General features: G+C 36.6%; 8 protein-coding genes across 16 annotated transcripts; 4 read left to right on the forward strand and 4 right to left on the reverse strand.

Annotated features, from left to right (window-relative positions):
- The first annotated feature begins 7053 nt into the window (after positions 1-7053).
- On the forward strand, positions 7054-59717 carry LOC129248063 (ubiquitin-conjugating enzyme E2Q-like protein 1). Of its 3 annotated transcripts, XR_008582593.1 has the most exons (6): positions 7054-7536; positions 50211-50748; positions 50845-50986; positions 52962-53311; positions 56061-56196; positions 58625-59717. XR_008582593.1 is itself a non-coding variant. In XM_054887488.1 (5 exons), exons 2-5 carry the CDS (start codon positions 50513-50515, stop codon positions 56143-56145), a joined length of 813 nt encoding a protein of 270 aa, XP_054743463.1. In that variant the 5' UTR covers positions 7054-7536; positions 50211-50512; the 3' UTR covers positions 56146-57815. The 3 variants fall into 3 exon arrangements, 2 of the variants coding, with proteins under 2 accessions (XP_054743463.1, XP_054743464.1); XM_054887488.1 differs by lacking the exon at positions 58625-59717 and having other exon boundaries at positions 56061-57815; XM_054887489.1 differs by lacking the exons at positions 7054-7536; positions 58625-59717 and adding an exon at positions 34114-34366 and having other exon boundaries at positions 56061-57815.
- A 343-nt stretch (positions 59718-60060) lies between these two features.
- On the forward strand, positions 60061-70970 carry LOC129248065 (serine-rich adhesin for platelets). 5 transcript variants are annotated; one of them, XM_054887495.1, is made up of 5 exons: positions 60061-60140; positions 67897-68406; positions 68471-68830; positions 68884-69090; positions 69152-70970. In XM_054887495.1, exons 2-5 carry the CDS (start codon positions 67973-67975, stop codon positions 69891-69893), a joined length of 1743 nt encoding a protein of 580 aa, XP_054743470.1. In that variant the 5' UTR covers positions 60061-60140; positions 67897-67972; the 3' UTR covers positions 69894-70970. The 5 variants fall into 5 exon arrangements, with proteins under 5 accessions (XP_054743470.1, XP_054743468.1, XP_054743469.1 ...); XM_054887493.1 differs by lacking the exon at positions 60061-60140 and adding an exon at positions 60416-60712; XM_054887494.1 differs by lacking the exon at positions 60061-60140 and adding an exon at positions 62168-62311.
- A 53-nt stretch (positions 70971-71023) lies between these two features.
- On the reverse strand, positions 71024-82907 carry LOC129248064 (uncharacterized). 2 transcript variants are annotated; one of them, XM_054887490.1, is made up of 5 exons: positions 82363-82907; positions 82208-82273; positions 81793-82144; positions 80062-81583; positions 71024-73145 (listed from the first exon to the last, which is right to left on the reverse strand). In XM_054887490.1, exons 4-5 carry the CDS (start codon positions 81554-81556, stop codon positions 71938-71940), a joined length of 2703 nt encoding a protein of 900 aa, XP_054743465.1. In that variant the 5' UTR covers positions 81557-81583; positions 81793-82144; positions 82208-82273; positions 82363-82907; the 3' UTR covers positions 71024-71937. The 2 variants fall into 2 exon arrangements, with proteins under 2 accessions (XP_054743465.1, XP_054743466.1); XM_054887491.1 differs by having other exon boundaries at positions 81793-82273.
- Positions 82908-84715: 1808 nt separating this feature from the next.
- On the forward strand, positions 84716-87716 carry LOC129247672 (kinesin-like protein Klp68D). 2 transcript variants are annotated; one of them, XM_054886905.1, is made up of 2 exons: positions 84716-84788; positions 84961-87716. In XM_054886905.1, exon 2 carries the CDS (start codon positions 85019-85021, stop codon positions 87329-87331), a length of 2313 nt encoding a protein of 770 aa, XP_054742880.1. In that variant the 5' UTR covers positions 84716-84788; positions 84961-85018; the 3' UTR covers positions 87332-87716. The 2 variants fall into 2 exon arrangements, with proteins under 2 accessions (XP_054742880.1, XP_054742881.1); XM_054886906.1 differs by having other exon boundaries at positions 84772-84830.
- LOC129247673 (trafficking protein particle complex subunit 4) lies at positions 87698-88542 on the reverse strand. The gene is made up of 2 exons (XM_054886907.1): positions 88300-88542; positions 87698-88235 (listed from the first exon to the last, which is right to left on the reverse strand). The coding sequence occupies exons 1-2, from the start codon at positions 88472-88474 to the stop codon at positions 87751-87753; spliced, it is 660 nt and encodes a 219-aa protein (XP_054742882.1). The 5' UTR covers positions 88475-88542; the 3' UTR covers positions 87698-87750.
- A 2006-nt stretch (positions 88543-90548) lies between these two features.
- Positions 90549-91814, reverse strand: LOC129249056 (probable cGMP 3',5'-cyclic phosphodiesterase subunit delta). The gene has a single exon (XM_054888680.1). It carries the CDS (start codon positions 91683-91685, stop codon positions 91224-91226), a length of 462 nt encoding a protein of 153 aa, XP_054744655.1. The 5' UTR covers positions 91686-91814; the 3' UTR covers positions 90549-91223.
- A 2488-nt stretch (positions 91815-94302) lies between these two features.
- LOC129248667 (TATA-box-binding protein) lies at positions 94303-96011 on the forward strand. Its single transcript, XM_054888298.1, has 4 exons — positions 94303-94790; positions 94848-94987; positions 95047-95290; positions 95373-96011. Exons 1-4 carry the CDS (start codon positions 94470-94472, stop codon positions 95649-95651), a joined length of 984 nt encoding a protein of 327 aa, XP_054744273.1. The 5' UTR covers positions 94303-94469; the 3' UTR covers positions 95652-96011.
- Positions 96012-97744: 1733 nt separating this feature from the next.
- Positions 97745-98704, reverse strand: LOC129247469 (eukaryotic translation initiation factor 3 subunit K). The gene is made up of 3 exons (XM_054886601.1): positions 98542-98704; positions 98017-98456; positions 97745-97955 (listed from the first exon to the last, which is right to left on the reverse strand). The coding sequence occupies exons 1-3, from the start codon at positions 98610-98612 to the stop codon at positions 97801-97803; spliced, it is 666 nt and encodes a 221-aa protein (XP_054742576.1). The 5' UTR covers positions 98613-98704; the 3' UTR covers positions 97745-97800.
- Between the last annotated feature and the right edge of the window lie 30501 nt (positions 98705-129205).

The following is a 129205-nucleotide window of genomic DNA, read 5'->3' on the forward strand; positions in this document are numbered from 1 at the left end:
TTTTTTTTCTTCACTCATCTTATAGTAAATCATTTCAAGAATGTTGTGTCAAAATTTTAAGTGGATCGGAGCAGAACTCTCAAAGTTATAGCCTTTGTAGGCACTCTACCTCGAATGCGGAGCATCGATAATTTCTCAGAGTCATTTTTTCAAACGCGTTTTTCCCGAAACGACTTCTTAAAAGTCGGTGCCAATCACAACTCCGAAACTATTCAACCGATTCTTTTCAAATTTGGCACACGTTTTCTAAATCAAAAATACCTCCCCCCTACACTGTTTTTTTTTTATTTTTTGCTTTTTAAGGTTGTTTTTCACTCACAAATATGGCGAAATTTTTCGCCAAAAATGCTCGTTTTACGTTTTTTTGTCACCAAAACTACAAAAATGAAAAAAAAAAATTTTATTAATGTAGGGGGGAGCATTACGTCATACTTTAACTGAAAAATTCGACTTTTTTAGTTTCAGATGATTCTACGACGAATGCCGATTGGCACCGCAGAGCACCTCTCGAAAAACATATCTCCAAAAAAACTCTGTCATGGGCTTATTTGTCAATATTTTATTATTAATTTTTTTTTAAAAACTTATTGAAGAGATGTACAATAACATGTAACTGATTTTATTAAAGTATCTTTAGCCATATTTCTGTAAAAAATTCACAAAAAAAGTGTTTTTTTTTTAGCGCTAAACCCTACCTCCCCCTTAAGTTTTAATTGCATATTTGAACAGATGAAGCAGGAATTTTCGTAGCATTATGCAACTTTGGGTTTAATATTGCATTTGTACTTCTTCCGTAACTCGTAAACTTGAGATTCCTTTTTATGAATAGTGATTTGAACGTCCAAGTCGTTCATTGATTGAGAGAAATATTACTGTGAAAAATTTGTGTAGAAAAAGCACTTAAACTATGCATTTAATTAAATCTTTAACCACCATTTATATAAAAATATATAACATCAAGTCTCAATAATACAAATCGAAGAAGGTAGATGTGTGTAGATTACAACGCTCTGAACTAGCGCGAATTGTTAAATAGTATGTAAAAGTTAGCAAGTTAGCTAAGCAATGGTTTCCATTGTCCCGAACTTGATTCAAAGAATGTGAAGCGCCACGCGTATGTGCAATTTGTATGTAGAAAAATTTTCATGCAAGATAATTACTTAGAACTTTATAAAGGTAGTATATTGGCACCTGGAAGTATGTGGAGATAAATAAATATGATACTTAAGTTTAGAAGCGCGAAACTGTTTTCTCATAGTCTGAAATTAAAAATCATCATATAATCAACTAAGTGATTGACTTTTAAACACGAAATTTTTGAGATTTTATAGAATATCATTAACAAGATATTAAGGTAGTGATTTTTCATAACAGAATTGGTTCAAGTTGAAGAAGTTGCTGATAATTTCACTTTATGTTAAATTTTGTAGACTGCGCTAAACCATATAAATTCATACTTATTAAAAATTTGGAAACAAGAATGTTTAAAATAAATTAGGTATCCTGCAATGTTAGCACATACACGAACGTACATACATATATACTATTAAAAAATGCGCATGTAGGCGTAAAGCAATACATAAATATTTGTATATGTATTAGAAAACCGAGTATCTAATTATAACAGTTTAAAGCAATACACAGTTATTAGTTTGGGATTGTACATATAAACTCCTTTTTGAATAGTATATAACATACATACATACAAATATATACTTGAATGGTAGCAACAACAGTTATGTAACTTATGATACGTAGCAGAATAGTGGTATTGATTATTGTGATTATCCATATACTTCATAAGAAAATCTTACATGTGTACAAACACACCTATCGTGCATATGTTTACTATCTCGGTATTTATTGACTACTATCGTTGTGTGTACATACATATGCATATGTTTACATACATACATATATAGTACATATGTGAAGACGAGTGCATGCACTTATAATCAGAGTGCATAGCCCAACTACTTTGTATACCTAGCTTACAACTCTTAATACTGTAGGACCATACAAATGTTGATCATAGTTCTTTTTCAAACTCTCTATAATATACAAGGGTACCAAAAAATATCAGTAGCCCTTAAAAAATTCATTGGGAAACAAAAAAAAAATTAAATAAATAATTATGAGAAATAATCTGCATTACTTCTATTTAAAAAAATAGTACGGTAAGTATTGACGATGATGATGTTGACAAACGGGGCACTAGTCAGGGCTAGTTTACTCGGGCGGCAGCCCTTGGTCGGGAAAAACCCGAGTCATTCCGGTAACGTAGAACCGGCTGCCATGGGAATGAAGTATTGGTGATATTAGTTTACGATTTCGATCTGTAGAAGGGCCTTGACAAAGCTTTTAGTCGAGTTGATAGCAGAATTGTGACAACGACAACCAGTTAATATGGATTCTCTAGAAATGATAAGTTTTTCCCGTTGGAAATTCAAGGAACACATTGAATTATAGCGAAAGCTTATGGCCATACAGTATATAAATGTGAATTTTCACATACATACATACATATGTAGAGTTTATGATGTAAAGAATCGCTTTGCCGAACTTGTCAAAATGGCATTTGGTCGTTGTTGCTGAGTCCCGCTTATTTAATTTATTTTAAGTTATTTGTTGCTGAGTCCCGCTTATTTTAATTACGCAGTTTTAAGTTATTCGTCTTTCGTTATTGTAAATTTGCTGTATCTTGTTTCCCCAGTTTATGTATAACCACCGTTTTGTAAACCGGGATGCGTTTCTCCACTTTTGTGGCTGCTTGTATTAATGTACGGTAAATGCAATTGGTGAAACCCTTCACCTAAAATTATACATACATACATACATATGTATGTGTGTATATAAACAGGACGAGAACATATCGCACTTGTTACGTTAAAGCGTAACAACTCAAAAAGAAAAGGAAAAGAGTAACCACTCAAAAATTTGTTATTTTAGCGCAACTACTAAACAAATAAGAATGAAACAACCGTTATATTGTTTTTAATGATATTTTCGTGCAATTACATATTTTTTCCCTTGTAATACCTATATTATTAATATTTACGGAAACAGTTTTTCGTCTCTACTGAAAATGTTCAGATTTTGAGTTGTTACGCTTTAACGTAACAAGTGCGATATGATATTTAAGCAGTCGCCACTCAGTCAGGAAAGTGGAAGAACGCATCGCGGTGAGTATTCATCAAATATTTATACTTCACTATGGGCCACAAGACCAAAAAATTTGGCCAAAAGTCATTGAAAGATTTTTCAAAATGCAATATAGTATCATAATATAGATAAGTGAAAGTAGTTATTTTGTAAATGTTATAAGTTTTAATGAAATATTTAAGCTTGTAATATAAGTTAATATAAGTGTAAGGCTTAAATGATCACCATATAGCTATTGTTCTAAACTGTCACTGTTTTACTGAAATGTAGTATTTGTCATTAATTATATTGCATTTTCTCATTAGTTGCAATCATGTAGTATGTGAAAATAGTCAATAGCTGAAAAAATAAATCTGATGTTAGAAATATTGAGAATAATTGTGAAAAATTTTGTTTTTTTTACTACTTGTTAATACGCCGATTGAGCCTTGCGCAAAACTCCAGAAGCTATAAACAATTTCTTTACATTAACGTCTTCAGTAGTTCATATGTAACAAGCTAAAGGTGCGGTTTGCTGCGGTTTTTCATTTTCTTTTAAAAAAAATGAAGTTTACTGATCTATGCGCGAGTTGACTGTATATCAATCATTTGCCAATAGGGTGTAAAAAGTTAACCAAGTATTAAGAGTCACACAATTTTAACTTATTAAGGGCCGGTATCGTTTTATTTAGGTATGGAAATAGAGAGGGATGCATCTACTGGCACAATATCAATTCATCAAGAGCATTATGTGAATCAACTTCTTAAAACATGGGGAATGGACTCATGCAAGTCGGCAACTACACCTTGGGTTGATGGCACGGTACTCAAGAAGTGTGAGAAGCAGTGTAAAGATATTGACGCGATGCGATACCAAAGTTTAATCGGAGGGTTGATGTACCTGGCGGTAATATCTAGGCCAGATATCGCCCATGTTGTATCTAAATTATCACAATTTAATAATCACCCACATGAAGAACATTTTAAAGCTGCCAAGCACGTGTTACGATATTTGAAGCAGAGTTCAGCAGCGAAAATAACTTATTCATCTACTGGCGAAAATTTGGTGTGCTACACAGATTCCGACTGGGCTGGTGACGTATCTGATCGCAAATCATACAGCGGTTACGTAGTATTCATGTCTGATGGTCTGGTTTCTTGGGAAGCAAAAAAGCAGTCTATCGTTGCCCTCAGTACAATGGATGCAGAATATATATGTAGCTCTATGTCAAGGCGCAAAAGATGTTGTTTTTCTTCGAGCGTTGTTGCGTGAAATGGGGTATGACGGATACGTAAATGAACCTACGAACATGCATTGCGATAATCAAAGTGCACAATTTTTGCTGAAGAACCCAATGGTGCACAAGCGCAGTAAACACATAGATTTAAGATTTCATTACGTCCGTGAGTTGTTTGAAAAGGGCGAAATCGAGGTACATTTTGTAAATTCTGATGCAAATGCAGCAGATATAATGACTAAATTTTTAAAGAAATTGAAACATAAAAATGGATGTAAATTGCTAAAACTTACAATGTAATTAAAATGTACTCAAAAGTAGCAATATTATTATTACAGTTTTGTCGTAATGAAAATATTAAAATACGGAAAAAATCTTATATTTAGACGACATAGAATTATCCGAGGAAGAAGACTCACAATCTGATGTAAATGACGATATTTGGCCTCGTAGAGCAAGCAATTAGTATTTACCTATTTTTAAAAAAATTTATAAAAAAAATAAAAACCAATAAAATAATATTTAAAAACTTAAAAAAAATTTATATTAAAACAACAAAAAATAAAAAAAAAAACAGAAGGAGTCTGAAGTCGCACTGTAACCTCCTCGTGGTAGATTCCGGAAACTACAACTTATTATGTAGGCTAACTGCAGGCGTGTCTCTTTATCTGACATATTGGATCCACCATTTTCAATTGTTTAAATCTAATTGCAGATTTGTCAACAGCGATACAAAAAAGCCCGAGTAACAAGTTTCAAATTAATCAGATAAAATTTAAAAAAAAAGGTCCGCATAAGGGATTCGACATTTTTAATTTCTAAAATCTGGCAGCAGATTCGTAATCAGCGCCCCCAAAAACCCCTAAATACTAAGTTTGGTAAAAAATAATTAATTTTAAAAAATTTATGTCCGCCATATTGGATCCGCCATTTTTAATTGTTGAAATCTGACTTCATATTCGTAATCAGAGACCATCAAAACCCCTAAATACCAAATTTTGTGAAAAAAATCCAATTTTTTAAATTTGTGTCCGCCATATTGGATCCGCCATTTTGAATTGTTGAAATCTGACTTCATATTCGTAATCAGAGACCATCAAAACCCCTAAATACCAAATTTGGTGAAAAAAATCCAATTTTTTAAATTTCATGTCCGCCATATTGGATCCGCCATTTTGAATTGTTGAAATCTGACTCCATATTCGTAATCAGAGACCATCAAAACACCTAAATACCAAATTTGGTGAAAAAAATCCAATTTTTTAAATTTCATGTCCGCCATATTGGATCCGCCATTTTGAATTGTTGAAATCTGACTTCATATTCGTAATCAGAGACCCCAAAACCTGTACATAGCGGTATTAAAAGTTATAAATTGTTGGTGTTTTGGAAATTATGAATTTTGGCCACTTATAAGGGTCTCCTGGCCCATAGTGTACTTGTAATATTTTTTGTTCTTGCTAATTTTAAATTTAGAAATAAACGCAAGCAAGCAAAGTTAAAAGGATTAGATCTTGTTAAATTCACGCTACTGGATCGGCAACAGTCGTTTTGTAAAACCGCTCATTAGGCTGAGATGGAGAGTATATATGGTGCTATGAAAATTTTAAAAACCAAACAAAAGATTTAAAATAAAAATGCTTCATTCGCTGCTTAATGGGTTATTTATACACAGTTAGAATTTTCAAAATATCGATTTAAAAAATTTTTTTTTTTTCGTAATGTACATATGTACATACATTTAAAAACACACACAGAAAATTTTCGAAGTTACATGCAAATTTGAAAAGGCGTTTCAGAGTGCTTGAAAGTAAAAGGCCGGAGCGGCAGCGCGTTTTTCTCAAAATGGTATTTTCAAAGTCGGTGACCAACATTACTTGAAAACTGCTAAACCGATTAGTCTCAGATTTTAACATGAGCTTCTTAAATATGTTTTTTAGTTATTAATCGAAGATTATTCCACCGAAAATATTTTTTTTTATAAATAATTAAGGCCGTAATTTTGATCAAAAATAATTTTTTTTTTTGAGAAACCGTCATTTTGTCATTATTTTGCTTATTCCTTCGATTAATTACTAAAGGGTTTTTCAATAAGAGGTGTTATTTTGATATTCAAAGAAAAATGCTTGTCCAGATCAATACCATCCAATTCCGGCCATAAAAAATCGTTAATCATCTCTCGATAGCGCAATCCAATTCAAAATAACACCTGTTATTGGAAAACCCTTTAGATTTATGGTAAAATATGTCAAGCTTTTCATTGGAAACGTCAGATGGCGCCTGACAACATAAGTGGCCAAGGTCAGAAATATAAATAGCAGCCCTCGTATTTAACGCGTTTTATATGTGTACATAATATAATATATCATAAAAACTGTACCTGCTATGAGATACAAAATAAGTGGTTTTTTCTGTAAATTTAATTCTTATGTATGGAAAAATTTACAAAATCAATTTTGTTCGAAAATCGCTAACTTTTATTTCGCTTCTTTTTTCATGTCATGTAACACGTTTTCAGTTTCTTTTCCCATAATCTGGTCACGCTGGATACCAACATACATCAGAGAACGTAATACATTGGCACAGAGTGCTTTGTAGGTCTCACAATACAAAAATTCGTTCGGTTTATTTTCCTCTGGTCGCCCTGCTTCGACTTCGTGTTTTCATGCTCGTTCTTCTCCACCATCTCCACCATCAACAACGCTCATTTTGGCTCATTTCTTGCAGTTTTCCCATTTTCGCAACATAAGTTAACGGAATTTCACGGCAAGTGGATGTGTGGTGCGGCGAATGGCACAGTGGGCCCATGAAGATAATAAAAAAAATACGCTGAATATAAAATTGCTAAAATAAAGCCGAAAGTGGGAGTTAATGGGCGTAAAATAATTCTGTGGAACGTGAAAATAATTCAAGTTTACATAAGTGGAAAGAAATAAAGTGCTGTTAAAATCGTATTGTTTTTATCAATGAAGATTCAGCCTCTTAGGCCGCTGCAAGCATTGATTTTGCCAAACTCTTACAATTAGGGTGGGTGCTAAGGAAAGTGTGGCCGAGCAGACAAGCATCCTTAGAAAAATAGAAAAAGGGTGTAACAAACGCACAAAAGTGTTGAGAAAAGTGATATTTTCTTAATCAGCAGTTTAAACCTTAAATGAAGGTGAGTTAACATTGCATTGTTAGCGCCAAACGCGTGAAAAGTTGGTGCATTCGCTGAAACGATGCATATGTATGGATGTGTGTATGTATACATCACTAAAGGCATCCTGCAATAAGGATCACCATTCATATTTGTGGTGTGTACCCACTCACACATACATATATTTTGTATGTATGTGTGTAAGGATGTGCCGCGTGCTAGTGAAATGAAACAGAATATGTGCATATGTATGCATGGAATTGCGTTCATTATTTATTAATTTTTTTGAAATGAGTAAACAATAGCCCCCAGACCATTAAAGGCCCAAATGAAGTGTTTAATGCTGACAGTAAACCGATTACGTTTTTGATATTCATGCATTCACACACATATTTACACATGTGTTCAAATATGTATGTGTGCGTATCATGTCACCGATCAAAGAGGAGGATTACATGTGTGTTGTGTGTCTACATTCAATTAAAGAATTTGAAAAAATGCTGACTAAATAAGTTACTGAAATTCTAGTAACTAAATTTTCCGCCTTCAAACACAGAAGGACGCAGACAAAACCTTCCAACGCCTAGTACCTCGTCCTAAAAATCATTTTCGATGGCAATATAAAATATTGAAATATGCACACAATATAAACACACATATACATCCATACACAATCGTTGACGGAAAAACTTACACCACGCTGTGGCTGCAGCTCGGCTCCTATTAGTTTTCAAAGAGGAGCGTTAGCTGAAGTGTATGCGCTGTATTTGAAGACGAATTTTTCTTTTACTACCAAATAATAAATAATAAACCTACTTAAAATCAAATGTGGAATCTCTAAAGATTATCTTTTAATAAAAATACAAATTTTGAATAAATTAGTGAATACTGAATTCATTTAACCCTCCGTTGGACACCTTGTTTTTTAATTTTCAGGAGGTTATATCCATAATTCGATAGGAAATTAAATTTAGGAAGTCTCCTGGAAGCTCAAGTCGTTAGCTATAATAAAAATATGTTAAATGCACGTCCAAAAACGAAAAAGTCTGGCTAGAAAAATCTAGATAAATATATATACATATGTATGTATTTACATACCATTATACATATGTATTATTTACTGTATGTGTGAGTTAAAATTTGTCAATTCGGGGAACTCAATTAGGCATGAGGCTATTATACCATTTGTCTGGCAGTCGAGTCAATTGCCTGTTTGTGTATAGAAAGAGCCACATGTGCGGCACATCTTACGGGAAAAGCCAAAAGTCGGCCGTACGGCAAGCGCGACATTGCAACAATGCAGGCCACCAACACAAATGAAAAATCTGATGTCAATACACAGCTGATTTGTTTGCAGGTATACGGCAATATTTTCATTGTGGTATCCCACGACTGACCAGACTGGTATAAAATGTAACGAAATTATCCTGATGAGGCTATAAAAAGCATAAAAGGCGGCGTGCTGTAGAGAAATCTTCGAATCACCTCATGTCGGTAGAAAGAGCAAAAAATTGTGCTATGAAAGCAGTTTATCCTGGGTATCATTTTTCATTATACTTCAGAAAAAACTCGTCTCCACGGCACGTGAGAAACGATATGAGCATAATTTTTCAGTGAGCAGAGCCTATTATACTACGATACAGTTGCACACGGTGTATCGATATCCTGGGGATTGGCAACCCATTTTCCATCAATACCGAGAGGACCGAACTATTACGGGGCATTAGAAACACCCAGTTCTGGGATAGGGTGTTTTCAGGGTCTCAGTTCCACTTGGGATATTGCAGCCGTCCCAATAGGCTAGACAGACTGGGAATTATCTCGGGAATTAGGTGCAACTAATGCGGATTGACAACTAGACTTAATTTTCATAATTTAAGCTGATTAGGGGAATTTCTGATGGCAATATTACCGAAAAATGAGTATAGGCCTCTTATTTTCACCAAGAGTTAGCAAATGCTGAATAGATGAAGCAACTGGTACAAATGAACAAATGTCGGCAACGCGCGTAGAGAGCTGCCTTAAATTGCATGTGTTGGTAAGGCAGTACGGCGTGATGAGCTATAGCCGTTCTTGCTAGCGGCGAATCTTACTCGATACCTTTGTTGTTGCTTTCGCAGGCAAATTTTTCGTCAAGTTAATCGAGCATAGAGATAGCGAGCGGGAAAATGGCGAATAGAAGAGGCCTTATTATAAATGAAAAATAATGAAACTTTTAAAGAGAAGAACAAGAAAGAACACGTTCAGAACAACTCTGTCAAGTTTCGGAAATACAAAAACTTTCCATCGCAATGGAGTCCACTCAAAAAACTTATATTTTCACTAAATTTGTCAGTAGTTTTACGTAAACAGGATCAGCTAGTTTCATCTTTTTTGTTTGCTTTTTCGGCATTTGTTATCTTTTATTTGTATAGTTACAGTTTAACCTTCGCCTGAAAGTATTTTGTAAAAATTCTTACAATCATACCACTGCTTCATAACATTTTCTGCTAGGCAGTCGGTCTCTAAATCAACTCACCTGACTGTTGCCGATTGTGATACCACGGTAGCAGTACTACTCATCATTAAACCATTTTTTTTTTAAGTGCAAACCCATTGATCTGGCTGACACTTACATATGTATATCCTTGAGGTCATCAGTATGATTTAAAAACGATGAGCCTACCTAGTGGCATGCCACGCGGGACAGTAACAGAGAAGATGTCTGACAGGATCTTCTTCCTCCTCACTCTTGCAGCTTCTGCAACAGTCGAAATGCGGTACGTTCAATTTTCGAGCATATCGACCTAGGGGACATTGGCCTGTGATCAAAGCAACTAACATAGAGGTGTTTTTGCTTGACCGATTAAGTAGCGGCTTTGAGCGCCTGGCGTCCCATTTCGGCCAAATTCTTTTTGTAGCATTAGATGTTAGACTATCAGCCCATCTCGTGTTTGCTGAAGTGACAATGCTCCTTGCACCACGCAATTTGTAGATTGAGGGGGTTTACCCACAAACTCCATACCAAGAGGGAGGCGAATACATAGTAATGCCCTCTTTCGCTAATTTGTCTGTCTTACAGCTCCCAGGTATTTCACTAAGCCCTGACACCTTATCAAATTGATGCGGCAATATTCCGCCATCTCCTTAAGATACGCCTGGCATTTGCGAGCAAAGATGAGATTAGTGCCAACCCCACCGAGAGATTTAATCGCCGCTTGGCTATCGACTTTCCTGCTAAGTAGGCAAAAGTGAGTCAACTTCTTTTCGAAGGAAATTCGTGCATTTAAATACCATTTTAATTATAGTTGAGCGGAAATCTCAGTTAAGAATCTATGGCAGTAAAGTTTCTCATTAATTATATAAATATATAAGAAGAGAGAAGATTCCTATTTTTTGTAACTACATAATAAGTAGCTTAGATCCTAAACTTCGATCAGCTCCACTATTTGTTGTTTTTAATGGACGTTATTATACCATTTTGTCAGATACGTTCACTTAAGCGTGAGCACGCTTAATATTTCCAACAATGTCTGTTCTTGTATATGCGAGCTTCTATGAACGCACATATCTGTGCATTCCAAAATTTAACGCATACACACATACATATGTTATCGTATATAAATAGGCTATAATGCATTAACATTCTCTGGTAGAACCACACGCAGCTGGCTAGGCATGTTAGGCTCTTGTATCCGTAAAGCTCACTCATGAAGGGCAGATTTAATTTCTTATCGTATCTATCAACTTTTCCCCCACCCTTGACCGTAGTTCACAATATAACCTCGACAAATTCACCTTGCCATTCGCAAGGTCAGCTAAGTATTGCCCCATAGATTAATTTTCTGTACACGGAATATGTGCAGATGCGTGTGGCAAATACGTATTAGGAAAACATTAAGCAGCATCAGACTTCTTTCCTAGAGCTATAAGAGGGTTTGCCAGTCAAAATTACATATTAGGGCACGTACTTATTTAATTCGCACATATGTATGTATGTATCAATGTAGGTATGTAAACAGCTATGATTATAGTTACATAAATTCATACGTAATTCTATGACAAAATTGAAGGTTTAGTCATTGAACTTGTCTTTGCATTTGAAAAGCTCTTATGAAGGTATATTTCACCATGTATGCACATTAGGGTGGACCAATTGGAACTATTTTTTGCGATATCGTTCATAGCAGATTCGGATTCCACATAAAGTGTGTTTCAACAGGCGCACCTAGATTTGTTTGAAAATAAAACGTTAAAATTTGTATTAAAAATTCGAACAATTAAATGTGAAAAATGGCATTATTCAAATGTCCACCATGAGCACATCTACAGGCTGTCATACAACAATTAAAATTTTCAAGATTTTGCTTACGCATTGTCGCATTGGGTTCAGCAATCTCGACCCGAATGTTATGGCCCCATCCTGTTACAAAATAAATATCGTCTATGTCTATCTCTTTAAGCTCTAACTTTCTTACTTATATGGCCTGACTAAGGATCACAACCCGTTGCTGGATTAAGGCACTGCCACAAGTCTCGCCTTACACCTAGCGATGGTAGGGTTTCTTCGGCTTGGTCCTTCCATGAGAGGCATGGTTTTCCCCTACGTCGTTGCCCTCTAACTTGCCATCTGAACACATTCTTTGCTGAAGCTTCTGCATCCATACGCCTGACTGGGCTCATCCAGTGTAAGCCCTGAATATTAATGCGTTTAATTATGTCGACATCGTTGTAGTGCTCATACACCTCGTGGTTCATTCGGCGGTAGTAGTTAGTGGAGGATGGTTCCGTGTGTAGAAGCCCACGCAGATGGGGAAAGTCCCTGATCGCATTTACTTGGGAGTGGTCATGAGGATTGTTCTGCTTACGGTCCAAGCAGCTCACAACTTTCGGGCTTCGGCCAAGTAGCCTCTGGATAGCTACCAAACAGCTTTTTCATGTCCTTCGAATAAAATATTCGGGCAAAGTATTCCATCAGCCATAAAACCACACCAAACAGTGAAATTATTCGAGGGTTTTCTTCACCCCAGATGCGGCAATTTTGTTTGTTGACAAATCCATCTAATGTGAAATGAGCTTCATCACTAAAGATGATTTTGCGTGAAAGAGCAGCACACCAATTCTGATGTTAATTGAATTTTTTAAGCATGCAAATGCAAATCCTTATCCGCTAAACAGTCAATTCATGACTGCCTAATTGGTGAAAATGTCGAGATATCGATTTGATGGTTGTTCAGCAACACTTTCCGCTACAGCAGCAATATTCTGAACAGAATTCCAGTTTTTGGTCTGCCAGTCTATCTGCCTTTTCCTATCCTCAAAAGAACCAGCTCCTCGAAATTTTTACACCAACCTTTAAATTGTAGACTAATTTGGACGATTATTTCCACCATCGTGTAAGTTTCCGTAGTTAAAATTGTACATCAATGGCGACAAAGTCAAAGATGAAATAAAAAAGTACCGTCTAGGAATGATTGAAAGTCTATTCAGAATTGTAAGAAAAAGTCCCTTAGAGCAAAGCAAAGCCAATTTCGGGTCCTTAAATTTTGAAAGAATTAATTTTTATTTAATAGGAAAATGAGACGTAGAAAAATAGCTCTGTGTTGAAAGTAAAAAAGATTTAAAGCCAAAATAAATATAATTTGCTATCTTGTGCCAACTTGAGTAGGTTTAAAATATAAACTAGAAATACAAGTTTGTGTAAAAAAAACAAATTCGTAATGTTTATGGAATGATGGTTTAAGAGTGATGTCGAAAAAAATGTACCCGTCCTAATGCACATACATGCATGTTCATAAGCGAATAGCCAAGTCCTCTAGGTGTATTGTTTGATGTGATTACTAAATTGCAGGGCTTGTCCTTAACTTGAGTAGTATCCACAAGCAGAAAGGCGCTCCATATCTAAGTAATTTAAGTAGCTGTAACGTAAATACTTTTGAAATAATAACAGAAACTTATTATTCATCGTCAACTTAGAGTATGTAAGGGCATAGTTTAATCCTATAAGTTCTCTACAAATACGAAAGTATGCAAAAATACACGTACATACATATACATATATGTGTGTTGTATCAATAGTGTGCGTTATATAGGCTTTGAGAGGTTTAAGTCAAGAGGTGCGCTTTCAATTGTGGTAAGAGCTTCCTTGTATCATCAAATGAAAGTTTCTCTTGATACATACATACATCCATGTATGCGTGTATGCCGACTCCGATCATACTCCGGACTTTCAACCAGTTGTCATGTTTGCGTATATGCGTACTGACGTTGATAATAGATTTGAATTTTTCACTTGCGAGAATAGTTGTCCAATTAAATCAGTCAACGCTATCTCCGCAAATTCTCATATTGTGTGCATTCCGTTAAATATTAAAATGAGTCTTCATGAAGGCTCGTTCAAATATTCAGTATGTCCATATCTTGCTTCTTAACTCGTTAATGGTATGAAATTAGTTACGAAATATAACAACGAGTCATTATCTGCTCATGATGTAGAAGTGCTGCTATATTACTTCAAAGTTTAAGTAAGCAGTCGCCGTCCTATAATTCTTTATTACATTTGGAAAATCATACGTCGATCTCCACTAGCGAACAACAATTTTTATACCCAATGCCTAGATGTATCAAGGTATTCTAACTTCTCCGACGAATATGTAAAGCATAAAATTTGTTATGCTTATAACTGGTTTTTAAAGAGTGATTTAACAATTTCGCATTTAAATATAATATAATGCAAACGTGAACTTTCTCAACATCTCAATACTCAATGGCTCACTTTATAACAACGTTAAAATTTGATTAAATGCCATAGCAATATTTTAAGAGTGGATCAATAACTATAATGAAAAACAAAGTTGTGAGACGCCACAGCGGATTCGCCTGCCGAATTCTACACGATCATTTCACAGACTCGTCAAATTAGTCGTTGTTCAGATGGCAACGAAGCAAAATGAACAAAGGTTGTGTTGATTTTGACGTGATAACGTCTTATAATTCGATTTAGCCGGCTGCACGCACGAAAAAATGTGTCGTTACCTTGCTCATTAGTGTTACCTTGCTCATTGCCGTTACCTTGAATGAACTGCAAGCGAAAGCGCGGAGCGAACGACAAAGCAAACAAAGCAAACGAACGGCAACGTTCGACATCTTGCTCTCTCCTACTTAAGTGAGCCTATATGTGTATGTATATGCGCATATGTACATATATAAATTCACGTATTTGTATTTGCATATGCCTTCTTATTGATTTTTATTAATTTGATTTACTTGAAGAATTTAAAATAAAACCAAGTTTGTAGCCGGCTGCACGCACCAAAAAATGCGTCGTTATCTTGCTCATGCGTCGTTACCTTGCTTGAACAGCATGTTATGTTATGTAATATGTTATGTTATGTTATGTTATGTTATGCTATGTTATGTTATGCTATGTTATGTTATGTTATGTTATGTTATCTTATGTTATGTTATGTTATGTTAAAGTATATTATGTTATGTTAATGTTAACTCATTCTCTATATCCATACAAAATATCTATCAAAGAAATAAAATTAAAATTTTCTTTTGAAAAATGCAACCATTCAATCAGTATTTTCTTATGACGTTATCACGTTAAACTATCGTCAGTAAACCGACTTTACAGACAACCTCTTTTTTTTCATATATCACTAACACAATCTTATCACCCGCCGAAATATACACGATAATTTCACATGTAGGTATTCATACTCTCGTCCAATCAGGCCTTGTTCAGACGGCAAGTCAATTTCTGTTGATTTTCGTATATTACCAACACAATCTTCCCCAGTTATCTCAGCCCCTCAGCTGATTCTGTCTGTTATTGGCAATGCCTTCTCAATTCTTCTCACCATGGTCATTGCATGGTTATGTTATCGCCATTTTGAATATCGTCAAGTAAGCCAGTGCCAGCGCTCTTGAACAAACAGTGTATTTCTGTCATGAAAAAAGCTTCTCATAAAAAATATCTGGCTTCGAAGTCGGCTTAAGACTGTAGGCTCCTCCATTTGTGGAACAACATCAGAACGCGCGCCACAAATAGAGGGAGGAACTCCGCCAAACACCTAACAGAAATGTACGAACCAATTATTTATTTATTTTTTAATTTCGAGATGTCTAGTTTTTGGCAACCAGCAATTCTCGTACTCTCTTTGAAAAACGACCAGCTAAAGGTGACCATATGGTGCGCTGCTTGCTCAGAATATGTGGTTGGACCATATTTTTTTAGAAACGACAGTAGAAACGGACGAACAAGTTCTTAATACCGAAAGAGGATGATTTGCAGTGGGAGGATATGTGGTTCCAACCAGGCGATGCCACCACCCATGTAACCATGGAAAACTTTTCCAAACCGCACCGGTCAAAAAATTAAAAAAAAATTAAATTTTTTAAGTCAAAATATTGGTACCATATCAGTTGATTCCCAGATCTTAAGTTGCACACCTTAAAGATCAAGAAATTATTTGATTTGAATCGCTGAAATTTTCCCGATTGGAATTCGCAGATGTTTAAAGAAAATCCTAACTTTAATCAAAAAATCATCTTTAGCTATGAAACTCATTCTTGACCTTAATGTCTTTGTCTGAAAGCAACTCGCCCTTGTTTCAAGAGACTCCAGTGCATTCAGAAAATTTACTGAATGGGTGTTCACTTCTTACGTTCAATGGAGTTCGCTATTGTGTAAAGTTAGCGAACTATTTTTGACCAGAATTGGAACGGCTTGTTGTTAGTGATTATGGTTCCAGTAAGATGGTTTCAAATTCCACAAAATTAGTTAAGCAACTGATATATTGAAGGAGAAGTTCGATAATCGTGTCTTCTAGAGATACTCGTATAGTCCAAATGAATGAATACTTAGCCCAACGATTCAACGATGAATAACGTAAGAGAGGCGTATAGAACAATTTGTTCCAAAGAAACAATCGCTGCAAAAGTACTCGCGGTAGTCTTATGAAAGATATGTGATTCCATATTTAAATTTAACATGGCTACTTGACATGGAATAGCTTTCAGCCCGATGTCCTCATGTAAACAGCTGGTAAATAATTGTTGCTACCAAGTAAACAATAATTGTAATGAATTTTCTTTTCTTTCAAGAGCCGCTTCAAAATCTCAGGAAAACCTGGGTGAGCTCAATCACTATTTCTGCAACTCGAAATTCGCATGCATGATTGTTGATGCTTTCCATTTCAATTCAACCGGGCTATTCGGGTCATGTTCTTCGATTTCGATGTAACTCAAATATGTTGCTCTCTGGTCAAAATAATGAGACACGTATTTTTTTGTTTGCCCGAAAAAAATTTTTTTCAAGAGTTATCGACAATTTTGTTTTTCGGCTCAAACTCGATTTTTTTTAATTATATAAGAAAAAATTTTTTTTAAATGCCCATAACTTAGTCAAAAATGAACCGATTTTAATAATTCTGGGTTCAAAATGATCGTCATTACTTACAGGAGCGACTTAATGTAGAAAAAATTGCAAAAAAGTAGTTAAAAATTTTTTATTTAGCAAAAAAGAAAAAAAAATGAAATTTTTTCGAAATTCAATATTTCAAAAAGTGTATTTTTTTTTTTTTATAACTTTTTCTAAATCAAGAAGACACCTCAAACTTCAATTGAGCAGAATTCCCAGTAGCTAAAATGAGTTGCTTTTGAGTAAAAAACCTGTTTCGCACTTTTTGTTTTTTGCAAAATAAAAAATTTTCAAATACTTTTTTGCAACTGTTTCTACATGAAATCGCTCGTGTAAGTAATGACGATCATTTTGAACCCAAAATTATTAAAATCGGTTCATTTTTGACTAAGTTATGGGCAGTTAAAAAAAAATTTTCTTATATAATTAAAAAAAATCGATTTTGAGCCGAAAAACAAAATTGCCGATAACTCTTGAAAAAACAATTTTTCGGGCGAACAAAAAAATACGTGTCTCATTATTTTGACCAGAGAGCAACATATTTGAGTTACATCGAAATCGAAGAACATGTCTCAAATAGCCCTTTTGAATTGACATGGAAAGAATCTATATAAGAAAATTTTTTTTAATTACTCATAACTTAGTCAAAAATAAGCCGATTTGAATGATTCTGGGTTCAAAATAATCGTAATTACTTACACGAGTGACTTCATGTAGAAACAATTGCAAAAAAGAAGTTGAAAATTTTTTATTTTGCAAAAACAAAAAGTGCGAGACAGGGTTTTTACTCAAAAATTGATTAATCAAAAACAACTCATTTTAGCTACTAGGCATTCAGCTCAATTAAAGTTTGAGATGTCCTTTTGATTTGGAAAAAGTTATAAAAAAAAAATAAACTTTTTGAAATATTGAATTTCGAAAAAATTTCATTTTTTTTTTCTTTTTTGCTAAATAAAAAATTTTTAACTACTTTTTTGCAATTTTTTCTACATTAAGTCGCTCCTGTAAGTAATGACGATCATTTTGAACCCAGAATTATTAAAATCGGTTCATTTTTTACTAAGTTATGGGCATTTAAAAAAAATTTTTTCTTATATAATTAATTAAAAAAAATCGAGTTTGAGCCGAAAAACAAAATTGCCGATAACTCTTGAAAAAAATTTTTTTCGGACAAACAAAAAAATACGTGTCTCATTATTTTGACCAGAGAGCAACATATTTGAGTTACATCGAAATCGAAGAACATGACCCGAATAGCCCGGTTGAATTGAAATGGAAAGCATCTGTTTTAATTTTGATTTTTTATAGTGAAATATTTTTAAAAATTAAAATGAGGGTTTTAAACTCAGTGCTGGCAAATATATGTATTGGGTATAAAAGTTTTCCATCGGAATCTAAATCTCTTACTCTTTACCTGTTTCCATTTATACAATATAAAAATAGCTGTAGCTTTACTTAGCCACGCGTGTGTTCCATTTGACGTCACGCTGGCAGAATATTTTCATCCTGATGAACGCGAAAGGAAGCAAGCAAGGAAGGAAGCGTGTGGTTAAATTACTTCTATTTTCTCCTTCAAATGCAGGTGGTTGTACTATTTATTGGGGACGTACATAGCTCAAATATGGCCGGTAACAATTATTATCATGTTTTTTAGACTAGAAATCATAGACAAGGAAGCAACGCAACTCATAGACTAAAGAATGCTAATACTCAGATTTTCTACTAGTTGTACAAACTCGTAAGTAAAATGGTTTTGAGAGTAGGGTGCACATACATATATACTTCGAATTGCTAATTGAGGTATTTAAATGGTGCTAAAATATGTCAATAGATAACTTTTATGTGATTTAGTGTCTGCCATTTGATTCGGACTAATGTCAAAGGCGAAAATGTTTCTATGTGAAATACTGGCAATAGGTTCTGGACTCGACCTCCACTGCGGGCATAAAGCTATCGAAATGTTAAAAAAAAGTGTATTCTAGCTTCGCGACAGAAAATGATACGCCCACAAATCTTCTACCCTTAAAAGATTTTTATGAAAGTCTTCTAGCCTAAACTATTTTTAAGGCGTGAAAATGTACGCTCCTAATATAATAGAAAATGATCAAATTTATGAGATTAGGTAATAGGTAATTAGTTTTTTGTAATTGGCTTTCCCACGACGCAGTCATTTTAACTCGCGCTCTCATTTGTAGTTCGTTCCTCAATTACGAACTGAGATACATAGGTTTGTAATTCGAAAAATTGCGAATCACGGGAAAAATCGCTGTCCCAGCTAATTATCAGAAAAACCAAAAAACAAATCAAACCAAAGAAACGAGGAAGGAAATAAATTCGTAACAAATTACCAAAAAGGAGCAAGTAGCAATTTTTATCATAATGAAAACAAAAACAGAAACAATAAAAAATTATTATAGCAAAGCCATTGAGCCATTTTAATTCGATGGAGGAGGTCATATTGTGTTAGTAGAAGCTCTTGCATCTCTCGAAGTAGGACTTGCAACTTTCACCTTCTTAAAAGGATGAACTTAGTTGTGTTCGATAAAAAAAATTAACCGTCGCTAGCCGTCAATACAAATAAAAAGCGAAAATGAAAATTCTCTCTCAAAGAGAAGAAAAAACAAAAAAGTTAACGAACGGGTTTGTCTACGGGACTGAGTTTGTTTTACAATTCTTTGTGTTATAAAAAAATACTCTAAATTGGAAAACACTAAATTTAAACTTAATAGTTTACCGCATACATCAAATTATCGCTTTGCTTAGCTGCTCAAATCCAATGAATTTTTTCCCCCGTTCCTGATTATTGTTCAGTGGCGTTTTTCTTCGCCAAACAGTACTTACTCCCTACTTCTCACAAACGACTCTTATTGGCTAATAGCAATGCGAATCTATAATGAATGCGCTCTGGCTAATAGGCTACAACAAATCTTAAGGCCTAATTACATCAAAATTTTAACGACTAATTCGTTAAGGCCTAATTATGTAATTATATGTAAATGCATGTTTAATTCCTACCAAGTATCCTTATATATTCACGTTTTTTGGTTGGCTGCGCCCGTATGAAGCTGACAAATGGCAACAATAAGGAGTTAAACGCTTATTTCTGTACGGCTGGGGTCTAACAGCGACTGATAGTAGTCAATATTAAAATATGTCGGAGCTTCTCCTACAATTTCTCCAAAAATACATAGGTCAAATTACCGACTGCAACGAAAAAATTTCATTATAATGTATTCATTATTATAATATTTCATTACAATATATGTATTTTATATTCATATGTACATTGTGTAAAATAAGTACCCGGAATTTATAATTTAAACTCTCCCGGGAATACCTGACACTTCAAATTTGGTTTTTTCATGTTGGTACACATGTCCTTGAATACACAAGCCTTATTAGAACGGGATCTATTACTTAGTGTGTTTTATTCTGCAGTCAAAGTGAGTTGATCTTTTGTTTACTTGGCGAATTTTACTATGGATTTTTGCAAAAAGAGCATCGGAAGGAGGTCTCTGAAGACATGGTTTCCCGAGCTAATACGGACCCTACGTTCATGAAACGCATAATAACTGGTGATGAGACATGGGTCTACGAGTACGATATGCAAACCAGTCAGCAATCGTCTGAATGGCGCTTCGAGAACGAGCCGTATCCAAAAAAACCACGCCAAAGCCGGTCAAAAGTGAAGGTTATGCTCACGGTTTTCTTTGATTACCAAGGCGTGGTGCACTCTGAGTTCCTTCCAGAGGGCCAAACGGTTAATAAGGAATATTATTTATCCGTTTTAAGGCGTTTACGTGAAGCCATTCGCCGTAAACGGCCCGAATTGTGGAAGGACAATTCGTGGATTCTGCACGACGACAACGCGCCATCGCACCGAGCCTTGATTGTACGCGAATACAAGACCAAAAACTTAATAAATACTATCGAACCGCCACCGTATTCGCCAGATCTCGCACCCTGTGACTTTTTTCTCTTCCCAAAACTAAAATTGCCACTTCGGGGAAGGCGTTTTGAGTCGATTGAAGACATTAAAAAAAATTCGCTAAAGGAGCTGAAGGCCATCCCGGCGCCGGCCTACCAGCGGGCCATGGATGACTGGGTTGTTCGTTGGAATATTTGTATCGGCTCAAAAGGAGCCTATTTTGAAGGCGATCCAACAAATAATGTTGAATAATATGAAAAAATGTGTTTTTGTTTTAAATTCCGGGTACTTATTTTACACAATGTATGTATGTACATATATGCATATGTAAGTTCAAAATGTATCTATAATTTTTGAGTTCGATCATTATTACAGGAAGAATCGTGTTGCCGGTCGCCTTGATTTACTTGCTTTACTTTTTTGTTTATGAAAACAAACTTCAAGCCTGTTTATTCAATATTTTGTGCACACATGAATTGCTGCCTAAGTAAAAGCGTCTATCAAATTTCATTTTTTATGGTTGGCTGATTTTTTTCACAATTTTCGTTTATTTAGTTGATGCCACGTTGTTGGAGACTCAAAATGTATGGAGGTAGAATGCGTATATACGTTTGTATGTGTATGTATGTTTTGTTTGGATTTTCAAGTTGACTGAATAGTACTCTAAGCGTGTAACAGGAGCCTTATTTAATGGCATTAGCATGCGCGCATGTAAATAAAGTGGGTTTGTTTAAAATTTACCTTAGCTCCTTTCCGAATGGCTTTAGGCAATGTGTTCCACATTGTGTCAAAAAAGTATCGGAAAGTGATCATTTAAAAAGTAGTTTAAAGGATTGTCAAAATTCAAAATAAAAAGTTAGATGACAGAAAGAAATATTATTTAGGTGTTATGCGTCACTTGAGAAAGCAAAATCCTTGGAAAGATCCAAGTATGTGGAAAAAAATGTATGAGTTTTCACCGCGATAGCACGCCATTCACTTGACCACCATTGGGGACGAGTTTTGAGACAAGAGCATCAAACTACCACCTGAATATTCATTTGAAATATGTGAAAATGGCATTGAAGGTGATATAAAGAAATTAAAATATAGTTGGATCAGTCACAATCTCCGGAAAGGTGTTAGTGCAATCACGCATGCTGAGCTACATTCATTGGAAACCCCAACAGACAAGGGGCAGACTGAGAAACACATGGCGAGGACACGAGGAAGTCCTTCAATGAGCTTAGATCTATAGCGAGAAACCGCACAATCTGGAATAATAATGTGGTTGTTGAAGTTGTAACATTATTTTTTCTTTTGTGAACTAACAATATTTATACATTTATAGTCATAAAAATAATTTCATTGATCAATTTCTGTGCTTATATATTACATTTTTTTATTAAAGTGTACTGTACATCAGGCAGTTTTGCACATACTTATACAATTATTCATATGTATGTGTGTTCCAATTACTACCACACGAGTACTACGTAGTTATTTCAGTGATCAACTGACTACTCCGTAGATTTTTAGATGGTTGTGGCCCGCCATTACTATCATCTTAGCGTATTTTCTATTGACGTCATTTTATGTAGTGCCGTTTCCGGTTTTCGGTGAACATTGCCGTTGCCAGAAATTTATGCTGTGTTGATGGCTTTGGCCTGAAGGATTTCAAATAGACGCACATAAATATGCCTTTCAGTGTATACGTATGTATGCATGTATGTTTATACGAATGCTGCATAGTTTCTAAGTTTTGCAAGGAAGTGTAGGCAAGCAGCTCTATTGAGAAAAGGACTAGTGAAGACTGTTGGACCAAAGTTCTTGTCTCCAAATTCAATAAATTGCCTTTTGCTTTCCCTGCAAGGATATTGTAACAATTGAGTCTGTGTAAATAGGGTCGTAGGGTAGGAAAATTAATTTCAATGGCCCTTCTGCTGTCATCATAAATAGAGAAGAACGGTTCAAGAATTTTCATATATCCTGTACCCCGTTCCCATTAGCTATATTTAGTTGTCGCTACATTTTCCATACCTCATGTATTCTACTGAAGTGAAAGTTTTAGGGATGTTTCTCTGTTAATAAAGCACTTTTAGAAAAATGTGTGTTGTATACATCAAGGCGTTATATGTGTTTTCATCTCATATCAACATGTTATAACATTTTCCATGAGTTTGCCGATAGAAATAGCCATTTTTATTATTATTTATGTTTACTTAACTTATTCGCTTCTGCTTGTGAGTTTGTGCACGACACAAGTGCATGTTCCCGCATAGCAAAATGTGTGCATAAATAAAACAAGGCAATTCAAGGTCAAATAAATTGGCTGTTGACTTACAAGGATAGAAACGAAGGATTCTCGTGGCAGCTTTAGCAGCATCCTTTTTGGCATTTTATACACTTGAGTTTGAGCAAAATATATATAACTGTACGAGGGTTGCCTTTCATATTTTGTGCCCAATAATGGAAACACAGTAAAAAAATAATGGAACTGTTTATCGTTTTTCAAAATATTCTCCTTGGAAGTCAATACACTTCTGCATTCGCTTGAAGCAATTTTCAAAGCGTTTTTGCCACCCGTATATGATTGGGGAATGTTTATGCTGCTGCAACAACACCAACAACTGCTCGCATTATTTTGGTGAAAGATGATTCGTCTTCTTCGGTTGGTTTTCCTTAATCCGAAACCTTCTGGCAAACAAATGGTTGTGTACCACTCAAACTCAGACTGTTTAAAATTTCTCTAGTAGTACAATCGCGCTGCTTTGAAGTGCTTCTTTCGCGAAGAACTTTTAGCAGATTAGGCTCGTCTTCGAACACCCATTTGTGTCCGGCTCTTATGTATAGATGCAAGATTCGTCACGTGTTACGATATCGTAGATGTGATTTAAACCACCGAATTTAAGGGACTAAATTTGTTCACAATTTCTTCAACATTTCCAACGAGAACAAATCTTCTTGACGACAAACATGTTAATGAAATATTGAATGTATGTTGACTCCATTAATGTCCAAGGATGTCTCTAATTTATGATATGTTACAGGGTGAACGATATGAAGTGTACCTATTGCAAACACCATAACTTTTTTGTGTGAAACTAGTTTTTATTGATTTCAAAGACAAAATTGTTCAAAAGTGATTACAATTTTAACATATATTCGCTTTAGCTCGATATGACCACCTTTTGCCTTGACTATAGCCTTCAAACGGTCAAAAAATGAGTTGCATGCTGCATGAATGTGATCTTGAGGTATTTTGGCCCATTCTCGTATAATCGTTTTTTTCAGCGCATACATACTGGCATATTTTTTGTCCTCTCCTTGCTCTCCAAAATGGACCAGATGGAATAGTCCATCGGATTTGCGTCTGGCGAATTCGAAAGCCATTGTGTGGACGAAATGAAGTGTGGAACATGATTTTTTAACCATTCTTGGTTCACATGAGGTTTATGAGACGGTGCCGAGTCCTGTTGGAACGTCCATGGTCTACGACCGAAATGTTTGCGTGTCCACGGCTCTAAAGCAGCTTCTAAAACATTTTCTCGATAATAAGTTGCATTCAATTTGACACCAGGCTCGATAAAAACGATTGGAGAGCGTCCATCAGCGGACACGGCGGCACAACCCATTACTTGCGATGGGAAATTGCTTCGAGTGGCCATACATGGGCTCAAATTCTCGTATGAGCGTTCGGTCAGGTAAACACGATCGTTTTGAGTGTTTATGAACTGCTCAATTGGAAAATTTGTTTCATCAGAAAACACAATGTTAGGAAATTCGCCACGTTCGTGTAAGCGCAACAACTCCTTTGCTCATTCGCACACAACTTTTTTTACTGGGGTGAAAGATCGTGTGCTTTTTGGAACTTGTAATCCTTGACCTTGAGCTCATTTTTTAATATGCGTCGAATGCTGTCTTGCGATATTTTCAGTTCTTTGGCCATTTTTCTTCCATTTCGACGTGGATTTCGTTCAAGTCGAGCTTTCACTTTCCGAACCATTTCTGGCGTTGTTGCGGTTTTTTTTGGTCCACCTTCATAGCGTTTTGCAATGCTACCAGCATCATTGTAACGTTTTATAGTACGATACACAAACAATATCACGAACAATGGCTGGTTGTGATTTTCCAGCCAAATATATCGCAATCACACTATTACGTTTGAATTCCATCACAGAAAAAAAATTCAAATGCTTTTGGTGGCTTATAAACAATATATTGAACTGTCATTAGAACAATTTTGACGTTGATGTCATGAGCTGTTCTACAGATACAAGCAGTGTGAAGTTGGTAACACTTCATATCGTTCACCTTCTACATGAAGATTTTGACGACCAGCATGGATTGTTTCTGGCACAACAACAGTTTTGGACGAAAACACGAAATTCATTCTAGAAGATGAACGGCAGGGTTAAGCATAGTACACTAAATAATTAATGCAATATCCGGATAGTTAAAACACTAAAAAACTGAAGATAAAACCCGCGATAACCGCTTGCGCGATTTTGGCCGAGTTTAACAAAGCGTGCCAGCCATTTCTTTCTCGTGCTAACCGGCGCTAGTTGGACACACCTAGTGGAGCCAAGTCCTTCTCCACCTGATGCCTTCCTCTTTCTCTGCTGATGCTTTCCATTTCAATTCAACCGGGCTATTCGGGTCATGTTCTTCGATTTCGATGTAACTCAAATATGTTGCTCTCTGGTCAAAATAATGAGACACGTATTTTTTTGTTTGCCCGAAAAAAATTTTTTTCAAGAGTTATCGGCAATTTTGTTTTTCGGCTCAAACTCGATTTTTTTTAATTATATAAGAAAAAATTTTTTTTAAATGCCCATAACTTAGTCAAAAATGAACCGATTTTAATAATTCTGGGTTCAAAATGATCGTCATTACTTACAGGAGCGACTTAATGTCGAAAAAATTGCAAAAAAGTAGTTAAAAATTTTTTATTTAGCAAAAAAGAAAAAAATGAAATTTTTTCGAAATTCAATATTTCAAAAAGTGTATTTTTTTTTTTTTATAACTTTTTCCAAATCAAAAGGACATCTCAAACTTTAATTGAGCTGAATGCCTAGTAGCTAAAATGAGTTGTTTTTGATTAATGAATTTTTGAGTAAAAACCCTGTCTCGCACTTTTTGTTTTTGCAAAATAAAAAATTTTCAACTTCTTTTTTGCAATTGTTTCTACATGAAAAAAAAAAATTTTCTTATATAGATTCTTTCCATGTCAATTCAAAAGGGCTATTTGAGACATGTTCTTCGATTTCGATGTAACTCAAATATGTTGCTCTCTGGTCAAAATAATGAGACACGTATTTTTTTGTTCGCCCGAAAAAATTTTTTTTCAAGAGTTATCGGCAATTTTGTTTTTCGGCTCAAAATCGATTTTTTTTTAATTATATAAGAAAATTTTTTTTTAACTGCCCATAACTTAGTCAAAAATGAACCGATTTTAATAATTTTGGGTTCAAAATGATCGTCATTACTTACACGAGCGATTTCATGTAGAAACAGTTGCAAAAAAGTATTTGAAAATTTTTTATTTTGCAAAAAACAAAAAGTGCGAAACAGGTTTTTTACTCAAAAATTCATTACTCAAAAGCAACTCATTTTAGCTACTGGGCATTCTGCTCAATTGAAGTTTGAGGTGTCTTCTTGATTTAGAAAAAGTTATAAAAAAAAAAAAATACACTTTTTGAAATATTGAATTTCGAAAAAATTTCATTTTTTTTTCTTTTTTGCTAAATAAAAAATTTTTAACTACTTTTTTGCAATTTTTTCTACATTAAGTCGCTCCTGTAGGTAATGACGATCATTTTGAACCCAGAATTATTAAAATCGATTCATTTTTGACTAAGTTATGGGCATTTAAAAAAATTTTTTTCTTATATAATTAAAAAAAATCGAGTTTGAGCCGAAAAACAAAATTGCCGATAACTCTTGAAAAAAATTTTTTTCGGGCAAACAAAAAAATACGTGTCTCATTATTTTGACCAGAGAGCAACATATTTGAGTTACATCGAAATCGAAGAACATGACCCGAATAGCCCGGTTGAATTGAAATGGAAAGCATCTGCTACCATCGAATACTTTCAGACCCGGAGTGCAAAATGCCCAACCCTAATCGACTGTGGGTGCTTCATCACCAAAAGTCAAAGTAAGTTGATCAATGAATTTCAATCTCGATAATCCATGCCGAAAATCATAATAAATCATCGCACGGCAATTTTCACGAATTTATTCCATCTTTTGGGTGAGATGAATTCTCCAACTCACTGAAAAAGGAACCAATAAAGCTTGTAAATGAAATCTTTGTATGTAAGTTAATGATAAAAAATTGCAAACTTTTCTATAAAAATATGAAATTACAGCCCATCACACGTAATTTTGCAAAGGCGCAAAATGTAAAGCGAACCCTCGTATGTGCTTAAATGTACATGTGTATGCCTCCTTTGCTTTCGAAATGAATACATATATTAATATGCCATAAATTATATAAACATCATTAGAGACGTGTGTATGTATGTAAAGGCTATATTTTGGAAGTGCACGCTGTCCTAGAATTATGGAAATATATCTCATGATTGTCTAGGCAGCAATAAAAATATAATCTTTTAAGTAGCTGAACGCGTGTGCATGCCGATATCTATATGTCTATTATATATGCAATTAGTCGCACTCAAACCTTTCGTATGACGTATGACGCATGTATGTAGGTATGTACTATATTTATGCAGGCTTTTATGTAGGTCTACTGTGTCCTTATGCGAGCTTAAATATCCTTGGCTCGCACTCAAATTTCGTTTGCTCTAATTTTACAGTTACACATAGCAATATTATGTTCAGCTCATAAATTTATCATACATACATAAATACGACATATGTACGTGGAAACTCGTCTTCTGAGTTATGTATGAAACAAGTTTAGATGCAGTTGTAGACTTCCGAGGTCAAGCCTTGCTTGTGTCACTACATGCGTGCCTCGGCTGCACAGTAGCCTGAATAAGAGTTGGCTGCAACAAGATGAAAATCCGCGTCGTTATTGAGCCTTGGCATAGAAAACGCTGGATCACAATGTGATCGAATTAATTTTGAGTTTTCCAATCGGAAGACTACAAAGTATGCGGCTGCACCGCTTAATGCTAAACAGACAGCAGTTAATACGCTAAACATCCATAAATATTATATTTCAGCATTTCGCTCTCCAGCAAAGTCAATCAGACTCAGACTGTTGGCGAATACTTGAGCGGGATAGCGCTCATACTAGGTTGTTGAATAAGTTTTGTAGTTCGATAAGCGATGGCGTTGCTACTAGCCTAATTTTTTTTTGTTTCGTTGGTTGAAGTCTCATTTTAATCTGTCAATTCATTCTTTGTTTACAAACGATTTAGTATCGACGTGTCACAGTATTTTCTACAATGGAAAAAATCAAGTATCAGCAGTAACTAAATTTTTATTTTTGGAAGGTTCAAAACAATGCACATTCATTAAAGGTGGTGGTACTAGACCAACAACAAATATTTTGTACGTTTGATTATCAAAGAAAAGTATAGGAACAGTAGAAAACAAAGAAATACTGGATTGGAAAATCGTGGAGTGACCGAAAGAGATTTAGTAGAAGCCCTAGGCACCTCATTAGGCACTATAAGCAATATTTTGACTGAATTATTGGGTTTCAAAAAGCTGTGTGCACAATGGGTCCCGCATTCGCTAACAATGTACCAAAAACACATTCACTTTCAAAAACACAGAGACTTTCTCAGCAAAATTAAGAGCCTTTTCGAATGGATAAACTGGATTTAGTACATCGATTCATCACTATGTATGAGACTAGGGTCTATCACCATGATCCTTTAGGATTTATCCAAACAAGAGGCTAACGAGTGATGTGAACCTGGTTCTTCGGCCCCGAAACGAGTTCGTGCCCGTAAATTGGCCAAGAAGGTTTTATTATCAGTTCAAGATATGTACAAGGTGAAGTCAAAAATAAACAAGACTGGCGGCATAAAAATGTTGTTGATAGCATCATCTTTTTAATCTCAAATATTTCCAAAACATCGGTTTATCACATTTTAACTGATAATTTGGGCTTACGAGAGGTCTGTGCACGTTGCATTTCGCACAAGTTAACTGAGGACCAAAAATTGCTCAGAATTCATTGAAGGGGCGATAGAAGACGAGAACTTCTTTTACAACATTGTAACTGGTGATGAAACGTGGTGTTTCCAACATGAACCTGAAACTAAGCATCCAAGTGCCGAATGGTAGGCCCCAGATGAGCCATCTAAAAATTCGCGTTTGGAGAAGTCAAAATTCAAGTGATTTTTTGACTATAAATCGCATTTAAACCATCAATCAAACCTCTCCGTATTCGCCTGATATGGGTCCCTGTGACTTCTACCTATTCCGAAAATTGCATTTGGCACGGAAGGAAAACGTTTTGCATACGTAGAGGCTATCCAAAAGGCTTGTACCGACATCCTGAAGGACATTCCGGTCAATGATCTGAAACACTCTTTCGAAAAGCTTTTGATCGCTCACAACAGTGTATCGAGGCCAAAGGGGACAATTTTGAATAAATAAACTCGAAGTTGCCAGAACAAAACTTCTGTCCTTTCTATTTTAGCTCAGTCTTGTTTATTTTGGATTTCACCTTGTATATGTAAATTATATATGCATGATTCAGAAATTGAACTTTACCTAATTGGCAGCACCGCATACCAACACTCACTGCTGTAGGAAACACCATTGATTGTTCGGACAACAAAGAAAATACATACATACGTATGTATGTATGCATATTTGTATGATGATTTAATTCGGGCGTGTGAAAGACCCACGCTCGTCACTACTGCTGATATTACTGTTATTGTAATTTTGTCACTGCTATCGCCCTCGAAGTTTTATAGCCCATAAAACAGCATCATTTCTTAAGCTAAATACACACCAGGCAACCGTTGCAGCAACACGGCCATGTTGAAGCAACCGTTGCCTCGTGTGTAGCTGTGTTGCCAATTGATTTTCGTGTTGCTGCAACCGTTGCCTAAAATATCAAATAAATTTAATTTTTGGGATAGGTTGCTGCAACCGTTGCTTCGTGTGTATCATTGTTTACTGCTTTTACTCGTTCAGTTCGTTGAAAACAAGGGAAGAAGAAGGTACGTGCGGAGTAAAATAAAAAATAATTTTATTAACGAATATAAAAAATTGAGAGAGCTGTGTGATATAAGTAGTGAAAAATATAAAAATAAAAATTTTAGCAAAAAAATCATACGAACAATTAAAAAATGAATACAATAAAATTGATAAAAATTTCAAGTCCGCAAAAGAGTTTCCTGTTGCAAGATACCGCAAAGTTATTGCCAGTCTAATTTCTGATGATATTGCCTCTCTCATTATGGTATCTTGTTTCGTTATTTATCCTCATGTAATTTTTATAGTCCGCTGGCTCATTTTCCTTCAGTTCTTTCAGCAGCCTCTCGTTCGAAAATTCGATTTTTTTTAAAAGCCAATTTTTGGACCAAATTTTCTTTCTCTTCTTTTGTTGCATCTCTTCTTCCTCATTTTCGTACAAAAGTTCGTCAATTATAATAAGAGAAGTAATTTTACGTATTTCGTCGATCATTTAAAAAATTTAATTTTACGTATCTTCCGCTTCTACCTTTCCTGCACCACAGTTATAGACAATACTGAGATTGAAGCAACGGTCGCAACGGTCGCAACGTGTTTCTTAAACAAAGGCAACACGTTGCTTCAACGGTTGCCTCGTGTATATCTAGCTTTATGATTATGCGCATATGTATATTATGTTTATAGACTTGTGTCTGTAAGTTTTGTTGGCAAAAGTTCAAAGCACTTTACCAGCTGTTCGAGTCTCATCAATGCAGTGATGATGAACAAAGGCGAGCATGTAAAATAAAATTAACGCAAGTCACTCGTTCACGAGTGCCAATATGCATAAATGCATACATACATACATATGTACATAGTTTGTGCACATATATACATACATTGTGTATACAATTATGGGTAAAAGCTTGAACAACAAAGTTTGAACCATTTACGAACCAACTACTCGGACAATTTGTTGCAATTCAAAACCAAAATGCCAGTGCGGCGACGATTCGCTGATTGTTGACAAGCGTTCAGCCGTTGCCTGCGTGCAATATTTTTAATGGGTGTTCTTTTTTAGCGGCATGAGAACCAGCTGAAAATGGCAAACTGTGTTGACATTTCTGTTCAGTCAGATTTGGCAGGTCATCATGAATCTTTTACGCCAGAACAACGTGAATTGTGAAAACTTACTTTGAAAAAAATAAAATAAATCTGTTCGCGCAGTTCATTGAGCGCAGTACTTGAGAAGTTGGTCTTTGTCCTTCGACTACGTGGAAAATTTTACGAAAGGATCTTGGCTTAAAGTACATTCACATATGGCAGATTACCTACAAAATTGACAATCAGCTGCCAAGACAAGTTTGAAAGGTTTTTCTTCTTAGGAATTGGTTTGGTGGAATATTTTATTGTTTTTTGTTTGTTTAATTATTATTGTTATTATCAAATAGCAATAGTTAATGAATTGCTAGTCGATTGTTGCTACATAGTAATAACAATTGGAGGAACCCCTAAACGACGTCTACTGAGATTGCAAAAAATTATGGCAGCAATGCGATATTACATTTTATAATAAGCAATAACAGGCCAAGGCGTCTATTGACACAGGCTTTTTTTCTGTAATATTAGAATTAAGTCTAAAAACCTCTTCTCTTTGCCGGCATCCATTTTATTTAGTTGGAAAAAAGTAGTCAAAAAATGGAATCGAATGGATCGTGTAAGTCATACCCGCGACTAACATACTTATGCCGGATTTCCTATTCAAGAAATAAATGTCATGAAAGTATCTACAAGATTATAATGAAACAAAATTCATTCCAACAATATTTCTGTTTTGTATTATCATTTTAAGTTCTCAAACTCTTAAAAAACACCCGATAAGTATATGATATGCAGGTGTGCAAATACATTATGGCAGATCGGTTAGGTAGGCAAGCATTTTCTTTCACCTACTAAAGTATATAAGGACATATTACATTAATTAGGGATTATCCTTGGAGTGGCAGTAACGCTGACTGTCATCTGTTCCTTAGTGCTGAGTGAGATCTTTTGCCGTCTGTAGTGTGTGAAGGTATGTTGTCTTTAAAGATATTGTATTCTTTATTTCACTTATGACTTTGACTTCGCTACTGTTCGTTTAAGCTTCACTTTTGTCGCGTCTTCCATATGAATTGAAATTCTTTCATGTGCACAATTTAAAATTTCCCAGGCTCAAAGTAATTTGTGATCTGCGTACACTTTTAGGTACAGAATAACCTATGCTTTTATTTTTAGAGTGATTTTTTTCAGAATGTAGCCACCCTAATGCATGGTGTGGGTGCATGAGCATTCGGAGAGCTTATTGATTCCCTTAAATAAGCATTAGTGGTGTGCATTGTTGTTGTTTATTTTCCTTTCGATGGCGCTAACTCGCCTGACGCACACATTTTTTCGTGAATGATTCACTTTTGCTCGTTTTCAGCCACTGAACCTTGCATTTTCCATATACCGGCAAGTACGCATGTGAGTGTACATGCATACATATGTACAAGTATGTAAATTTATTGGCTTTAATATTTTGCCCGCACCTCTAGTCATAAATATTATAAAATTGCGATTTTAAAAGCAGGAAGCGTCTTGTTTCTTGTACAGGATGGGCCATATAGCGTTTGCGTTTTGAACCACCTATTTGTTTGAGAATGGTAACACAAATGACATGTCAAATGTGTTCATAATTTACTTAAAGGTTTGACATTTACGAAATGGGAAGCTATACGCTTGAACAAAATTGGGAAATATTGAAAACCTATTTCCAAAGTGGTGAGTCTTCTTTTTCTTTTCTGATTTTCACATCGGTGGCTACGTCAATAAGCAAAATTGTCGGATTTGGGGCTCAGAAAATCCACACGTTACTGTAGAGAAGCAAATGCATCCACAACGAGTCACTGTTTGGTGCGATTTTTGGTCTGGCGGCATCATCGGGTCATTTTTTTCGAAAATGAGCGAGGAGCCGCGGTTACAGTAAATGGCGAGCGTTACCGTGACATACTCAACGAGTTGTTTCCAAAAATTAAAGAGGATGACATGTACGACATTTGGTTTCAACAGGACGGTGCAACTTGTCACACTGCCAAAGTTATACTCGAACTTTTGGCTACCGTTTTTGAAAACCGAATAATCAGCCGAAATTCCGATATCAATTGGCCGCCTCGGAGCTGTGATTTAAGCCCGTTGGACTATTTTTTGTGGGGAGCCGTTAAGACAAATGCTATGCGAACCATCCAGAGACGATTGCTGCCTTAAAACACGAAATCGAAGTTGCCATATATGACATTGGAGCCCAAACAATCGAAAATGTGCTTAAAAATTGGGTTGATCGAATGGCCTACTGTAAAGCCAGTCGTGGCAGTCATTTGAACAATATTATTTTTCATTCATAAATGACAATGTTTACTCTTCAAAATAAAAAAAAAAGTTTGAAAAAATATTGATTAGTGTTTTTATAGCCGATTCAAAGAGCAAATTTTACGTGGCCCACCCTGTATATCATATTAAAAAATGCATGTCCCAGTCTGAAATACATACATTTGCACTAGAGCGCGTGTTGCGATTTTACGAGAAAGAACTGCGCAATTAACTGTTAATTAAAACAAATACATTGTACAATGTTTAAACATATTTTATGTCATCTTGATTTAATACACATAATAATAATCCGTTGTTTTTCTTAGTAGCTTTATTAATAATTTGCAAGGTTACCTAATTCTTACAACTGAGTTAACAAATATGAGCTTAAAAACTAATAGTGAGAGACTAACTGTAAAATTTTGTTGCTGTTATGTAACATATGGCCTCGGGAGACGGTCCAGCATGCTTGACTGAGCTTTGTGTGTGTTAGTGCAGTCGGGTGTCGTCGTGTCACACATACTTGTTGTCGGCTTTTGAATGATGAAAATCAAAAATTTTAGATATTAGCGTCAATCAGCCGACACGCACACATATAAAGTTCTTGTCAAACAATGCTTGCCCGTCACCAGAGGCCAATAGACATAGATTGATTTAGATAATGACATCAAAGAAAAGGTCAGTTAGTAAGGGAGCAAATGAAGAAACGTGAAGAAGAGATGTGAGAGTATAAGTAGGAGCGGTAAGGAGAGAATGAGTAAGAAAGTGCGTGCTGTTGGTAGTGGGAGCATGGCTATGTGACTGCATAGTTATTAAATATTCGTATTACACGACCTCAAAGTTTAAGCGCCAAATAATTGCAAAAATTCAGACAGAGAGAGTGAAAGGCATCAAAGAAAGGCAATTAAGCTTTAACAGAAAAACCAACAAAAAATGCCGCTGAAGATTTGCAAAACTCGAAAATACTTTCTATAAAAATATAAGGCTCTTCGCACTGATTAAAACGTGTTTGGTGTAGTAACAGTGCATATTTTGCAAAGGTAAAAAAATGTATTTCTAGTAAAACATAAATAAATATGTGAGGAAGTGCCAAACTCGGTCCGGTCCGGACCGGATTTATTATACCCGCGCCTATTTCCGTCAAATTTAATTTAAGCTGGCTGTTTATTTTTGGAATTAAACAAAGTCATAGACAATGAACTTGCAATATCAGAGCGACGGACGGAATTCCAGTCTTAACATATAAAAAGTGGGCATGGTTTTTTCCCGATCTCAATATAATTTATAGGATGTCGGATCTATATAAGTGAGGCAGGGAGCAATGCGTGTACCATGTTTGCACGAGTGGGCGGTGCTCAGTTAATTTTTGTACCAAAACTGAGTAATTTTACAATAGTTCAATTATAACAGAAATATCGAGTTTTTTCTTTTTTGAAAATTAGGTGGACGTGGTGTGGGCCGTTTTCACCCATTTTGAATACCAAACTACGTTGGACAAAGAGAACCTTATATGTGAACCAAATTTCATTGAAATATATTAATTTTTTCACGAGTTACGAGTTGCGAACAGACATGGCTAAATCGACTCCTCTCCTCATTCTGAGTATTTCGGTATATACTTATATAAGTATGTATGTACCTATTTCTATCCCGATTCCTTTATACTATTACATAACATACAACTGTAATGTGAAAGAATTATTATACCGCGGGTATAAAACCAAGAAATGTGGCCACCTTCACTCGGTCTTTTAGGTTTATCGTCCTTAACTCACTCAGTCATCAGTCGTAGTTGGTTTATCAATATAGTCCATAGCAGGAACCTAGACACTCCGGTGGTTCCACGCGCTGGATCATATGTTGCAGAGTCTTGCCTGTATATACCCAAATCCAAAAAGTGACTAAGAATCAGTGAATCGACCAAGATGGAATCGGGAGTCGGAGCAGGGACTTTCTCTACATCAACCAATTTATCTATCTCTTTAAATTGACGAATACTGCTAGTGTTATTCAGGTAAAAGTCTTTGAGATCCTGCAGGCATGCAGAACGCTTAGGGATCGCAGGAGCAAGAGAGATGCCAACATTTTTTACGATAGTCAAGCTGCGATCACGGCTTTGACGATGCCATAGGGCACGTCCAAATTGGTGAACTCCTATAAGGAGGATATCAAATCTCATGGGTGCGCAGGTAACATTTCTCTGATCTGGGTTCCAGGACATAGGAACATAGAGGGAAATGAAATTGCTGATATGCTTGCCACGAAGGGGACTGAATCAGTCTCAGACCTCTTCGGCATGCCCTTGACTGTTGTTAAGGGGAAATTGCACAACCAATGAATCAGATGAATGTAGAACTCACCTTTGGCAATTGCGTTAGCTCCAACTTCAGTTTCAACAAAAATATTGATCATTGACGGCTCCTGCATGGCAATAAGGCAAGGCCATAGAGTGAGTTTTCCTGTATAGAAAAAGGATAGAATGGGATAATAGTACTGTGTATAAATCGGTTATGTGCACCTTAATGTGGGCACAGTCGAACTGTAAGCTGGGAACTTATATCATAGAGTTTGGAAATTCGTGTTTCGCTAGAGTTTATTTAACAGAAATTTCTAGAGCATGGGTTTACTTGGAAAGCTGGTTTGATAGATAGCATCCCTAATACCATTTCTATAAGTCTAAGAACATTTTTTATTATTTTCGGGACTCAATTTTTATGATAAAAAAGTAATAAATGTTGTAAAGAAATGAGCATATAAATTAATTAGAAAAGAAAATGTACAAAAAATATAAAAATTAGAAAAAGTGAAACAGCTTTAATTTTAAATTAGTCAGAATTTTAAACAAAACAAACATACTTGTACATACATTTCATTATATAATAATTAATTTTGAATAGCTTAAGTAAGCTTAGTTCGATTTTAGACAGAAAATCGGTTGAGACTATTGTTCGTAATTGATGTCGCCTCTTAGTGAACGATCAACTTTTTATGTATAAATTTTTATTTTGCAGATATGAATTTTTTAATGCCAATTTTAGGACTGTAGAAGTGGAGTTTTTTAAAAACATGTTCCTATTTTCACAAAAATCAAAATATTTAATATATTGATCGTTCACTAAGAAGATATAACCCTATACTAATGAAATCTTTTCGATTTTTTGATTTCAGTTGACTTGGTGGACTTGAATCGCGTCCACCGCAAGCCTCTTCCAAAAAAAGGGTCATGGAGGAAAATGCCATAACTCCGCCATTTTTAAATATTTTTACACAAACAAAGCCTTTTTTTTCTTTAAACATTGTAATATCCAATAATAAAAACTTTTATACAATAAAATTATTGCTACATATCTTTAAAAAAAAACCCAACTTTCGCTAATTTCACCGGACCACAAGGTATATAACCCCTTAACTAACACTTCCATATGCTAAGTATATTTCGCGCCCAGAGCACTTTATTGTATTTATTTATTTTAGTCGTTAATGCTCTCTCTTGGAGTGAATATTCAAGTACGTTCCTATTCGATTGCACGCAATATGAGTCGCGTGGTCAAGAGAAAGTTGGTCACGAATATTTGAAAATGTGTTAAGCCCTCGCAATCCACTGTTGTGTCGGAAATCGTTACAGTTTCCTTCTTAAATTGCAATTTATTATATGTACATATTTGTGGATTTTGCGCAAAAAATAACTTGCCTGAACAGTTAAACATAAAAAGGCATAAGCATAAACATAAACATGAGACATGCTTTTCTTTCGATGTGATTTGTCTGAGAGACGACGCGGTCTAAAATTTTTTTTTTTTATTTTATTTTTTTATTTTTTGTAGATCTCCATTTATTTCATACAATCTGTCATAACAATAATAAGTACTATTTTTACCTACAATTTAAAGAAGAATAACTTAGAGTAAAAACTCCCAGTGGGATTCGTTACTTAATAATGAACATCATATAACATATGTATGTATAAGTATATTAATATATAAAATTTTATAACTTTTGCATTTACGAATATTACGTTTTAAACCTTTGCATTAAATCGTTAGGCTGACATTTTTTTTAATCTTGAAGAGTAGCTTATCTTGGAAAGATTATTTGCTCGACTGAGAAGCAAGTCGGTTGTTATGTCTCTGGCTGAAGTTGTTTATTTCTTCGAAAGCTGTCGTAACTTTTAGGTCACGGTGCAATATCTCGTTTCGTACAAACCATGGCGCATTTGAACACATGCGGAACACCTTTGACTGAAATCTTTACATAATAATGATTTTGCAACTGAGCCCCATAATTGAACTCCGTACGTCCATATCGGTTTCAGAATAGATTTGTAGATGAGCACCAGTGTAGTCCAACTTTCTTTCGCTTTAGAAATATATGCGATCGCCAAGTAAGACGCCGGTCTAATAGAATACCTAAATATTTTTCATTATCTGTTTGAGGTATTGGAACGCTGTTAAGAGATACGGCAGGACATGAGCCATTTCGAAGTGTGAATGTTATCTGCGCCGATTTGCTTTCATTAGCTTTTATGCGCCATTTTTTCATCCAGTTGCTAACACTGTTAAGGTTTTCTTGTAGGTAATCAGAAGGAATTGAGGGAAGGGTACTTCTGGCCATGTCGACAGTATCATCTGCATACGTGGCTGTATATGTGTTCTTTGATAGTTGATATTTACATTGGATATCGAACCCACTCTTTGCAATTTATTTACTACGAAATTTCTCTCGTCCTTCTAAATGGAAATTTGAAAGCCCTCTTATAATAATTTTAAATAAACCCTTTTTAATTATTTTCGTGCTCCATACTCCCCATTTCGTAAAATTAAGTCGATAGTTTCTTTTATAAGTGAGTGTTATTGTTTTTGGAGCAGCATAAACATTCCCCATACATGTACGGAGAATATTGCTGGATTGACGGTAACGTAGAACCGACTGTAGTGGGAATGGTACAAGGTGGCGCAAAAGTAATCACCCTATCGGAAGATTTATAATACATATTTGCAAAGGGCGTCATACGTCAGTCATATTTGACACTTGGGAACTAGACAGCTACAAAAAACAAACAGACAAGCAATGGAGCGCGTAAAAGTTCATGAAAAACTAAATTGGATGATTAATATTGCACCATTGACGATGACAATTTCCAACCTAGCAAGCAATTTGTTTAGAGTACTATTTTTAGGTGTAAAAAAGAAAATAAATTGAGCTATTTTAAAAACCATCGTTTGTTATCAAGAATGATAGAAACAAACCCTTCAGAGAATGCGTTACGTTACATTAGCTTAGTTGTGCAGTATTGCTAACCCTTTGCTCTTCACTATAAATTGAGTTTTTTTTTATACCCAAAATGCAAAAATTTTAGAGTTTGGTGTTTGTTCATTTTTTTTAATTTAAAGCTACCATAACAGTAAGTTAAAAAAAAAATTGTATAAAAAAAGCCACTCTTGCATTTAAAGTTTATGCTGAGAAGAGAAATCTTGCTATTGGAAATTTGTCGATTCTTATAAAATTTAATGTTTTGAAAATGCAAATTACACTTTTGAGGTTATGCAAGAATATTGAATCTTCTTCTCTCAACTCTACTTAAAATTTAAAACCTGTTTATAAATTCTTAAAGGCCTTTGCATTTGTTGAATACGAATTAAAACCATAGAGGTGTATTCATAGTAAAAATAAACGAAAAAGCAGATAATACGGAAGAAACCAGAACGAATATTATAGAAAACAGTACCTTATCTTGCTGCATAACCTCAAATATAAAACAAGAGTTTTTCAGCCTTTTTTAAAAGAAATTTTCTTAACATAACAAGGATGATTTTTAAAACTACGTTTTTTTAATGCAATCTATTGTACAAGTTAATAATTAAAATATTCATTTTAATAAAGTTCAATACCCCTTGTCGCAATTCAATTGCTGATACTTTTCCGTAGTTAATAATTAATAAATTTATTTTAATAAAGTTCAATACCCCTTGTCGCAATTCAATTGCTGACACATCAATTGCTGACACAGTTCCGCTTGTTTCAAATTTAATTATTTACCTTTCTTACAATATTAACTCAAAGTGCTGACGACCTCAAATAAGATCACGTTGCATTCAACGTGATGATTGCTGTTCGATAGTTAATATAAAGTAGCTAGTAAGAAACAAAATTATTAATAAATCAACAGTCCAACTAAGAAGACATAGTCTTCCGGTAAAAAGATGAAAAGTAATAATTAAGCAAAAGTCCGATTAAGAAGACATACTCTTCCGACAATAATTTATTTAATAATAAACCAATATGTAATAAAAGATATAGAGGACATAGTCTTCTCTTTTTAAACTAAAATAAAAAGTATTTTATTAATTTACATAACCATAACACATTTATTATCAAGTAACGAAAATTGTACTTTGGTCACACTGATCACCAATTGGACAAGGGTGACTTTTACAAAATAAAAAATAAAAGTATTTGATGCTTCTTTTGACTAAATAAGTCTCAGATGCTACCCTGCATCTGCTCATTGTCGCCGGTCAAATTAGAAATACATATGTATCTACATATGAAGATTTAATTTGGCGACGTCGGCGATGGCAGTCTTGTAGCGAAAATGTCGTGAGTCTAAATAATTGTCTTCATAAAAACGTGTGCATTTTAATATTTGGCAGATGCCGCCTGTCGTCTGCATTCGGCAATGTGTTTAAACTATGAATATTTGCTAGAACCGGCTATTGACAAAGCTATTGCCAAATGGATACAGGTAAAGTGCGAAATTCGGTGACATTTTAAAACAGTTGAAAGCAAGACCTGAAGTCTAAATGCGGCCCGATATCGTCTCTAGCCAGCTCAATTCGGTTTAGTGTATTAACTGAATTTCAAAATGCACGCATATTTTAAAATAGTAAAATTTATTGCTCACATATGTAATCGCCCCCACCGTGACGATGCTTTACTTCTTGCATGAAGATTTATATATTTTATTTCCTACGCTTTCATTGTTATTACTCTTAGCATTTTATTGCTTCTACACTTTATTTTCCAGCATTTTTTTTCAAATGGAACTGAATTTCAAGCGCAAATTAACTGCGTCTAATCTTCCTAGCGCCTATTATGGGATAGAACAGCAACGCCACCTCTGTTGCGATAATTAAATCTCGTCGATAGTCACTCACTGCCGCACCTACTCACTGCAATGCACCTGTATTTACATACACATGAACGTGCATAAATGTATGCATGTACAAACGTGCACACATTTTGCAATGTACACATTTGTTGTCCGAGTAATTTATACATATGTATGTACATACATTAGAACTACAAGAATAGCCTAAGTGCCACGCACCCAAAAGTCCACACTGGCATTCACGTTTCCAACGCTAAACTATGTATATATAATATAAGCCCCAGCTTTCGCTTAGCCTCTGAAAATGTAATTTTTTCAGTTTCGATTTTCTGCGTTATGTGAAATTTTCGAAATGGAAACTACGAACAGTGCAAGTGACAGTTAAGATCTGTTCGATGCAGTTACTGCTATAAAAATTTATAAATAAATGTCTAGCAAAGTACGGTGACAGATTTCACAAAGGTTAAATTTGGTTTCTTCATCCAAGTGTGTCCACTCTTTGGGCAACCATTTTAACCTAACGATGACAGAAAAAGACTTTTAAAAAAGTAACAATGAAGTCTACTATGTTACTACCTTAAATATTTAATAACTAAGACTTCGGTTAGTTTTATTAATTTCTTGTCAACCTCATAGCCGGAAAAGTAACTACATATATTATTTTCTCGGTAAATGGCTGTAGTGATCGTTTAGCGTGTAGCGATAGTTTATGCTCATTGCCAAGGTGACATTTCACACTAACAAAATTCTTTTACTGTTTTTTGCTTCTTTCATTCAGTTGTCAGCTACGGGGAGAATTCGAATTCAAAGAGAAAATTCGATCAATTTTACAGTTATTCTTTGATAATGGCGAAAATGCTGAAATAGGGAATGGTGTTTATGGTGCCGATACTGTAACAGATAATTACGTGCAATTTTGGTTTCGTCGATTCCGTTCAGGCATTTTTAATGTTAAAGAAAATGTCGATAAAATCCCAGAAATAATCGAAGTTAACCGGTATGTTAGTAGTAGTAGCATCGCTGGGGATCTAAAGATCGGCCATGCAACAGTTTTAAATCATTTGCCCAAACTTGTTACGCAAAAATGATGGATTTCTTTACAAGGTGGCGCAAAATTAATCGTTTTGTTTTTGAAAAACTATTTTAGGCAATAAAAAATAAATGATTTTGAGTAATTGGAAATTTCCATTTTGTGCTTTACGCGCTTCTTTGCTTGTCTGTTTGTATACTGCCGGTGTCAAGTTCACAGGTTACAAATATGATTGACGTATGACGCCATTTGCAAAAATTATAAATCTTCCGATAGGTTAATTTATTTTGCGCTACTTTGTATATTCCGAAATGCTCAAAATGAGGAGAGGAGTCGATTTAACCATGTCTGTTCGTCCGTGTATACGATAATCTTCGTTCAACGTACTCTGGTACTGAAAATATGTGAAATCGGTAAATAATAAAGCCAACCTCTCACATATCGTCAATTTCTAAAAAGGAAAAACGTGATTTCTTATTATTGAACAAGAACTAGTCTGGCTTGGTAAAAATAATGTGCCCAATTAAGTAAAAACGACGCAAGTAATTTTTTGTAAAGTATGGGCTGGCGGCCGTCGTAGCCGAATGGTTGGTGCGTAACTACTATTCGGAATTCACAGAGAAAAAGTCGGTTCGAATCTCGGTAAAACACCAAAATTAAGAAAAACCGTTTTCTAATAGCGGTCGCCCCTCGGCAGGCAATGGCAAACCTCCGAGTGTATTTCTGCCATGTAAAAGCGCCTCATAAAAAATATCTGCCGTTCGGAGTCGGCTTGCAACTGTAGGTCCCTCCATTTGTAGAACAACATCAAGACGCACACTACAAATAGGAGGAGGAGCTCGGCCAAACACCCAAAAAGGATGTACACGCTAATTATATATATATATATTATTGAATAAGTGTGGGTAGTTTTTGTCCATATATATGGGCTGGCACGCCTACATTTGAGTATATCTCGTTAATGACTTGTTAGTACTATACTGCTACCTATCTCACTTAAATCCTACGTAAATATTATTGTTGAAATCGGACAAAAACTACCCACACTTATTCAATAATATACGAGTATTAATACTAAATTTTCGTCCATCCGTCTGATGCTGCAATATATAACTCTCTTTATCTATGAGTTTTGATTCTAAAAATTAACAGCCAGCCCAAAATAATATCTATTAAAATGGGCGCGGATATATAAATTCGGTCCGGACCGAATTTAGCACTTCCTTACTTGTTTCATTATTGATTTTCGTGTATGTGCCTATCATTAATTGACTGATTATTAAGAGCAATTCAATGTTACGAATATTCAGAAACTAATTGGAAATAAACCCAGCAATCTGATTTCGCTCTGATAATGTTAATTTTTTAAATGCGAAATTCGTCTCAGTGGTTGAGTGTACTGAGCCTATCGGCATCGTACTCGTAGGCGAGTAACAGAAAACTGTTGTCGCTTTTGCTTGTATAATTTTGTGCATATATGCATCATGTATATGCATATGTATGTATATGTACAAATGTAATTATATAATTATACAGAGCCATTAAACTTTAATGTTGACGCTTTTATCACCATACTTTGTTTATTTCTACTTTTATTAATGATCGCATATACTTCGATTAAAGTATACTTCCTATATTTCCTCAGCGGAAAATTGCATAAATTTTGCAAATATAGGATAATTTTACTCGTTTCAATATTTAAGTACAAACGAAATGTGCTTCACAATTTACCTAAATGAATTGAAAGTGGAATCATTCTCAAGGCGAGGGTTAGTTCTCAATCACGCCCTTTGCGACTATTTTCAAACAGGTGAGCCTTAAGCGCTGCATACACGAGGAATATAGGTATCTTCAATTCGCCACTTCTCTGCTCGGCTCACTTGGCAAAAAATTTGGATATGAAGCAAATACAAAGCTATCGAGCAAGATTGGCCGCTACCGAATATGGTTATACCTCATGAAACTACTATAAGTCACTATTTTACAAACAAATGTGATTTTAGGCAGCTCTATTCCAGCGCTGCCAAGATATGTTTATTTATACCAGTTGCTTCATCTCTCTCTTAACAACGCGAGAGAGCCGCTAGTTTGAGATTAACAGAGGTCCGCAAAGATCAAACAATGTATAAAAACACAAGATTTCTGATGAGAGATGTTTATTGTATGAAAGTTCGTACATGAATATTTTATAATGTGATCACACAATTCTGTTATAACAAAATATCCTATATATAACAAAATTACTTCTGTCTATGACAAAATATATACATATATGTATAAACAATAAAATACATACATACATATATGTATTCTAATTCCAATTCTAAGATATTACAATTTTGGCTTGCTGAATGCAGTTGCTGCCACATGAACAAATTAAACATTAGTAATTGGCTCATAAGTTTTTTTTCTGTTTCTTGATTTTCGCTCTTTATAAGCTTAGTGCTCTCAAATTTCCTATTCATCTTTTGTCCGATAACAGTTCTAGTTCGCTCACTTTCCCTGTGGCAGTTAACCAGTAACCTTGTTTTTCGAAAATGGAACAGTATTCCTTGCCAAAGCGAAACGTATTCAAAAAATTACCAACGAAAAGTAACCCCAAAACTAAAGAAAAAATTGGGAAATAGCGAATTACACACACTTTCTTCACTATTAACTTTTTTGTTTAAATAGTTTCACTTCAAACTCTTCAAAATTTACATCCGTTTACAATCAGCTCTTTACCTCACTGATAAATTGCTGTGAGTAAGAAAGTATTCCGCCAAATTTAGTACAACTTTTCCTTGAATGTTAACCGTTTTGTGTAAAAGCACGCCAAAACACACCTGGTATCATCTAAATAGAATAGTAAAGAAACAAACTAATAAATACTTAAATTCAAGAGAAGCAAAAATACACTAAGTCGTCCTGCAATATACCAATGTTCATTTTTATATGAAGCATATATGTATGTAAGTATGTATGTGCAAAAGTTAATATTTAATGTGCATATAAACATAAGTACATACATACTCTATGTCATATCGTGCCCCTTTGTAGACTTTTTGTCAACCCATTTGTTTATCTATGAGTTTGTTGTGTAAACATTCGTTTATTATATCCATCTATCTGCATATGTACATATATGCTTTATCAATGATTAATACGTGTTTGTAATTACTATAAGTAAATACAGTGTCTTTTTGTGTTTGTTCTCAGGGTAGGTAAGTGCGTGTCAAGTGCCAAGTTACCGAAATGGTTGAGCAGATCTAGTCTCGCGAATGAAAATGTCTGTATGTGTGTACAATGTTATTAGTCCAAATGAATAAATTCCCTGGATGTCGTTTTTGTAGCAAAACGAGTTAATACACTTTTGCTAGCCCAAATGTTATGTTAACAGCGATGTCCACTTTGCAAATGTAAAATTTAAGCTACCTTGAGGTGCAGCCAGAACCGTAGTAACTATACAAAGAAAAGAAGAATCAATTAAGTTTTGTATGGTAGAATTTTCGTGCAGAAAATTATTTTAGCTTAATTATCTATTTTTTGTTATAAGCGGAGTAAAAGCTCTTATTATTTGAGATAGCATATCATTTACTTCAATAGTGTCATAACCCAAAAAACCAAAATGCCGAGAAAAACGGCTGCAAAGTTTTCAATTTACCATGTCTCCCTGTGTAAGAGTTAGTACTTATGCTCATTTAATCCGGTAGTCTTAGTATACATTTTTTACAGAGCATAAAAGAAGTGCTTGTGGTAATTTCTGCATACTTATCTATATTAAAAAAATTGTTTTCCGATTCTCACACTATGGAAGTAAATGGGCGATATGCTAAAAAAGCATTGACATAATCTTAACGCTGTTATGATAAAAGGACAACAGTTCGGATAGACATTTGCAGTCGAAAATTTTCAAATATAAATAAGGATCAGCTGTTAACTCCATTTTTAACTTACGACTAAATTTATTAAAATAATTTTTTCCATAACTACACTCATGATTAAGAAAAGTATAATTTGATTTACAAACTTGCAGGCCAACTTCCAGCAAAACCACATAATTATATTATATAAATCATTTTGGTTAATGGTGTAATAAAATATGGTGATATCAGTAGAGCGGTGGTTGTTATACTTTTGGCAAGCGTGGTATACTTACATTTTCAGAATGACGCTGATTACACTGAAATTGGCACCGTCAAAATAATTACAATTTCCTCTATATATGGACGTTATTTAATCGCTTGCAATAAGCAATTCATTCTAAGAACTCACACTTATAATATTACAACTTTTATTTAATAATAATTACGTAAAAATTCGTACGAGTCGAAATAAATGCTGTCCTAAATGTGTCCCTTGTTTGCTAGCGTTGAATGCATGTCCAAAATAGAACTGACGAAAAAGTGAAGTTAATTTACAGGCATCATATTATCATTGCAATACGATTTGGATTATATATTCATCATAATTATGCAAGTAATATTAAAAATAATATTAAATAAATATATAATATTATATACGAAAACAACACTGAAACTGACGTACATCATTCATGCAGATTTGTCGTGACTTCTCTCATAATCGACCACGGCGCACAGTGCTCCGAACGTGGACTCAAAAGCAAAAACTGAAAGTCTTGCAAGAACTCCAATTAAAAAAATTTTCTAACCTATTCTGTGATAAAATAGACCTTAAGCCTTATAGTTTATATATGTATATATGTAATTGACGCGTACACCCCTTTTAGGGTTATTTCATTTTTGAATCATTCAAACCGATTTTGTGGATCATTTTGATATTTTCTGGTGTTGCCGCAATATTTGTTTACGGAAGAAGTTATCACATCTAACGAGGCCAATTATCAATAAAAAATCAGAATATAAGTGTTTAAGGTGTATCACCTCCAAAGCGCACTTGATAAAGTCGGAAGTTCTTCTACAACCATTTATGTAAATATACTAGCAAACCCGGCCCGCTTCGCTGGGCACACTAAAATAGAATAGATATGGTTTAGAACAGAAAAGATATGGTTTTCATATTTCTTTATTCTTTATTCAAGCGCTTTGGCATAAACAATATTTTTTGTTTTTCTATTTGTTTTTGAGTAAATATACATATAATGTTGTTGGCTTCCCAACACGTGAAAAGCCAATGTATAGTTGAACCATGGGTGAATACTGGTTCTTCTAAATTCATCTCGCATATTTCTAAAGTTTGCCCTTGTGATTTATTGATAGTTATTGCAAATGCTAAACGAATGGGCAGTTGCAAACGCTTGAATTCAAATGGTAATTCAGGTGGAATCATTGGAATTCTTGGTATTAGAACGTCTTCATTCTTGAATTTGCCAATTAAAATAGTTGCTTGGATAACATTATTCATCAATCGTTTGACTACTTCATTTTGTTCTTGACGGTCTTCTGATGTCGCGTTATTCCGGGCATTTCTCATGCGCCTATTATTATTTGTCGAACGACCAATATGGTTACGTGATTGTCTTGGCATTTGTCTATACTTAATATTATAAAGAGGAAAACTTTGTTTGTTTGTAATGAATAGGCTCAAAAACTACTGGACCGATTTTAAAAATTCTTTCACCATTCGAAAGCTACATCACCCGCGAGTAACATGGCTTATATTTTATTTTGGAAATAGGGCTCGAGATATAGGTCAAAACGTGGACCCGGGTAACCTTCGGATGTGTATGTACAATATGGGTATCAAATGGAAGCTGTTGGTGAATGCTTTAGTCCAAAGTATTTTTCATGCCGCTCCGTGACTAGGGTCTCGAGATAGAGACCAAAACGTGGACCCTAGAATGTGTTTGTACAATATGGATATCAAATTGAAGCTGTTGGTGAATGCTTTAGTACAGAGTATTTTTCATGCCGTTCCGTGACTGGGGTCTCGAGATATAGGTCAAAACGTGGACCCGGGTAACCTTCGGATGTGTATGTACAATATGGGTATCAAATTGAAGCAGTTGGTGAATGCTTTAGTACAGAGCATTTTTCATGCCGCTCCGTGACTGGGGTCTCGAGATATAGGTCAAAACGTGGACCCGGGTAACCTTTGGTTGTGTATGTACAATATCGGTATCAAATGAAAGCTGTTGATAAGTGCTTTAATACGGGGTAATTTTCATACCTATTGATGACTAGGGTCTGGAAATATATGCCAAAACGTGGACCCGCCGTGTCTTTGCACCGAATTAAACCAAACTTACACACATTGTTAAGTAGGTATTGAAGATGGTTTCCGTATAGTTTGGCTACCTATTGGTAGATAGGGTTTTGAGATATAGGTCAAAACGTGGACCCGGGTAACCTTCGCACGTGTATGTACAATATGGGTATCAAATGGAAGCTGTTGGTGAATGCTTTAGTTCAGAGCATTTCCATCCGCTCCGTGACTAGGGTCTCGAGATAGAGACCAAAACGTGGACCCTAGAATGTGTTTGTACAATATGGATATCAAATGAAAGCTGTTGATAAGTGCTTTAATATGGGGTAATTTTCATACCTATTAATGACTAGGGTCTCGAAATATATGCCAAAACGTGGACCCACCGTGTCTTTGAACCGAATTAAACCAAACTTACACACATTGTTAAGTAGGTATTGAAGATGATTTCCGTACAGTTTGAATACCTATTGGTAGATAGGGTCTCGAGATATAGGTCAAAACGTGGACCCGGGTAACCTTCGGACGTGTATGTACAATATGGGTATCAAATGGAAGCTGTTGGTGAATGCTTTAGTTCAGAGTATTTTTCATGCCACTCCGTGGCTAGAGTCTCGAGATAGAGACCAAAACGTGGAGCCTAGAATGTGTTTGTACAATATGGATATCAAATTGAAGCTGTTGGTGAATGCTTTAGTACAGAGTATTTTTCATGCCGCTCCGTGACTAAGGTCTCGAGATATAGGTCAAAACGTGGACCCGGGTAACCTTTGGTTGTGTATGTACAATATGGGTAGCAAATGAAAGCTTTTGATACCTATTGATGACTAGGGTCTCGAAATATATGCCAAAACGTGGACCCGCCGTGTCTTTGCACCGAATTAAACCAAACTTACGCACATTGTTAAGTAAGTATTGAGAATGGGTTTCGTAAAGTTTGGTTGTAATTCGGAGCACTGGCAACGGGTACAGCGTTCTTTTGAACCAGCCATAATGTCGCTTACTTTTTTAACGCTTGGGGCGGAACTGAACTGTCAAATTGACAATGTGAGTTACAATGTGTCAATATTTCTTTCTGATTTGGATGCCATAAGGAAAAAACGTAAGTGCAGCATGTAAAAATTGGTTGTGCATTTTTTTGGAGTGGATTTTGGAACAGTGAATAATTTCTTGCCGGTGTTCCGAATTACAACCAAACTTTACGAAACCCATTCTCAATACTTACTTAACAATGTTTGTAAGTTTGGTTTAATTCGGTGCAAAGACACGGCGGGTCCACGTTTTGGCATATATTTCGAGACCCTAGTCATCAATAGGTATCAACAGCTTTCATTTGATACCCATATTGTACATACACAACCAAAGGTTACCCGGGTCCACGTTTTGACCTATATCTCGAGACCCCAGTCACAGAGCGGCATGAAAAATACTCTGGACTAAAGCATTCACCAACAGCTTCCATTTGCTACCCATATTGTACAAACACATCCTAGGGTTACCCGAGTCCACGTGTTGGCCTATTTCTCGAGACCCTGGTATCCGATTCTTAAAGTTTCAAAACACAAACCTTCTCCACATGTGTCTCTTCAATGTGGCAAAGTTTGGTTAAAATCGGTTTAGCCATTCTCCGTAAAGTTCATCACAACGCGAAAAACGGCTGAATTTTTATATACATATATAGAAGATTTTTATGATATGTACTAAAGAGCAAATGTGTTTACTGATCTCAAATATAATATTAATTCTTACTTTTTAATGGGGAACGCCACTGTGAAAATCGATTTTTTTTCATAAATTGTTAGTATAACTACTCAAGAGAATGTGGTAAAAATTTTAAAGCGAAATTCGCTTTGTTCCCGATTCTATGTATGTGCACTTAAGTGAGCGCCCGTCGGCCCGACCCCGTAGCGCTTACGATACGATGCTTTATTTCAAACGCGTTTTTTTCGAAACGACTTTTTTTGATACGGTGGCAACGATTTCTCGAAGACTAATTAACCGATTTTAATTTTTTTTTTTTCAAAATTTTTGTTATCGCATTGGCTATCGTTGTGCGTAGCCGATTTTCAAAATTTTGAAAATAACTATTTTTTGGGCCTGTTGAAAATCAAAAAAAATGGTGAAAAACACACATCGAAACTCAAATCACCACCATTTTGTCAAAAAAAACGTACAACGATAGCCACTATTGTGTAGATTAATAAAATTTTTGGTTTTTGATTTCAGATAATTATTCATTGCTGTATCGCTGCCACCAGATGACGTCATTTTTTTTTTAACTCGTTACGTTTATTTACATAAACTTGTCAAATTTCAATATTTTTTAATAAAAAATGACATCAACATAGTTTAATACATATATAATAAATTGTCTTTTGTCCGATCCTCGAATAATCATTCCTACTTACAAAAACAAATTTCCAAACATCGACTATTTTTTGACCTCCCACACTGGCGTTCCCTCTTAATAAAGGCTTAGAAAAGTTGTATAAAAGGAAAAAGACAAACATACATACCTTTCTGTCAGATGTATGTAGATGTAGTCACATATTGAAAATATTCTCTATTTTTACATTCGCAGACATATGCCATATGGAAGGATCAAAGCTGATACCCCCACAACTAGACAGCTTTAAAGATAAAAACAAACAAAAGTAAGACGAAAGTTGGAAAAAATAAACTCTAGGCATAAGACTGATTGAAGAGAATAGTAGTGCTCAATAAAAAACGGGGAGCTGACTGACCAATGCAAATAGGAAATCAACTGCTAGAAAACCACCGAAAAATTAGACAGCTTCCCACCACTCCAATTAAAATAAAGCAAAAGAATTAAAGACTAAACGTAAATAAGATTTAATTGAAACTAAAACTCACAATTAAAGAATGTCGTCGAGCTTGAAGGAGAAAGTAACGGCTGCTATACGAAAATTTAATAAGAGTCGAAGTCGCAGTGGCAGCGGTGATAAAACAGCTGAAGCTGGGGGCGACGGAGCTAATGGGAATAACTCTGGAGGTAATGTCGGGGGCAATGTAACAGCAAAGAACTCAAATGTAAACGCCATGGCCGCAGGCGTGACAGCTGAATCGCCAGGCAAACGATTGCGAAGACAGGATAACAAGTGTGTATTAAAAATTATTTTGAAAACTTTATTCCACTTCAATTATACACATTTTTCGGTTATTTTTTATAATCGTATTTAATATTTTGTTTGTAGAGTTTCACCAGCCACAAGTCGTATGGTTATGTCGGTCAATGCTCAACATGCACCCGACCACAGTATTCGCGCTCGTCGTTTGATGAAAGAGTACAAGGAGATACAGAAAGTGCACAACAGCAAAAAGGACCCAGTTTTCACGGTAAGCAACAATTCGATATAAAATATGATAGTTGCTCATTTCGTATGTTTGCATCAACTATTGAATTGAATTGAATCTACATGCAATTATAATTATGTACATTCATAAGGTTTGTAGAAGAATTAGATTAAATAGAAATAAAGAAACTCGGCCGCCGTAGCCGAATGGGTTTGAATCTCTGTGCATGAAACGGCAAAATGATAAAAACAATTTTTTCTAATGGCGGTCGCCCCTCGGCGGCAATGGCAAATGACCGTGTGTATTTCTGCCATGGAGATCTCTACAAGTTTCTTCCTTTCCTGTACTATAACAGCTTCTACATTAATCGTAGTAGGGAGCTCCCAGCCTTCTAGCAGAGTTGCCTATTAGACAATGACCGGTTAAAATACACCTATCATAGTTCTTATATTCGCTCTGTTGAGTTTTAGCAGGCATTTTGAACAACTAATGCTAAGTTTCGGCAATGCCAATTTGCTTAAGGGGTTAGCGGTAGTCAGAGCTCCGAAAAAATGATGATTTTCAATAATTTTTTTTTGCTAGTCAGTTGCTTTATTTTACAAAAATAAAAACATACCATTAATACATCACGTTTCGACTTGACTTTAGCAAAATTTCAACAAAAAAAATTAATAATTGTAAAAATTCTCGCTGTTTGTTCGTTGTTTGCTTGGGCCTGTTTCTCCAGAAGGCCCTTGCGGTGATCATTGCAAGTCCTTGGAGATTCATCTAAAATCAATCGGGCAAGAGAAATTAGTTTTATTAATAGATAATATTGTGTCTAATCTAAGCGGCCTCAGGAAATATATTTCAGATTTCGTGAAAAAACCGACATTTAATTGTTTAAAAAAATCGAAATTTTTGAAAAAAATCCTTCGATCAGTGACGATTATGTTTTTCAAAAGCTGTGGCTTTTAAGTTACAGTGATCACCAGTTCCAAAACATAGTTTTGAGAAAATCGCATTTAAAGTTTTGCCACTTGCTTTCGAACGTTGCGGAGCGCCCGAGCGCCCTTTGTTAATTGTTGAAAAACTCTAAAAGTATTTATCGGATTCACTTCAAATTTTCACACACTATTTTTAGGATATTATACTTTAAGAAAATGCAAAAAACAATCCATTTTTTTTTAAACTCTGACTACCCCTAACCCCTTAATTCGCATGTTGCTAGGTTTTGCCATTTTGAATTTACTGTTCTAATAGTTTCGCCATATATCAGTACATAATTTGCAGGTGGCTATGGGCATGGCTATCAAAGCTTTACCCGATTGAATAGTTTGGGTTGTACCATTTCTGGCAAGCTCATCTGCTTTGCAGTTTACTGCTATATTTCTATGACCTGGCACCCAAATGAAGTTTACATGGAAATACTAGGGGTATAAAACATTATATGACTGTTTTCGACGATTGTGTCTTGGACTCTAGCGCTTATATTGCTGCCCGGCCTCTGAATAAATAACGAGTTTCCTGGTGGATAATACTCTCGTTTTTATCGCTGTAAGTCCTTCCATAATAGCAGTGACTTCCGCTTGAAATACACTACAGTGATTGCTTTATCTCCGGTTTTTCGGAGTAGGCCCATCCACCGATTTTATTGCCTAATTTTGAGTCATTTTCAATGTACAAATGAAAATATGAAATAGAAATATGAAAAAAATAAATTTGGCTAGACTACTGTATGTACATATGTAGTTCAAATGGAGTGAGAACCTGTGGTATTCCAAAGGAGGTCTGTAAAAAATAATTAAAAGGTTTTCAACAAAATTCACAAATAAAACGTTGTTAATTATATGAACAAAACGTTAAGAAAATATTCCATATTAAATTGCTGGAAAAAATAGTGGAGAAATGTATGCTACGATATTAATTAACTTAGCTGTATGTATGTATGTATGTACTATATGCATGCACATTGGCTAGACTATAAATTTACATTCGTATATTGTTTTATGATATTTTTTATTACCTTTAATCGTAGGTGGAGCTTATCAATGACAACCTGTACGAATGGTATGCCCGTCTGCATATCGTCGATCCAGACTCAAAGCTAGCGAAAGACATGACCGAAATGAACATTCCATTTATACTCCTGCATCTAGTGTTTCCCGATAACTTCCCATTTGCACCGCCATTTATGCGAGTCGTCGAGCCGCGCATCGAGAAGGGTTTCGTAATGGAAGGTGGAGCTATTTGCATGGAACTTCTGACGCCACGCGGCTGGGCGTCAGCGTACACTGTGGAGGCGGTGCTAATGCAATTTTCAGCGAGCTTAGTGAAGGGTCAAGGACGTATTGTGCGAAAGACCAAAAGTACAAAGGAATTTAGCAGGTGAGGTCCCAAAGTTGACAATAGTTGCACATATGCATATGCAACAAGTATTTATGTGCATACACGTGGCACATACTAATTTGTAGATTTACAATCGATCTCGCGTAGAAAGCAACCAAGAAAGACATGAACTAAATTAAATTTGACTTGAATAAATATTTAGTAGTAATATTAGATATTAGGCGAAGTTCTGAATTTTTCGCATTAAGTGGGGTTCTGGGGCAGTTTTACATACTTATGTTTGATGAAGTCAACTGTATATTACAGCGGTCCTGAGTAAAGGTGAAGAAAGAGAAAATTACATGCACTCTGCAGGGCTACTACTACCTACTACCGAGGTGAAAAGTCGAATCAGACGGCCAATCAAATTTGAGCTGTTTATGAACTGAATACAGTATCGAATGCAACAATTAAGTTGTGATTTCAACGAGTCAATTCTGTTAGACTAATCAATGTCCTCGTCGTCGTCCATTTGTGGAACAACATCAAGACGCACGCCACAAATAGGAGGAGGAGCTCGGCCAAACACCCAAAAAGGGTGTACGCTCCAATTATATATGTATATATAGTCTTGTCATAAATTCTGTGACAAATTTTACAATGCATACTTCTTCTTCTTCTTAATTGGCGCGATAACCGCTTACACGATTTTGGCCGCGTTTAACAAAGCGTGCCAGTCGTTTCTTTCTCGTGCTAACCGGCGCCAGTTGGACACACCAAGTGAAGTGAAGTCCTTCTCCACCTGATCTTTCCAATGCAAAGGAGGCCTTCCTCTTCCTCTGCTACCACCAGCTGGTACCGCATCGAATACTTTCCGAGCCGCAGCGTTTGTATCCATTCGGACGACATGACCCAGCCAACGTAGCCGCTGGATCTTTATTCGCTGCGCTATGTCTATGTCGTCGTAAAGCTCATACAGCTTATCGTTCCATCACCTGCGATATTCGCCGATATTGGACGTGCAAAGGTCCAAAAATCTTACGCAGAATCTTTCTTTCAAACACTCCAAGCGTCGCATCATCGGATGTTGTCATCGCCCACGCTTCTGCGCCATACGTTAGGATGGGCATGATGAGAGCCTTGTAGAGTGTTAGTTTTGTTCGTCAAGAGAGGACTTTACTGCTCAGTTGCTTACTTTGTCCAAAGTAGCACTTGTTGGCAAGAGAGATTCTGCGTTGGATTTCAAGGCAGACATTGCTATCGGTGTTGGTGCTGGTTCCTAAATAAACGAAATCTTTTACAACCTCGAAATTATAACTGTCAACAGTGACGTGGGTGCCGATACGCGATTGCGCCGACTGTTTGTTTGATGACAGGAGGTACTTCGTTTTGTCCTCGTTCACCACCAGACCCATTCGTTTTGCTTCTTTATCCAGTTTGGAGAAGACAGAACTAGCAACGTTATTAATGCATACGGCGAGAACATATTCGCAGAAAAAAGTTGTGTTGTGTTCGATTTTGTTCGTGTGCATTGTCTACTCATAAATTATACTCAGTTCAGCAAATTCCGGTTGTTAACTAAGGAAAATAGCATTGCAGAGACTTCATTACATAAATGTGGTAAAAGTACAAGTTCGATTTACGAATTGCTGAAAGAACTTAATATTTCGAGAATATTTGTTTACTGCCCGATCAATCGTTTTTCCCAAGCGTCTGAATTGACAGACAGAAAAAGAAGTGGTCATCCTCGCGTAGTGCGAACCTGTACAGCCATAAAAGCTGTTCGAGAAAGAATTCGCAGAAATTGTTGAAGAAGCTCTTTTAAGCAAAGCGCCAAAATCTATACTAAAACTTCTAAAGACGCAAAAAATCTTGTTCCAAGGGCCAAACGGTGTTCAGCGTGGCCACCATCCAGCCTCTATAATGGTTTGGGCGGAGAGTGTCTTGTAAAGGCGTTACATCTCTTAATTTGTGCGAAAAAGGGGTTAACACCGGGTAAAAATGTACCAGAAGGTATGTCTTAGAAGGCATTTTGAACCAGTTGAGCAGTATTCTCTGCAATAGAGAGCGTTGGATTTGCCTACAAGATTCCCCTCCAGCCCATAAGGCAAAACCTATGGCTAAAAAACAATATTCCCAGGATCATAGCCGCAGCAGATTGACCGTCTGGAAGTGCAGATTTGAATCCATTGGATTACAGTTTGTGGTCAAAATTGGAGAGCATGGCCTGTCGAAGACCTCACAAAAATTTGGAGAATCTCAAACAATCTTTGGTTCGAGCAATGACGTCAATATCTATAAAAATCGTGCGTGCTGCAATAGCTGAATGGCGGCGTAGTCGGTTGTAGACTTGTGTAAAAGCAAATAATGACCATTTCAAATGAAAATTAAAAATTTTTTTTTTAATATTTACGTGATTAAATAAAACTAACTTCATTAAAAGAAGTATTACAATTTCATATCTATAGGGAACTTAACTTGTAAAAAAACTTATGGCAGGATTAAGTATATCCATTATAGGGCAATAAAATTACAAAAATAACCTATATTTTATAATATTATTATTATTATATTGGAAATACTTTACTGTTACTATAAATATTGTATGTGTGTCCAAGTAATGAAATCTTTTTTTTTTTGTTGCCCTTTATCCTTGTAATTATCATTACATTACAAAATAGTCGGATAAACCCAGATTAATACAACAGCTGATATTTTGCTTTATTCTTATAAAAAAAGTAATTATGTAGTTTTATCTACTCGAACGGTTTTAATTAATTGCGAATGCTTATTTCTGATTTTTCCACAGACGCACCGCGGAGGAAGCGTTTCGATCATTGGTAAAAACCCACGAAAAATACGGGTGGGTGACACCGGCACTCGCTGACGGCTGAATTGCCCATTGATGTATACTCGTACAACACTCACCTGTATACACTCGAAACGTTAGTATTAACATTCAAATTAAGCTGTCACCACAAATAAAAGCACGAACACACAAAAGTATGTGAGATTCTGGTCTAACAATAATGAGCAAAAATATACTCGTAATTAAGTTAATTCCATAAATATGTATGTATGAAAACCACATAATACAGTATGGGTGTATGTTTAAAAATCTGTAAAATCCATATTAGATTCCTTAACGTTTTTGTTAAAGAACTGCCACAAGATAATAATTTTTTATTATGTGATTTGTATTAATAGTCGCGTTCGATAACACAAACATTTGTAATAGTTATTCCTAATTTTTTCAAGTTAAGAAAATTGTCCATCACTCAAAAATTGAGAGAACAAAGTGACAGTTCCATGCAAGAGAAACGTTCACTTTCTGCTGGAGCAATTTTAGCCAACCGAAAATTGTCCATCACCAGAATATACGATCTGAAAGCATATGATGGAACTTTTTGCAAACAAAAAAATTGTGACATAAAATTAACAAAATTGTGCCATTAAACGACAAAACAAAAAAAAACCTCTTAGATAACACGAAAAAGTTGGTTTGTTGTGTCTTTCTACCGGTTTTTGCAAGAGATGGCAAATTTTCCGTTCGAAGTGGGATTACGAATATTTTTTTTTTTTGTTGCCTTTATCCTTGTAACTATCTTTACATTAGAAACTAGTCGAATAAACCCGGATTAAAACCTGGATGTGGGGTTTAGACCGGAAAATTTGTCATCACTTGCAAAAACCGGTAGAAAACTTTTTCGTGTTATCTATGAGGTTTTTTTTTGTTTTGTCGTTTAATGGCACAATTTTGTTAATTTCATGTCACAATTTTTTTGTTTACAAAAAGTTCCATCACATGCTTTCAGATAATATATTGTGGTGATGGACAATTTTCGGTTGGCTAAAATTGCTTCAGTAGAAAGACCTATCAGACCAACTTTTTCGTGCTATCCAAATTTTCCGTTCGTAACCCCACATCTACACCTTCTACAATTGTACAGATCCATAAGTAAAAACACTCTCTGTTGGTCGTAAAAAAATCCCCACAACTGAGATCACCGGATTCCAAAACGCTCTTTTATGTATCAAGGTTGCATAAAGAATTACAAAATCTCATAGAAAATCGTATCAAAAAGTATAAAAAATGTACAAATTTAGATATTTCTTAATAAAAAAGCATTATTAAAGCTAAGAAGTATATTAAAAATATTTCTTATTGAAAATTTTCCGAGTCAAACATATTTTGTATTGTTTTTTTTTTGTCTATATTCAATAACCGAAAAAATTCTATTCCATACCATAAAAATTCTAATTTGGCATAGCCCCCCCACCAATACGCTCAAGCGTACCAAGCACTCCTAGTATTACACACGTAGGCGCCGGCAAACTCACATCTAGGTTGCCTGTCAAAAAAAGTAGGAGGAAGAAGAGTGTTTTTACTTGTATTTCTGTATAATGCCTTCATCTGTCAAATTCCTGTTTTAACCTTGTCCTGTTTTCTCATGTGGGCAGCTTGCTGTCTTAAAACCACATAAAACAAATCGGATCGCTGTATTCGAGCATGCAAATGGCGCGGTGACTACTAAATGACAGCTGATGTTGGTAAGAATTTCGGTGAGGCCTGATGTTTTTGTATTAACTTTTCTAATATATAAGTAATCTATACAAGGTTAAATACAATGGGCTTTTTAGCCTGAGTGTTGTAGGATCCACCAAATCTCCTGGTGCTCCTTGGCTCGACATTTTCAAATTTCAATCTATACAAGGTGTAGATGTGGGATTAACTTTCTTGCTTTTTCTTCTCAGTATCAGAGATTTTTCGTTCCTGCACTAGATTTGGATTGATGGCTGGTGATGGCTAATTTTGTTATCGAACACAACTATTGTAAGATATATTTCAAAAACCAAAAAGGCATTAATACAGGGTGTTGCATGTACACTTGACATATGAGATCTTTGAATGACTTTGCTCGACTTGTTTCTTCCACAGCCTGTGCAGCACAATTCTACCCGTAGAGCGGGTGTAGAACGCGCAGAAATTATAATATTTTATTTTGCAAATAACTCTTTGAATATCTTAACCCAGCGTGCGTACCGTCGACACACATTTCACTCTCAGCAAAACGAAATTGTCTGTTCTGTGTAGCTGAAAATCTTTTAATCGCGCATTTAAATTGTATTATATCAATTAACAGGAGGAATTCGAAATTGATGCATTTTCACTAAATTATTGATAGTTATCATGTGTCAAGTGTAGATGGAACACCCTGTACTGTGATTCAATTTCTGTATCTGCAGTTTTAGTAACTGTTATTTCATAATTATTATTTGCTTTAATTCAGACATAGATCAGTACTTTTATAAGAAACCATAAATGAAATAAATTATAAGTATAAAATAATAGCGAAATAAAGTCATTTTCAGCAATTCGCCAATTCACAAGTTAACCAAAAACCCTCCAGCAACATCTTTAAACATGCAAAAAATTAGGATCCAAATTAAAAATATCAATGCTACTCGTACTTATCGAGAAAATAGAAGTCGCTATAACCTCAAGTTCACAGTAGTGGACGCTTAAATTCTGTACGGATCCGTTCTATATTTTTGCATTAATTTCAAGATTTAATTTACAATGCAGTTACATAAAGACAAGCAATGGAGCGCGTATCGATCAAAATAAAGATTTTCATCAATCAAAACCATTTTTTTTTTTAATTTTATTTAGTAAAAAAGTTATTCAAACAGCAAAATTGGATGATTCATTTTGCGCCACCGTGTATAAGCTATTGCCGCATTTGCACCTTAGATAAAACTATGTTGTTAAAAAAGTTGTGTACCAAACTTATAAAAATGCTGAACCATCTTTTTCTTTATTTTCCTAGATTTATTGTTTATAAATTAAGGAAACGTAACTGTGTTATAAAATTTGGAAAGAAATTGTGTGTATATTTTGTAATTTAGTAGGTACTGAGTTTTATTACCAAAAAAATACTTTGTCATATGCAGAATAAGTTATTTATAATGGTTCCAAAGGTTAGAATAATTTATTTATAATGGTTCCAAAAACTACTAGTGCGTAATCACTTATTAATTATGTACACCTTAGAAATATTAATATATGAATTTAAAGCCCAAATGCTTGCGAAAAGCAAATGCAAATTGGACATTGGACCGTACAGGCAAATGAACTACAAAACGGTTTGATTGGATCCTTTTGCATCTTGTAATAGTATGGGAAATGCTCGCCATGTTTATTTGTACGTTAGAACTTCTTTGTCGTTTAAATATGTATGTATGTATGTACGTATTTGAAACTACGCTCCAATAGTTTATCTAAATCTATTCCTCATCGAAAGTTTACCAAATTGTTTACTTGCTCCGAACTATTAACACACCTACCTACATACATACACATGTAAGTAAACATTGTTCAGTATTGTATGTATTTTGAGTAATTTTTAAATGAAAATACATATGTTTGAATAACTTAATAAACCTCTATGTGTAACAAATAAAATTGGTGTTCTTACTAAAATTTTAATCCTTCAATAATTGCACATACAGTCAGACTCACTCCTCACTCCTCACTCCTCACTTGATACAGATACGATTTTTTTGTAAAGTGCTCTATATTTCCGAATATTTTGCTTTATTTCATTTCTAAGCATATAATATAAAAAGAAGTGTCCACTAGTTTCAATGTAATGCAAAAAAAACCCATACAGAGAATTCACGCCGCAGCTTAAATGATATAGTTAAAAGTACCGCTATTCTCGGCGAATGATTCCACAAAAGAAATTGTATTTTTGGTATGCGAGAGTGTATTTTTGGTACAGTGAGTGTCAAAAAGTGTCGCCGATTCAGTGGCGCTAATTTAACAAGATCCAATCTATAGACAATTCCGCTTGATTCCGTTTATTTCTGAAATTTAAATTAACAGGTACATACATGTTATAAAAAATTAACAAATATTCACCGCGATGCGTTCCCCCACTTTCCTGGCTGACCGACGGCTACTTAAGGTATGCTCTCGTCCTGTTTATACTCGTATACATACATACCTATGTATGTACAATATAAGGTGAACGGTTTCACCAATTGCATTTACCGTACATTAATGTAAGCAGCCACAAAAGTGGAGAAACGCATCCCGGTTTACAAAAAGGTGGTTATACAATATATAAACTGGGGAAATAAGAAACAGCAAATTTCACAAAAGGAATGTCGCATCGTAAAATAGTTGAAATTGTAGATTTAAGTTGATTCAGTTCAGCACGCTTTATGCATGAAAATCGTGTGGTAAATAAATGACGACAGGCTTCAAATAAAACTTTCACAAAGCTATGGTGTCAGTGGTTAGTGCGCCAAGTGGCGAAAACTCCAGCAATAATCGCTCCAAAGTTAACTAAAAACGCCAAAAAGGATTTCGGTAACACTTGCCAACCAGAAACTGTTCGAAAAATACTGAGGGAAGCAAATGTAAATGGTAGAATGTCCCGTAACAAACGTTTCGTAAGTGAAAAAATAGAAGTTAGAGATTGCAGTTTGTGCGTGACCATCTAAATAGAACCTAAGTAGTTTTGGGGACCATACTTTTTGCGGGCCTTATGTTTAGCCTAGAAAATACGGGAAAATATAACTTATTTAGACCAGATGGCAGACCTTTTATATGGCGCGAGGCCAATACCGAGCTCAAACCGCTAAATTTGTGAGCTACTATAAAACACGGTGCTGGCAACGTTATGATTTGGGCTGCATGTCATCAAATGGAATTGGGAATTTGACATTCATCGAAGAAACAATGAACAAATATGTTTATTTAAAACTTGTGCAAGAAAATTTGTTTTAAAGCGCTAGAAAATTACAAACTGAAGATGACTTACGCTTTTATCAAGATAATGATCCTAAGCACAAATAACAAACATAAATAATACAAACATACAGAGTTTGATTGAAAAGTAATGAGCCTTCCTGCGCGGAGCGTCTGCCAAGCGATCAACCGAATCGGCTGGTGGGGGAAAATGATCGTTGGACCTTCCCCTTCCACTAGAAACCGGTCCCAGTTCGCTGGCAACAGCGGTGCCGTCAACATCGCTCCGCGCGTGAAAGCTGTTTTAAAAGTGTGTTAGGATTTTACAGTGGCGAAAATGCAGCGATCGTTGGAGCAACGTTACTCGATCAAATTTTGCGTAAAGCTAAACAAAACGAGTACCAAAACCATTGGGCTACTCAAGGAGGCTTACGGGGACCAATCTCTGTCCAGTGCCCAGGTAAAACGGTGGCACAAGTCGTTCAAGGAAGGCGCGGGTTCGGCCCGACCTCGTCAACAATTGGACCCTTCATCACGACAATGCGCCGACGCACACCGCCTTCCTCTGCACCTCTGCATTGGCCAAGATGGGGGTTTCGGTGCTTGCCCACCCTTCCTAAAGCCCAGACCTGTCTCCTCCGGACTTCTTCTTGTTCCCTCGCCTGAAAAGAAAGCTGAGGGGGAGGCGTTTCGACTGTATAAGCCAAAAGGTTTAATAAAACTGCTTAAAAAAATAAGGCTCATTACTTTTCAATCAAACCCTGTAGTTAATATAAGTATTTATATAAAGTTTCCCCACTTTGTTGTAACTCCTGCACAATCACTCAATTTGGTCCAGAATACACAAAAAAATTGGTTGATTCCATGCCACGTAGACTTGAAGCTATAATTGATAATAAAGGATACCCAACTAAGTACTAAATACCTTAAAATTTTAAGATTTAGAAATAAATAGTTCCTCTTTTTTAACTGTATCATTTAAGCTGAGGCGTGAATTCTATGCATGTTTTTTGCATTACAATGAAATGAGTGGACACTTTTTTGTATTTCATGTTGAGATATGAAATAAAACAAATTAAGTAAAATATTTGCATACTCCGTTTTTCCATAAGATTATGAAAAAAATCGTATCTGCATCAAATAAGGTGTGTGTAACAAGATCTCGAAAACAGCAAGGAAAAAACTGAAAGAAGAATTTCCATGCCAACACTGGAGCAACTAGGCAATCGAAAGCAGCATGCGGTCCGGATATAAGTATATGCGACGGGAACATACATACATATTCATATATAGAAATGCAGGTAAAGTAATTTTCCAAAATTGTATTTAATTATAACGAAATACTTCCAAGCCTTTTCAATCGCTCAAGGTAGGTGAGTTTTCTCCGATAGTCAAGCCGCGATGCCATGGTGCAGAACGAAATTAGTAAACTCTTGTAAATAAGAGAATCTCTTGAGTGTGCAGGTAACATTTCTCTGATCTTGGTTCCAGGGTTTCCCATAGAGGGAAATGAAATTGCAGATGAGCTTACCAGAAAGGAGGAAAGGGGGCTAAATTGGTCTCAGAGACCTCCTATCCGGCCATCGGCATCCCCTTGACAGTTGTTAAAGGGGAACTGCACAAATTAAGATGGAGCTCCATTTCTTCATGTGATATGTCGAAAACCCTTTTGCCCCAATACGATATACGAAGCACTCAGAAAGTTCTTTGGACTCCTCGCCATTCAATTTCCAAGCTCGTAGCTGGGTTTACCGGTCACTGGACGATCGGGCCACACGCGGAAAAACTAGGGTTACCATTTAACTCCCATTGCAGAAGCTGTGGGGACCTTTCAGAGAAGGAGACTGTAGAGCATTTTCTCTTTAAATGTCCGGGTTTGGCAGCTAGAAGACTAAGGTCACTAGGAGCTCCTTTCTTCGACAGCCTGTGGCAGTGCGCCAACCTAAATCTAATCAATCCTCTCCATTATATCAACAGCTCTGGTTGGCTGTAGATATCTGCCAGTTGGACGTCTCATAATGGTATCAAAACGGCGCTTTAGTGCTACAATACTTGAGGAGTGCCAGGTGCACTTCAACCATTTCACCTACCTAAATCGCTCTCCTTCTGAAAAACTTACAAAAGAATACGCCTGGGATGGAAGTCAAGCATGCCTTGATAATACTAGCATCATTTGACAAGTCCGTGCAAAAATAAAAACTACTTAATTATTTGGGATAAACCTTTTTTCGAGATATTCTCCTTTTAGGCTTATACACTTCGTTCAACGCTTTCTAGTTTGTTGATCTCTACCGAATATTAGAATTTGTCTAAGTCTGAAAAATAACTATTCGTTTCTGCAATCACCTCCTCGTTTGACTAGAATCTTTTTCCCGCCAACCATTTCTTGGAGAACAAATAGTAGTACGAGGGATCGAAGAGAGCCAAATTTAGAGAATAGGGGGTTGTGAACAAGTTGAGACCCTGTTTCCATTAATTTTGCGACCACAACTGAGGTGTGAAATTCCATACAAAAAACTTTTTTACGCTCATTTTTTCAAAGTAACTCGACTTCCTCAATTCAAACGAATTTCATTCATAAAGAAATATACCCATTTGGGTGAAACTCTGTGTGTATTCTTCCAAGAGATACTATTAACTAAGCATAGACTCAATACGCGCCAGTAGTGCGCAGTAGGAATTTTTGAAACGATCCTCGTATTTATAATAACTGGCGCTAATATACATAAATATAGTACACCTTTCGTTGGGTATTTAGCCTCCTATTTCTGGTGTGCATGTTGAGCTTTTTCCCCAAATGGATTGGCCTACAGTTTTATGCCGTCCCCGAAGGCAGATGGTTTTTTATAAGAAGCTTTCTTCATGACAGTAATACACCCCGCGGTTTGCCTTTGCCTGCGGAGGGGCGACCGCTATTAGAAAACACTGTTTCTATCATTTATTGTTGCACGCCCGAGGTCTCGAACCTGGGCACTACCAAATGGTGGCCACTACCTAGGCCAACCAATTCGGCTGCAGCGGCCGCCTTGTACGCCTTGATAAAAATAGTTTATATTCATCTTGTAATAAAGTGAACATACAATTTTCTAAATTTAAAACCTAATTCCAAACTAAAGTTTTTTCCAATAACAGTTGTTATTTTCAATAGCCCGCTCTTTCGGTAGATGTCACTTTTGAAGCTGTAATTTTTTGATATTTGACAAGTACAATAGATACTAGTGATGTGAAGAATAAAACCCGTGCACGACGCTCTAGAACAGCCGGAAATATTGCTGTTGTAGCCGAAAGTGTCGTCGCTCTTTTGAATTAGGCATTCCACAAACGTCATTAGACCGTATTTTGCATAAAGATTTACGTCTTAAGGCTTATAAAGTCCTGTTAATACAAGAACTCAAGCCGGCCGATCATCAACAACGTCGTGCCTTTGCTGACTGGGTCGATGAAATGCATGAAAATTATCCGGAATTCCATCGAAAAATCATCCTGAGTGATGAGGCCCATTTCCACCTCGGTGGCTTCGTTAACAAGCACAATTGTCGGATCTGGGGCTCAGAAAATCCAAGAGTTATTGTTGAAAAGCCTCTCTATCCTCAACGAGTGACTGTTTGGTGCGGCGGAGTCATTGGACCTTACTTTTTCGAAAATGAAGCTGGATCAACTGTTACGGTGCATGGATTGCGCTATCGAGAGATGATTAACGATTTTTATTTTTCTGGACAACGTTTATTTTCAACAAGACGGCGCTACGTGCCACACAAGCCACGAAACCATTGATCTTTTACGGGAATAACACCTCTTATTGAAAAACCTTTTAGCTTTCTGGATTGTTATGTTTAAGTATTTATGGATGTTTAAAAAATATTTGTGTAATGAAAAGTATAAAATTACAAATTATATTATGTGTACCCTACACTACAGAGATGTTCCGAATATAGTACAAAGGGGGTATTCCCATGTTGTATGTCATAAACTATAAACAGCTAAAAATATATTTGAGGGGTTCGCAAGGTACGGAGAAAAATATATTTCAACAATTAAACAATAGTTAGTGTGGTTTCGAGTCCTTGATTTAATCGTTAAAAGCTCTATGACATAAGACAATACGTCACTTATGGCATCTGATGAACCACTTAAATGCCTTTAGCGCCTTATGTCCATCGATGGGCATTTTTGGTTCCTCTGTTATCTAAAAAGGAAAACCACGGATGGGTTTTCTCACTAACTAAAAAGTGGTGATAACTGCGGTGCCATATGCAGCAAATTCACATTCAATATTTGAAAATTTCTGCAAGGTGAAGTCAAGCAGTAAGCACGCAGGAACTTTTGTGTACTTATGACATTTCTAATTTCGACAGTGAATAGAGAATTTTAAATTATATCAGGCGTTTGAAATTCGTTTTTTATTGTTGTAACCGCATAAGCATTCCCCATCAAATAGCCTACGAACTCTCACCGCAAACTATGCAGGACATAGGAACTTTCGCTAACATTTCAAGAAACAAGAATTAGTAGGAACAAGCGTCTGCCGTTTTTACTAACTGAGTGTCAGCTCTCGCAAGACGAAGACTCGTAGAACTACGTGATTCTACTCTATGGCCATTAGTGATACATACAAAACTAAACTTCATCAGAAGCATCCAATTATAGGCTTACAAGCACAATGGATCGCATCAGAGGTCGCAGTGCATTATGGCTCACCAATAGTAATAATAAATATTTCCCATAAATGAGAGAGGAATGCCGCTGGCGATCATTCCGGTACCGTAAAACCAAGGCGAATCTATTAAATGTGATAACAGTAAGCCGACAGTTTTGTTCTTTTCTTTCACCGTGTTCATTCGGATGCCAGCAAAAAATGAAATGATGAAAAGCCGCTTCACACGCACTATCGTCGTATCTTCTAGCTTCAAATGAATGTTGGCCTTTGAACGCAGTTCGTCCTTTTCTTTTTTCTTTTCTATTTCCTTCTGTCGTGACATTCCAATGTACAAAACGTTGTTTTTGGAAAAATGTAATCACTTTTAATGAACGTGCCGTGGGAACGAGGATGCCTTAAGAATACTTAATTTCATTGTTATTGCGCCGTATTACCATTATTATATGTATATAAAGTTTCAATGTAATAATGTCTACTTGCATTTAAAATTTTTTTGTTGGATACAAAATTGTCTTTTACTTTTGCCTAATTTTCAGTTTTAAATAAATTCAAACATAACCCCACATTAATATTCGAAAAGAAGTACAATTTGAAATTGCTGAATGCCAAAGAACAGTTCAAGCTTCGAACGGAACCAATTTTGAACAGTTTGGTATTCCCTGTATTATAGAAGTTTGTGAGTAACTGAAATAAGTAGCAGAGATGTCAGCAGCCACGGAGATTTCGCATTTTTCAAAGGCAGAAAAACCTTATAAATCAGACAAGTTTTTGGTGAAAAATAATTGCTAAACAAACTCTGAATATTAAATGAAAGAATAGAACACTTTTTGTGCAAATAGCTATTCGATTTCATAGTTTAAAGTGGTCGTGAAAATCGTGTAGTTGAATATTTTACGTGTATGAAGAAGAGTTCGTGCGTATACGAAAGCGATAGGTGGAGAAAGGATAATATTTTACAGGTAAATTTCTCAGATATCTGATATGGTCCTTCTATAAAACTTACTGTAAACTAAAATATAAGATTTTTAGTTACTAAAATTGATGAAATTTGTTAGATTTCTACTATATTTGTAGAGATATTGGTAATTGAAAATGGTGCTCGCTACACGAAATCAATTGGTATTCGTCGACTTGATGATGTTGCCATATAACTTGAGTTTCAGTAAAAAGAATACCCACCCTTTACCCATAATATTATTATGTTCATATTGCGCCATAAATTCGTGTTTATGGACCATTTTGGAGTTTAATTTTAAACGCCCCTCATAAACGCAGAGTTTGCCATACAAATAAATGTCCCTTGACACTCTTTAAATACCACTTTCATTTGGAGTTTATGGAAATGGAATCATTGTTCATATGCATAAGACCTTAAGCACGGATTTGTGGCGCAATGTAAACAACATATAAAACTAACATGAACCTGTGTGTAGTGGTTACGGTATCCCCGAATGGGTCAAAAGAGAAGTTCATATATTTCAACTCAAAATTCTTGTGTTGTGAACTTCAAGTCTTACAGTGAAGTTTTCAGATAGAAATAGGCAGAGAAACTAATTGAATAGCTGTACTAGGTTACGTAAATATTTCTATCTGTTTTTAAAGTGAGTTAACTGCTTATGAGCTGATCTTAGTTAATTAGAGATTTTTTACCGCTTTCCTGAATGTTTGAGTTGGGGCTCTATTGTATTTCTACAGAAAGGATGTAATTTATAACTGATGTATAATTTTTAATGCAAAAGGTAAAGAAACATAAAAATGTAAATGTAAATAAATTCTTGTAGACGCTTTCGAAGTATGAAAAATCTCTTCTTTTATTTTACAAAAATCCAATTAGAAGTTTATATCACTGACTTAAAAGAATACGTTTTAATATTTTTTCAATATGTTTATTTCTAAATGAGAATGCATATACGTATTCGTTATTCATATTCAGTAAATATATATCTTGAGCTGCTTATCTGGCGTGGTAAACGTCAATTTTACCTAAATGGGGGGTAAATGTGCACACTAAAAAAGCTCGTATGTAATATGTGGCAACATTAATCGCATCGCAATGCTGAAAACGAGCAGCGAGCTGTCGGTTTGTGTTTAACAGCTCAGCAGGTTGCGAACCGCCGATTACTTACCTGTGTATCTACCCGCCTCTGGGTTCCCCAGCATCGAATACAACTGCCTGGTCGTGCATAGTCCCAGAAATAATTATGTGCTTTTTGTTACTCATTTCCACAGTAAAGGTCAGTGAGCGTAAATCAAGTGACAACAGAACATCTGAATCCGAAAATTGCCAAAACACAAAAAGTATACAATGGACTTAGGAGAAATAAATCAAGCAGCTGAGGGGCCTCCCCAAGCATTAAGCCCAGGACCAGTTGCAACTGTAACAGAAGTAACAATCAAGTTGGCATCGAGCTCTGTGCATGTTGGGGAAACAACAGCTGATTCAACTGAAACATTAAATAATAACAAAACCTTAAAACGTTGTTTGAGTGTACCAATCTTGCGCGCTGGTCCTTCATCTACATCAATGACAACTCGTTCAGCAGCAGCAGCTATGGCAATGCGTAACAGTGGTAACGCAGCAGTATCCGCTGGTAGGAGTGCTAACTCCAAAGAAGCTCTAAGTACGCCAAAGAAAAATCAAATTTTTTCTAAGCGGGATCCAATTGGAGATGCTTCAGGTGGTAACAATTTCGGGCATAATATACACATTGGAATACCACGTTCAAATCCTTCCTCCAGGTATGCATTTACTACATTTTAATTCTTTGTGTTAGCAGCATATATTGATCCACATAAATTTCAGGGAGGTTTCACCCGCCCCGGTGTTTAATATATTCGCACCACGAGCCCGGCGTTATTCCGCCAGTTACACACCACATGGAGTAGCTGGAGCTGCAGGCAGTGCGGCTGTGGCAAGTGGGCTACCCCTATGTCTTACGCCACGTGTCTCGCAATTACGGCAAGAAGAGTGCGTGGATATGCTGAATAGTCGTGAAGCAAATCATGAACGCGAAGTACACAGTGCCATGCAGATGTCTCAAAGCTGGGAGGATTTGACCTTAGTTGCGGAAAATTGGTCCTGCAAATCAGAGGAACTCAGCAATCCATTGCAAGTGATTTTGCCCGCTGGTGTCGCAAGCTGTTCAAGCCCAAGTCCAACAAGGTATTTAAGCGGAATTAGTTATTATTATAGCGTCGCTGTATTTATATTTTCAGTAATCGTGCTGGAATGAGGCTTCCATACGGCCTGTCACCATCCCCAACAAGACGCACTTTCGCCACACGACGGTCAATGTCACCGATTGCTATGCGGCCCTCACAATTAGGGCCTGTTAAACGTAAATTTGAGTTGGATGATAGTGGCGCAGGAAGTAATTGGAATGTATATTCCCAACCACCAATGAAGAAAATATTTACTGAGAGGTAAAATTTAATTCACATCTAACTGATTTGTTTATTTATTAGTAACCATTTTTCATTACAGTAGAGGTTCTTCACCGGTTTGCCAATCCCCTTCTTCAATATGTCCCAGTCCTGATTCTGGTACATATGATGGCCGCATAACACCAAAGCTATTCATTTCAAAGTTGTGCACGAACAATACAAATAATAATTCAGCATGTTCGTCGCCTAGTAGCAGCGTTAGTGGTGGGATCATCGACTCAACAACTACCTCAGGTATATGTTCATCCTCCTCTTCAACTACTTCTTCCGTTTCTGGTGGCTGTGAGCCAATGTGCATCGGAGGTGGCGGAATCGATGAGGGAATTTCTGTGGTAGACAATGATGACAAACCTGCAAGCAACACAATTTCAACAAGTTCTGTGTCTGTTGGCGGTGGCGATACAAACGCAGGCAATGGGGTGCATCCAATGAACACCGATATACAAGATGATGCCACATTATTGGATGATATAAAGAGTGAGACGTCATCAATCGGCGGTTGCTCCAGCATCAGTATCGAATCGTCTTCCTGCGACAGCGCCTCAAAAGCAGCGGCAAGCTTCCTTAATAGACTGAACGTTGACGATATTAGCACTAGTCCGCTGGCTGTGCAGAAAAGTTTTTACATTAACAAACAAGGTTTAACTGGACACAAAAAATTTATTGTGAGCAGTGGTGGTGGCGAACCGACGGAAAGTATTAACATAAATAGCACCAGTGGAAGCTCTACTGCTATGATGGTAGCCACAGAAGTTTCTACAGCATGCACAAGCGGTTCATAAATATAGCAGTTGTTGTTTGTTTTTAGTAATAAATTAAGTTAACAATTATTCAAAGAGGAACTTTGCACTCATTTGTTTCGATATATATTTGGTATTGCCCTTAATACTCAGAAGTTATAGGGGGCTGCAAACTACTAGAAATAGATAAAACAAAGCCACTGCAAGTTTCTTATGCTAATTTATTTAAGTTTACAGATATATTATATTGTTCCGCCATCACTTATTGTTATCAACTCATTTTTGTAGAGTTTAGTTGTCATCACACATTCATGTCATAGCGCATTTACTGTAACTTTTTTGTTTGTCCTGCTAATTAGAAGCAAGCGATGAATTTGCAGTCCTTTCATTTGAACATAAAAACGTTTGTGTTACTTTAAGTCAGTATGTTTGTGTGTACATTAGCGTAATTTATGTATGCAAAATGAATTTCGCTTAAGATTTGAAAATAAAATTGTTTCTTTTTTGTTCGATACATAGATGTATCACTAGTTTATAAAAACAATATTTATTAATTTGCAGCATGCATCAATAAATAGTGGACGATGCAAAATTTAAGCTAAGCCAAGTTTTACTCGCTAATTTGTTCAGTTATCCATAACACAGTCTAAGTAAATTGTCAAAAAGGCAATTGGATAGGTTAGAAGAAAGAACGTTTCGGTTCAATTACATGAATTAGAATTCGTTCGTAATTAATGTCAAGAATTTCACTACATATTTACAACACCTAAATTTCATACACATAATAAAATATGTAAATGTGAGCATTGTCTCTGGCGAATATTTGGGTATTATTGCCAAGATAAAGTTCATATTTTCACATGTATGTACATATATTAGTATTGTAACTCAAATTTGCCAAAACTAGTAGTGTGCGAAATGTAACAAAGTTTAAACCCTAATTTACACTTACATACGTATTTGAATAAAATAGCTTTTAAAGTTTGGGTAAAAATTATCCGTAGCTGAAGGGTCTCAAACTCCGTAGAGCAGGACACTTTAAGGTTCAAATTGTCAGTTAAGTTGCGACATGTAACTTTTTCGACTAATAAAATGTATGCAATTACAAATTAATGAAAACATGTGTACTTTATTTTTAAAGAAATTTTCGTATCAGGGTTTACATAAAATATTGCGTATAAATATATGTATGAATATAACTTAAAGCTTAAAAAAATTAAAGACCAAAAGGGTAAAACACATTTTCAGAATCACAAATGTTTTGCAAACATCAATCAATATACCATTTTAAAGCATAAGCGTTCGAGACAGTTTATCGAGACAATATTGCGGAAAGCATTGTAGGAACATGGAAATAATTGAGGAATTCCTTTCGATTATGTAATATTGCATATATAAATAATAAGGGCTAGAAAAAAAAGTGCCTAAGTAGCTACTGGGTGTATTGCACTAAAAGGGTGTAAAATGCATAGGGTTTTACAAATATACTTTTGGCATCACAAACTATTTCACTTTTACAGCTTTCGCTTCGAGGTGCAGCGAGTTTTTATTGCTATAAAGAATTCTTTAACAATAGACGTGAAATAAACCTCAGTAAAAAGGCGTCTTCTGCAGGCAGAAAGCGCAAAGTATAAATAGGTTGTTTTACCAAAAGTACACAGAAATACTCAATGACAGCGCTAAAAATAGTAATATCTTCAATATAAGTTTTTTTTACAACTTACTTATCTAATCTCATAATACTTTTACTTTCTAATTCTCTGGAATATCATTTTGTTACCAACAAACTGTACAAACATACAAAGGCATGTACGCACATATAATCAAACTATGACCTTAAATATTAGAATGGAATGTCACTGGGAAACGTTGTGAAAAACGAGAACTATTTTAGCTAAGCAACATTAAGTGGTAATTACAACAAATTGTGAAAAGCTTAAGTACTTTTACGGCCCAAATTTTGCTTATTTATTATTTCATTTTGACAAATTTCACTAAAAAAATTAAATTTAAATTTTTTTTTTAGATGGGCGATTTGTATGTATATAACATAATAATAATTTAACTTGCGGAAGAGTTTACATTTCTAATTGAAGCACGTTGCTCGTTGTAATGCCGTTTCGCGCAGCTCTTCCTTGCACGCACTCACGTGCTCGACCAGTTCATCACGCTGCTCAAAAGTCTTTTTACAAATATAGCATTCATAGAGGTACACTGAAGGATCGTGTTCCTTCAAATGTTTTGTGTATGCCTCGATTTCCGTGAAACGGTGCTTACACTCACAACACTCAAGCCAATCTTCTGTAGACGAATCCTCCTCATTTGAGTCATAGCTACTATCATAGCGCGTTTTTGCTCTTTTTTGGGGACTGGACGTGCTGCTGGATGAGCTCAAATGTTGCTGATCAAAATTTATATCGTCATCGTCATCATCGTCGTCTTCATTTGCGTGCGTTTTCTTGTGCTCGCTATAGTCCAAGTAGTCACGATACTTCCGCGGACAATGAAGGCATTTATAATATCGATCACGTTGATGCGTCACCATGTGCTTCTTTAGAGTTGAGTATTCTCGAAACGGTTTGCGGCATTTATTACAAGAAAATGGTTTTTCGCCGGTGTGTATCATAAAGTGGCGCTTAAGGTTGTGACGTGTGCCGAATGGGCGCTGGCACAATGGGCAGGGAAATTCCTTGCGTGTTATAACACCTAGCTGATTGTAGTTGGGTCGGTGAACGACCGGAATATTATCGAGTAGTAGCTGTGCGCTAGTTGTGACTGTCTTGTTAACAGTAATCGGTGCATTTATGGGCACCAACGACGGCATGTCTGAGTTGAGTAAAGGTGTTGGACTGGGATGCTTGGGAGAAACGGCATAAGTGGTAGGCTGTGATGTAGGCTTTGACAATGTTTTTACATTACTACTGCTACTCGTTGCAGTAGAAGTGACTGTGGTTGCTGCCGGAGTATCACGTAAGCGCCCAGTTGGTTGTAATGGTTTTTTAGTAAGTTGTGGTGGAGGTGGTGGTGGAGGCGGTGTTGGTAATGGTGGTGTTTGTCGTTTTTCTGGTGAGGGAGGAGCAGATGACGAAAGCTGTGTACGCATTGCTGCTGTTATTGCACTTGTCTTTGAATCGCAGTCATTGCAGCGCGTCGGGTCCTGCAGCATGGGTGGTTTCGAGCGGCACACCATGCAAACGAAATTAGCTTCGTTTGAGTGACGGCGGCGATGCTTCTTTAAATCACTAAACTCACGAAACCGTCGATCGCACATGTCACAGCCAAATGGACGTTCGCCTGAAGAGTATAAATAAAATAGTGTATAGTACATACAATTTTAAACTAGACTGTACAAAATATAATTATTTTAGCTTCGTAATAGTTATGCGTAAATTAGTTTCTAAATGGATAATAATGCTGTTCAAGTAAAAATTATCCAGTAAAATAGAAAAAAATAGTACATGAACGCAAAGCTAGTAACATTTTCAAGTTTTGCGAACTGCTGATTAAATTGTTTGTGGGAAAAATCACAAACATTTTTTTTTTCAGTTGAGCTACCTCGTATTAAATTTAAAAATATAATAGAGAAAATAAAATGCAGAATAACGAGCTTAGCCTAAAATGGTTTTACTTTGTCCACAATAATTTGTTCCATTTCATCATCGCTCTCAGATAAAGAACATTCCATTAACAATCGTATTGTGGCAATCACAGCTTTCTTCATATTTTCCTTCCTTCCATCTATGCATATATGTATGTATGTATTTACTTACAGGGTTTGATTGAAAAGTAATGAGCCTTCCTGCGCGGAACGTCTGCCAAGCGATCAACCGAATCGGCTGGTGGGGAAAAATGATCGTTGGACCTTCCCCTTCCGCTAGAAACCGGTCCCAGTGCGCTAGCAACAGCGGTGCAGTCAACATCGCTCCGCGCGTGAAAGCTGTTTTAAAAGTGTGTTAGGATTTTACAGTGGCGAAAATGCAGCGATCGTTGGAGCAACGTTACTCGATCAAATTTTGCGTAAAGCTAAACAAAACGAGTACCGAAACCATTGGGCTACTCAAGGAGGTTTACGGGGACCAATCTCTGTCCAGTGCCTAGGTGAAACGGTGGCACAAGTCGTTCAAGGCGCACACCGCCTTACTCTGCACCTCTGCATTGGCCAAGATTGGCCCAGACCTGTCCCCTCCGGACTTCTTCTTGTTCCCGCGCCTGAAAAGAAAGCTGAAGGGGAGGCGTTTCGACTCCATCGAGGCGATCCAAAAAACTGTGACAGCCGAATTGAACGCAATTCCGGCGGATGAGTTTAAAAAATGTTTCCTGCAGTGGAAGGACCGCTACCAGCGGTGTATTGACGCTCAAGGGTCCTATTTTGAAGAATATTAGTTGTATAGGCCAAAAGGTTTAATAAAAATGCTTAAAAAAAATAAGGCTCATTACTTTTCAATCAAACCCTGTATATGTATGTATTGCCAAATTGCTTAATACCAAAGAAGTAGAAGCATAAAACACAAAAGCTACCTTGAATCCTTTCGTTTTGTATTTCGTAACGGTGACTGAAGGCTGTGGTTCAGAAGTACATTCCTCTATTTCATTGGCCTATTCCTATTTGATATATGTACATATGACTTCAAATAAAATTTATAATTTTTATCTGAAATATATTTACTTAAATTCTCCATTTTAATCACCATTTTTATTTCAATTTAAAATTTTGCCTCAATTCGCAAATTTTCATTTGTATTTGTTTTTAGTTTGCAACCAGCTGTTTTCCCCACTTGCAAATTCTTACCAGTAAAAGTTTATTCAGTAAAAACTTACAACTTCCCCTCAAAATTAAATGTAATTTTGCTCTCTCACTTTCCCCTGCTTTGCAAGTTTTTTGGATACATGAACAAACTTGATAGTTTGTAACAATTGTTACAAATCTTCTATACTATAAAGGTGAATGTCTGTACGTTGTCCGCCCATCACTACGAAACGACAACATTAAATGACGTAAAAATTTTTATACATTCATATTTTCACCCAATGAAGGTTATATGCATGTTTTTATGATGGAACTCCCTTCCCACAGCCCCCAGGCCGCGCCACCACTCTCATTCGTCACTAATAATCGAATATTTGCTTAAATTTAATCTAAAAAATCTTAGTTTTTTCTATTTCCCACTATTTATAGCACACTCTAGAGTTCATAATCCGCATAAGCTGTTCAACTATGACCCAAATGCAAAGTTCAAAAACGGTTTGAGATAGAAAATTAATAAAAATAATTTTGCTTGATATTTTTCTGATTGGTTGTTTTGATTTTATTCAACGAGGCATAGCAACGGATGCCGTGTATTGTAATATTATGGTTATTAATAAAAAATTATTTTCTATTAAATTATTGTTTGTAATTCTTTTATATACATATCCTAAATCCCTCAAAACTACTCCGACGCGAGCGGGACCGCGGGTTAAAGCTAGTTTTATATATTTTTTAAAGCTTAAATAACAATAGAATTGTTAAATAAACAAAAACACAACGCAGCGCTAACAACGGAGACTTTCAGTTGGTTGTTACAAATTATTTGTTTCGTGAACAGACACGTTTTGACAATGTATTTGTTTCTTATTTAATTTCTTTATTTTACAAAAACCATATAAATCTGAGTTGCAAAGTAGCTGCAAATTACAACAAAATCAAAAAATGTTCGTCAAATTTCAAACTTTTTGATCAGAATAAAAAAAAATATCAGTATGCAGCTTTGTAGCCATCGAATATTGGGATAATACAGAGCAAGTCTGAAGTATGTATCTCAATTTTAGCTTTGATTTTTGAATTATTTTTTGCTACATTTACTCCATATTTTTCTCGATATTTTTTATAATTTAAACACATTAATAATACATTTTAAAGAACCTTATACATAATACTTTGTCGAAAATAAATAGGAAATGGTAATGACAAAATCGGTCTTAACAATGCCCACATTTCAAATAAAGCAATTTTTAAAAAAGAAAAAAAAAAACAAAAAAAAATGGATAAAATCTGGTAAAAAAAAATCTGCATAATATATAAAAAATTGCGTGAAGCTACGCCCATTATTAAATATAATGGAGATCGGATAAAACTGCGCCCACTTTTTATTGGACAAGATTAAAATTTCGCCCGTTCGTCTGAGGCTGCAAGCTATATAACTCTGATTGTCTATGACTTTGTTGGATCCCAAAAATTCCCATCCAACGCGAAAGGGTACATATTCCCAGCCAAAGAATGCATAATGTGCCATTCGGACCGTATTCTGCACTTCCTTGTTTGTTTTAATTTGAAATTTCATTATGCGAAATGTATGCAAAATCATTTAAAAATTTATAGTTTCTGTCAAAAAATTAATTTTTCGTATACTTCGGCGAAACACATACATATATATGTACTTATACTCATGCACATACATTTCAATAAGTAATTGATGTATGATGTTGTTGTTGTTGTTTTAACAGCATAGTTTGCCCTGTCAGTGTAAGTATATTATCGGTCGTCTTCGTCTAGCTCATCTAGGGGTAGGCCCAGGAAACATGCTGTTTCGACGGGTTGGGTCCAGAGGGAGAGGGGGGTTAGATGAGTCTGATTGAGGGGGCATGTGAAGAGGTGGTTAGTGTCGTGCGGGGTACCTTCACATGCCGGACATGTGTTTGGTATGTCGGGGTCAATTCTGGATAGGTAGGAGTTTAACCTGCTACAATATCCAGAACGTAATTGTGCCAATGTTACACGGGTCTAACGGGGAAGCTGGAGCTCTTCATCTGCAATAGGTGGTGGTTGGACTCCGATTACGGCATTCACAGGACGGGAGTTCATGAAGGTGGTGACGGTCTCCCGGTGAATGTCGTTTATTGACTGTCTGAATACTGTCCGGTCCAGTAGGTTTCGGTCAGTTTTGTCCTGGAGTTCGTCAGCGTAGTCGAGGAGGTGTCTCCTGACGTGCCTGGGAGGCGGCTCAGGCTCAAGCAGGTGTCTGCAGGGGTGGAACCTGCGGTAACACCCCAGCAGGAACTGCTTGCTGAGCAATTTGTTGTGCTCCGCAACTGGGAGCATTTGTGCCTCATTGTGTAGATGTTGTATGGGTGACATCAGGAGGCACCCGGTCGCTGTCCGAATGGCGGTATTCTGGCAAGTCTGAAGCTTTGTCCACTGCGAATCACTAGTGCCAGGCGACCAGACAGGCGCAGCATAGTTTAGAACCGGCCGGCCAATTGCCTTAAATGTCGAGAGCAACAGTTCTTTGTCTTTGCCCCAAGTGCTGCCGGCCAGCGATTTGAGGACCTTATTGCGGTTTTGGACTTTAGTGGCAATTGCGGTTGTATGCGCAGAGAAGGAGAGCAAGCTGTCAAAGGTTACACCCAAGATTTTGGGGTTATTCACAGTCGGAATTGGTGTGTCGTCGACTTTTACCTTAAGGGACAGCTTGACCTCCTTTGTCCAGGTGGACTTAGTGGGGGAAAGTTGGAGATTCCTCGCAGTGAAAAAGCGAGAAAGGTCGGTGAGGTAGTTGTTCACTTTGGAACACAGGCCATCGATGTCATTGCCCGACGCCATTATCGTGCAATCGTCAGCGTATGAGATCAGGGAAACTCCCGCTGGTGGTTGGGGGAGCTTCGAGATGTAGAAGTTAAAAAGCAAGGGTGAAAGGACACCACCCTGCGGTACGCCTTGCTTAATCTTCCTCTGCTTTGACATTTGATCTCGAAAAATCACTGACGAGTGTCGACCACTCAGGTAGTTCGCGGACCACCTCTTCAGCCCTGGCGGGAGTTTCGACTGATAAATATCATCTAGTAGCGTGGAATGGCTGACTGTATCGAAAGCCTTCTTTAGGTCCAACGCTACTAGGACAGTCCTCTCGCAGGGGCGGTTTTGGTTAAGCCCGCGATTTATCTGGGCGTTTATGGCGGTGAGTGCCGTGGTGGTGCTGTGCACTCGTCGGAAACCGTGCTGATGTGGGGCTGGGGCCAGGTGTGTCGTGTAGAGTGGGAGTAGGAGGGCTTCAAATGTCTTCACTACTGGGGAAAGGAGAGTTATCGGCCGATAAGACTCCCCTTGGTTGGCGGGTTTCCCGGGTTTCAATAGTGGGACCACTCTCCCTGCTTTCCACTTGTCAGGGATGATGAGAGTGGCCAGAGACAAATTGAAGACCCTTGTGAGGTATCCTACTCCCAGGGGTCCCAGATGCTTCAGCATCAGCGCGTTCAGTCCGTCAGGGCCAATGGCTTTCAATGATTTCGACTTGTTGATGGCCCCCTGAACCTCATCTTCGGAGAAAGTAAGTGGCGCACTGTCGTTCGTCAGTTTGTGCAGCCTTCTGGTGATACGGCGTTTGGTTCTGTCGCCCGGAGGATGCAGTGTGAACAGCCGGCTAAAATAGCTCGCGCATCTCTTCGGGTCCGACGAAGTACAACCGTTGAAGGTGATGGCCACCTTGTCGTTGTGTTTCGTCGGGTTCGACAGGGACCTTACGGTGGACCAGAGCTTACTCACTCCGGAGGTGAGGTTGCAAGTCTTCAGGTGCTCAGCCCATTTAGTCCGCTTGTGTTGGTTTACCAGTTGCCGGATCTCCAAATTGAGATCCCTTATGCGGGGATCCCCGGGATCGGCCTGGTGTAGGTGATCACGCTCGTTTGCTAAACTGGCTGCTTCTGCTGGGAAATGAGGACGGATGTCCTTATAGCATCCAGCTGGGATGAAGCGAGCCGCAGCAGCTGTGAGCACCCTGCGGAATGCGCGTTCGCCAACGCGCACATCAGTGGGGATGGGAAGAGCGGCGAAGGTGTCCGTGAAGCCGGCCCAATTAGCTTTTTTAAAGTTAAAATAGGACCGGTGATTCGCGGAAACGAAGTCGGCAGGTCTCTCAATCGAGACGATAATGGGCAAGTGGTCTGATGCAAGCGATAGCATAGGTCGCCACGTTATGCTATTTATCAGACCCGCGCTAGCTATTGTTAGGTCAGGCGAGCTGCTACAATTGCCCACTACCCTGGTGGGGGCGTCGTCGTTCACTGTGCTAAATGTCGAGTCGTCTATCTGCTCTGCCAATTGCTGTCCCCTACGATCATTTGGCAGGCTTGAATGCCAAAGATCGTGATGCGCATTAAAGTCACCTACAACCAATCGGTTTTCACCTCTGATGAGCGCACCTATATCAGGGTGATATCCTGCCGGGCAGCAGGTGACAGGGGGTATGTATATGTTAAAGATTTCGAGCTCGGAATCGCCTGACCGGACAGCTATGTTTTGACATTCTAAGGTGCTGTCCCTGGGGTCGATTCCTTCATCGATAAGACGATACTGCACAGTGTGGTGGACTATAAACGCTAGGCCACCACCGTTGTCTCGCTCCACTGTGGTTGTTGCGGCCTGATGGTGGTGGGCGGCCGCGCCTCCGGGGGCGGGCGGTAGTGGGTGCAGAGCTCTGCAGCAGGGGGCAACGTAGGCAGTTGTCCACTCACGGGTGGTGCGCAGGCCGGAACATCTCCGAAAATGGCACCAGCCACTGCAGGAATTGCATTGGACTGATGCCAGATTCCGAGGTATTACGGTCTGACACACGGAACAGACTGTACGGGGGACCAGGAGCTGCTGGTTTGTCCCCGCACTGGGGTTGGAGCAGGAAGGGATGGGAGGGGTTGAAGGGGAGTTGTGTTGCTCCGATAGGCTCCTCACCGTGGAGGTGTGGGTTGTGGTGGCGGTTGGTAGTGCCGGCCTATCAGGGGGTGTGGTAGCCGTGGAGGCATCAGACGCCTGTTGGCGGGAGCAACACGTGGCCACATACCGTGTGGACCACTCCCTGTGCGACTTAAGGCCTGAGCAGGTCTTAAGGTGGCTCCACCCGTTGCACTTATTGCACCTAACCGAGGTGGAGTTCGAGTGGAGCCGTTGATGGCAGACGCAGCAGTAGAATACCTCTGGCCCAGGGTTGGATTCGACTCCAGCCCTGAGGAGAAGTATTTGGAGCAGGTTTGCTGCGAGAGTTTGCTCCTGTGACGTAAGGGGTAGGGTGATATACGATACACTAGACAGGGCTAGTGTACTGGGGCGGCAGCCCTTGGTCCGGAAAACCCGAGTCATTCCGGTAACGTAGAACCGGCTGCCATGGGAATGTATGTATGGGAATTGATGTATGATATTTATCGTCAGTGTACTATTAAACTAAAATAAAATAACCGTACTCACCTGTATGTATCATCATGTGCCTCCTCAAATTGTAACTTGATTGCACTTTTTTCCCACACAAATAGCATTCGAAATATTGTCGACCTTTTTCTCGTCTATCTAGGTCGTCCCAATGCAACTCTAATCCTTTCTCATGTTTATCGATGAATTCGACATTTTCATCATCTGAATTAAGAATGACAACATCGTCGTTTGAAATATTCGCATTCGCCATTGCATTTTCATTCACATCTTCAGCGTCAGCATTTTCGTCATCATCGCATTTCAGCTCACAACTTACGGCCGCAGCCGCGAAAGTTAACTCATCTTCGTCGTCAGTATCAAAAGCATCTACATCCACTTGGTTTTCTGAATTATCCACGTTTTCAGCAGGCTTATTACATTGTTCCGCTTCCGAATCGCTGCTATCAGATAGATCAATATGTGCAATTATACGTTCCTTGGTGGGTTCAATATTCTTCTGATGCAATGTTGCTTCTTCCCTTAACATGGGCGAAGGACTTTTTGGAATGAGACTAATACTGGGAGATTTAATTCTTTGTTTATGTTTTTCACCCCCTCCAGCAGATCCAGTTATTACAGATAAGCCAACTTGCTGGAGATTGTTTTGGTTGTGCATTTTTTGCGTGGAATTTTCCATTTGATTTCTTATTTGCCGTAATTCTTCACGGTCATCTTCATCATCCAAATCTATAATCTCAAAAAAGACCTTCTGCTCTTTTTCTTTACTCGCCAACTTATTTTTACATTGGCTACTTCTCCTCTTCTCTAAACCACATTCACGACCAATTTTCATCAGAAGGCCCTTAATTTTCGTATCTTCTATCGAAATAAAGTTCTCTTCTGGCTCCTGGTATTCGTAGTGCGTATTTATATCTCCAACTGCATTCATTTCAAACGTTTCTTCGGAAGACGCCATGGGATATAGCAAAGGCGGGGGATGAAGAGAAGGAGCTTGTTGTAAAGGCGGGGGTTGAGATAGTGGGGTCGTAGCCGCGGATTGAGATATTGTCGGTGGTGTACTATATGCCGGTAGAGTACAAGGGCCAGTGCAACAGGCAGGGGATTCACATAAATTACTTCCAGTAATGTTTGTGCAACAGCTCGGTGGCCGTTGCATTGCGACTTCGTATGTAACGCCGCGACTTCCCTGCTGGTCCCATTGCAAATCAAATATTTCGACTTCCTGTTGAACAGCAGCGGCATTGCAACAATCCAGAGACTTTGAATAATTCATACATGGTCTTGATGTTGGCATACGAGGCATTGAATGCAGAGCAATTGGAGGCAGTGATGATGGAGAGTTAAAATTAATGTTTGCTTGCGAAGGCAGACGGACGAGTGAAGGTGGTGCTGTTGTCGGTGGTGGTTGTAAAGCAGCATGTTGTTGCGTTAGTTGATGATGATGGTCAACGACTTTGAGCGTAGAGTGTGTGCTGCTATTACCGTGCGCCGGCGCAGTCGTTGAACATTTTAATTTCATGAGAATTTCCATTTTGGATACACTTAATTTTTCCCACGTCTATGAATGAAATTAAAAACATATTTATTTCAGAAAAATATATCAACCAATTTTAGAAATATTGTTTTTTGGGTATACTCAATATCATTTCATTAATTTAGAATCGCTATGAACACTTTAGTAAGGACTATAGGTATATGATGATAAAATAGGTACATATGCAGTATATATGTGCGAACATAGCTATTAATAATCACAAATATACTTACCTAGTCAATTCGTTACTACTATGCAGGCAGTCAATTGTCGTGCAAGAATTCTCTTCATTCGATCGACAGCGGACAAAACATCAATATGTATAACCACGATTTTTTAATTCGCCCGTGCGCTTTTCTGCTTATTTTACCCTCGTTGATGATGCCGCCTATGCGCTCGTCTTTTTCATCGCCAGCGTTATAGGTTGTTGTATTATTGCCGTTGATGTTGCCCGTAGTGCTTTGGCACTATTGCAGCTTTTACAAGTCTCAAACTCGAGACTGAATCACCCAAGCAGCACGAAGGCAGGCAATCAGGCAAGCTACCAGACCGTCTACCAAGACCGAACCACTCACGTAGTTATCTCTGTTGTTGTTATTTTCGTTAAAACTTTCGTTATTTTCTTATTTGCAGCCATAAAGATTTTACCTGTGCCCACTGAATCAAGCACTGCAAACAATAAATCCATTGCCATTGCGTGTTAACTCGGTTTTTCTTCAGGCGGCAAGTCGCGAAGCCAAATCAAAAGAAAACAATAAAGCGTGATGAAGAAAAAAATGTAAAAGAAAAAACAATGAACTCACTACTGGCACAACGATTTTCTTGCCGCGCAACTAACGTTGAACAAAGAGGTAAGACCAAACAACCACTGAGCGCAGAAATCCCCAAAATCAAACACGTACCGCCAAGAAAAAACCGAGCAACGAGCAACGAACAACAAAACAGCAAACCGGCCAGTGCGAGCACCGCTCGATCTTCATGCACCTCCTACCGCTTTACTTGAGTACTCCTGTTGGCTCGATTGGCGCCGCCACCTTCTTCCACCTTCACCTTCTCTTTACTGCTAAAGCAAATCCAGTTTATCTTTTAATTGAAATCACTTGTCGGCTGTCTTCCACAACTCATTGCGTTGTGTACTCCAAAACGTTTTGGATTATTAAATGCACATTTGCAGTCGCTGTTAAGTTTATTTAACTATTTCAAATTTGTCCAGCGGAATTATTCAATGCTTTGTTTTTATTTACACTTTTATTTGCACAACTTTTATTTTGCACAAAAAGCTTCATCTGCCTCACTCTAATTGGAATTTTAATTCCTCTTCCCATGCGCCATAGCTTTGGAACTGAGAATTTTCTCTGCAACTTTATTGTTTCATTTCCTATTTTGTGTTGTGTGTTGCCAGAGAACGTTAATGTATATTTAATGTATATTTAACGTTCTCTGTGTTGTGCTTCCATGCACGATTACCAAGAGTTTTAATTTTTACCAATTATTCCCCTAAAATATATCAAATATAAAGATTCATCCTATTAAATAGAAAATGACTGCGAATGTTGGTTTATACGTTCACAATTCTCTCGAATCCAATTTAGCGCAACGTCCATGACTTATAGTCAGCCAAGGACTACCATTTTAGCCGCATTCTCCAATTAATAGAGCCTGTCATATATATTATATTAACAAAAACACCTTTCTACTAGAACACTACTTGAGATTATTGGATTGCATTTTTATGTAGTAATATTATTATTTATAGGAGATATAGGGTTTTTCAATAAGGGCGGGTAGAGGTTGAAATAGAATAAAATGGCGTTTGCTGTGTGGCACGTAGCGCCGTCCTGCTGGAACCACATGTCGTCTAGGTCCATATGGTTCAATATGGACCATAAGAAATTGGAAGGGCCACCACGTCTACTGAAAAATGGGCGCAATGCGCGCAACGTTTGCGTTAATGAACACTCATTTTGATAATAAAGTTTTATCATTTGAACGTGCTGTTCAATCGTGTAACTTGCCATGATGATTTGGCATAAACAACTGAATAATGCACAAGAGATTTGACAGATGTCACCAAAACAAAATGGTTGCCACAGGGCGCCAAAATCGACCCGCGCCAATTGAAAAACCCTTTATACGAAGCAGTTGAGAAATCAACGAAATTCACTCTAAAATCTATAAACAGAGATTAACCTCTTCCGCTATTTGGACGTGCTATAGAGCTTTCTGATCTCCTTACTTAATAAAGAACTGTAAAAAATTGCCAATTTGTTTTTTTTAACATAATATATAATTACATATAAAATATGTACACATATGTACATATAAAATATAATATATAATTACATATAAAATATGTATTATATATTAAATAATAAATAGTAGAATTATGTGCATTTCGCACACGTGTTCTGCCCAAAGCTTTAACAGAAATTATCCCAAGTAAAAGCTCATTTGGAATTTTTTTGCACGGGATAGTCACACGCTTTTGGAAATTAATTTATAGCGCAAGAGGTTAACAGTTAAACAGTTAACAAATAAATATAAGAAAACGCAAATCAGCTACTTTAATGCTATTGCTTGGCACAGGCACCAGAGAACAAATTTAAATTTGCTTATGCCATCCTTCTGTGTGCCTAGTAATGAAGCGTTTTCTATAAAGGATTTTGATTTGGTTGAAGGGAATTCAACAAATTTATTCAGACAGACATAATATATGTATATATTTTTGAATAGTTTGCTCTTTCTAAGTCACTATTGAACTTGGCATATGTATTTGTTTTCTATGATAAAGTGCCTGTAGCTAGCCTACAGGTTAACATTCTTTCTTCATTCGTACAAACGAATTTTACTCAACTGCTGTTTAATTTGACCAGTTGAGCAAATTTCTGTTAACTTTGGTGAAAATTGTGGCTGTGGTGTATCTCGTGCGCAAAACGAGTGCCCCTGAAAATTCCATACGTTTCTGCCATTGAGACTTCGTTCTCTGCGTTCTCTGTGCAGGCACTAACTAAATTTCCAATTTAACGTTCTCTGAGTGTACTTTGGCAACCTTCTTGTAATGAGTAATGAAGAATATCACAGAGTTCACCTGATATTATAAATATTAGCAAAAGCGATAATATGAACTATTTTTATCGACGAGCTCTGTTTTGGGTGTCTCTAAGTCAATCGATTTATTCTCAACTTGCGAATTATTTCAGAAAGAAAAGTGAAGAGCTGAAAATTATTGGTATCTATATATCTTGATTCGATTTTAGGCAATTTCCAACAGGTTTTTAAACATTTGATTTACAGAAATAATAAAAACCATTGTTTTAATTAAAAACAAAAAGTTAACTTTAAGACGTGAGCACAGATTTGACAGATATTGATTTTTAAAATTTCTTCTATGTGTTTACTAGGTAACGACCACCACAACAAAAAGTGGACTGCTCCTATAATTACATAAAGTAGCACAATATGAGCGCTCGACTACGACGTCCTGGCACTGCCAACAGCCAAACACCAAATGAGTGTGTCCAAGTTGTGGTGCGTTGTCGCCCAATTAGCAACCGAGAGCAATCAGAGGGGTCTGAGGAAGTGGTCTCCGTATATCCAAATCGTGGCGTAGTAGAGATTACAAATTTGACGGAAGCCAACAAGGAGCAAACTAAAATGTTCACCTATGATGCGGCTTATGATGCCAGCGCATCGCAAATCAACCTTTATAACGAAGTAGTTTTCCCGTTAGTAAGCTCAGTTCTTGAAGGATTCAATGGCTGCATATTCGCTTACGGCCAAACTGGAACTGGAAAAACGTTTACCATGGAAGGTGTAAGAGGTAACAATGAACTTCAGGGTATTATTCCTCGAACATTTGAGCAAATTTGGCTTCATATAAATCGAACGGAAAATTTTCAATTTCTTGTGGATGTCAGCTATTTAGAAATATATATGGAAGAGCTGCGCGACTTACTGAAACCAAATTCCAAACATTTGGAAGTGCGTGAGCGTGGTTCGGGAGTCTACGTGCCTAATTTGCATGCTATTAATTGTAAAAGTGTGGACGATATGCTTAATGTTATGCACATTGGCAACAAGAATCGTACTGTAGGCTTTACTAACATGAATGAACACAGTTCACGATCGCACGCCATCTTCATGATTCGCATAGAAATGTGTGACATTGAAACAAACACTATCAAAGTTGGAAAACTTAATTTGATAGATTTAGCAGGTAGCGAGCGTCAATCGAAAACAGGTGCTTCGGCTGAACGCCTGAAAGAGGCAAGCAAAATAAATCTTGCTCTTTCTTCACTTGGAAATGTAATCTCAGCATTGGCAGAGAACTCGCCGCATGTGCCCTACCGCGATTCAAAACTTACGCGACTCCTACAGGATTCTTTGGGTGGGAATTCCAAAACTATAATGATAGCAAATATTGGTCCGTCGTCTTACAATTATAACGAAACATTGACAACTTTGCGTTACGCATCCCGGGCTAAAACTATTCAGAACAAACCAGTTAAAAATGAAGATCCTCAAGATGCTAAACTTAAGGAATATCAGGAGGAAATTGAAAGGTTGAAGCGACTTATTGCACCGAAGCAACAGCAGCGCACGGAAAAGATAGGGAAAAAACGTCAACGAAAACCAAAGAAAGAAAAGGTTAGCAACGAAGTGGTTCAAATGGAAGTCGAAGAAAGTGAAGAGGAGCCAGAGTCAGATAAAGAGAATGAGGCGGAAGCAGCAAAATCCAATGAGGAATTAGAGCGAGAGCGCGTTGAGACTGCGAAACTCGCTACCAAGCTAGCGGAATTAGAATCGCAGTTAGTTCGTGGTGGTAAAAATTTGTTGGACACATATAGCGAGCGTCAGTTGGAGCTTGAAAAAAAGCTGGTTGAGATTGCAGAACGTAAGAAACGTGAAATCGAAATTCAACAGCAACTAGAACTGCAAGAGGAAACTACACTGGAAATACGAGAGACAGTTACTTCTTTAGAGCAAGAAGTTGAACTGAAGAAAAGAAAATTGTCCAAGTGTTATGCTAAATATTTGGCTCTACAACAGGAGCTGAACGACTGTAAATACGACCACAATCAGGATTTACGTGAGTTGGAAATGGCGCAGAACGAACTTGTTAAAGAGTTGAAACGACAATTACTAATTATTGATAATTTTGTACCAGTAGAAGTGAAACAACGCCTCTATACGCAAGCAAAGTATGACGAAGAGCAAGAAGAGTGGAAATTCTCATCTGTTCCATTGGTTGACTCCAATTTCCTAAATAAACGTCCCGTTTCTTATCCACAACGCCGCCGTCCCATATCGGAATATGCTCTAATGGAGGCTAAAACAAATACCTCTTCTTCATTGCGATTTAAAAATGAAAATATTGTATCGTATGAGTTAGAAATGCCATGCCGCACTACGCAGGAGCACCGTTCTCCTAAAGTGTCTGCGTCGCTGCAGGCTGTATTAGCTCAAGCTATGCAAACGGGTGATGACATCGACATTGTAGATTCACACACCAATTCCATACGCAGTCGCCTTGAAAATATTATTAACGCTAGTGCTAATGCAACGGCCTTAGCATCAACTAACAATAGTCCTACAACGCCAAATGGTGTTGGAGTGGTTCCCGTTGCTGGCCCACGCAATATTAAGCCTAGTCGTGGCACAGTCTCTCCTGGTTCGGCTATTGACTCGAATAGGCGCCCGCCTACTGGCCGTGCAGTGCCCAAAAAACCAGCCTCCGCTTATCCAAAAGCCCGTGGTTTGGTAAATAAGTAAAAATAGTATAAAAGATAAATATATAAAAAGCATTTCAAAGGAATGTATTCATAATTATCAGAGATAATTGTGGGGAAATTACCGTTTGAGGAATATAGAAGCCTAAGCATTTTTAGTCTTTATTTCTTGGTCAGATCTTATTGTTTTGGCAGGTGTTAATTTTGTTATAGGAAATACTCCCTATTAATATACATACATATACGTATTTATATACACATTTTTTGTTTTTATACCATTTTATTTTTTAAGATTATTGTTTTGTTGAATGTGCAATTTAATAGTAAGGAATGAAAATGCATAGTAAACATTTTATATCTAACAAGCTTAAAGTAAAAATAAAATAAACCACGCACCCAGCACAAATAGTTCGTGTTCTTTTAATCTATTCAAGGTTTTTATTTGGAATCAAAATATAAATATTATTTATCCAAGTTATTTATTCCCGTCTTTTCGACCATATCCAGTAACGTTTTAAGTTTATTTTCAAACAATTCGCAACGTATAGGCATTTCTAGCGCGTAAAAGGGATTTTTTAGAACATAATCCGAATACAATTCATAAATTTTGCGAAGTAACATATCCATTCCACTTAGACCTGTTTCGGAAATTATAATGAATTTAACTCCGGTTAGTGTTTGAAAACAGTGCAAAGTAAATGTATCGGCTTCCAATATTTCAATGCCAGAACTTTTTGGTTCCGGACTGAGTTGGCTCGCAAATGCATAGAGGGGATAGAACGTACTGGCCTGTACAATCTTTTCATTGGTAGTCAATTTTGGCCTGCAAAACTTCAAATTCAGCGGATAGTTCTCTGCGTTTTCCAGCACAGTTTTGACATCACGACCATCTTCCAGTGTGTTGCCGCTCACTGGCATTCCGTTCACAGCCATCAAAACATGTCCAACTACGATTATTAGATGTGTTAACACATTACCTTTATTAACATATAAAATGCGGGTACTACTGACCATTGATACCATCTTTTTTATTAAAGACCACAGATATTTTCTTCGGATCATAGTCAAGCATCAAATCAATAGGATACGTAAACGAACGCTCTTGCTCTATGCGCGGCACATTGCTATCCAGGTTATAAATAAGTCCACCAGATTTGCTTACTATATACACTCCATAAATTATCATTTCTCCTAATTATTTTTATTTACAAATTTCTAATACTGTTCTTCTTCTTGTTAAGAAAATATTCACTACTGTATAAACATACGAAAAACTAAAGAGGAATTCTTAACAGGTGTAACACTGTAAACTTCTCCGTTGAGCGCTTCGGAAATACTGCTGAAATGAAAGACCCTGCCGGATGCAAACCCGGGCCGTTCCGGTACCGTTGAGGGAACTAACGCGGTCGAGTTCGATTATATAAATTATAAAATTAGATTTAAAGGTATAAAACTGATAATAATATAGGTTGCCGTAAGATACCTATTGTGAATAAGCCAGCTTTGAAATTCTGACGATTGCTCAATTTATGCTATGTTACGGTATGTAACTTTCCCCCATTTGTAATTCACTTCCCAATTACCCATAGAACTACGTAATTCGCTGAAGATCATTTCTAAGTAATTCAATCCCAATTACTTAACGGTTTCCGCACAAATTGTTGCCTTCCCTAATTTTCATTGGAATTTTATCGAACTCAGCTGTCAAACCAAACGTAAAGTAAACCAAATAAAGGAAACAAACGTCGAATAAAAACCAGAAAAGGTTATTTTATGAAAATGGAGACAAAAAAAGTTAAATAAAAACTTTTGTTATCGTTGTTTGATTAGCATACATATACGAGGAATGCTGAACAAGTGACAGTCCTTTACCGGATATAAATCTGGGTCGTTCCGGTTACGTAGAACCGATTATTATTATACATACTATGCTGTTGTTGTAGCAGCATAAACATTCTCCAACATGTAAGGGAAATGCTGTTGGACCGACAACCTCTGGCCGAATATAAATCCGAGTTGTTCCGTTAAAATTATTATGTCAAGTAGGTTTTTGGACAAAAGAGAATGGTGGAAGAGACCAATTTGTCTTCAGAGATGCCGTGCATTCAAGTTGTGCATTTTCGTTTTCACCTGCACCATTGAGTCCACTTATCCTTGGTTCTGAAATTCCTGCACCATTTCTTAAAGTATGTGCATGTTTTGCAGTAGCCATGCTACTCGCCTGTTCACCCTATATCTCTGTTAGCGCCCTTTCATCGGCCTGCTGCGATTGGTGTCAATTTTTCTTATTGATGGTAAATGGAAAAGGTATATGAAATAAAGTAAAATCTCCGTTATAAAAGGAAGTAAAATTTTTTAGTCTTAACTTACATATATTGTGTATATGTATTAGACATTCCATTCAGAACCTAATAGATAAATCTAATATTAAAATGTATTAAAATCTAACACATAAGTCTGAATGTAAGTGTACATTAATCGTAGTATACATACATATATATGTATTATTATTGACCTCAATGGAGCTCAATAATATAAGTGAAATTGTTAATAGTTAGATAATTTGCTTATTATTTTAAAAATAGATTGCAAATAAACGAAAGTTAAAAAAAAAAAAAAAAAAAAAAACCTTACATATAAGAAAAAGAGCTGTCAAAGCGAATTACGAATGCGCCGTGGAATCAAAATAGTGCGCGTACAACATACCGTGGGAACGTAGCATAAGACTGGGCTAAATTGGGTCCAGATAAGGTGAGTTCGCTGTTTTTTTTGATGGTTGAAATGTAATAAATTGCAAAAATTAATGTTGTTGAAAGATACTAATAACTCGTTCATTACACATTGATTATGCCTCCGAGGAAGGTGATATCAGTTCAGCAGCTAATTTCTTTTTTTTCATGGTTTGTATGTAAAAAAACTGATGTTTTATAGTAACAAAAAAAAACTATTTTTGTTATTTTGATTGTTTACATTTGGCATTCAAACAACTAAATTCCAAAAACCAAATACACGTAAATATTGTAATAAAGTATTAGAGTTTCGGCTTGTTTTGCGTAGCTGATGAGGAGAAAATGGTCATATTGCATTAACTTGATTTTCAGGTTGCTGCAATTTTGCTAGGTGCTACCTACATATTAGAAGTAAGAACTTCAATATGAATTTATCGATTAAAAAAGAAAACTTTGTAACGAAAAACTATGATTTTCGTAAAGTTTTATGTATAAAATCAAAATGTATGAATTAAAATTGAAACATATAAATCTTGTTATTAATTAATTATATTTTTAATTTTAATAATGTTTCAGTAACATTTTAGGCTAGACTATTTGTTAAATGCATAAGCATTTATACGTACTTATGCACTATGTATGCAATAATGGTTTGATCAACGCACTATCAAGCATACAAGAGGTGCTTAGTCTGATATAATCAAAACACTTAAAATGTTATAAATAAAATGACAACTTCCTATCCACCCGCTTGCCTTGCAGTTTGCATTGCAAATACAAAATTGCGTTTTTTTTGTTGCGTTTTTGCAGCGAAGATTCACTTATTACATGCTGCATGTAAAATTAGTACCTTATTGGGTCATATATGTATGTATATGTATCTCCTTAAATATTAATAACAATTACAGTAGCCAAATGCTCAATTTTTGGGATTGATTGATTCATGTACAGATTTAATGATTATGATAGTTCCTTATATTAGTGCATAAAGTAATCTCTGCCTTCGGTTTTCACCCACCGCTCACTGGAAGCGGTTACCATAATTAAATTAATAAATATCTGCGGTAAAGTTGAACAGCCTTGGCCCGAAACCGCTTAAATGCGTCACCATCGGAATTTATTGGGAAATCGAAATTCACAAAGCCAAAAGTACACCATGTGTGGGCGTTTACGATGAGAAGCGCGGTCGCGTTCTTACTTATTTGCTTATATATAGTAGAGGCGCACAATCGATTTGGTGATAAGTGTGTCGTTGTCATAGAAACTGGTTTGAATTGTGACATTGCCATTTAATACCTTGGCTGGCATCATCTGTGATTCCGGCGCTGCTTCAATTGTAGATTGCCAAGTGTTTGTTGTGTTTGCACCTACCCAACCCATTTCGAAAAACCATTCTTCCATTATACGTCCTTTGAAAAGCACCTTTTGATCAAGACGAAAATTTTCCATCGGTTCAATGGTGCTGAAATTTATTTCGCGGGACACTGCACGCAAATCCAATATTTTGATTGGCACACGCGCCTCATGCTCAACATCTGGGGAAGAGAAATCCTTGTTTTCTTGCCAAATTACTTTTCCCGAATCCGCGTCGCGCAGGATCATATAATTTATTTGGAATCCTTTCTGGATCTTATCTCCAGAACTAATCTCTACATCTTCAGAACCCATGTTTTGTTGGTATTGTTTCAGAAGATCACTTTACGACTGGTTTATAAATAACTTATTTAATTATTTTCGCCTTTTTTCACTCACAACCAATGTAACATATTATTGACGTTTCCCTGTTTTATTACTGAATAGTTCTTCTTCTTAGTGCAAATTACTTGTTCACAGTAATAAAGATGAAAGCGAATAGGCTACAAGAGAAATCCACAGGTAATGGTGCTTACAGTCACCAACGGAAACGCAGGCCCGTGGCAGCTGATACGATACAACTAAAGAGAGCCCCATGTAAATGAATTCTCACTTCCCTTCCGTTCAGTACTATCGTGGATTTCATCGTAGGATTTTTAATAGTTTCGTAGAATCGTGTCAGCTGATAGTTCTCTCACAATACAGTACATTTCGAAATTAGTTACAAAATAAACTTAGAACAATTTTCATTTTTATTAAAATAACTTAAAAACAATATTGAGTAATGTTAATTATATATAAGTGCACTAAATATTTGTATTCGGGGGTCTTTGACTCTGGCATATTATACAATGAAAAATTGTATGATAACGCGGATGTGTGTAAAGTTGTGTATGCAAAAATATCAATGGCAACATTGTGTTGATACAACCAAACACAAAGAAACGCAAACCGATGTATTCTGTAAATATGTAACTAAAAGAACGCACTTTTTTTCTACGGGATAAGGTTTGCTCAATTTTGTATATCCTACCGGCTGCGGTAAGGGACTACGATACCTTGGTGAGTGTGAGCCCAATAACTATGAATGTGGTTATTCACGATCTAAGCCATAGCACTTAACAGTAATCCGAAGGTGTGAAAATTGTATACGACTTTCGCTCGTTGCGGCAATGCTGCTCTTTTATGTCGTACTTATTTATTTATGTTATTTTTTACTGTTTTTATACACGCTTTTGCGTGAATATATACTTTATCACGTCTCACTTTAAATTGATCAAATGAACTAAATTCATAAAAACCAAGCTTAGATATTTATCCTGAAAAGCGGTGGCCTTCATCTACTCCTGAATAATGAAGGGTATATCAGTGTTTACTATTAGACTTTTAAGAAAAATGTAGCAAAATTAAAGTGAACATATATTTGCATGTGATTTTGAATTTCGTTCTAAGAGACATATATTTTCAGTCCCTTGCTTCATTTAGAAAAAGAAACCTCAAAAATTATATTTTTTTAAGTATTTATGAGTATGTAATATATTAGTAATTTACACACAACGTTTCCCTTATCCTCGCCTACCCCTCTTTCACAAGTTACGAATTGAAGCAAAAAATGTGCCCTGTTATTTCAATATTTAGTTTACTGAATGTGGTTAAATATATTTTTAATAATAACCTTCACTACAGTGAAAATTGTAAATACTATACGAGTATCGAGACAAAATGTACTAAATTATCATAGATTGTACCAGAGAATGTTAATGGAATGAGAAGGAGCAAATGTTAGAGGAGGTTTTTTCGAGTACTAATTTGTAGATTCATACTAAGGGATTTTTTAAGGCAGATATTTACCACGCTAGTAGAAAAATTCAGATTTTTTCCATTAACATTCTCTGGTATGAATCTACAAATTAGTACTCGAAAAAAGCTCATTTAACATTCGCTCCTTCTCATTCCATTCACATTCTCTGCTAGATGGGAAACTCTTTTTCTCGTGAGAGCACTAAAAAATGTGCATTTTTTATAACACTTGCCAATATTGCCACACCGGTAGAAACATAAATTGGGTATGTTTTAAACAAAAATTGGGAATTTTTAGTTTTCCTCACCATTGAGGTTTGTATTTAGTGTGCGGTTGCCCAATAGCCTTATATCACTCGTAAACACCTCAAGTGATATAAGGCACAATCCGTATGAAATATGTACATAAATAAGCAAAAAATTTAAAAATTTATATGTAAATGAAATTATTTAAAACTGAAATACAAAAGTAATTTAATAATAATAAAGTAATGAACGCGAAAAACATAAGTTATAATTAAAAACATGACATATTGCGAGTTTTTAATATAACACAGGAAGTGGGTAATAAAAAAAAAATCTCAAACAACGAACAGAATAAGTTAAAGCAGATTACCTTTAATTTTTGTAAAATATCTCAAACTAAAATTCAATTCCCTTACCTACTTTTTTCAACCATAGAATATTTACGTATATACTAATTTACATAAACCAACACACAGTTTTCAATAAAATTACATAATGTACATGAGACTAATTAAAAGTAGAAGTCGAAAAGGATATAACGAGCTTTGGATTCTACAAACTCACTTCAATTATTACATTTCAGTTGAATTAATTTTAAGACAAATAGTTATAAACATTTCAACGCGTCATTTCTCCATTAAGCAAAAAGGAACTGTTTTCGTCAGTTATTTTTGGCACGTTTCTTCTGGCAGCCTGCCATTTCGCCTATCAGCTGCTCAAAATCCCATAATGCGTGAGTGCTGCCAAGTTTTGAAACGTCCTCATGGGCGCGCTCTCTCTCAAAATGAAAGAGTTTCACATCTTATTATCTATGTCGTGCACGCGAACACAACTATTATAGTATCTTTATTTATTTTTGCATTCGAATCAGTCTGTTTGTGGCATAAAAAACAACGCGTAGGAACGTCGCTATTCGGTTATGGCAGAAATTGTGTGTTGTTCTTTAGAAGTTATTATCTTTCTTTCTTTGAACGATTTTATTAAATGCGCCTATTTATAAACGCGATAAAATAAAAAAATACTGATTTAAAGTGTACGCATTACTATAGGAAAATGGAGCAAATGTTGAGTCCCGGTTTCTCTATTCCGAGCATCGGAGCAACTCCACTCCATCAAATGGATGCAGATCAACAGATAGTGCCTAATCCTGTTTATCACCCTGCTGCGGATACACATGACCTAAATCATATGGGAATGCCTTCGCTGCTGAATAGCGGCACTTCATCGGCCGGAACAGTAAATAATTCTAATATGAGTGGAAGTTCGCCTCAGATTTTGCTGACAGCGCATAAGCAAATGCAATCATACCAAAGTTCCAGCACATCAATGACAAATGGTAGTGCGCCACAAAGTCTAATGCAACCACAAACGCCGGTAGGTAACAAACTTCTCCGAAGTAGAGTTCATTCATTCAATTGATGAGTTTTCCAGCAAAGCTTAATGTCACCGATGGTGCCGATGAGTGAACGCGCCGACAACCTTAGTAATATTCATCAAACGATGGGTCCTGCAACACCTATGACGCCAATGACGCCAGGTTCGGCTGATCCTGGTATTGTACCACAACTGCAGTAAGTTTTTAAGAAAGCGAGCACATTTATAAAACTGAAAATAATTTTCGGCCATTTAGGAACATAGTTTCAACAGTAAACTTATGTTGTAAATTAGATTTGAAAAAAATAGCGCTCCATGCGCGTAATGCTGAGTATAATCCAAAGCGCTTTGCTGCTGTAATTATGCGAATTCGAGAGCCCCGAACTACAGCATTGATTTTCTCCTCTGGCAAAATGGTGTGTACCGGCGCAAAAAGTGAAGATGATTCTCGGTTGGCGGCTCGAAAATATGCGCGTATTATTCAAAAATTGGGATTTCAGGTATTTAAATAAGCCTATGTTTGGAATCTATACACATATAAATGCATATAGACCAAATAAATGTGTTTGTTTTACATTTTAGGCGAAATTCCGTGATTTTAAAATCCAAAATATGGTTGGATCATGCGATGTGAAATTCCCAATACGCCTAGAAGGTCTGGTACTTACACATTGCAATTTCAGCTCGTATGAACCTGAGCTATTTCCTGGTCTTATTTATCGAATGGTGCGTCCTCGTATTGTTCTTCTGATATTTGTGTCTGGCAAAGTGGTGCTGACGGGTGCGAAGGTTCGCCAGGAAATCTACGAAGCTTTCGACAAAATATTTCCTATTCTTAAAAAGTTCAAGAAGCAATCCTAACTTCCTAAGCAGTACACCAATGCTTTTCTTGCTGGATTTTTCATATCACTTCGGAAATGTGCTCCAGTAACATATAATTCATCGCCTAAAGACGACTTCGGTCAGATATCTGCAACCGGCTCTTGGATGAATCAGGGAGATATTTTCAATATGTTAATATATAATATATTAAGTGTTCAAATGTAGTTTACTTTATAAGCATGTTAGAACTTCAGAACTTCGTAGCTGCAGACTTATGAGCTTCGAACTATTATTATAATTTAATAATTTAATTTTGTACGGCATCTTCTAAACTTGCAATTATTTAGGTGACTTATATACATATATTTTCATAATAAATTATAAATTTTTTGACATCGATTTGTGTTGAGATGTTATTTTCATGAGGCCCTATGCTTCAGTGGAAGAAACAGGAAGTAATGATGGTGTTATTTTCATTCTCTTCGTGGGAAGTGTGAATGACCGGATGAGGAACATTTTGCCGCTCATATTTAAAATGACTTTGTATTTAAAGCCAAATCGATTGGTGCGTGACTAGCATTCGGAATTCAGAGAGAACGTAGAAAGATGAAAGTAAATAACAAGTTTTTGACGTGATAACGTCTTATAATTCGATTTAGCCGGCTGCACGCACGAAAAAATGTGTCGTTATCTTGCTCATTCGTCGTTATCTTGCTCAATCGCCGTTACCTTGCTTGAACTGCAAGCGAAAGCGCGTAATGAACGACAAAGAGCACAATCGGCCCCCGCATTCGGCAACGTTAGACATCTGGCTCTCTCCTACTTGAGTGAGCATATATATGTATGTATATGCGCATTTGTTTATAAATTCACATATTTGTATTTGCATATGCCTTCTTCCTATGTGCATGGTAATGAACCATTTCCCTGTTGAGAATAGGAGATGATAGGAAATGAAAGGGGGTGTTTCGAGTGTAATGTGTCTTAAAAAAGGCAAATCGATGATGTTGCCTCTTAGTGTTGTTGACTTATTAAGGTCTGATGCACAATCGAAATTGAACATATATTTCGTGAATTTGATCAATGTTTCGTAATTGTTCACGTTTGTGTAAATGTAACTTGATCAATTCCATTACGATTCCATTTACCTCCTCCTCTATATCCATACAAAATATCTATCAAACAAATAAAATTTAAATTTTCTTTAGAAAAATGCAATCATTCCATCAGTATTTTCTTATGACGTTGTCACGTTAAACTATCATCAGTAAACCGACTTTACAGACCTCTTTTTTCTAATAGCGGTCGCCCCCCCGGCAAGCAATGGCAAACCTCCAAGTGTATTTCTGCTCGGCCAAACACCCTGAAAGGGTGTACTCGCCAATTATATATATATTTAAATAAAGAGTTCATCTCAACTTGAAATTATTTTTTTAAGTAGAGAAAGAAATATATAGCAGTTTAGACTCAAAGATCACTTTGAAAGAATTTATGGAAACATTCAGATTTTAAACAACTACTCGCGGACACCAAACTGTTCATAGCGGCGCTAATTAATAATAATAAAAAATAATAGCGGTGTTAATTTCGGTTGTTTTGTAAGAAGTTTGAAGGCAAATATATATTAGGGCTTACACCCTTTGGTGTTTGAACGAAGTCCTCCTCCTCTTGGTGCTGTGCGTTTTGATGTTTTTTCTCAAATGGAGGGGCTTCTGAACTGCAAATAGTTTTTTAAAAGGAGATATTTCATGGCAAAAATGCATTCGGAGGTTTGCCAGTGTCTGCCGAGAGGTTTTTAAATCCGGTTTCGGCGACCGCTAAAGATAGATAGAAGGAAAAATTCAATAGTTTTTCAGCACACGGCAAATGTTGTTGTAGTTGTAGCAGCATAAAAATTCCCCATGAGTGGTGCTGGAGTTACAGTCCGTAGCCGGATATAAATCCGGTTCGTTTCGATAACGTACGACCGATTGTTGTGGCAACGCTTTACTTGTTGTTGTTGTTTTTGTCTCCTGTATGCAATATTTTATTAACTTTTAATATTTATATTAGGGTATGATATTGAGATATACATATTTCATTTTTAGAATACCGTTCTTCGGTACACATTAACACATTAAGCTTTGTTAAGATTTAGTTTATCTCGTGTAAAACTTTTTATTTAGTTCGCAAAATTTCTTAGTTTCAATTACAAACACTGAGCCATCAAACCACCTAAATTATCGAATTCAATTTTTTCAGTGATATTTTTCGTCTTAATTTTCTCATCTTGGACAGCAATGACGATCAGATTGCCCTGATGTTTCCAACCGTACTTCTTTATCCATTGTTCTAGTGTGGAATCTGCAAATTTAATCAATTTTGTGTAAATCAAAAACAAGTAACTTATATCAGTTTTATTTACCCTCAATACTGCCCAAAAGTTCCTTCAATAAATCTTTTCTGATTGTTTGGAAGGTAATGCCTATAACGTGACATACAAATTTACGTATGGAATCGTGGAAGCCAGCTATGTGACGAAACATGGCGCGATTTACTTCCGCACGTTGCCAAAAGAGTGTAAAGTCAGTACGCTCTAATATATCTGCTAAATCAATTATGGTTTGCACATTTCCATCTTTCATTTGTTGAGGAAGTAGCAAGCACTTAGCCATTACAAAATCTGTATGAGGCAGATTTGTCAAACACTTAAGTAGTATTGTGTATGTAATATCGAAGTTTAGCATGTGAGGATTGAATTGGTAAAGCTTCAGCACTGCCAGATTAGCTTCTAGGTCGTAGGTGTTATTTTTAGCTTGATCCTCCACATAAGCCTCCAATGTTTTCAGATGATCCGGGTTATACCTATTTAAAAAGTAAAGCCACCATAAATATTCGTTTAAGGTTATGTACGAATTCTCCACCCGCACATATTTAACTATTAGATTACCGTTCAATGCAACCCAACATCTCTTGGATGGTTTGACTTTGTCCATTCTCCATTTTAACCATATGTGACATTTTGTTGTTAGAATGTTTTATTTAATGTGAGCTATTAGAAATTCTGCAATGCGACGCAAACAAAATTCACAAATTCATGTGTTGACGTAGGAAAGAAAGAATGAGAGAGGGCACATAACTGTCAGTTCATAAAATTGGTAATGCAGTGTCCGATTGTAATAGATTACATACAGATTTACTAATATACCCTACAGTTCATAAAGATAGTTACTTGATTGTTTTTGTTGGTCATGGGAGACCGCTTTTATTTTGAAGTTGGTGGGATATTTACGTGGTTTTTGTGTATTGATGCACATATGAATATGAAATAATATAGAATGATATGCGTTTTACTGTTTACTTGCAATTAAAATTATGATTTTTTTTTGTTTTTTTCATGAGTATGAAAAGCTTTTTATGGCTTTGTTATAACCTGCCGACGGTTGGTTTTGGATGAAAATCTGTTATATATCCGTGAATATAATATGAATGTTTTTAGGACGGATAATATCACTACTCCGCACTCGCACTACTACATATGTATGTATATATCAAAATGCTGAATAAGGGTGGATTAGGTAATAATTGAGTTTTAAAAGTACGTATATATAAATAACGTATGTCTAAAGTATCCTCAATTCCATTTCAATGGCAGTCCCATATGACTTTTTAATATAATAAATGAAAACACGATTTTTTCGATGTTTCACTCTGAAGAGGACCTAGATTGCCATCATCATTCAACGCTTTTACATGATTTGCTTGGGACCAAAAAGAATCAAGAAGCGTTCAAATTAACTTCATTCATTCCTTAATATTTGGTTTAACTCTTCAGTATTATTTATATTAGGCAAAGTGAAAAAAAAAATTAAAATGAAAGGTATTAGGAACGACAATTTTTCTTAAGAATAACTGTTACTTAAAAACGTAAAACTTATTCTTCGATCAGTGGCTAATTGTTTTCAACCTTGATATAACTGCTATTACTTGTCTCTGATAAAAACATTTATTTTCAACGAAACGGAAAATGTATATACATAATTTTTGCAAAGCATTAAATTTCAAATATTATCACAAAAAAAAAAGAAAATACAATTTACTTAACTTCTAGGAAATTGAAATCTTTGTTATAACTCGCCAATTTAATTTCATACACGGATTAGCTGAAGTAAACCTTAGGCGTTGTGTGGCGCAATTGTTTTTGTTTTTCACATTTCGTCTAACGCAACATCAAATTGTTTTAATTTGAAAAGGACTTTGACTTGTTTTCGCCTGTTTTGATTTGCGCTGGTTATGGATCATGGCTAGAAAATCATGGAACACCGAAAAATCTGTTTCACATCTCGCGTCAAGTAAATTGAAAATTTGAATCTTATCTTACGTGACGATTTTTTACGTATTTTCATATGCGACATGAGAAAAGCTCATCCGTATTACATTCATTGTAACTCATACGCAACATTTATGAGGGTGTAAATATGTATATGTGACTGTTGTATTATATCAGTGTTGCTGTTTTCCTGCTTAAAAATCCCGGAATATAAAGTTAACACGTCTTAAACGAGTTTGTGTTTGTGTGACATACCCGAAGTTAGCCGAGGGCTCGAACATGAAATATCAAACGATAGAAAAAAGCTCTTTTCTAATGAGTCGGGCAAAGACTGTTCGAAGTCAGGTCGCCATTGAAAAGACAACAAAACAGAGGCGCAATACAAAATTTGTGTAGAAACATGGGGAAAGTCTAACAAAGTATGAATTGGTGCTCTATCTTTATCTCTTATTATTATTATTATTATTAGTATTACTAATATTAATGTTAATTTTAAACTATATATGTTTTGACCGTATAGTTGCTAATTCCTTAGGCCTTGCATTAGCTAAAAACATCTCAAAATTGTTTTAATGCAAAGCTCGGGACTTGAAATGCCTACACAATAGCGACGCTCAATGCATGCACTAGGTATTTCTGTGTACATACTCGCATGTATGTACATACATACATATTTACATGTATAGATCTGTTGCTTTAAACTGTTACTTTGTGGAGATCCCGTTTGGATACCTGCCCAAAGTGCTCTGCCCTGCTTAGCCACCACCCATAGCTGAATATAAAACTGAGAATACACTTACACACACACATATGACACGTGTACACACATATGCCACTACTTACGAGTGTATGACAATTCATGTGTTTATTTTAAGCAGATGCGAGTGTGGGCGGATCCGAGGGGTGTTTGCGAAATTATATAAGTGGACCGTTTATTCTTGTTGGTCGTCTATAGTATTTTGTGTAAAAGGTTTTTCCAATGTATTAGAATGGAAAAAAATAACCGCGGGTAAGGATTTTATTCTATTAAATTTATAAGCTTTATTTGATATGAGAATTTTATAGTTGCACCCAAACTTTGAAATTTGCAAATGTGAAGTAGTACTAACTTATCTCAGCCCACATAAGCTATTAGGGATAATTTTATTTCCGTGAAAATTTAAGCCAACGAACAAATATGACTACATAAATTCAACTTCATTCACATATGCATACAAGTAGAATTAGCCTTGTAAAAAGTGGACTAGTTCATGCACTATCTATACTAGACTACATTGCTTCAGATTCACATAAATAAAATACAATATTTGTTATTTATGAATATAAATCTGTTGGCGAGTGCGACATTGCTTCTCCGTGTTAATTCGCGCCTGTACATAAAAATTAATAAAGGAGTAGCTTAAATTTTTACTTCAAAGAACTCTTTGCCTTTCAAACCTTTAAAATATCGCAAAAGTAAGAGTAGTAATTTAAGTGTTTCTTTCCATTAACGCCATTTATGTTAAAGTCGAGACGAAATTCCCGGGCCAAAAAGTTTTCAAAGTTTTTGCAAATTTTGTCTAACAGTAAAAACTGCATTGCGGGAAATCTATAAATGTAACCCAAGTAAAATTATTTATTACTCATAAATATACAGGGTGCGCCATCTTTTATGTCGCATTGAAAAAAAAAAAGTTTTGCATAAGTGAGGTATTTTTATTTGGTTTGGTTATTTACAATTTATGAAAACTATTTTTTTGAATACACGACCTTTATAAGCAATCACAAACTGCGATCTTTTTTCTGCGTTTGTCATCACCTTGTCAAGCATTTCGGGTTTTATAGCGTCGATTTCGGTTCTTTCGGTGTAAAGCGATCCATGGTTGAAATTGTACTGAATTGACGTATCGAAAACAAGTATGTTGAAGTCGATCGGTTGACAAAGTTATTCAGCGTTTACATACCGACATAAAAGATGGCGCACCCTATCGTTCCCACGACAGTCGGTTCTACGTTACCTAATCGACCCGGCTTTATATCCGGCCAAGGATTGTCACTTCAGCAGCATTCCCCATATATGGAATGTTTATGCTGCTACAACAATGACAACAATGGCGCACCCTGTATATAAAAATAAAGAAACACAAATAACTGAAGTTTAAAAAAACTTACCTTTAAATTTCCACATCCACATTTTCACATACTTTAATAGTTATATTACTCTGATTTTAATTAATTTTTTTATTTTCTTAATTTTCTTAAATAATTTTTACTGCACTGTATTTTATTTACGTTATTTTAATACTACAGTTAATTCTTTTTTTTATAAAACTTTAACGCTCTGCTATTAAGCAATAATTAAAGGTGATGAAAGACGTATAATTCACCCTGTGTCTGCCGTCTTTAGCTACTTACTAAATCTGTGATGTCCTTTTGGAAAAGCTACTTTCAATTTCAGAGCAAATTCGAAAGAAAAAATACTCAAAAGCATAGAAATTAAAATTTTTGCTGAAAAAGATAACACGCAATACTATTTTTGTTTATGTCCTAAAAGACAAAATGAAAAGAAAATATTGGGTAAAATCGTGAAAAGGTGTGAGTGATCACTTTTCGGCAACAGATTTCGTGATCGGGCCAGACCGGAAGAGGGCGAAGTTGTCTAGTGATGCTCTTCCGATGCCTATAGAAAGTTTGCATTGCTGCTATGAACCCTAGACGGCCCATCCTTTGGTTGGCTTCTATGCAAACATAGTCAATTCTGCTTTATTTAAAAAGTGTAGTTTTATTTACACGAATTTTAATTTACATCATATTACTGATTGTCATGCGTTTCATCTGGAAAAAGAATTGGCCCATCTTAAGGAACGACTTGTGAAACTGGATAAATTCAAATCCACCGTCAGTCGAATAGCTCAGAAAACAGACTAGGAAGTTGGAAGACCGAAGCAAAACAATTCATTGGACTTGGGACGATATGGCACAGGCAATATCCAAAACTCGTACATGAGTTAGATCTTCTGAGAATGGAAAAATATCTCTTTTGTGGGAGACTTATAGTTTTTAAGACTAGGTTGTCAAGAAGCTTAAGAGTGTTCGAGCGAAAAGTGCTCCGAAGGGTGTTGGCTCAATACGCTGCAACGATGGAACATAACGAATACGCAACAACGATGAGTTGCTGAACTTATGTCGTTAAACACGTTAAATCCCAAAGGCTTCGATGGTTAGGTCACACTGTGCGCATGAAGGACAGCCGTCCTCAAAAACCTTTTTAACAACAAACTCTCTAACGACCCGGGCCCGAGGAAGTCCAAGGTTAACCAGTCATAGCCGACCTGAAAAAGCTACGAGTGAGGAGCTTGAAGTCTGTTGCTATGAATCGTGCAGATTGGAAGAGGATTATGGACGAAGCTAAACTCACTCTGAGCTGTAATCATGTTGGTTATCACAATTGTTTGTAAAACTACGAGTTTTTGGATTTTGGATACTCTTATTTCTAAAACCTGAAGAAAATCGTAGCAAATTTGGGAAACATTACTAAATTAAAGAATAAATTAAATCTTTACAAACAAAAATACCATCAAACATATAAGAACTCGGTACCAAGACACATTGTCATGATTTTATACATATATGTGACGGGAATGGTTAAGTTAAAAATATAAATAATTAAGTATAATTCATAACATAATATTAAATATATTCTATGGTTTACTTCATGTTTTTCTCAATTTTTACTATTTTTTCAAAAAGGGGATAAACTTTCGCAAAGGACTGACGGGACAATTTCAATGAATACTATTTATTCAAATGGCGTACGCACAAACGCAATTAGTTTTCATAATACCATCTGGTCTGATTTTTCATCACATGCTTACAGGCGTGCAACCAACATTAGTCTTTTTTTGCATAACGTCCACGCTTGTACCGCAACCAATGCCATTCTGACTAGTTATAATACTAGTTATAATACCACTTTGTTCGCAAAAATTTGCAGGTAATATGTGTAGTACATAAATATACATATGTATATATCGATGTAAGCAAACTGCCTGTTACTTTCGGTGGCACATTTTAAAGTCTCTCCAATTCCCTGCATATTAAACATTTTAAACCTTTCCTCTAAGAGCATTCTCTTCATTTCGTGATTGTTAGCGATTGTGTGTAAAAGTAGGCGTTTACTATTATTATTAAGTAGGATTTTAATTAGTTAATAAATTGATCGCAAAACAAATACGTCACGCTGTGAGTTCATGAAATACTTTTGCGCGCGCCAAACCTGCTCGAAATGCTAATTCCCTAAGCACAAGCACAAAAGATTCGGCAAAGATCAAAAGGGCTTCCAAATGCCGTATGCACCTATATATGTATGTATTGAGATGTAAAGGCAAAGATAGGTACAAACTGCTAACTTCAGGTAGCCGATCGTGTTTAGACTAAAAGGATCATAAATGGCATTATGAACTAACGGCAGATTAAAATATGTACGTGGCTTAGTTTAAATACTTTTGCCGTTAATACCTTAGCCAAGGCAAATGCTAAGAAGGCATTTGAAAGGGGCTTCCGTGTGTAGGAGTAGCAGGAGGATCTCATTACTTTTCAAAGGATTTCAATTAAGTTACAAATTGATCTTCAAACAATCAGGACATGCTGTGAACGCACTCCAGAACTAAGAGGAGTCCTATGAGCTGTTAATATACAAGTATCTATGTACGAGAGGTGGTTGATAAGTTCGCACCCAAATGAATGAAAGGTATGATTTTGTATTTTTTCTTTTTTTTTCAAATGTAGCTGCCCTCAAAGGAAATATACCTTTTACATCGTGAATATAATGCCTTTGTGACAGTGGAAAATATACTTTAAATTTCTCTTCAAAATGGGTTTCTACGGCAATTTTCTCATTTCTCTCATTGTCGCCTGAAATTCTACGTCCCGTTACCCTTTTTTTAAATTTGAGAGCAAAAGGGCAAAAGTCACTGGGAGTCAGGTACTCTTCAGTAACACTTGGCGCGAATGACTGTACTGGCCGTTCATGGTAGATCCTTTAAGTAAGCACTGAATTAATAAAAGTCTCGTGGTACCTCCGAAAATGGTAGCCATAACCTTTTAAATGGTAGCAGACTTTTTTATTTTGAATTTCTTTGGTGGCCTTTCTTCGTGTTTATAAACTGCATCGGCACTTAATTTCATACTGACACCTGTATTCACCGACCAAAGGTCACAATGTGGTTGCAAATTTCGCCACTTCTACACAACTCCAAAAAAACTTGACAATTCGCCAATCGTCATTGCGTTTAGAGCTTACATCCATTCCGTACAACTCAGTAAATTAGAAAAGTGAAAATATGAAAATTATGAAAATTTTTGAAATTGAAAAAAAAGAACTAAAAGCAAAACTCATCATAGGCTATGTGTTACTTGACAAGTTAACTTGACATATAAGTGAAAATTTGCTGAATGCCTTTATTTCTATAAAAATTAAATTTAACAAAATACATACATATTTTCATACGAGGGTTGCTTTTTATATTGTGCCCCCAATAATGAAAACATAGTAAAATAACAATGAAAATGGCTTTACTGTGCTTCAAAATATTCTCCTCGTAAGTCAATACATTTCTGCATACACTTAAACCAATTTTCAAAGCACTTTGGGTACACCGAGTGGATACCTCCTCCGACACGAGCCGTTTAAAGGCTTCAACTGATACTTCAAGCGTTGAAAAACGTTGACCTCGCATTTTATTTCCGATCTTTTGAGTGCTAAAAAACTCGTTTGTGTGAGCCGAGACACATAGAGCTCGCAATGCCTTGGTGAAAGATGATTCCTCTTCGATGGTTGAAAAAATAAATTTGAATAGGTCGAGCCAAGAAGCACCAAGAGATTTGTTGGCTTCTAAAATGCTCAGGCTAAAAAGTCCATTTTATTTAGAGCTCTGGAAGGAGGGTAGATTGTCAAGGATGAAAGGAGAAAATTATCAGAGAAAGAGATAGGAAAGAATAGAGACAGAGATAGAGATAGTTAGTTCTGTGAGAATTTTCCAGATCCTTTGGCAAATCTGTAAATATCCTCCAGTTTTAGAGAACAAATATTACTCACTCTCACGACACCGGATCCCAAAACTCGTAGCCTTGCTTTAGCAAAGGTAGGACACTCACAGAGAAAGTACCAGTGATATCCGCCTCCTCCAAGCAAGACAGGCACATCGGGTCCTCATTGATTCCAATGGTGATCATATGTTGACCTCATGGGTTGTGTCCTGTAATAATACCGACCATCAACCGAACGTCTTTCCTTCCAAGCTTTAATAGAAAGTTTGACAGTTTTCTGTTCGGACTTGTCACAAAACACTTTGCAGCTCTCCAGCGTTCTAAACCGGACCATCGCTCTTTATGCAAATTGCATACATAATCGCTGATCCAATTCATGATTCCTCCGGAACTGATTCCGATTATTGGCTCTGGACCTTGTGGGGGAGCCGATGATCCACGGTTGGCCAATTCATCGGCAATTTCGTTTTCTTGAACACCGGAGTTTCCTGGAACCCATATAAGTACAAGCCTGTCTTGTGACAGAATTAAGCTTCTTTTTACATTCTTGAACAATCGTTGAGGTTTGCTTCGCATTCTCCAGGGCCTTCAGTGCAGCCTGATCACTGAAAACACCAGTCTGTTTCCCGCTCCATCTTCTCTTGATTATCCATTCGGTTACTTTCAGGATGGCAAAAATTTCCGTTTGGAAAAAGTTGCTATTTCCCCCATAGCATAGTGATACTTATTAGTAGGTTGTTAATTCTTCGTAAACTTGTGGCAAACAAACGTTTGTGTACCACTCAGACTTAGACTGCTTTAGATTTCTCTTGTAGTACAGGTGTGACATGACCAGATTTTCCGAAGAAATTGACGACAATTTGTGAACAACTTTTGTTGGATTAAGCTCGTCTTAGAACACACATACTGTCTAAGACTCCTCACCTGTTACGATGTCATATACTTGTTTTGAATGCTTTGATGCCATATACGTGCTTTGATTTTTTTCATAAATTCTTTACACCAATCGCGACACGAGTCATTTTTTGGGCAATTGTTAAATTTTGCGGTATCCAACGAGAACAAATCTTCTTTACTATAAAAATGCTCATGAAATATTGAATGCATGTTAGTCCCACGAATGCCCAAGTATGGCTCCAACTCGCGATATGATACATGACGATCTTTCGTTACCAATCGATTGTATTTGGCACAACAACCGTCTTTGGTCGGCCTTCAAAAAATTCTTATTGTAAGGATCGACGGTTACGTTGGAGCTCGTTGTACCAGCGTTTTACAGTGACTAAGTGAGCTGCTTTATCGCCAAATGTCGAAGTAAGTTAATCAAAGCACTTTTGTCTCGACAATCCACGTTGAAAATAGTAATAAATCATGGCACGTAAATTTTCCCAATTTAATTTCATCTTTTGGACGAGTTGAATTCTTCAACTGACTGAAAAAGTACAATACAAAAAAAAAAACTCCTAAGTGAAAACGTTATATATAAGTTTATGCTGAAAAATATTAAAATTTTCGATAAAAAATATCGAATTACAGCTCATCATCGTAGTTTTGCAACGGTGCGAAATATAAAAAGTAGCCTTCGTATTTCCCGTTTGTTATGACAACTGCGAATCTTTTTAAAATAACAAATTTTCAATTTAATTCAATAACAAATTTAATTTAATAGCAGTACTTATGATAATACATTTGTATACATAAAAGTGTAAGCGATATACATATTTCTATATGGATGCCTTCATTAGCGGACATCGGAGGCTACTTCTTTTGGCCTTATACGCAGATATACTCTTAGATCAACGATTTCAACCTCAAACGCTTGCAACTGACAGCATAACGAGATTCTTGAGTGGCTGACTCATTCAAGTACAGCGCTGAAGTGTTAATTGGAAAGCATTTCACACCCCTGCAGTAGTAATTGTTGCACGCCTCATAGCAGTGTTGTGTAAAGGATATCCCCTAACGCGCCTTTTCGTGGCATGAAATCAGATATGAACGAAAGCAGGAATCAATTTTCGGATTTTAATTGTACGAGTAGTCGCAAAAGTGAATCACGCACAAAGAAAGGGGGTGTAAGGGAAAAATGTAAGTGAATTTAAGTGAAAAGGACAGCTGGGAAAATATTCTGCATATAATAAAAATGCTTGTGCATGTCTGTATATGTACACACATACATAGATATATACGGAATGTGTCTGCAACGAAAGGTACATTGTAAAAACAAATCGCTTGAAACAGGCCGATTGTATGCTTAAATTGTAAATTGATGGTGCGTAAGTAATAATTTTATAGTTAAGTCTAATGCTGATACTTTTATATTTTAATCTTGCCCAAACGAGGCTATATTCGCCTTACCTACCTACCCACATACCTATAAGTATAATATTTTGCCCAAAACTGTTTGAGAATCAAAAACAGGAAATTACAAAATACTCGCTTTTGAAAATCCTTGGCTCAAACGATCAAATGCGCATCAACGCAGTTTTTTAATTCGTTGCTTTGTTCTTTTTTTCTTTACTTTTGCTGCATTGAAAATTTGAAAGGAGCAAAACGATCAGTCAACAAAAGACAGCAATATTTTGCTACACCAGCTTATCCTGGTTGATCCATGTTTTACAAAGTGGCACCGGCGCGACATGCGATGCCGTCAGTGAGAATTCGTTAGAACAAGAGGGAAAGATGAAACACACGTAGACTTGGAAAACAATTACATATATGGCAGGCCCAATAAAATCTTTTTTTTTTAACAATCAATTGAAAACGATTTCGGCCAACGTAGATCAAGCATAAAATTTTACTCTTACTTCAATTTGTTCACTTCATTCTGTTTTAGAATTGTGCTTCGCTGTATATATACACACATTTACATACATATGTACACAAAAATGACCAGTAGCTGAGATTATTATCAGCCGGCACACGGTTGTGAGGATAACACAGGATTTGAATAATTGCACTTTCCCACTTCAGTTTGTCTCGAAATGCAGTTAAGCTGAAAACTACGGCGTGAATTCGGTTTTGGATAAACTGGACAGCAGTTGTATGCAAACATAAAAAGAATAGTGTTTAGATATTACAACAAAATATGTATGTCAATAAACGAGAGGTTCACCTTTACATGCATACATTCATACAAACTTATATATGTATTGTACATATGCGCGTTCACACTTGAACTCTGCTACCATAAAGATCGGTGAATTTGAATTAAAATCTGTTGAAATAGAATGTAGAATAGAATTGGAATAGCCTGCTAAAGCTTTTATATGAAAATGTATTGTAAATGTACATACCAGTACTGTGAGTTGTGCCTTTTCCAAACTGGATAAAAAAGCAAAGCGATTGGGTTTGGTGGTGAACGATGACAAAACGAAGTACCTCCTGTCGTCAAACAAACAGTCGGCGCATTCGCTTATCGGCACCCACGTCACTGTTGGCAGTTATGATTTTGAGGTTGTAAGCGACTTCGTTTATCTAGGAAAGATTTTTACAGATGTGGCCAATATCAGACCGTTAACCGGCTGTTAGCTGATTGGCTGATGTAACAGAAGATGCGTTTACAAAAAAACTGAGATTTTGTTACTGATATAAGAAAAAATCAACACAGCCTCCGCTTATATTATTTCGTTGCCATCTGAACAACGACTGATTGGACGAGTGTGTGGATATGTGTGAAACGAGAGGGCAGTGTGACGTGGCAGCCGAAGTTGCCCGCACAATTTTGTTTTCCATCATATCTAATGGCCAACCTGGTAAATCTATTATACTTGCTAGGAACCAGCTTTAACACCGATAACAATGCCAGCCTTGAAATTCAACAGAGAAACTCTCTTGCCAACAAGTGCTACTTTGGACTAAGTAGGCAATTCAGTAGTAAGGTCCTCTCTCGATGAACAAAACTAACACTCAATACGGCTCTCATCATGCCCGTCCTATTATTGTGTTAAAGAAAAGGATTCTGCGGAAGATTTCTGGAGCTTTGCACGTTTGCGGAGGTGACGGCGAGAATCGCAGGCGATGAAACAATGAACTGTATGAGGTTTTCGATGACATAGATATAATGCAGCGAATAAAGATCCGGCGGCTCCGTTGACTTGGTTGTGTCGTCCGAATGGATATAAATGCTCCGGCTCTGAAAGTATACGATCCGGTAACAGCTGATGGTACCAAAGGAAGAGGAAGACGTCATCTGCGTTGGCAAGATCAGGTTGTCGTTGTAGGAACATAAACATTCCCCATACATGTACGGGGATTGCTGTTGGAGGGACATTCCTTGGATATAAATCCGAGTCGTTCCCGTAACGTAGAATCGACTGTCATGCGAACGACAGTTATGGTAGAGATGGTCTTGGCTTCATTTGGTGTGTAGGTGGTGCCGGTTAGCACGAGAAAGAAACAACTGGCGCGCTTTGTTAAACTCGGCCAAAATCGCTTAGTGGTTGTCGCGAAGAGATAATCAAGATGAAGAAGAAATGTCCATACATGTGTCAAGAAGAGAGCGGCAGACACCAAGACCATGGAGAAGGGGAAATTAAATTTCTTTACATATGGTTCCAAGCTGGACGATAAGGTTGGCTATGGAGTATTTTCCAAGGAATTAGGACTTGAACTATCCATTCGACAACCAGACTATTGCAGTGTCTATCACGAAGAAGTTATATCTATAAAAGAAGTGGCTACAAATCTAAATAAGCATGCCGTAACAAAAACTACTTTAAATATAAGCTCGGATAGCCAAGCGGCCATTGAATCAATGAATCCGGCTATATTAAGATCAAAAGTTGCACAGGAATGCCGGGCAGCCCTAAATGATATTAGTGTCATATTCAAAGACAGCCTTATTTGGGTTCCAGAGCACAGAGACATTGAGGGACGTTGTAAAGGCGATGAGCTAGCCAGGAATGGCACTACTCTTCAACTGCTCAGTGCTAGCAGTACCGTTGGGATTCCCATGGCCACGAGCAAATCAATAATTAAGAATAACATTACCCAAGAGAACAGTTGGGCACTTCCTTTGCAATTGTCCAACCTTAGATAAAATCAGAGCAGGTTTTCTAGGTAAATACTTTTCAATTCTCTAACTTAGAACCTCCGTTTCATAAGAGCCCCAAAATGGTTCCACGAAGAAAACTAAATGAGGTTCCCGTGTTCACAGTGGTATTACAATGGACCTGCAAGGTCTGAGTGAGTTGGTCGTACAGATGACTACCACCATAACCTAACCTAATGTATTGTATTGTACTTATATACTTATAATTTATTAAGCACTCAAACATTTCTTAATTTTTGAATTAAGACATTTTTTTAATTACGAAAGTGTACATATAATATAATATATTCAAATCGTATTTCCTATTTTTTTTTAATAATGAGGTATCAAGTACACACACAGTAAAATTATCATTCACTTCGTTAAACCCTTTTAAGGTTTGTGTTATTTATTTTGCTTTCGAAATAATTTTTAAAGATTGATTCTGTTTGCTGAAAGATTGATTTTGTGTTTGTTTGCAATGCTGCCTTTAGTGTAGGTTCTTTTTGCACTTTTGTATTCAAGGTGTGTTCGCTTGCCGCTAGCAGAAATGTGGTCTGCAGCCCTAAAAATCCGTTGATCGTTTTGATAGCTGCTAGATCTTGTAAAATAAATCAAACCTGAGGCTAAATGCGTACAAGCAGAGGCTGGAAAGTGAATTTCTTTTCGAAATTTACTTTGTTTTGTTCTCCGTTAATCATTTGTTATTCTTTGGCGTAGGAAAAATTGTGTGTAAAGAGTTAAAATAAACAAATATTTGATTTACAACCAAAACAATGCTACCGCTGTAAGCAAGACTGAGGTATCCTAAACATTTTTTTCGCTATGTGCGTATGTGTGTTTTCGTGTCTATTGCTACTGAACTAAGTGCAATTGGAGAATGAAAAGGCGTTTTTATTGCACACTTCTGCAGCGTATGCGTATGTATAAGTATATGTAAAAAATGTATTGTACACTCGCAAATTGAAGTAGTAACATTTATCATAAAACATAATATGTTTTAATTAAAATAACTGAAATTTTAATATTTCAAGAGAATTTTGGGGAATCTACTCCACTTGACTTTATCATTGAGTAATAATAAATATCATAGAGTTCCCATCTCGTACACATTTTTCTTTGTAGAGATCAAGCAATGCCGTCATCGCTCAACTTATGCTCAACTTAAGTCGCCAAGCGAGTGCATGCCTTGGAGGAGAAAGTTCTCTTATAATCATAAGGAGGTTGTGGCTTAGGCTTAGAATCGGGCATTCTCTGTGTACGTAGATAGGTAGGTGAAAGGGTTGAAGTGCCGGTCTGGCACTCCTCAAGTAGCACTAAAGCGGCGTTTTGATACCATTATGAGACCTCCAACCGACAGATATCTACAGCCAGTCAGAGCTGTATATATATTGGAAAGAGATTGATTGGATTTAGGTTGGCGCACTGCCCAAGGCTGTCGAAGAAAGTAACCTTAGTCGTCTAGCTGCAAACTCACTCGGACATTTACATAGAAATTGCTGTACGGTCTCCTTCTCTGAAAGGTCTCCACAGCGTCTGCAATGGGGGTTAAATGGTAACCCCAGTTTTTCCGCGTATATGCCGATCGTCCTGTGACCGGTAAACACAGCCACGAGTTTGGAAATTTAACGGTGAGGAGTCCAAAGGACTTTCTGAGTCCTTCGTATATCGTATTGGGGCCAAAAGGTTTTCGAAATAGCACAAGAAGAAATGGAGCTCCTTCTTTTCTGCGCTTTCCTGAGAAATAATTTGTGCAGTTCCCCTTTAACAACTGTCAGGGGGATGCCGATGACCGAGTAGGAGGTCTCTGAAGCCAATTCCGCCCCCTTCCTGGCAAGCTCATCAGAAAATTTCATTTCCCTTTATGTCCCTATGTCCTGGAACCCAGATCAGAGAAATATTACCTGCACACCCAAGAGATTTGATCTCCTCCTTACAGGAGTTTACTAATTTCGTTCTGCACCATGGCGTCGTCAGAGCCTTAATCGTGGCTTGACTATCGGAGAAAATCTTAATATCTCCCTCGCTCCAGCGTTCCCTAAGCATTTTGCATGCCTGCAAGATCGCAAAGACTTCTGCTTGAAAAACATTAGCAGTGTTCGGCAGTTTAAAGAGATAGATAAACTGGCTGATTTAGAGAAAACCCCTGCTCCGGTTCGATCCAATCCTGCCTCTGTTTATTATATATAAAATTAAATGGAATGGAATTGTGGATGGCGGAACTTTTATTTCAAGCACTCCGGCCATATTTTTCATTACATTAAGGCCAAGGAAGAGGATGCAAAGGTTAGGGGAAGACAAGTGGGGTGGGTATTCATTACTTATCTGCAAACTTCCCAGATTTCTTCATGAATTTTAGTAATCGTGCAAAGAACTAGAGAAAGAACTTGAGAAAGGCGAGGGGCAGATGGCTGTGTACATGCGCATATGATTTACTGAATCGGTCATATCGTTTGATGGAAAGAACTGTAGAACTTTAGTTGGTGTACTGACAGAACACTGCCTAGTTGCAGCGCATGCTTACAAGCTAAATCTAACTCTTAAGGATGTTTGTAGGAAATGTAATGAGCCAAGGTCAAAAGACCCCCTGGAGCATCTCCAATGCTGCTGTCCGGCTCTCACAAAAACTAGGCTTTGCTACCTGGGTGCTCTCAGTTTTGAAATATTAGAATGTATCACTGAACTGCAGCTTGAGCGACTCCTAAAAATCGCATTTTGAGCGCTGAAAATTTTTGCTAAAAATAGGACTGGTATCGCATTGGACCAAATTGATCTCTGCGTGGCTCCGATCGGTATAACCTAACCTACCCTAACAATCGGGCAAATGTAATATAGCTCCTTCATTCTCTCTGTCTAGTGAAACCCGGAAAGCGGCCTATGTCTAGCGCAAGCCAGATAGTGGCGGGTAGAGTGCTCTGTCCTCGATGATGCCTACATGTAGTGTAATTAGTGCAATTAGCTACTGTAATTAGTGCAATTAGAACTGGTAGCTCACTCCTCCCTTGCTTGAAAAGGAGTTTTGTCACCACCTTTGCGGACCTGTCCAGTAAACAACCAAGTGTTTTTCAGGTGCCAGTACTGCAACAGCGATTCTCATGAACTTTATTAATTTGAGCTTTGATATGCTCAACTGTCACCGTTATGCTTGGCTCTAAAATTTGATGCGGTCCAATCGGACGCTCCAAAGAACCTCAGTTCGCCAGCCAGTTCATTGTCTACACAGCTACAGTGCCCCGGCACTTACACAAGCTCAAGCTAATCCCACCTCTATTTATTGATTAATCAACAAACAGGATGCTAACAGATTATAAGATAGATAGATACAAACACAGGCCTTATGACAAGAGGCGTAGACTACAATGGAAAATTTGTATTGAAAAATAACAAAATGGCGTACTTGTGAAAAAAAGGTATGCTTTTCGAGTGGAAATCAGACTACAGTATGGGAAGTTAGGACCGAAAAGAAACGAAAGTAGCACCTACCAGAATGACAAACCTACATAATAATAATCAGTTCAACTTTTTCGTTTCAGATGTCCTGAAGGGCCAACATTTTGTTGACAAGCCACCATTCCTGTTTTTAAGACGCTTACTTTGGTGTCACACTACTACAAAAAAATATGTAAAAAAAATTGTTTTTGTATACTATTTGATGTCAATGATAACATTCTATAAAATCAAACCAATCACGTTTTATTTTCTTAAAAAAAAATCTTAAAAAATATCTATGAAAAATGAGTATTTGACCAGACTACTACCATAAGTAACTTAATAAAAGTGGAGTTAGAGTAAGAAAAATCAAAGTCTAAGGAAGAAGAATAAGCATTAAAGTGAGCTAGCATCCTCCTAAAAGGAACATTCATGAATGAATTTTATTGAGCAGATATACTGAGCCCGCACAAATATCAAATACAAAACATATCGAGAACAGAAGACGCCTCATCGAGCGATCTTGCCACGGAGTTTAGCCCCAACTTACAAGTACATTCCTAAATTATTTTTGAAGTGGTTCGAACGGTTTCTAAAGGCCTTTAGATCCCTTGTTTGGCTACCACAACAGACATTTATTTTAATTCCTCGTTTTTTTTTTTTGTTTATTATCTAGTCTCCTATTTAAGTATTGCGAAGAATTTAGATTGAAAGACCGCTGTCATTATATCTAAAGCAGTAAAGTATCTGAAGTTACTGTTCAAATGCCACTCCGGTCATTTTCCGTCTTGGAACCCTCGGTGCAGAAAGTTCTTGCCGAGTATATCAAGAAATACTTCAGCTTTTGAACTTAAATTTATCAATTAAAAATGCAACTAACTAACACGACGGCAATGTTAAAATAACAATGTCCTGTTTTCAACAAAATTTGTTTTATATTTTGGAGATTCTCAGCCATCCAATCTTGTATGGCCATCACTATGTGTGAAGGAGAAGATGTATGGGCGGTCACCGCATACGCTATCAACCCAGGGTTTCACTACTCTTCTTCTTCTTAATTGGCGCGATAACCGCTTATGCGATTTTGATCGAGTTTAACAAAGCGCGCCAGTTGTTTCTTTCTCATGCTAATCGGCGCCATTTGGACACACCAAGTGAAGCCAAGTCCTTCTCCATTTCATCTTTCCAACGCAGAGGGGGCCTTCCTCTTCCTCTGATACCATCAGTTGGTACCGCATCGAATACTTTCAGAGCCGGAGCATTTGTATCCATTCGGACGACCTGACCCAGACAGCGTAGCCGCTGGATCTTTATTCGCTGCGCTATGCCTATGCCGTCGTAAAGCTCATCGTTCCATCGCCTGCGATATCCGCCCTTGCCAAAGTGCAAAGTTCAAAAATAGTATTTAATCCAACAGACACCAAGAATTTGAATTTTTGGTCATTTTGTTCTGCTGAAACCTTATAGTTTGGTGTCTTGAACTTTAGGCGTGAGTAGACCTCGAAAAATCGATACCTACGGAGAATAAAGAGTCAAGCACACGCTCTTCATCTGAGGAATTGTTCTGCCTATTATTTTCTTCCATGACGCATGCAATCGCAAGTGAGTTTGGTATACTCATCTGCTCGTCTCATTTTCAGTATTGTTTCGAAGTGCAATGTCAACCCGCTTGTGGCAAATCTGTAACGGACTGCCAGAAATTACTCAATAATTAATAAAGTGTACAGAAGACGACTAAAGTCGCTAATAGAATTTTCAGTTTTGGCTGCATGTCGCCACCATCCTTTGATACATATAAGTACAAACATACGTAGTATACATGTGAGACATACGAACCTGCGTCCTTACTTTGTACGATATGAGAGCTGAGCAACTGGCAACTATGTGCCATTCAAGCTGAGTGGAGTGCCAAGAGCGCCTGAGGCATAAAAAGCATTTCTCGTTAAATGCAAAAAAAGTAAAACAATTTGAAAAAGAACAAACTCACGGAAATCGATTCATAGCCAATAAAAAGTTATTTGTAGTAGTGGTAAGAGTTATTTACCCTTTCCGCTCTAGGGCTGGTCTAACCATGTTCTCATCAATTTCCCCACCCACTTAAAGTACATTCATATTTGACTTTGGCCATGTGTGTGTATATTGGCCCTTTCGTAATTCCCTTAACCCACAATTATTTATGTGAGTGTGCGCTTGAGTGCGTGTATTTGGGAATGTGCGCCGCAACAGTCGAACGTACATATAAAATATAATATTCTGTAAAAATAAACTTGCACTTATGTGACCAAGGCAAAACGTCCAAGCGGGTAGAACAATAAACTCACCCATTTGTGGAAATGCTACGATAAGCTTAAAAGTTTTCTCGATTTTGTGTGTACGATTGTTTTTTGTTGATCATTTTTTGCTTTGTACAGGTTCTTTTTGTTTTATTTCCTTACAGCTTTTGTTTTCGTACCAAAGGCGATTTTTCTAAGTAATTTTTATTTAGCGAGGCTTTAGTATTACTTTACGTTAACTTTTTTGCTGTTGTAAAACAACGTTGCGAGCATTACAACGCTGCGCACTTTTAGCGGTACTTTTTGTTTTAGTTGCTAGATTGAATTTTAAATAAAAATGAAATTAACTTGGGTATTTGTAAATGGATTTTTCGCTACCTTTAACGTACAACCAGAATCACTGCGTTGGGTGCGTGTGTGTGTGTGTGTGAGTGAAAGTATGTGTGCCTAGGCGAGTTTGTTTCTACAGTTTTTGTTGTTTCCATTGCCAAGTTCTTCAGTTTCTTCACCGATTCTGTGATGGTTTGGCGAGTTGCTCTGCTTCCTTTTCGATTGGCAATGCTGAGTAAACATTGCGGAATAAAAGGTTTTTCTACTTGACGATTTCCGCTATGCAATACGCGATTCACTTCGATTCGATTTGATTTGATTTGATTCATTGCCAGTAATCAGACTCAGCATGGAATGTTGGTTTTTTGCTCATGCTGATTCCTAAGGAGTAGGGAAGAAGTTGCATGGTGGGTACGCGGAAAGAAATAATGGAATAGGGACCGTAAAACTCATTTTTGTTCCACTTTACGCGGTTCATTTATAGACAAAATGAGAAAAGTTTGACGTAGAGAGAATTGTGGAATTGATTTGCTTGGAAAATCGCAAGAATGTTGAGCAGAGAAGCACACCACGAATTGAAGGAAAACTTCAGCCTAACATAAAAAAGGCTTTATAAGCCACACTGCTGTTTAAATTATTACTGTAAAGACGTTCAGAGTTTATTTTATTTTATGAGAAGATGAAATATTGAAAAAATACAATATAACAAACATTTAAATAAGCAGTCATTGCATTTGGTCGGAAACTTCTTAATTCTAATAAAATGGGAAAGCACAAAATTTTGACAGATCGCGAAAAAGGATAAATTGATATCTTGACCTCAGAGGGACTTGAAAAGCGCCAAATTACCAAATAGATTAGTCGAAGTCCAAATGTTGTGAATCTTCACGTGAAAAAAGGTGTCTCCTATGGTAAGAACTACAAAGGCAGAACTGGCTCTGACACCGAAGGAAATCCTTAGGTTGGCATCAAATTCCGTCCTTCCAACAGAAAAAATTAAGGAAATGGCAAATGTGTCAGCTTGCAAAACCAAAACAAGGGTTAATCTAAAAACGTCAAATCTGAAGTCTACAATATTACAAAAAAAAACTCCGTTGAATAAATTTCGCAAGGAACGCCGTCTCGATTTTGTAAAGTTGCGATTTTGTTACAAATAATCATCTTGGTGAATGGGAAAAAGTAGTACATATTTAGTGACAAAAAGAAGTTCAATCTGGATGGGCCGAATGGAAACGAGTACAATTATTATTTCCATGATTTTCGAAAGGAGGAAATCTACTTGAGTCGACATTACAGCCGTGAAGGTTTAACAAATAGTATGGGGAGCAATACCGTATTATGGCGCCTGGGAATTGAAAATTATGGACTACGAAATGACGGGAAACAGCTTTAGCATGGCCACCGTATTCCCTCAAAATTCCCAAAATTTCCATTTCCGATCCGAGTCTGACAACGATTGCATGCCCGAATGAAATGCTACGCATTCATATTGGCCATAGCGGTATTAAATGCAGTCTTAAGAAAAGAACTGGTGCTATAAGGATGCTTATTAGTTTCACGCTCAATTACGCCTCAGACAACAATCCAGGGTATTAAGGTCAGGGAAGATAGGCGGCCATACGTTCGGTGTTATGTAGACATGGGAATTTTCAGCCTTTCTTCTGATGGTAAATCTAGCTTTTCAGCGTAAGTTTCGATCGCCCAATGATCATCCCAACACAGCTACGAGTTTGGAAATTAAATGGCGTGCATCGCTTGCACTTTTTGAATAAATTCTGTAGATCGGTCAGTGCCAGAACGTTCCTCGTGTGTTTTGCGTTTTGCAACGCCGCCTGTTGTTTGCAATTCACGGTGAAGCTTATGAACGAATGAATGGGTGCACTTAAGCAAATTAGAGATTTCCAAATTGATGTGATTTGCACGTAAAGCGGCGATAACTGCATTCCACTTCATTTCTTGAGTTAAGTTGTACTCTTCTATGTCTTATCTGAAAAAGAGAAAAAATAAAAGTATAAATAAAAAGTTTCGGGAAGTTATAGCCACTTATATGCGTGCCCTCAACCACCGTATGCACCCATTTTTTTAATATTTTTCTCTTGAGCGGACAATCCTCCCGTAACACTTTGACCTTCTCATAACTCTCACTTTGACCTTCTCAAACTTTTTTTACACTTTTCTCATAAGCGGACACCTCCCAGAAGCGGACAAATTTTTCAGTCCCTTAGGCGTCTGCTTAAGAGAGAGTCTACTGTATACGAAGTGAGTTCAAAAAATAAGGGGCATTTTCAAATTTCGTGGGCTACGTACATTCGACTTTCTTAACTTGAAGATATGTTCCCAGTTTTAGGAATATTGCATGATTAGTTTGTTTGTGAGAGGCATTAATAAGACAAGTGTTTTGCGTGTTCGGCTTTTCTGCTATCGAAAAAAATTGATCAAAGAAGTTGCATCAAATTTTGTGTAAAAAATGGAATTAAGTGCTTAAAAACACTTGAAATGTTGACAGAGGCATACGGTGAGAGTACACTGAGTTTACAAGTTTACAAGTGGTAAACGCTTTTCACAGAAGGTCGGGAAGATGTGAATAACCACGATCGCTCTGAACGCCCCAGCACATCAACAACCGATGAAAATGTTCAGAGAGTTGAAGAATATTGTTATGGAGAATCGTCGAATCACAATCAGAGAAGTTGCTGAGGATGTCGGCAAATCGGTTGGCGCATGCCATGCAATCTTTTCGGGAATTTTGGGCATGAAGCGTGTAGAAGCGAAGTTCGTTCCAAAATTGCTGAATTTGGACCAAAAACAACGTGGCATGAGCATCACTCAGGAATTGTGGAATGACATCAACGATGAATGGGTGACGAATGAACTGGTGACGAATCATGGATATATGGCTATGACATTGAAACCAAAGCCCAATCGTTCCAATAAGCCAAGTTCCAAGAGCCAAGACCAAAAAAAGCACGCCAAGTTCGATCAAATACCAAGGTTTTGCTCACTGTTTCATTCGATTACCATGGCGTAGTGCATTAGGAGTTCTTACCACAAGGTCATACGGTAAATAAAGTGTATTGCCTTGAAGATATACGCCGTTTGCGTGAAACAATACGAAAAAACGCTTGGACCTGTGGAAAAAAATCATGGCTTTTGCATCATGACAATGTACCTACTCACTCATCTTTGCTTGTGAGAGATTATTTAGCCTAAAACAACACGGCTCTCATCCCTCAGCCACCGTATTCACCAGATTTAGCCTCCTGTGACTTCCTTTTTCCTGTTATCAAGTTTGAAGAGACTCATGAAAGGCCGGCGTTTTGCGACTATTGAGGAGACATACCGAAAAGTGCATATCAGAACTGCTCGATGATTGGAAAAAACGCTGGCACAATGTATTATATCTGAGGGGACTACTTTGAAGGAGTTAAAATAGAAATAGATGAATAAATAAATATTTTTTTGAGAAAAATCAAAATTCACCTTATTTTTTGAACACATTTCATAAAGTATGCATAAAGAAAGACAGAATTTTTTTAACACCAAATCATTCCTACTTTTGAACACTTTCCTTGTCATTTTTAATCAATCGTAAAAAAGTATCTATTTCTCTCCCTTTTCTACAAACACAAACAAACACTCTCTTCTTCGGTGATTTGCGGTTTGCGTTTCGATGTGGTGGGTGATTCGGGGGCAGGAGTATGTTAATACATATACCTTAGTTAACTATGTATTTCAAGGCTATATTTTTAAGTCTAATTAATTTCGACTATAAGGCAGTTTTAATATCACCCAGAGATGCCAGAGATGGATGGAGAAGCCATAAATGGCGTGAAGAATGCTAATTTCTACAGAAAGTTTTCAGAAATTTATACATACAATCACTCAGCGTCGCTTTATAAACACAGATTTAACTAATGAAATACACATACATGCGCACATACAAATACACGGCATTGCTACCACCATTTTTATGCACGCCCTTGCAAAGGTTAGCTAGGGAATTTCTGATGCGAGGTTAGAGGAAATAAAAATATTAGAGGGATTTATGATGTAAGTACATATGTGCGCCGATATATACATATAAATCCTATATTGTTAAAAAATAATTGTGTGTGTAATGTGCAGGGATCAACGGATCAAGGTAATCTGCAGCAGGCTCGACCTTAATACTCACACGCACACACATGCGTTTACGTAGAATATCGTGTTTATATGTGCATACATACATACCCTTAATGGCGCGGGAAAGCCCATTTATACGTATAAATGCACGCTAATGTCTGTATGTACATATGTATTTCTATAGGTAGATCACGCATTTGATTGAATGGCTGTGTTTGTAAACTCGTTTATATGCCACTGAGTACGAATAAACAGGCCCCGGATTTGTATGTGTTTGCCATGAGGTGAGGCGTAAATTTAGCGTTAAAGAAACGTTGATCTGCGTTTGACATTAATCCAGTGGTAGGTATTCCATATAGATGCGGAAACTCTCGCCAGTATGGCTGGGGCCTCGCCAGTAAGCGATAATAATGCATATAATGGTCCAAATATTAACGGTATTAAGCGTGAACATGACTATGAAAGCTGCTCGCAAAATTAGGGCAAGTAGGCAATGATCTCGTGTTATGTGTATGGGCGCATTCGTGCATTTAAATATAGTTGTATATACGCGAATTCACAGCAAATAGTTCCTGCATCCCTTAATTCATTTTGTTTTAAGCACTACAAGAATGTCTGTTTGACAGCTGCCAATAAAAATTAGATTAAATAAAATGGACGTAATCATTATAATAGGATACTTTTAGATGTAATTCATAGGCTGAAAAGTCCCGGGCTTAACAAAGGGCTTTTTTTATTCAAAATTAGCTTTATTCTTCAACGTAGTCTCCGTGAAGAACAACGCAATCATTCCAGCGCCGCTCTAACATTTCAATACCATTTACCTTTTGCCTCAAAATGTGTCTCAGTTTCAGCGATAACCTCTTGATTCGACCGAAATTTCTTACCGGCGAGCATTTTTTAGGTCTGCGAATAGCCAATATTCAGTGGGAGCCAAATCTGGTGAATGCGGTGGATGTGGGAGCAGTTCGAAGTTCAGTTGATGTAGTTTTGCCATTGTTCAGAATCATCAAACTTTATGTTTTTGCTCAACAGTGAACAAATGCGGCACCCACTTTGAACAGGGCTTTCTCACAGTTATGCAATATAAAACCAACACAAGCTTTTCATACCTTTACGTTGTCAGTTAACTCACGCAACTTCACTTTTCAATTATTCAAAACGATTTTGTAGATTTTTATGATGCTTTCTGGAGTTACCGCCTCATTTGGACGCCCACTGCATTGTGCATCATCTAGAGACACCGATGATGCACGACATCGCTTGAAGTCAGTAAACCATCGTTTTATTGTTGTTTCTAATGGAACGGAGCCCCCATAACGCTTTTCAAGCCATTGCTTTTTTCCCAAGGCTGCAAGAAGCAGAGTAAAATTAAAACAATAAATTTTGTTTTGAACATAACAAATTGCGTCATTCTTAGCCCAATAACTCATGAACTAATGAGTAGAATATCATGAAATGTCAACAGCTGTCTTTTTAAGATTTGTACTAACTGAAAAAAAAGAGGTGAACGCAAATTAGTGTCATTTAAGTGTTAGGGCCGGGACTTTTCAGCCAATGTATTACAAATTTGGTAAAGAAATAAGTAGAATGGAAAACTAATGATACTGTCTTTGCGGGTCTTGGGGAAAAAGTGTTTCCAGGTAGGTTTTAACGGGTTTGGCAACGTGAGGCCGAGCGTTGTCATGCTGTAGAATCACTTTTTCATGCCTCTCCGCGTCCTCGGTTCAATCGCATCAATTGAAGTCGATAACGATCCCCAGTGATGGTTTCGCTTGGTTTTAACAGTTCATAATAAACAGCACCAACTTGGTCCCACCAAATACATAGGATAACCTTCGCAGCGTGAATATTCGGCCGAGGCGACGACGTAGAAGCATGACCGGGCAATCCCCATGACTTTCTTTTCTTTGGATTGCTGTAATAAATCCATTTTTCATCACCCGTCACGATGCGATGAAGAAACCCCTTCCTTTTTTGCCGCTGGAGCTGTTGTTCACAGGTGAAAAAACGACGTTCAACATCCCTTGGTTCTAACTCATAAGGAACCCAAGTCCCCTGTTTCTGAATCATTCCCAAAGCATTCGACCGCTTAGAAATGGATTGGCGGGTAACTCTTAATACTGAAGCAAACTCTTCTTGCGCTTGACATGGATCCTCATTGAGCAATGCCTCCAATTCAGCGTCTTCGAAGGTTTTTGGCCTTCCTTCACGCGGACGGTCGTTAACATTAAAATCACCGTCTTTGAAGCGACGGAGCCAATCTCGGCACGTTGCTTCACTTAAAGCAGCATCTCCATAAACTTTTTGTAGCTCTCGATGCGCTTCAGCCGCCGTTTTTTTTCGAATGAAAGAGAAAAATCAACAATTCCCGCAAATGACGATTATTTGGCACAAAATCAGACATTTTCACAAAATCAAAAGTATTTGATACCAAAACAAAATCACTAATGTGGCGAAACAGTTTGTTTACCATATGTCTAAGCTTGGTTTATGACGTTTAGGTTATATTAGAATCGGCTAGCACACACTGCTGACGGCATCTATTGATGGATTGACTTAGTTGAGCACCTAATATTCCCGAGAGTTCGATGACATAGCCTGAATAGCTGATGATATTTCAATGATATTTCAATCAAAATATGAGTGCCCAAAATAGCTTTTACTTAATATAAAGAAATGTTTTGATGTGACTTCTCAAAAACTCTGAATTTTATTATTTCCTCTCATAAAGGCTGATCGTATTGGACGTAATTTTTCTAATAGGTTTTTTTTTGACAGATCACGCGTAACTGCTGCCAAACTAAATACATACTTTTTCAAGTTGACATTTCATTATGAAAAAACGTATGCCTCAACAATGTTTACAAATCGTACGAAATCGACGCTCTCTGAAAAGTATTCGCCGCGCGCTCAGGGCAACTCATGGTGTCCAGCGTTGAGGTTCATTTTTGGCTTAATGCCTACGTTAATAAGAAAAATTGATCTATCTGGCCGAAGAGTAACCCGAAGCCATTCAAGAATAGCCATCCGGGAGGGATCATCGGCCCATATTAGACGAGGTTGGTTATGGCCATGTGTCGGCCTTCATTTGAAAGAGATTATATTAAAAATAAATAAATGTCATGAATGGTCCTTCACAAAAATAATAAAAGTTGTCCAATAAGTTTGAATTTTCGTTGTTTTATTTGAATTTAAAGTCCGATATCTCTAAATTGATTACCCTTTATAAGAAGTATCCAAAGTGTTGGTATGCCTACTATAACTTACATGAAAGCATTCATTGATATCAAGGCGCACCATTCATTGACTCTATTTTTGTCGGATTGCAGGTTGGCTGAGTCGCGAAAATCTGTGATGGTGGCAAATATTTTAAGGTCATCAGCGTAAAGCAGGAAATTGGCAAGCTTCAAACATGAGCTAATATCAGGGTCTCGAGAATGCTACTTGGGGAACATCTGAGGACGCGATGAATGCCATGGAAACAACGTTATCAGCATCTACCCAGGACAAGAATGTTGAATGAAAACCAAAAGAGATCAATTTCAGTAGAAGTAAACGATTTGATGTTTTGTCTAAAGTTTTTGAGGAGTTAGTGTAGATGGTATCCATCTATGGCAGAGAAGCAGAAATCGCTGAAAATATATTAGTTAGATTTGTGACCGACGAACCCAAGTCGACTTGTAGAAATGAGGTTCTTAACGGCAAAGAATTTAAATTATAAGTAAACTGATATTTTGCGTCCTTACTCTATAGAAATATTATTTCCGTTAGCTATAATTTTTTTTTATATAATTAGCGACTACGAATACCAAATAATTTCAAATAAACAGAGAAAACAGGTTTAGATTATTTGAATAATTTAAGAGTACCTTCAGGCAAGTAATTCCATTAAAATCTACAAAACATACATAAGCATTCTAAAAACAAAAACAAATTAAAAGAGCAAAATTCTATTTCAACTTAATTAATAAGCTGGCAAATACAATATTCAAAATGGTGCAACCGTACACTTTCAAGCAAGGTTGAGTTAATTAATAAAAAATTGTTGTGTATGTATATAATTGCTTCAGTATCTTTCAGTATCTACGAAGTTTCATAACACTGTGGGTGGTGCTACCCGTTTCACTCATTAAATATGAAGGTAAATACATACAAACACAAACAAATTAATTGTGAGGAAAATGATGGGAAAGGAAGGCCTTGGCAGGAACAATCACTTCTAGGCCTTTTGCGGATATTTATATGTACTTATTAAACAAATGATGTCCATTTATAAAATATGGTTTTAGTTAGGTTAGGTGAGGCTACTGTGGCTGTCCTTCTTCATAAGAGGGTAGAGGTGGTCCACATAGACCTGGAGGTCCATAGTGATGTTACTAGTTTCGACTCTAACTTCCACTTCGTCTCTCGGGTAAACGATAAAAAACTGTGGATGGCTGCCGCTTCCAAGTCATCTAGACATCCAAAGAAGTAAGAGTTTAGACAGCGATATCGCACTTTGACAAGAGCGGAACAACGCCAGAGAAAGTATTCAACGCTCTTTACCTACTCCTCGTTCCTGCAGCTGAGACAGAGGTCATTTGAGAGAAACCTCTTACGTTTCTCATGTGTTCTGATTAAGCAGTGCCTGGTGATGATACCAATCACCGTATTAATGGAAGGCCGGCCTAGATTTGTGAAGGTCGGTCTAGTTTATTCTAGTTCTGTGCTCATTTCTTCTAGGCCAAACCTGTCGCGTTATATAACAAGTGTACTTCGTGGTTCATCTACTGCTGGCTTGCGCGATGTAGACCGACCTAACTCAGATCTCATTATGGACGGAATTGAGTAATTTAAGATCAGTTTTTCTTCACGATGCAATTTACAGGAATGTTTCTGTGTCCAGGAACCCAGACAAGGCTCGTGATACACCGCTTAGTCAGCTCGTTAAGAATAACTCTTCATTCAATAGAGTAGATGGTGAGTAGGTCCTGACCCGTTGACTTTATAGCTATTAACTCAGCTTGAAAAGCGCTGCAGTAGTCAGTTATCCGAAGACTTAAGTTCAGCTGCACCATTTCTGGGCGGATGCCATTCCCTACCTTATTATTTAGATGGTTTCAGTTGCTTTGAGCAAATTAAATGAGATGGAAGTTCAAAATTATTGTTTTTTATGTATGTAGGTACTTATTCGACTGTTATAATTTCAGTTGACATACTATGTAGTTTTGAGCTACTAAAAAACTTATATCGATTCCTCACAGAATTAGAAGTCGCGGGGCATAATTTCTATAAAATAAAATCTCGATAGTTGAATTCAATCAAAAGTATTTTAGAGCTCGAATTTGACTTAGTCACAAACTGGTTTTAAAAATTTCTCTTTTTTAATGCATTTTCGAATTACGGTCCCATTGTAAGACTTATTCCGCTTTGTTAAAAATGCCCTTTTATATGTAAATAAATGTGGATTAGAGAAAAAAATTAACACTTATGTCAGTATAAAATGTTGCTGAGATTTTGTCGAATACCAAACAAAACCAGTTATTACTACAAGAAGGAGCGTTATATAATTACATATTGCAACATAATTAGATGTTTTCATATACAAAGGTACGGCAATAAAGTATCAGGTAAGGGAAGTGCTTCAGTTCTAAGCTTCCGATGTAAAAGCAGGGACTTTATTTATAATTTGTAATATGCGCACACTTATTTATCTTTTGTATATTTCATAGATAAGGTATTTTTCATTATTCTGCCATGTCAACTGCTTTGCCAACATGAAAGAGATTACATAAATTGGCAGAAATATCTTGATTGCACTTATTTTGAATTGATTGTCTCCTCAAATGCTGATAACCCACCCTAAACACATACTTATGCATGTAATATGCCTTCTAAAATCAAGTACACACGATTATATATACTTCCATAAAGGAATCTACATGCATACACACGAGCACTAGTGCTTTGACATCATTGCTTACGTGTGTTAACTTTTCGCTATTTGATGTGAGGCAAAGGAGAAGCAACGCTAAACTTCGGCGGATTCAACGTATAATATTGTTTATGTATTGCCAAAAACATAAAAGCATTAATTTAGTCATTATCTACTTAAGGCGTGTGGAGCGTATTCAAGATCCGTCTGCGCTGTGTTGCGATATTTGTAAGTTAAATCGTGAGATATCTTTTGTTTCAATTGTCTTCAGTTGACGAGCGAGAGTGCGAGTGAGATAATAATAACTGTCGGCTTTCGGTTTGAATAAATATAACAGCATCTGAAATCACAACAAAATGATGGGGGGGATACCTATGCCCAGCAATCCCAGTCTCAAGCATTAGTATGTACATATCCACATACGTGCTCATACATATACACATGCATATATGAGTACATGTAAAAGTAAAAGTACAGAGCAGTGAGAGATAATGACGAAAAGAGCTCCGTTTAAAAAACTACATACATATCTAAATGCTGTAAAGGAATGTTGGTGGCGCAAAGTCTCGATTCATACCAAAGCATTAGTTTCTTATGTGAATCTGTGTGCAGACACATTCATACCCGTGAACGTAAGCATACCTTACACACGCACATATGTATACATATTTCGAAAATTTTGTATTTGTGATGTCATTGTAGCTGCTCGTTTGAGCGCGTTGCAACGCCCATCATTCAAATCCAATGTTCTCATGAGGGTGGTGTGGTTGATTATGTGGCTCGGAAGTAAAATTATCTCGCAGATATCATTGTGGAATCTTCATATTAAATACTCGTTGTAGTTGCTGAGCATAAGGACATACTTAAATGAACGATAGGGAAATGATATATGTGTGTGTATGTAAAAGTAGGCGGTTCCCATTCAACAACCCCATAAAAATTCTTACGTATCACACGTACTTGTAATATTGATGGCACTTTTAAACTAAAAATTTATCACTTTAAAGCGTATCGTGTAACTTTTAAATTAACAAAATTAAATATTTATTTGAAAATGTTTTTAAAAAATATAATATGTACACCTGTTCACAATAATAGCACTTGCATAATGTCGAAAGTTTTTGCTATTTATTAAATTTTTTTTAACTTTTTATAAAAAAATAGCTCGTACTACAAAAAAAAACTATATAACTCAAAGTTTCAAGCTATGCTCAAAATTAAAAAAAAAAAAATCAATTTTCATCAAAAAGTTTCAAGCTATGCTCAAAATTAAAAAAAATAATCAATTTTCATCAAAATTACAAACTTTTTAATTGACGATGCTATGCATTTTTTCGTATAACGAACACTACGACTATTTTTAAATAGCAAAAATATATAAGATTGTTAGCAAAGCAAAAAAAAAATTTGAAAAATGAACGCGATTTTTTAGTTATTTTAAACTTGCACTTTATTACACCGAAATTTAATGGGCCATAAAGCTGCATACTCGAAATTTTCCTAATCCCACATTTACACTTTCTAGTAAGTGTGTCTTAACATCTGTCATATTTCTGATTTGACTTTAACATTTAATTTTTAAAACCCCATCAAGTTGTTCAGATCACGCATGCAAATGGCGCGGTAAAATGAAAATTTAGTTGTCAAACTAGGAAATGACGTCTGCTATAAAGACAGTGATGGCAAGAAATTCGGTAAGACAGATAGATATGTTTTAACAGTGGAAAAACACGGTCTCCACCTGACATTTTCGTTTCAACAGAGCTTTTTTAACTTAATATGTAGAAGGTGTAGATTATTATAAAAAAATTGAAAATTTTAATAACAATATTTTTTAATTTACTAAATTTTTGTGAATTTTAAACAAAGTCCGAAATTTCAAGTTATATGAGTTTGTCGTAGTATAATCTATGTTAAACAATTTAAAAAAAAACTAAGTAAATAGTCAAAACTGTGCAATAAGTTGCCGGTTATTATTCTGAACACAGATGTACGTATGCTAAAAAAAATAGTTTTACATATGACTATGATTTGAATACAATATGAGCTGAGCTTTTCAATTCAAAATCGGTCAAATTGTTTAGGGAAAATTAAATGCTAAAGATTTGTAAATATAAAAAGAATATTGTAATTGAATATACTTTTGAAAGTTGCCAA

The sequence above is a fragment of the Anastrepha obliqua genome, chromosome 5, assembly GCF_027943255.1.
Source record: "Anastrepha obliqua isolate idAnaObli1 chromosome 5, idAnaObli1_1.0, whole genome shotgun sequence".
NCBI classification, from domain to species: domain Eukaryota; kingdom Metazoa; phylum Arthropoda; class Insecta; order Diptera; family Tephritidae; genus Anastrepha; species Anastrepha obliqua.

Coding starts and splice junctions, on each gene's coding strand:
- LOC129248063 (XM_054887488.1), top strand. CDS start 50,513: ATGTCGTCGAGCTTGAAGGAGAAAGTAACGGCTGCTATACGAAAATTT. Junction 50,749..50,844: donor TTGCGAAGACAGGATAACAA/GTGTGTATTAAA, acceptor TTTTGTTTGTAG/AGTTTCACCAGCCACAAGTC. Junction 50,987..52,961: donor AAAAGGACCCAGTTTTCACG/GTAAGCAACAAT, acceptor CTTTAATCGTAG/GTGGAGCTTATCAATGACAA.
- LOC129248065 (XM_054887495.1), top strand. CDS start 67,973: ATGGACTTAGGAGAAATAAATCAAGCAGCTGAGGGGCCTCCCCAAGCA. Junction 68,831..68,883: donor TCAAGCCCAAGTCCAACAAG/GTATTTAAGCGG, acceptor TTATATTTTCAG/TAATCGTGCTGGAATGAGGC. Junction 69,091..69,151: donor AAGAAAATATTTACTGAGAG/GTAAAATTTAAT, acceptor TTTTCATTACAG/TAGAGGTTCTTCACCGGTTT.
- LOC129248064 (XM_054887490.1), bottom strand. CDS start 81,556: ATGGAAATTCTCATGAAATTAAAATGTTCAACGACTGCGCCGGCGCAC. Junction 73,146..80,061: donor GCACATGATGATACATACAG/GTGAGTACGGTT, acceptor TATACTCTTCAG/GCGAACGTCCATTTGGCTGT.
- LOC129247672 (XM_054886905.1), top strand. CDS start 85,019: ATGAGCGCTCGACTACGACGTCCTGGCACTGCCAACAGCCAAACACCA.
- LOC129247673 (XM_054886907.1), bottom strand. CDS start 88,474: ATGATAATTTATGGAGTGTATATAGTAAGCAAATCTGGTGGACTTATT. Junction 88,236..88,299: donor TAAAAAAGATGGTATCAATG/GTCAGTAGTACC, acceptor TAATAATCGTAG/TTGGACATGTTTTGATGGCT.
- LOC129249056 (XM_054888680.1), bottom strand. CDS start 91,685: ATGGGTTCTGAAGATGTAGAGATTAGTTCTGGAGATAAGATCCAGAAA.
- LOC129248667 (XM_054888298.1), top strand. CDS start 94,470: ATGGAGCAAATGTTGAGTCCCGGTTTCTCTATTCCGAGCATCGGAGCA. Junction 94,988..95,046: donor GGTATTGTACCACAACTGCA/GTAAGTTTTTAA, acceptor TCGGCCATTTAG/GAACATAGTTTCAACAGTAA. Junction 95,291..95,372: donor TTCAAAAATTGGGATTTCAG/GTATTTAAATAA, acceptor TTTACATTTTAG/GCGAAATTCCGTGATTTTAA.
- LOC129247469 (XM_054886601.1), bottom strand. CDS start 98,612: ATGTCACATATGGTTAAAATGGAGAATGGACAAAGTCAAACCATCCAA. Junction 98,457..98,541: donor ATGTTGGGTTGCATTGAACG/GTAATCTAATAG, acceptor CTTTTTAAATAG/GTATAACCCGGATCATCTGA. Junction 97,956..98,016: donor ACTTTTGGGCAGTATTGAGG/GTAAATAAAACT, acceptor TTAAATTTGCAG/ATTCCACACTAGAACAATGG.